The sequence below is a fragment of the Phoca vitulina genome, unplaced genomic scaffold (genome assembly GCF_004348235.1).
Source record: "Phoca vitulina isolate PV1807 unplaced genomic scaffold, GSC_HSeal_1.0 scaffold9, whole genome shotgun sequence".
Taxonomy (NCBI): domain Eukaryota; kingdom Metazoa; phylum Chordata; class Mammalia; order Carnivora; family Phocidae; genus Phoca; species Phoca vitulina.
This window is the reverse complement of record NW_022589712.1, coordinates 47,757,494-47,901,672: the sequence shown is the minus strand read 5'-3', so window position 1 is coordinate 47,901,672 and position 144,179 is coordinate 47,757,494.

Below are 144,179 nucleotides of genomic sequence, written 5' to 3'. Positions count from 1 at the left end.
ACAACTCAAGATGAAAGAATTCGATTGCATAGTTTTAAGATATATTTTAAAAATTTTAAGAAGTCAAATTCTTCTTTCCAAATCCAATATATTTCAGTATGGATTGAAAATGCACAATGGGACAAAAGAGCCAAATATCTGTATTTTCCAATTTTTGCACTGCAAAGAAAAGGCAATTTGTCTTTAACTTTCCTTGGTAAAACTTGCCTACTTTCTCACCTCTTATGACCCTGTGGAGAGTTGTTATTCCCTTGCATATTCACTGCAAATACTACTAACAGAGCACATTATGGATGCTTGTAAGTTATATGGAATTTACATTTGCTATTTAAGCACCTATTATGCATAAGATTAATAAATAATATATAATTCATTAAGCACCTATTATGCATAAGATTAATAAATAATATATAATTCATTTACAATGATACAATGAGGTAATTATCTGCAATTTTAAGAATGATTAGAAGCTATCATAGACAAAACAATTTTCTCAAGTTATTGAGATATCTCTTAAATGCCTAGAACAGTGGCATAGCTAGCCATCAATAGATATTAGTTAAATAAATAAAAGATAGCAACTTTATTTAATATGTGTATACATATAGGCAAGGAATATATTTAAACTTTTAATCAACTTACAGAAAATAAGGAAAATAAAATTATATTTAAGATTAAACCACCTCATTAGAAAGATGATTAACCAGCACTTTCATTATAAGAATATAACAGATCGACCTGTACATGATTCAGTAATACTTCTTGAGAGCAAAACAATAATGAAATTTCTACTATTAAATGTAGCACAGATACTCTGGACTTAAAAATATAGCAAAACGGGGGTGCCTGGGTGGCTCAGTCAGTTGAACATGGGACTCCTGATTTCGGCCCAGGCCATGATCTCAGAATCTTGAAATGAGCCCCACCTTGGGCTCTGTGATGGCTGGGTGTGGAACCTGCTTGAGACTCTCTCTCTCTCTCTCTCTGCCCCCCCACTTGTGCACACACACTCTCTCTCTCTTTCTCTCTCTCTCTCAAAAAAAAAAAAAAATAAGTAGCAAAAGGTATCTAACAATTTGAAGAAGAAAAACACTCAAGACAAATAAATGACCGAGAAACTTCTATGGAAGGAAAAACAAAATAATTTTTGTTGTTCTACCCCACAAATGTTGAAGATTATCAGTATGGTAGACTAATTTAGGTAAATTGATTTTAGTAAGGTTGGGGGATTAATTAGAGATATCAGGGGAAAAGCTTAGGAGTGCTAATTTGAAAATTTTTCAAGTCGGTGACAAAAAACCTTGGAACCATTTAGAGTTTGAGTAGGCAAATTTGTCAGGATATCTTGAAAGAATATACTTTTGGGAAAATGGTAGCATGAATAAGTGTTTCCTTTTCCAACATCTATGTTAATAAATAACAATTAAAAATATGCTAGGGGATAAAAGCTACATTTTTGTCTTTAAGAAAAATGAGATGGATTTTTTATGCGTATAAATTACATCCTAGGAGGTACCTTTAGAGGTTGCTTGAACTCTTTCAACTTGCTGGAAAGCATTTCATATTATCTCCCTTCCACCGACTGCAACTCCCCAAAGTGTCTATGTAGCATAACTAGGACAACTTGTTTGCTGAAGATATAGGCCTTGAGTAGGCTAAGAAAACAAAGCAAACCAGTAAATAAATAAATATATACATATTATTTCCTCCAGTCAATATTGTTTTATATATATATGTATATATATTATGACAGCATTATCCTACTTTGAAATATTGAATTTTAGCTACATATGGTATGACACAACTAAAGTGTTCATATTAGAAAAAAAGAAATGGATAATATAGCAATTTAAGAACTGTAAAAAAATTTTCCCTGGAGACCTTTCCACCAAAGGAAGTCAGAAACAGACTATGTTGCCATAAATAATCCAAGTAAAATCAACAGTCTCCTTGGATCTATAATTGATGTGAAGCAAAGAAGGGAGTGGGAGAGTCATTGAGAAGAAAAAAATTAAACCATCCATTTTGCATCATATTTGCAATTATTTCAATGTATGAAAGTGTAAGTTCCTAACAAATGACACATGAAAATGAATATGTTGTATATTTGGATTTCAGTCATTCAAAAGATTTATAAAAATGATTCACTCAACAAATCAAAGTTCTGGGGTTTTTTTCCTTCTTACCACACCAGACTTTTAAAAAACAGAATGGAATAGTTTTCGTTCCCCTTATTTGTTTTTTCCCCTTTTTCAAATTGAAATACTAGCAACTCTTGCTGTCCCTGAGAAGAATAGCAAAATGGGAATTTTTGTAATTGGAGCTGCTTAACAATCTGAGTTTATTCACATTACAGAATAAGCTCATGTTTTAGCTGAAATTGCTGTGTTGTCTGAGATACATTTGGAGCTACTGAAAAACAAAGACAAAAACAAAAGAAAGTCATGTGCCTTCCCATTTTTGAAGTCTGTAAAATAGGAGAGAAGAAGAAACACTTGAAAGGACCATTTTATAAAGGAACCTGTTAATCGGCTGTAAGTGTTTTCATGAGTATTCAACTTGTAGACTTAGTGTTCTGAAACAATATCTAGATTCTCTATCACTGTCTCTTACTAATAGTCATTAAATTTTCTGTAGACTATTAGAAACCAGAATTCATTATGTAATAATATATAATTGTTAACAACATAATAAAAGTCATTCAAATTGTTTCTTTGACTCTGAATTTAAAAAATGTAAAAACCATCCATGAGAATAATAACTGAAATAGAATAAAATACCAAAACATCGTTTCTGGGGCTCCCAAAAGTAAAATATTTCTAACATATGTGTAAGTTTAAATGACAAAAGTATTTTTTAAATGACACAATCCTCTGAAACCACTGCTGTTAAAGTATTGTTTTTATGTAACTGTGACCGTGCAGTTAAAACTCTTGTCCTTTTTTTTTATGTATTTCACATATATTGATGTTTAAATTTACTACTGTTATCAGTGAAGGTATTATTTTCATCCTGGAATGGGAAGAAATCACTCTTCCATCTTTGCTAATATTGACATCACTCTGGATTTACGAATTGTTTGTTGAAACACATTAGGCCTTTGCCATTCTACATAATTCTGAATAAATGGTGTTAACAGTATTAAAGCTTTTTGTCATGTGCCTGTTTGCTTCACTTCAATAATTCAATTATAAATTTCCAAGTAATATGTACACTTATTTAACCTCATAATATTAATTCTGAGCCCAAACCAATGGTGTATCTTCTGTTGCAGTACACACAGGAAAAATGCTTATTTGTGGATTTATTTCTGCCTATACAATTTTGCGAAGTAAGAATTAACATATAAATATTTAGTTAATGTCTTTTTTTTTAAGTGAAATGAAAAGGGTTATTCAGTAGTTTTCTTTATCTACTGTTCAGACAATTGTGAAATTGCATTGCTAAGTCTCAGGACTGCTAACAACAGATTGTGTTCAATAAACTGGCTATTTCTTTTTGTTAAGTGGATTAACTGTTTTTCCTGAACTGATCATTTATTCCAATGACTTAATTAGATCAAATGTTTGTGTCATCAAACTTGCAAGCTCATTTGTATTTATTCAAAATCCAAAAACATTTAGTGAGTACTATGTGCCAGGCACTGGGCTAAGTGCTAATGATACATTAGTGGATAAGTTACAAATGGTCTCTACCCTCAGGCAGATTAGAATCTAATTCCACTCATGACCTGTCCTGCCTATCATTACATAACAATAAATTGTTAGCCTTTGTCCAACATTTAAATTCATCATCATTGCATCCTTATAACTGATCTGTTTCTGACCTTTGGTAATGAGATAGAAATGCAATCACCAAAGAGATTGGCCAGAACTTCTCCTTAGGGTAGGAACTATCATCTTTTTTATAGAAATACACCTTGGTAAGCTACAGGGCATAGTGAGGGATCAAGGTAACTCAGATGTTCAAAAGAACTAAGGCTGTACTGTTTGGCAGGAGACAAAAGGAGAAATTTCTTTATTTCTGTGAAGGTGGAAGAGAGAAGAAAAACAAGAAAAGATAAGAAGGAGGGATAGGAACCACTGAGTTACTGTGGGATGAGGGGGCTTTCAGGGGGAAGGTTAGCAGAAATTCTCCTGTCATAGAGAATCAGCCTTACAAGAAATGTTAAATGGTCTTTCTTAAGCAGAAAACAAAAGGCTTATAACTAGAACTTAAAAAAAAAAAAACAAACATATGAAAGTAAAAGTCCCAATGGTAAAGGCAAATATATAATAAAGGCAGTGAATCAACCACTTTAAAAGCTAATATGAAGGTTAAAAGATAAAAGATAGTAAAATCAACTGTAACTACAATAAGTAGTTAAGGGACACACAAAATAAAAATATGTAAAGTATGACATCAAAAACATAAAACATGGGGAGAGGAGATAAAAATGTAGTGCTTTTAGAATATATTTGAACTTAAGTGAGTATCAACTTAAAAGAAATTGCCATATATATGGGTCAATATATATGAGCCTCATGGTAACCACACACCAAAAGCCTACAATAGATACACACAAAATAAAGAGAAAGGAACTCAAACACAATGCTAAAGTAAACCACTGAACCACAAAGGAAGAGATCGAGAAAAGAAGAAAGCAACAGAGATGAACTCTAAAAACAACCAGGAAACAATTAACATGGCAGTAGGTACACACCTATCAACAATTACTTTAAATGTAAATGGACCAAATGGCCCAATCAAAAAATATAGGGTGTCTGCATGGATTAAAAAACAAAACAAAAACAAGAAGACCCACGGTATGTTGTCTATAAGAGACTCACTTCAGATCTGAAGACACATGGACTGAAATTGAGAGGATGGAAAAAGATATTCCATGGAAATGGAAATAAAAAAAAAATGGAGTAGCAATACTCAGACAAAATAGATTTTAAAATAAAGACTACATAGCAAAAGACAAAGAATGATATTACATAATGATAAAGGGGAAAATTCAAGAAGAGTATATAACATTTATAAATATTTATGCACCCAATATAAGAGTAGGTAATTATATAAAGCAAATATTAACAGAGTAATTTAGGTCAACAGAAGTCTCTTAGATTCATGAGATGCAAGGGGTATTAGTTTGAACTCTGGCTTCCACATTTTGTGGAAGTCTAAATCTCTCTCCAATAAATTCATAAGTTCTGGGGGGTGGTCTGATAGTCACATCTGTCTTCAAGTACCTTTGTTTTTGTACCAGCCAAAAACAGATAAAAAACTAGTCCTGCCCATGGTTTCCACAAACAACCCATTCACTCAAAGCATTCACAAAGTTGTAGAATTTACCGAAGATTTGGAATCAGAAGAAATGCTTATATTACAAAAATGTAAAAAAAAGAAAAAAAAACAGTGGCAATAACAATAGAATCTGAGAATTGGCTTTCTTGCTTGATTCTGAAATCTACATTCCAGGTCTTATATCCTTGATCAATTCTGTTACTTTTTTCAGAACCTTTGGGACATGAGTTCTAGCCCTTCTTTTTTAATCTTTCTTTATCATTCAATCATTCATTTATTTACTTATCAATTCCTTTATGCATAGTTATGGAACATTTTCTGAACAAGACATGTGACTGGTAAAAAAGTAGTTGCTAAAGATACAAAAGTGAGTAAGACCCAGTCTCTGAAGATGCAGAGCCTGGTGTGGGAATCACACACAATTATAAAGCAGTTACAATAGAGAATAAGGGTTAGAATAGAGATTCAGCAAACACTGGGGACATATAAGAGGAAGACATATTTGTGTCCAGCTCTTGAGTCTCAGGTGAATCAACCATTCTGGTTTGCTCAGGAATATTGGGTTTTAGAACTGAAAATCTTAGAAAAAAAGAAAACAAGAAAACTGAAAATCTTGTGTCCTGGGAAACCCCCAGTCCCATGTGAACTGGGACAGTGGTCACCCTAATTCTCAGGCAAGATCTGGGTTCCTATTACCTTCTGATAGTCTTGACTGATGATATTCATACTTTGGGGACCATTCAAGTTTCAACTCATTCATGATTTTCCCCACTTCTGGCAGTGCACATTTGGTTTTTGTATTCAGAACTTGATTTACTTTTGTTGCAGACAAATAAGGAAGGATACAAGTAGAGAGGACAATAAATACAAAGGCACGGAGCTGTAAAATATATAAGAGTACAAACTTTCAGCTATAAAATGCATAAGATCTAAGGATCTAATGTACAATATGGTGATTATAGTTAATAACATTATATTGTATAAATGAAATTTGTTAATAGATTAGAACTTAAATGTTCTTACCAGAAAGAGAGAGAAAGAAATATGTGAGGTGATAGATGTATTAATTAACTAAATTGTGGGGAATCCTTTTACAATGTATTATCATGATGTATAGTTTAAATATCTTACAATTGTATTTGTCAGTTATACTTTAATAAAGCTGAAAAAAGCAAGTTATGAAACAACATGACATGTTCAAAGAAGAAAAAAGTAGCTCAGTATGGCTGGATACTGTGTTCCTTTTGAAGATTAGTAGGAGATAGTTATAAACAGGTCAGGCAGGAGCCAGACCATGAAGGACCTTGTATATCACGCAGTGTAGTCTGCATTTTATCCAAAAAGGCATAGGGAGATATTGAATGGTTTTAAACAGGAAACTTATATAATAAGTTTTATTTTAGTCTAGTGGATTGATTGGAAGTTGACAAGGAAAGTGTAGTGGATTGAATGGAAGTTGACAAGGACTTTGGCAAGAAAACTGGTGAGCAGGGCATTGTAATATTTGAAGTGAGAGAAGATGAAATTCTGAACTAAGAAATTGGTAGTAATGGTGGAGAGCAGGTGGTACATTCTATAGATAGCTAATAGGAAAACTGCCATAAGTCCATGACCAGTTGAATGTGGAGTTGGGAACATCAAGAATCAGTATGAAGGTTAATCTAAGTCCTAAGGGAGGTCTAAGAATTAATGAAGGAAGAACAGATACAGATGATGAAATCAATAAGCAGGAAGGAGTTAAACCATACAGAAGAGATGAAGAACAGATTAGAAGTGAGTATAGCTAGGGAAAAACTCAAAATAGATCAGAACACTCAGGGAAGGACCTGAAATAGTGGTCAGATGTGTGATTTATCTTTGTGAGGAGGCATAAAAATGGACATGTTGGTCTGGATTAAACATCCATGTTGGACATGAATAATTCTGTGGAATTGTCATTTTAGTAAATGGTGCTTTCCCTGTGCTCTTCTAAATCTACTGTTTATCCAGTTCTTAGGGTAGACACTGATTCTTCATTTTTTATTAAAAGCAAGATATTGTCACTAATATTCATACTTCCTACATAAACAACTTTATAGCAGGAAAATGGTTTACATCTCCTTCCATTGCTATCCATTTCATTTGGTACTGACAGCAAAAGGAGAGTTCAGGGAACATTTGTTCCTAAGGAGATAGGTTTAAGGCTCACCATATTAGGAAGTCATAAACTGGAAAAAAAATTAAGCCAAGTCTATATTCAATGTAAATCTCAAATCCTTCAGTTTTACTTTTTCTTATGTCATACAGAGGGTAATTTAAAATAAATTATTGTTTCAAAATATATATATATAATTTCCCTGTTGAGTCATTTTCTTAGATCTAGTCAAGATGGTCTCTTTTCAAAAGAATTCAGCTAAAACCCAAATTGCTATCTTGTGTGTTTTTGATACATTTTTATGGTAATACTCATTAAAGATTGGCTTTCATTTACAAGTTTTCATTTTTCAACTCAATTTTCCCAGTACATAAATTATTCCCTGGGAGTAAATGGGAGTTGTTTTTGTTTTCCCTTCTTAAAAACACATTAACTCCTGGAACACTAAGGCTTAGTTTTCAGTATGTTGAAGCCATTGTTTTTCAAATGATTCACCAGAGCACTCAATTCACATGATTTTAGCATATATGACTTAAATCTTATATTTGTGTAATCACTTTGTTTCAAGATGAATTATCTTGAGGAATCAAATCATTTGTCTCTGCTTGTTACAACTAGTTATTTCTTTAAGATAATAGCAGAGGTTTTTCAATTTAGATTACTAAGGAATAATCCTTTTGTTTCTGTCCTTTGTGTATTTGTTTTACTATGCATAAATTAGAGTTAATTTGCTAAGAAAAATGTCACTACACTTATAGAGCAACTGTACGGATTACTAAAATGATTGAGTGAAAAGCTACATTTCAACCTAGCCTTTTGCTCTGTGGAAGGATAGGACTGTATCTAAAACATTCTAGTTTTTGAAAACTCCATTACATTTTAATCGGCATGTTTGATGTTGAAAAGACACATCCTTACTATAGCTGACCTGAAATAAAAGCAAAACTTACTTTTAAACCAATAAATATGGAAAATATTTTATAAACTAATTTTGCATTAAAGCAACTTTATAAAAAACATTTTTTTTTTAATGTTTAGGAGGTAAGTATCTTTCTTTGTTTTTTTCTGTCTTGCCATAAATATAAAACAGGTCAGTAGTCTGCTCCCTGGCCCCAGTGTTTCATGGAGGCACATTTACACAGATGCACATTTCCTGGCAGGTATCTTTGCTCACTAGGCATAAGGTTTCTCTTTATATAAAACTGATGATGGTATAAATCTTTGTGAAAGACAGATAAAAATTGTCCCTCTTCAAAATGCTTTGGGTGTTGCATGACAGTCAGGCTAGAAAGAGGTTTTACATTCAACATCTTTTATTACAGTGTAATGAAACCTGCCACATAGTTCTGTTGACAATAATAAATGATTAATAATTTTGATAAAAGATTTCTTTCCAAAAATTAAATACTGTCTACAAATCCATAAATTCCATATCAATGTTAACGTTTATCTTGACATATCAGGTACAATTCTATACCATAATCAAATCATTAGCCAAGCTCTATCATTTTTCATTCAGGAGAATGTCAGGGGAATAGAACACAATGTTCACTAATGTCATGAATTTAATAAAATAAGAAATGAGACAAGGACAAATCCTTGGTGATAATTTCCATTCCAAATGAAAACGCTTGTGATGGCTTTTTCTTTTTACATTTCCTTTCAATCATATATACCTAATGTAATCTTTTGTCCTGTTTTTTCACAATTAAAAAACCTTGATTAAAAAAAAAAACCCTGGAAATTGGAATTATAGACTGTTTTGTTTTAGTTTTTTCTTCACTCCCCCAACTCTGCAGTCCCCAAAATATACATTTATTTTAATAAATATTTAAAAAATTATTTTCATGTATCAACATAAAATCACTTCGACCAGATTGACTTACTAAAATTATCAAGTTTAATTAAAAAACAAAACCCAAAACAATAGAAGTTAAAAAGCACCCAAGACCAAAGAAATGGCTAAGATTGAAATATGTCAGTAATAACAAACTATAAAAATAATGCTATTGCACATCTGCTAACCACTGCTAAAAAGAAATAACAAAAAATGTCTTTTAGAAATTGGAGATGGTCTCTCCAATGAGGCACTTTGCATTTCCCCTCTAGTACCTAATTCATGAGGCAAATACTAAGTCTGTCTTGTTAGTAATTGTGTCTAGCTTAGGACCTGGGACAAAGGAGGTACACAAATAAATATCGTTCAGTGAATGTACTCTCATCTCATGATCATCAGCAATATTCTATAAAGAACCTCATGTGTCATCTGCATTTAATCAACATCTGACTATTCCTTTCGCTGCTTTTAGTAAGTGAAGCAATCCCTGTTCTAAAACTCAATAGCAAAGGACATCAAATAAGTTATTTTACTTCTCTCATACTTTCTTCTGTATAAAATGGAGATAATGATTTTGTGTGGTTGTCAACAGAAAAATACTGTAAAGAGAGCCCCCAGTACAGGATAAATAAATGCCTTTATTACAATTATTACTAGTACTATTACAGTTACTCCTGTTGCTGATGCTAAAATTACTATTTTTATCAGATTGTTATCAGAGCACTGCCTCCTCAGTATGTTTGAGGATTGTTAAGTACTTGATTTGCGATGTTGCTAACTTCAAATAAAATAATCTCAATCATTAAATGTATTGTGACCAAAATTTTCAAAGTACCTACGTTTTCTCACTTTTGACTAGAGTGTTTTTTAGAGCTGAATTGTGTCACTCTGTAACACATATTTGAAGCCCTAACCCCCAGTATCTCAAGATGTGTCTATATTTGGAGATGAGTCATTTAAAGATATGATTAAGTTAAGATGAGGCTTTTAGGGTGTTTGAAAGAAGAGGAAACTTGGAAACACAAAGAGACCCAGAGAAAAAACAGGAGGTCACAACAGTGAAGGAGCCATCTGCAATCCAAGGAGAGAGGCCATTAGGGCCTGTCAATACTGTGATTGTGGACTTCTAGCCTGGAGAACTTGAGAAAATAAATTTCTGTTTAAGCCACCTTATATGTGCTGTTTACTTATGGCAACTCTAGCAAATTAACACAAAAGTTATTAGACCTAGACTATATATATATGTTTTCAATATAATTTGTGCTATGTTCAACTGCTTTATTAATTCTTTCTTTGCTTTGTTGTTTACACAGATTTCAAAATTTTAAGCTCTTTAGGAGAAACCTAACCACATATAACTTTAGAAAACTAGCCTGTCTAATGTGTTAAAAAGAAACACTTACAATTATTATTCATGGGGCACCTGGTTGGCTCAGTCAGTTAAGCGTCTGACTCTTGGTTTCAGCTCAGATCATGATCTCAGGGTTATGAGATCAAGCCTCGTGTTGGGCTTCGCATTGAGTGCAGAGTCTGCTTGAGATTCTTTCCCTCTTCCTCTCCTTCCCCTTTGCTCCTCATCCCCACTCTCTCTCTCTCCTTCTCGCTCCCAAATAAATAAATAAAATCCTTAAAAAAATAAAATAAAATAATTACTCATTAGCAATTTTTAAAGCTGCTTTAATGAATTAGACTTTTGCTGCCAAGCACTGTTTGGAATGTATTCTTAAAATGCTTAGGAGTCTTCAATAGTTTCCTTAACTAGCATATACTGTTACCATAATTCTTCTGTAAATGAAAAAGATGTCTTCCAATGGTACACTTCGGAGACAGATATGCAATTACTAACGAAATAAGACAGAAAGTAAAAACATATATGTGCTTGTGTTTGTATATATATTATTTGTATGTGTGTGTGTATATATATATATATAAAATACCATAGCTAACATATATGTGCTTGTGTTTGTATATATATTATTTGTATGTGTGTGTGTATATATATATATATATATATATATATATATATATATATAAAATACCATAGCTAACATTTGCTGAGTATTTAATTATTGGAAGTTGAATATGTATGTGACACTGTTCCTCTGACCCCTTCTCCTTCTTCCTTTGTAAGCAATGAGTAAATGTTAAGTAAATAATCACAACTCTGACTGGGCCACAATGTTTTACTTAAAAGAAATTTTTTAGTAGATGATTAATCAAGTCACTATACATTTCTTACAATGTGGATTATTTTCTAGGTTAAAAAAAGATTTCTCCATATTGGTTGAGATAAATTTTCTGCTTGGTGGATTTAATTGAATCTTATTCAGAGACACAAACAATATCTATATGCACAGTTTAGTTTGACAATTTTTGTTGCCAAGATATTCAAATCAACTAAAACTACTGGATATATAACAACAACAACAACAAAAACCCTATATAAAATAAAAACAAATTATACATTAAAACAACTGGTATTTCTAAATTCATTGAAACTACCAGTATTTACTAATAGTAAATAATAAAGGAAATTATTTGCATACACTCTGTAAGAAATATGTAGACACTCTCTCAAATATTTCTCAACTGATTTAAAGACATAGTCATAGATTATCCAGACAATTAGATTTTTACCTGAATTTGACAGATTTTTTCCACATCTGGGATTCTTGAACCATGTCCAATATCCCATGCTGAGCTTTTAAACCTATTTCCTGTACTTTATACATTGAAATATTCTTATATGTGTCAATATAATAACAAAATATACATGAGGACAAAATTTTCAGTTATTTTCCTGATCCTGATGTTTTCATTCTCATTTAAACTTTTATTTCCCATTTAAAGAACTTCTTTCATAAAATGTATTTCTTAATATTTTTTCTCATTATTTTAAAACATGAGCTAACATTTATTGAAAACTGACTATGTGTCAGGGATTTTTCCAACCTATTTACATATTACATATTACATGTATATATCAGTTATGTATACAGTTAACTTAAGTATAAATCCTGATTTAAAACTGGGTATTAAAAGTACAAAATAACAAAAAATTATGACAATGACTCAAACCTATTTATTTCATTTTTAAAAATTCTTTCCAGCTTTATTGAGGTATGACTGACAAGAAAATTATATACAATGAAGGTGTATAACATATTTTGATATATGTATATATTGTGAAATGATTACAATCATTTTGTATGATACAATCAAATTAATTAATATATCCATCACCTCACATAATTAAAAAATTTTTGTGTGTCGTGCATAATATCCTCCAGGTTGTAGGAAATGGCAGGATTTCTTTTTTATAGCTGAATAACATTCCATTGTACATATATAATCTCCAATTTTCTTTATCCATTCATCTTTCAATGGACAGTAAAGCTGCATCTACCTCTTGGCTATAATAAAGAATGCTGCAATGAACATGGGATTGCAGATCTTTCTTTGAGATCCAAATTTCAATTCCTTTGGTTATACACACAAAGTGGGATTGCTAGATCTTTTGGTAGTTTTATTTTTAATTTTTTGTGGAGCCTCCATACTGCTTTCCAAAATGTCTATACCAATTTATATTCTCACCAATGGTGGTTAAGGGTTTCCTTTTCTGTATTTCTTTACCAACACTTATCTTTTGAATTTCTGATAATAGTCATCCTAGCAAGTGTGAGGTGATATCTCATTGTGGTTTTGATTTGCATTTCCTTAATTATTAGTGATATTGAGCACCTTTTCATAATATACCTGTTGGCCATTTGTACTTTTTGTTTTTTGGGGTTTTGTTTTGTTTTGTTTTGTTTTTTTAGAGAAATGTCTATTCAAGTCATTTGCCCATTTTTGACCAGGTTATTTGTTTTTGCTTTTGGATCATATGAGTTCCTTATATATATTTGGGTATTAATTCCTTATTATATATATGGTTTGCAAATATTTTCTCCCATTCTATATGCTGACTTTTCATTTTGTTGATTATTTCCTTTGCTGTGAAGAATTTAGTTTGATGTAGTCTCACTTGTCCATTTTTTTGTTATTTATTTTTTTATTATGTTATGTTAATCACCATACATTACATCATTAGTTTTTGATGTAGTGTTCCATGATTCATTGTTTGTGTATAACACCCAGTGCTCCATTTTTGCTGTTGTCTCTGCTTTTGTGTCAGATCTAAAAAATTCATTACAAAGATCAATGTCAAGGAGCTTTTCCTCTATGCTTTCTTCTGGAAATTTTATGGTTTAAGATCTTACACTGAAATTGTTTAATTCGAGTTGATTTTTTGTGTATGGTGTAAGGGTTTAAAATCATTCTTTTGCATGTGGATAGCCAGTTTTCCCAACAACACTTATTGAAGAGACTATTACTTCCTCTGTGTATTCTCAGTGCCTTTGTCAATTATTGATTGATCATATATGTGTGGGTTTATTTCTAGACTCTTTATTCTGTTCCACTCATCTATGTCCGTTTTTTATGCCAGTACCATACTGCTTTGATTACTATAGCTTTGTAATATGATTTGAAATCAGAACGGTGATGCTTCCAGCTTTGTTCTTCTCTCTCAATACTGTTTTGTTTATGAGGTCTTTTCTAATCCCATACAAATTTCAGGATTATTCTATTCTTGTGAAAAATACTGTTGGAATTATAATAGGGATTGAACTGAATCTGTGAATTGCTTTGGGTAGTATGGACATTTTAGCAATATTAATTCTTCCAATCCATGAACACAGGACATCTTTCCATTTACTTGTGTCTTCTTAAAGTTCTTTCATTAATATTTATAGTTTTCAGTGTACATACAGATCCTTCACCTCCTTGGTTAAGTTTATTCCTATTTTATTATTTTTGATGCTATTTCGAATAGTACTGTTTTCTTAATTTATTTTTTGAATAATTTATTGTTTATGTATATATATGTATATATATATAGATATATATATTACATCTCTATATTGATATTTTGTATCCTGTAATTTTACTGAGTTCATTTATTAGTTCTAATAATTTTTTGGTAGAGTCTTCTCTTAGGGTTTTCTAAATAGAAGAAATCATGTAATCTGGCACCAGAGAAATTTTACTCCTTTCTTTTCAATTTGGATGCCCTTTATTTCTTTTTCTTGCTTAACTGCTCTGTCTAGGACTTCCAGTACTATGTTGAATAGAAATGGTGATTGTGGGCATCCCTGTCTTGCTCCTGATCTTAGAAAAAGAGCTTTTAGCTCTTCACTCTTAAGTAAAATGCTAGCTGTGGGCTTGTCATATATGATCTTTTTTATGTTGAGGTACATTTCTTCTATACCTAATCAATTGATAGTTTCTATCATGAAAGTGGGTTACATTTTATGAAATGCTTTTTTTTTTGCATCTATTGAGATAATCATGTAATTTTTATCCTTCATTCTGTTAATGTGGTATAACACACTTATTGATTTGTCTATTTTAAACCCCAGGCATAAATTCCCCTTGGTCATGCTATATGATCCTTTTAACATGCTGTTGCATTTGGTTTGCTAGTATTTTATTGAGGATTTTTGCACCTATGTTCATCAAGAATATTGGCTTTTAATTTTCTTGTAGTGTCCTTGTCCAGTATCAGGATGATGTTGGCCACATAGAGTAAGTATGGAATTGTTCACTCTCATTTTTGGAAAAATCTTAGGAGGAAGGTATTAATTCTTCTATAAATCTACTTAATCAATTTAATCATTTTTAAATTCTTCTTTAAATCTATTACAATATATTAAAACTATGGCATTAATCCTTCTAAAATTTTTATAACCATATTATGTGCACATTTTATAATTTTATTCTTGTTATGAAATACAAAGCATACAAATGAAATATGCCATATAGTCATATACATATTTAAGATACCAAAAAATACCTTTCTGAAATGTTCTATTTTATACTTTTACATTGAGAATTATATACAGATTTTTACCTGTATTATAATAGATCTGCACATTTGTAACGTGCTAGGAGATTGTGGCTTATGTGAAATATTTCCCAGTCCTAAAGTTATCAAAATGATATAATGTGTGTGCCTGAAAAACATAGCTACTTTCAACACTAAATCAACCATAAAATCAACCTTAAAATAATCTTTTTCTTAACTTCATGTTATCAACAATTGAGGATAAGCAATAAATTAAATCCTAATATAGAAATATTCAAACTTTTTTTCCTGTTCTTATGGTCAATTTATTGAGTACATTGAATTAATCTTTTGTCAGACAATCAAGATTTGCTGAATGGATGAATGAAATGAATGAAGCATGGCAGCCAAACACTCAGTGTGGATTATCTAACAGTATGTTAGGAATTAGGCTTCTAAAACATGGTGACTTATATTACTCACACTACATTAATGCTGAGCAAATAGTACCTCTGCTTATGTTGTTATTCTAAAACTAATTCTATTTATTATAAAACTTAAATCAAGACTGTTAGATTAAAAAAAAAAACTAGAATTCACCTTGAAAACCACTTGATGTCATGGTTAACTGTAATGGTAGATGAAATTAAATACACACATACACACACACACACATACACACTTACCCTAACTAAACACTGAATGTTAAGATTCAGTCTCACCATAAATTAATCTCCAGTTTGTTTTTGTTTTGTTTTCACTAAGAACAGAAGATAGGGCCCTACTAAATGCATAAAAGGAAAAACCACAGCTGTGCATAAAATCAAAATAAGATAATACTTTTTTTTTAATTTGACCTCTTTGAGGATCCACACTCTGAGATTTTATACATTTGTACACATATGTATGTACGTGTGTGTGTACATACACATTTAGGGAACAGTTCCTCAGAATTCAAATTGGAGCTTTGAGTTAACCCCATGCATACTTTGTACGATAGGATACAAAAGTTCATTCTTGGCAAGAGTCTCTAAGAAGTTTACATTTATACTTCAACTTTTCAAAAGATAAAACTTAGAGGTAAATCTGAAAATTTGATCACAATGTATCACAATTGCAGTAAATTTTCAGCTGAAGTGTAGATTTTAAAATAATGTAGAATTAAAAAAATACTTAGATATTTTAACCTTTTAAATTTTAATGATAAGTTTAGCAGAAAGAACAAAGCGGGGTCCAATTATCTAGTCCCAGAATTAAATGTATGGACTTTGGTGGTAGTAAACAATCACTGTTCCTCTTTAAGCCTGTGAAACTTTAAATGCTTTGTTCTCCAACTAAATTTTAGTTTTCATATTCTATGGTTTAGGACTGGTAAAGCAAACTGTAATGTTTAGATGAAGATCTGGTTATATGACTCACATGTAAAAATGCACATTTCCAAATTAATACCAGCTTTCAGTGAATTCTTGGTTTCTTGATATATTTAATTTTTATACATCTCTCAAAATATCAGTCATTATGAGTCTGATTTGGCACAACAAACAGTGAAGTGGTGATCCAGAAAGGAAAGAAAAGTTTCCCATAAATATCCTCATAGAGTGTCTTCTTGAAATTTCTTGGCAATGAACCATAATGGGTGGATGGAGGATGATGGGGGTGGAGACAGTTGATAAAAGAGGGGTATGTGTTTTCTTTACTCAGTAATACATTTACTTTCTTTCTCTTAGTCTTAAAATGTTCAAGTAATTTTTAAATTATAAGGCTGATTATTATAAGATCTGGCATCTGACATTAATGATTTAATTTTGTGATAAAATGATATACTTGTATTTCCAAACAGGTCCAACTCAATTGCATAAGCCAACATCTTCAAGTTAGAGATAGTTTCATTCACTAATAACATCCCCCCAAATGACAACAAAAATAGAAAAAGAAATATTCTTCATCTTAAACCAGACAAAAAAATTAGACATTTTAGTCAGAAAGCTCAGGACTTCAAAACATAATCTGAAACCAAACAAAAACATTAATTCTGAATGTTCCCTGAAAGGCAGTTACAAATAGGGCTATCAGTAGTCAATATAAAGTGGAGAGAATTTGGTCAAACTCAGTCTCCTGACATAACAGATTCATGAGTTTATCCATTTCAAATGAGGCTGAAGCCAACTTTTTGATGTTGTAGGATCTAAGGTCTTCTCAAACCAGTTGTCACATGAATTTATTCAGCAACAGAATCCTCTGTGAGAAGTATCAGGATTGCCAGTGAGGAGATATACGCACGTTTTCCCTCAGAACATATTTCTTTTTCTTTCTTTTTTTTCTTCTGAAGCCTTAAAACAATTCCAAAGTAAGAATATTCCTGTAAAACTTGAGTGCATTGAATATTCAACCAAGTCTCAAAGATGTCTTTGGCCTTTCAAATTAGCATTTACTTTGCCATACTGCCTTTGAGAACAACTTCCAGAGAAAGCTCATACTTCTTAAATGTAATCATTACAAGCAACAACAACAACAAAACCCCAATAGGGTGCCTAAGTTTGCACATAAAATATATTCTCTGATAATTCATATATCTCTAACAAAAACCTTTACTTTAAATCGCACTTTAGCTCACTACTCTCACAAATACTTTTTCCTTCTCTCAAATTTCAGGCAACAAGAGTGCCAGAAGATTTGGAATTTGTATAACCCCAAACTGTGTTTTCCTAAGTAATCTTGGCAAGCTCAAAACCCTGGAAAGTCACAATTCACTTCCCAGGCGATCCTCCTGGACAGCTCAGCAGCAGAAAAGCAGAACAGGATATCCAGCTATTGAACAGGGCCGCCGGCCCAGGTGGCCCACTGTGCAGCTGCAGAGCGTCCTACCAGGAGGGCAGCGCAGGGCCGCAGGAAGACACGTTTCTTTCCTCTGTCTGTTTTCAGCTAGAGAGGAAAGCACAGTTTGCACTCCCCAAACACTGCCTGTCGACACAGCACTTTTCAACAACGATGAAAAGACATTGTCTCTAACAGTAAGTGTCAGAAGAGAAACAAATCATTTATGAGCTTCAGGAGGTCTCAACCCAAGCAGATAGTTGACTATGGAAAAACAGCTTCAGTTTTATTATTGTACTGAACGAGACATAATATCATAGACGTGAGGCCATTTAAGACCAATTGTTCAAAACGATGAGTTAGAAGGCTGAGGTTAAGTATGGCTTCTCTGACCTTGTGTTAAGAATTCTATGATAAGAATTATTATTAAGGACCAAGTCTTCCTCCTGATACCATTCTATTTTTGTGTTTTTCCTTTTTTTTTTTTTAAAGAATGAATGATTTTCATTTAAGTTAAGAAATCCTCAGAACATTTCTCCTCTGAAGTCTGTTCATGCTTAGGAAATAATTTTTCCCCTGTTTTATGAAGATATAATTGACATATAGCACTGTGTAAATTTCAGGTAGACAGATAATGACTTGACATTCAAATATTGTGAAATATTAACACAGTAAGTTTAGTTAATAGCCATTATCTAATGCAGATACCAAAAAAAGGTTTTTTTTTTTCCTGTAGAAATAATTCTTAAGTAGAAAGGAAAGGCAAGAAGAGTGATAGAAAAATACGTATTTCCAAAATTGACAAAGTGAACTGACACTTATTATAAATCAATGACAAAATATATTTTTTAAAATCTCTACTATTTTTAGAGAGAGAAAAAGTACAGACTTCTGGGGGAAAAAATTGATTATATTCTTCAAATCTAAAACTTTTGTTCTAATCCATAAGATAAAATTTTGAAAACGTATGTTTTGTATGTAACTGTATTTCAAATTAGTAGGATAGTGTATATGTCCGTTTATTTCTTTTCTTGACTCTCAATAAATGTTACATAGCCAATATGGATAGATGATAGATAATAGAATAGAGAAATTGATGCTAAGTCTTGACAGCTGAGGGAGGGATCAGAGACCAAAACTATCCTCGGTTTAGCTGTTATTTTGTGCATATATAAATTTAAAAACCTGAACATTAAAATTTCATTATTCTGTTATCCCTACAAGCATATTGATTAAAATCTGAATTGTTGTCAAAAAACTACTCTGAGACTATCAAACCAAACAATTTACAATATATAATCAAGATCTCCCATATAAGGTAGGATTAAAAATGGTGCAAAGAAACTTTTTCATTAACTTAAATAACCAGTAATATTATTGCTTTCCTAAAGTTAAAAAAAAATCATTTGGGGATTATATATCAAATTATTTTTTAATTTACAATGCAATAATTAGTTGTTTAAATAAATTAATCCACTGTTGGTGAACAATGAACAATGTTGGTAAACAATGCTCAGACAATCTGTACATTGGGGAATCTGAGAAGGATTAATCATCCAAATAAGAAAGAACTGACCCACTCTACTATGATCTATGGGATACATTTCATCTTAGCAATGGTTTCTCCTTTTATTAAACAAACGAATGTTTAGTCAGAAGCATCTATACGTTTAATCTCGATAGTCTTCTTATAAATTAATAAACATAATATTCTAGTGCCCCTCAATATTGAGGTAAATTACTCTTACTTAAATTCTGTCTAGGAGCTAATTTACCAGACATTAAATTATATGGAAATCCAGAGGAATGGAATGTTTTTTTCTATCTGGGAATATCTGGTAGTAATTTTTATATTCCTTACTAAATTTGAAATTTTCTTGTATATGTACATACTAGACTCTTTCTACTTTATTTTTTAGTTAAATGTTCTTAACCAAGAAAAATGAGAAATTCAGAGCAGAAAAAAAAATCATTCAGAAATCTACTACTCAAAAAAAAAAAAAAAACCTGTTAGTATTCTAGAGTCTATGTATTCAGAATTTTCTATGAACAAACTTATTTTAACAAAACATGGCATTAGTGTAAATACTGTTTAAATATCTTTATTTTCTGTTATACTGTGTTTATAATTTTAATCAAGCCATATACATTTGTACTATCATTTGTAAAATTTGCACTACATTGTATTTTATAAATGTGCCCTAACTTATTTAACCAACCCTTATTCCTAGACATTTACTTTGCTTCAGATTTTGCACCATTCCAAAAGATGCTATAATTACTATTACATCAAGTCTCTGTCAAATCTAAGATAAATTCCTAATAATGGAATTACTGAATCAAAGTCAGTATCTATTTTTAGGGCTTCAGGTCAATATTGCCAAATGTTTCTCTTTAAAAGGTTATATCACCTTACTCTCCCATGAACACTGTACAGTTGACCCTTGAACTGTGCAGGTCCACTTATAAACAGACATTTTTAAATACAATACATTACTATAAATGTATTTTCTCTTCCTTATGATTTTCTTAATAATATTTTCTTTTCTCTAGTTTACTTTTTCTAAGAACATGATATGTAATACATATAACATACAAAATATGTATTAACTGACTGTTTATGTTATTGGTAATAGCCTACTGTTGACCAGAAGCCTTAATAGTTAAGTTTTGGGGGCATTAAATGTTATATGCAGATTTTTTGACTGCCTAGGGGTTTGGCACCCTAACCCCCTGTATTGTTCAAGGGTTAACTGTATATGAATACCTATTTTCTTACATATACCCTGTAACTGGATATTCAAAAATAAAATAAGAAGTCTGGCTCAATTATTTAGCTCAGATGTTTTTGTTTGCATTGCTTTTGATTTCTTCATGTTGATTTTTAAGATTTGTTTATCGATCAATAATTATTTCTTTGCTTACTTCCTATTATTGTATTCTATACATCCTATACATTTTTTTCATTTTCAGAACTTTATTTTTGCTATCCTACTTTTCTATATGAAAGTTATTAACCGTTTGTTACAAATGAAGCAAATAATATTTTTCCAGGCGTTTGTTTGCAAAATAGCCTTTCATTAGGAAGATACATTTTGGGACTGAGAAAACTTGGATTTCAAATCTGAATTCTATCAGTTACTAGCTATCTGATTTCAAATAAGCCACCATGGCTCACTAAAACTCAGCTTTATCATATATAAAATGGGGATGGTAAACCTATTATGGGCATAAATATTAAGCAATATGGCAAGTACAAAATTAATAATAACTATTATTTTCATTATTTGAAGTGTTTTAAATTATCAGGCACTGATCAAGTTTTAAAACCAAATCTCTATTTTTATGGTTTCTAGAACAGTTAACTTATAAAAGTTGTTAAGAGCTCAGACTCAGGAAACAGTCTTGAGTTGGAAATGTGGTTCTGGTTTTTAGCAGTTGTTTGATTTTAGGCAAGTCACTTAAACTTTCTGAGACTTGGTTTTCTCATATGAAAAATGGATGGATTTTAGTACCTGTTGAGACAATAAGATAACATTTTGCTTTTGAAGAGTCTAGCATAGTACTTGACACAAAAAACTTCCCAAAAACTTTAGCTTTTATAACTATGAGGATGATAATTGTTTTCTGCCTTTAAGTGCTCTTTCATTATTTACGGTTTTCTTAATTGTTCAAAGGGCATGAGAGGAATTCTCTGGGTTTTATAATATGATATAATCCAGTTGGTTATCAAAGACAATTTCTTGGCCACATTCCTGAGCTGGAGGCTCCAATGGAACCCCTCATGGCTAAGAAAGGTTTTTCTGGGGAATATCACTGATTGGGTAGGAGGTTCTGAGATCTATTAACAGATTTTAATGATGTTGTACTCAATATTTGGTATCTTAGCAAACACTTGCACATTTAGCCTAACTGAAGCATATGGTCTTTTTACTCTCCTTTTTGTCATCTCCAAAATAAAAATAAAAAATAAAAATAAAAAGTATATCTTAACAAGAGTGGTCTTGGAATCTTAACAAAAAGACACAGTTAACTCTATGTGGACAGAATCAATCCCAGCTCCTGGTGAGAAATAGAATGCAATATTGGTGAAAAAGGGGGCACATTCATACAGTGTGGCCCTGAGGAAGTACATAAAGGGAAGTAGTCATTTCTTAGTTAGATCATATGGTCCAACCATCAGTGGCCCTGATTCAGAGAATAAAGCTTTCCAAGACCCATTCTGATCTTCCAACTGGAAGAGGTCCAAATAATTGCTTGGATGTTGGAGCAGTGGATGTGTACATTTGGTTCTTATCAATTGACAGATACCACCTTTCTGGATGTAAATATAGCCATGCACAAGACTTTTTTTCCCTTGCTCTGAAGAACCAAGTAAGATGGCTTTCTGAAACACAAGCTTCACAGTTTAATTGGTCATTGAAAGGATTTGCAAGTCAGAATAATTTTTAATATGCAAATCCTGCCAAGATTTTTCCCATGAAGGCAGCCTTAATTTGCACTGAATCATGTTCCTAAATAGCTCACTTTCCTTTGTCTTCCTTTGGCTGAATTCTTATGGGTTAGGCTTGTAGTATACACTGAACTCATTCCTACGTGTACTAGGAGTTGGGCTCTAGAGATGATATTTTCACCCTCTGGTTATAGAGCCTTTTATCAGTCAGTCATGAATTTATGCCGAGGAGTATGATGCCTCCACATTAAATCTGACAGTTTGACAAATTATCCATTCTCACTAATCTCTCCTTCTTGAGCAGGCCGTGGTCTTCTTCCTAATGTCCCCCAAGTGCATTAGTCTCAGTGGTGTCATGAGAAATTGCTGTCTCAGTCCTTTATCCACTGTACATGACCAGAAGATATGATCTTCTCTTTAAACTATGATTTTCACTTATTTTGAAATGTAAGTAGATTTCAATATAAGTGACTCCTGATTTAGGGTTCATGGTTACTTTTCATTGCAGGGGAAAAACATGAGGATATGCTTATTTAGCATAATTATCTTTGTCCAGATTCAATGTTTCACAGTTCCTCAACAAGATATCCATTTCTTATTTGCAGATGTAAATTTAAAGAATAAAGAATTTCTAGGAATTGCAGATTCTCTTCAATAGTCTTTTATTGATATAAAGTTCTTCTGTGTGGAAGACAATTCTGTGTGTTATACAGTGTTTGTCATGTAAATCCACTAACTTGAAGACAGATTTCTTTGTGCTACTCATCTCTGTTTGGGGAAAAATGCAAAAATCTTTGAACTAAGTGTCATTTATATGAAAGAAATAATTTGAAAAGGAAATTTTTTTCCTACACAATATTTAATTTTATCAAATAATGAAGGGAAAAAAATAGAACTTGACTTCTGCTTTATGGAGAAAAATACTATCCTTTGAGAAAAGCCTCTCATTTTGTGAAGTGGTCCCAAGAGACAGCCGGCATATTCAAGATGAAACAACCATTCTGGAGAGCAATGAATACAAACACATACACAAAATCTGTCACTCAACGGCTAATATTCATGAACTATCAACAGAGAAATCAAGTTCATAATGCAGGCAGAAAACCTATTTCCTCAGTGTGTTTCTGATGAAACATACAACATAAACGAATTATGAAAAGCCTAATTGTAGCAGGGAATTCTGCTGCTGTCCCCATAATTTCATAATTCAATTAAGCAATACCACAGGTAGAATAGAGAATGCAATTATAGTCTCCAACAATGTTGCCAGACACCCGCCTCTACTATGGGGATGCTCTTCCCCCAGATTTTTGTAGAAGATATTTGTGAGTAATAAAAAGCAAGATGCAAGTAAGTTATATTCATTATCTTTTGCAAGAATCATCCAAAGAAAATGTTAAATCCAAGCTAAAACTTAGCTGAGTCTGGTTAAGATATGCTTTTATGTCTTATAAAGTTCTGGCTCTCAGTCTCCTCATAACCCTGTAGAATTACGCCATCTTCATTAGTTCACCTCCTCTTAGCACGTACTAGAAGCTTAGCACTGTGATTAGCAGAAATCATTACCAAATGGGTTACCCAACTCAATATCCGATAGAACCCACTCAACCAGCTAGAAAGAAAACTTACCTCACCACTTTTTTTTTTTTTTTTTTTTTTTACCATTTATTCATTTCTTTGAGAGAGAAAGAGAGAGAGCACACAGTGGGGAGGGACAGAGGGAGATGGAGAGAGAGAATTTTAAACAAACTCCCTACTGAGCAGGGAGTCTGACACAGGGCTGGATCCCATGACCCTAAGATCACAACCTGAGCCAAATCAAGAGCCAGTCACTGAACCAACTGCACCACCCAGGTGCCCCTCACCACAAGTCTTTTTTTTTTTTTTTTTTTAAGATTTATTTATTTGAGAGAGAGAGAGCACAGGGGAAAGGGCAAAGGGAATAAAAGAGAGAATCTCAAGGAGACTCCCCGCTGAGTATGGAGCTTGATGTAAGGCTCAATCTCATGACCCAGAGATCATGACCTGAGCTGAAACCAATAGTCGGAGTCTCAACTGACTAAGCCACCCAGGCGACCCACCACAGATTTCTAAAATGCAAACTTTTATTGCATAATGGATTTGCTTTACTTAAATAAACACATCAGTATAATTGTCTAAAAAAAATACTGATGGTTAAAATTCAAGCTTTAATTTATTTTGTTTTTGATATTACAAGAACTTTTCCAAATAATGCCAGGGGCACAGATTTCAAATGTCTAATGTTATTTCTCATTCTACTAGCCAAATGTGTTACTAAGCCTTTTGGATGAATCAAAGATACAGATAAAAGTCATCCCTTTAGGGAACCCCCTTACACTGTTGGTGGGAATGAAAACTGGTGCAGCCACTCTGGAAAACAGTATGGAGGTTTCTCAAAAAGTTAAAAATACAACTACCCTATGACCCAGCAATTGCACTACTAGGTATTTACCCAAAGGATACAAAAATATAGGTTCAAAGGGATATATGTACCCCGATGTTTACAGCAGCATTATCAACAATAGCCAAGTTATAGAAAGAGCTCAAATGTCCATCAACTGATGAATGGTTAAAGAAGATGTGGTGTGTATATATATATATATATATATATATATATTATAATGGAATATTACTCAACCATCAAAAAAGAATGAAATCTTGCCATTTGCAGTGATTTGGGTGGAGCTAATTATGCTAAGCAAAATAAGTCAGAGAAAGACAAATACCATATGATTTCACTCATGTGAAATTTAGGAAACAAAACAAATGAATATGGGGGGGAAAAGAGAGAGAGAGAGAGGCAACCATAAAACAGACTCAACTGTAGAAAACAAACCGATGGTTGCTGGAGGTGATGGGTGATGTGTACTAAGGAGGGTATTTGTTGTGATGAGCACTGGGTGTTTTATGTAAGTGATGAATCACTAAATTCTACTTCTGAAACTAGTATTACACTATATGTTATCTAACTGGAATTTAAATAAGAACTTGAAACTACAAAAATTAATAAATAAATAAATAAATAAATAAATAAAAATAGTGGGAAAAAAGTGCTATCAAACCAAAGGCAGAAAATGAAAGATTTTCAATATATGGCTCATTTAATCTATTCAATTAAATATGAAGGAAAAAAAGTCATCCCCTTAACTGACAGCAATGTATCAAAGGCAGAAAATGAAAGATTTTCAATATATGGCTCAATTAATCTATTCAATTAAATATGAAGGAGAAAAAGTCATCCCCTTAACTGAGAGCAATATATCATTCAAAGGAATGGGTAACAAAATTCCATCTCTTTTCACTAGCGTGGCAATTCTTCCATAACAGTGTTCCCATTAAAAGCAACTTTTGGTAATATGGTCTTTTACAAAGATTAGATCCATGATCCCTTTGACCTTGGGGCACATGATCAATAAAAGTACATTCTGACATGGCAAGTGTGAGTGCAAGTGATGGGTAGAGCTGCATCCTTCCTTATTTGTGTGTGACCTTTTTCCATGGGTCCCCAAAAAGCTCTGCTCCTTTTAGGATGTTACAGGAAGAGCAAAATCCAGAAGTGGGGCTACAGAACACTCACCTATGGCTGTGGCCTGACCCTTTCCATCTGCACGCCTGGTTCTGTCCCCACCCATGCCGTGTGCAAAGAAATGAAGTGCTGCTCTAAAGGTCCAGGTGTTCATCACAGAGAGAGCACATACATTTGGGAAAGGCCCAGAGAAGCTAGGCCAGAGAACAGCACACAGACTTATACATGAATAATAAATTATGTAAAGTTCATGTGAGACTCTATGGTAAAAATGTACAGATGGTTTTTAAAGTAAAGACTGAAGTAGTATAAAATACAGAAATTATATGAAGATTTTAAGAAGTCCTACATGCTGAAAAATCATGATGCCCACTCATTACCTCTCATCTATATAAGTTTAAAATAAAACTGAACCATAAAATAAGAACATCCAACAAAACTGGATTTTTCTTTTCAACATCAACTTAAAAGACTTTGTCATCCCCCCAAAAATACTTAAGGTCAAATCTGATTGTGTCCTGTAAACTTACTTAATCTGTCAATTGTATAATCCAGCCAGGATAGTAGTTATCAATATATTTTCTTTATGGACATCTAGAAGCAACTGAGTAAATCATAGTCAAATTACTTCATCTCCTTGGTCCTCAGTTTTTCACCAATAAAAGAACTGAGTTGGAACTAGGTTGATTTCCTAATATTCTATATTATAAGGAATTATAGGTAAAATAAATTATAGTTATATCTCATTTGCAGAGATTTAAAAGTAGATTCAGAATTTGAATGCATAATTTGTCATCCTCTTAAAAAGTAACATAAAATGTTAAGATGCTGAGTAAAAAGAAATTTTTGCCTAAAATTTCCTGGTATTTGTACCACTTCTAATATATGCAAGCACTATGATTCAGCTTTACCCTCATTAAGTCCTACCTCATCTGTGACATTTTCCCAGGCTATTCCAGTGTCAGAATTTTCACTGAACTTTTCTAAAGTCCTACATGACCAAATAATATATTATCAAGTAGTGTCTGTTATGTGTTTACAACTTGAATCCCAAGACATAGTGTATACTTCTTGAAAGTAGGAACTATGATTTGTATTTCACTGTATCCCCCACATAATCTAGAAAGCTATTCAATGTATACGGAGAATTCATGAAAATCAGTTGTTAATTTGTCAGTCCTTCACTAATGAGGAACTAGCAAATTAATACATAGAAAATACAAACTAGAGGGGCGCCTGGGTGACTCAGTTGGTTAAGCATCTGCCTTCGGCTCAGGTCATGATCCCAGGGTCCTGGGATTGAGTCCCGCGTAAGGCTCCCTGCTCAGTGGGGAGCCTGCTTCTCCCTCTCTTTCTCTCTCTCTCAAATAAATAAACAAATAATCTTAAAAAAAAAAGAAAATACAATTTACAGTTCAGTTTCTTCGTATCTGGTCTGGTCATGCTCTCTCCCTCAGACAATTCTCATCTGCCTAGAATGTCATTTTCTCTATTCATAAAGCTTTCTTTGACCTGGCTTTGAATTTTCAATACAGTGCCATTTGTTGTTTAATGTTAGAAAATTCTAAAAAGTCCTTTTTTAATTATACATTGAATTATTTAAAATACTCTGATCTACATTGTGGAAAATGTAACTTACCATTTTTTAAAGGGACATAATGTTGATCCAATAATTTTTATTTTTATTTAGTTCATAAAATTGAGATTTCTCAATTTTCTTGTAATAATACATTTATTTCTACATATTACCATAGTCCTTTTTCCTACTATCATTTTTTTTTATTTTAAGGATAGAATTCCATCATCCACCAGTATTTAAAAGAATATCACAAACCATAAACATATTGCTTTCCTTGGGATGCCCAATAAAAGCAATACTGGCTTATTTCAGTTCTGAGTAGGAAATTCTGTGTGACACATTTTTTGATATCTAAGAACCTAAGCAAAAATTGGCAATTCAGTTTTCCAACATGGCATCTTAGAACTCTCAGCTCTGAATAGACTAGTAAAGAATAACATCACAATGTTTTATTACAGATTCATCCTGTCTCCACTTGTTAGATATCATAAATAACATGAGTAACACTTTTAATAATTCCATACAAGTATTTGTTTACCCAAAAAAGCATTTCACACTTAACAGTAGAAACAAGATCTCTCAAATACTGAGTTAATTTTACTATCATAAGAAGTTTATCAAGATAACAAAATATTTTCCATACTGCTTACTTTTTGAACTGCCACCTGATATATTTCTTACCTCTAGTGGAAGAAAGGAATGTTTATAGGCTTATGCTTTTTTTTTTTTCTTTTTGAGCGAGAAAGAGAGAGAGAGAGAGCATGTGAGCGGGTGTGGGGTGAGTAGAGACAGAGGGAGAGGGACAGAGAGAATCCCAAGCAGCTCAGCCTGGACCCCAAAGTGGGGCTGGATCTCACAACCCTGAGATCATGACCTAAGCCGAAATCAAGAATCAACCACCCAACCAACTGAGCCACCCAGGAGTCCCAGGCCTATGCCTTTTCAATAGAGATTATGTATGGTAATGAACCTGACAGCACATTGACAATACAGTCCTTTGAGGAAGATTTTTAAATAAGTAGGTCAAGAATCTCATAATTAAAACTGGGAGTTGAAAAGGACATAAATAATTACCTAGACCAGAAATTGAAAAGTCAAGTACCTATATGAACCAGACAGATAATTAAAGTAACACATTGCACTTTCTATGCCCATTTAATGTGGACAGCAATTATATGACTTCAGACAGTGGTTGCCTTTGCAATAATGCCAGTAGTGTTGCTATTTTTCAAGAGAAGCCAAAAATGCTGATTTATAATATGAAATCTTCCTGTCATATATTACTTCACTCAAGGTTAGTACAAGTTGTTTTGTGTCTTCAACTACAAAACTATTAGTTTCTTGAGAGTAGGAGTGAAGACTTTCATTCTACTTACTCAAAAGCATTAGCTGAGAGCCATGCCTAAAGAAAGCCTGTAGTGGATATTGTTGATTAACAGACATTGCTAATTGTTTATGCCCTTCCCAGGACAAAATAGTCTACTCTCTATAGAGTTAATATTCAAAAAACTATTTCAAAAATACAAATTAGGATTAAAAGAATTTCTAAAAGTCTTAAAAAAGTGGTGCCAGGTAGTAAGGAGCTAGCTAGGTTGGCAGCCTTCAGATGAGATCGTATTTTTGAGTAAAACCTTAATCTGACAATACAGACTGCAACCATTAGTTCTACTGGAAACACACATACACATATAACAATGAAATATTAAACATATAAAAAAATTATATTTGATATTTTTACCTTGAATAACTGCTAAGTACTCTATAGAGAAATAAAAGTGACATCAAACATCTAACCATGAATTTAAAGTTGTATTTTTGGGGAAAAGAACATTTTAAAACCCTGTTTTATAAAATATGTTCTTATAGTTGGTCACATGATATGGAAAATAAGATGAATTGCCTAGATCAGTACTGTCCTAATGGAAATAGAATGTGAGTTACATACGTAATAAAATTTTTAGCAGCCATATCTTTAAAAAGTAACATTAAACATATAAAATTAATTTTAATAAATCTTATTTAACCTAGTATATCCAAAGTACTATCAGCATATAATTTATATTAAAAATTATGTACAAAATATTGTACACTTTTCAAGCAGAAAACTGTGCTTTTTCTATACATGTTAGATAAAATCTGATACTGTCAATGTTATCTCCATGAATGATAATTGTCTTAAGAAAAAATGGCTCAAGTTTTTGGGGAAATGGTGACAAGAATGGCTTAAAATATCTTTAAACTGGACTTTTTCTTCTTTGAAATGATGTTAGAGTCAATGACAGAATTGCCTTTTTCAGTATTTGTGATCTCTTAGTGACAGAGTAGGCAGTTAGTTAATTAGATATGAACCAAGGACAGTGACAAATAGGTTACACATTAAAAACCTGGGTACAACATCTTGACTTTGTGGCTTCCAAGACCCCTCAAACATCCTGGCCTTGGGGCTTCCAAGACACCAGGGCTAACAAACCAAGAGCCACAGGGGCAGAACATGCACTCTCCTCTTCCACCTCTGCCCCAAGATAACCCTAGACTCATTATAATTCATTTGCATTGTGGTTTTACCCCCCCAATGGGGGAAGAATGCCATGATGGTTTCTGTACAAACTTTGTAGGTACCCGCTTGTAGAAGGAGTCAAAATCTCCCCCTCCCAACCTGTGGGAGGTTGGAAGCAGCCTCCATTTCAGACCACCAGCTCCATGACCCAAGTCCCCCTCTCACATAAAAAGAAAAGACCCTTGTAGCCTCAGGGCAGTTGCCACCTCTGGGCTGCCCACTCTCTTACACTTGAGAGTGTACTGTCCTTAATAAACTGCTTTGTGCTTGCTACTTTCCTTTGGGCTATCTTTATTGGAGCCCATGGTTCCTCACACAAATATTTCATGGGGAATCCCAGAATGGAGACCTCCATTCACACGATGTAGACTCTCCCACCCCATAACATCAGTAAATTACAAGTCAAAAATAAGCCCACAAAACAGTTTAAGTCACAAAAGTGCTGTTAGGAGCCAGTCTCTTTTCCAATTACATTATGGTAGCTATGAGACTTTTTGTCTCTTCCTTCCCAGGAAGGTTAAACATCGCCCTGAAGGCCTAACTTACCTCAGCAACGGTCTTTTAGGAAGGTGGATGTAATATGCAAATGATTTGTCTCAAATAATTAAACCTCATATATTCAAATCTACATCTTAAAAGAGCTATCTTTCTTCTGAGAATTAGCAAATTTGTGCCGATTTATTTATTTATACGTTATAAAGTTAAATTACCACTCTTCTAATACAAAGCGAGCAAATTCCCTACACTTAATATTTGTTGCAATAAACAAGTACTTGCACTGAGTATTTCTATAGGATTGAAATTACTTTTCCTCATACCAGTAGACTCAAGTGTATTATTACACTAACGTCATGAGGGAGAGGAAGAGTTGCAGGTATTTTATATTTCTCTGCCTTGTTTTAGATAACCCATTTGCAAGCTGAATTGTTAATCTCTGAAAATACTGGTATCGCTCTGAGGGGTGAAGGGTTGTGCATGCATTGCTTTTCTTCTTTATCCTCCTTGGGTTTGTTGGAGCTGGAAGAGGAAGGTTTGTGAAAAAGAAGGACTGGTATTGAGGAAATGGGGTGTGAACTCTTACGTTAACTATGAAGGCTGTAGGCTCTTTTTGTGACTTAAGATAGAAAGATTAATTTCATTAAGAGCCAAACACACGCCTCCAGGAATGCTTATCACTGCTCTTCAGAGAGGAAGTGCCCATTTTTTGTTATTGCAAAACAAACAAACCGTGCTTGTTTTTGTAGCCCTGACCTAAGAGCTCTCTCACTGTATCTCTCAGTGTTTGCAAACCTCCTCCCTGGGTCCAGTAGCAGGTGTGAGGGAATTAAAAACAAAATATTTAAACTGAGTAGTTGCCCACTCCCATTTAAGAGCTCTGTTACCATTTGAGCTCTTGGAAAGGCACAGCTGAGGTCAACAGCTTGATTATATGAAGCTGCTGCTGCCAACTGGCAGACATCTTTCAAGGTCCTGGAGCGTCTAAAGAGTGAAATAGATTTCTAGTCTTTTATTTTAAAGTTTAATATTTGTGTTTAATATTTGACACTTAATATTTGCCGTGTTTGTTTAATATTTGCATTTAGTAAGTTGAATCCTGTCAAAGTTGCCATCTGGATAAAGGGAGACCAAAAAATAGAAGTGCAAGTTTTAGTATGACCAAAGTCGAGGGAAAATAATCCTCCATCAGAAATGTAGAGGTGTTAAACTACCAAAAGAGGCCTGCTTAGGGGGAGGAGTTTTGGAATCAGGAGGCTATCTATTTTCAAGCCCTGGAGACCTGTTGGAAACAATATCTTCTTTAAAGCTGTAGTCTTGCCTCCCCTCTTTGAATAAATCAACCCCAACTAAACTTATGCATTACACAATCCACAGGTACAAGATGCGCCTCTAGGTACATAATTAGGTACAGTCTATAGTTCCATAAAGGGTTACCAAGTACGCTTCATTTTATTTTACTTTAAACTTTTATCTATTAAACAATTTCTACCCCCAACCTGGAGCTCGAACTCACAACCTCGAGATCAAGAGTCAAATGCTCTACCAACTGAGCTAGCCAGGAGCCCCAAGTATGCTTAATTTTAATGTGGGCATTCTTGTTCAGTTTCTTTTTTTTTTTTTAAGATTTTATTTATTTATTTGACAGAGAGAGACACAGTGAGAGGGAACACAAGCAGGGGGAGTGGGAGAGGGAGAAGCAGGCTTCCCGCAGAGCAGGGAGCCCGATGTGGGACTCGATCCCAGGAACCTGGGACCATGACCTGAGGCGAAGGCAGACGCTTAATGACTGAGCCACCCAGGCGCCCCTCTTATTTAGTTTCTGAGGAAGTTTCTCACTAGGCCTTTTAAGAACTGAGTCATTTGGTGTGTGGCCTTGTATAAAGTCACAGATGACATGTGCTTGTCCCTGTGGGAATGGCATGTATGAACAAAAAAGAAAAGGTCTATGCAGCATACATTCATGATTACAAATAAACTTGTTTTTCAAACCACAATTCATTTCAGATAATTTAATAAATACTGATTTATTTCCTCATATACAGAATAAAGCATATTACCTCCATTACGGGATGGGTCACACCAACACAAGCTCTGTAAAGATAAGGGTATCCTCCTCTGTCCTCCCTCAGCCCCTGACCCCAACATGCAATAAACACACCCATACCCTCACATACCACAGACATACACACACACATGCAACACATGCTCACCTTCACATACCACAAATATAAATACGTGCATATACACCACACACATACACACACACCCCCCAACCCCATATACACGTACAAATACACACATGCCATCTCCTATGAGCATTTGACACGTTTTTTTGCCTCATGATTGTTTCTTCTCATGAAAAATCAGCTTCACCATTTACCAAACTTGTTAGGTAATTTGCTAAATCTTTTTTGACTATTTCCCCACACGGAATAAGGATAATCACAATGTCATGTAGTGTTATCAGAATTAAAGTGACAAAATATGTGGTAAAATAGCTGGTACATGATAAAGACTCAGTAAATGCTGGAAATTGTTATTATAAGCCTGCAACTATGGTTGTCTGTCTGACAGTTCAATTTCACTTCTGAACATGTTTGGAGAAATAATATTCTAAACACAAGGGATGATTTAGCCTAGTTATTATTACATGGATTTTACTTTTGTATTATACATTTTTTTATAGTAAACTCTTCAGAAATCTTCCCTATCTCCAAAGTTTACATGACAATCTGGTCTTATTTCTGTTGATAGTCAGAGAAGCCATTGTCTGGCTAAGAGGGGAGTTGTCTTCTGGGAAATATATAGGACCTGACTGAATAAATATATAATAAATAATAAATATATAAATATATTTATATAGATAAGAAATGATTCTAGGACAAGAAAATTTATGATCGTCAGTGTGTAAGGCTCTGCACAGATGTTCAGTGACCCCCACAGATGAAAATGTCAATATACTGTTGTATGTACTAAGCCTATGCCAAAAAAAAAAAAAAAAAGCACAAAGAGGTATTTAAGCAGTCACACTAAAAGTAATAATTTTCCAAGCACACAGAAATGTATTTTTAGAGTTGTTTTTATTTTCAGTCATGCTCCTTTATAATATTGTCAAACACTAAGATGGTGCTGAATAGACCAACTGGCTCAAAGTACTCTCAGCTTTGTAATTTTCACTTCTAAGACTTTGGCTTTTCAACCTACGATTTTCTCCAGGCTGGTTCAACCAGGCTTCATTTCAGATTCAGTGAAAATGATTATCTACACTGCAGGCTACTTAATAAAGAGCCAATAAAAGACAATAGTTAGCCCTTTGGGAACTTGTCCATTAGTATGTGAGAGCTTGCGATTAGCAAAATGGACCTTATGATATGGAGCTTATTCCTCACAAGTCAAGAAACATCCCTATCTGGTAAGTATTTTCCATGGAGTATAATCACTATAATTTGGAGGAAAGAAATTCTGATTTTTTCTAAGACTCAAGCAGCATTTTCCTTGTTCTTTGATTTTCGTTTATGTGGAGGACACAAATGTGAATGAACTTCCCACTGGTTTGGTTTGATGTTTTGGTCTCTGCAAGACAGATTCTTTGGTACCATCAGCAATTTGCCCTGCAGACACCTTTAAATTATCCAAGCATCACTAGAATCAGGTCAGTGTGACCGAGGAGACCCGTTTACAATATCTCCTACTACTCTTTTTTCCCCCAAAAAGCATTCACACTGCTGCCAGATTGGTCTTTTTTTAAACAAAAATATGGTGACATCGCTCTGTTAAGATTCTTAGATGATTCCCCATTATCCATTTGATAAAGTCCAACTATTGGACACAGCCCTCTGGAAACCATTGTTAACTAATAGGAACTTACTTCTAGGTATTCGGCCATCACATGATGTTATGAGCCTAGCATTCAGAACTACTGGTAGTTCAACTTATTTTTTTTCTCCCTACCACCAAGACTTCACCAGTATGTATTAGTTGGCTAGGGGTGCCATAACAAAGTACCACAAACTGGGTGGTTTAAACAACAGAAACGTGTATTCTCCCAGTTCTGGAGATTAGAAAGTCCAGGATCAAAGTGTCACCGGGGTTGTTGGTTCCTTCTGAGGGCTATGAGGGAAAATTTAAATGTATCACTCTGATCTCTCCTTGATGTTCACATGGTGTTTTCCCTTGTGTGCCACTCTGTCTCCATATTTCCCCTTTTTATAAGAACACCAGTTACATAATATTAGGCCATACCTTAATACCTCATTTTAATTTGGTAAAGATCCAAATAAGGCCACATCCTGAGATATTGGGGACACTATTCAACCCATAACAACATCTTTCTGCTGGGTTCCTCCACCTCATCAGCTTTTCTCTGTTGGATAAATTATTATTCAACTATCGAAAACCTATTCAGACATGTTGTCCTTAGGAAGCCCTCCTTGACCATCACTGTTCCCCTCTTTCTTCTGGACGGCCTCTATGCCTTTTATGTCCTTACATTTATTCCGCTGATTGATAATGTCTTATTTTATACCTATATTATTAGTGTGTGAATGTTTGTCTTTTGTATCAGAAAGCTCTGTGAGCCAGGGTTTTCTTCATATTCATTCTTAGCACTCAGAATAGTGCCTAGCATATAGTAGGAGTTCAATAAAAGCTTATTAAATTGACAGGGTGCCTGGGTGTCACAGTCAGTAAGCTCCAACTCTTGGTTTCACCTCAGGTCATGATCTCAGAGTCGTGAGATCAAGCCCCATGTCAGGCTCTGTGCTCAGTGCAGAGACTGCTTGAAATTCTCTCTCCCTCTCCCTCTGCCCCTCCCACTTGTGCTTTCTGTCTCCCAAAAATAACAAAATAAATCTTTTTTTTAAAGGCCTATTAAAAGAGACAAAAATCAAGTACTGCTTCCAGTCATTCAGATAAATGTTATAAAAAGAAACATTTTACCTATACTAAGTTACAAATGCTTTGAAAAAAATAAATGTCATGGGATCGCATCAGAAAATAATACTTTTTGATTTATTTTTAGATGCTTTAAAAATGATGTCAAATATAATATAGTTTATAAGAAAAAAACAGATGTTCTGAGCCATTTGTTTCTTCCTACCAAGAGTTTTACATGATCAGTTTATTTTCTTAAAAAAAAAAAAAATCTGGGGTGCCTGGGTGGCTCAGTCGTTAAGCGTCTGCCTTCAGCTCAGGTCATGATCCCAGGGTCCTGGGATCAAGCTCCGCTTTGAGCTCCCTGCTCCGAGGGAAGCCTGCTTCTCCCTCTCCCACTCCTCCTGCTTGTGTTCCCTTTCTCACTGTGTCTCTCTCTGTCAAATGAATAAATAAAATCTTAAAGAAAAAAAAAATCTATACCCTTTAAAGGAGAAGCTTAGATTTTGGAAAAAAATAATTGGTTGCAGGTTTTTAAACAATTGGGGTAATGTTTTACAAGAATTTGAGATGTTTTTACAGTGTGGAGAGTGCAAAGTATGGCAGATGGAAAGTTCCCTTGTGTAGGTAAGCAGGCTCTCTGACACATAGCTTTCCTCTACACATTCCACCATCTCAATGATTTGTAAAATCAGGGACTGAAAAGAGTGTCCCCTCCCTTCCTCTGAGGCATACACAAGGCGACAGAGCAGACCTTCAGAATATTTGTGTCCAGAGGAAACAATAACTACTTGGGACCCTGAGGAAGCAGGAATTGGGCAAGGAACTTCCCACCACCTCTCTAAATAATAGCAACACAAACAATGCTTAATCTGCAAAATCATCCTTCTCTGTGGATGGGGATGGTTTAATAGCTTTGAGTATCTTAAAAAACAAAAGCTTGAAAGGTAAAAATTTGGTTATACTTGGGATACTTGGTGATTGCAAACATCCTGAAATTTGTAGAATTCATTGAATATCATATTGTGTCTACTAATTTATAGTTTAAAATACTTTTTACATCACTTAGAGAAAAATGATAAATTTGAAGGTCCTCGAGACATCTTTGTTAGTATTATCTATACATTACCACCCTAGTGCTTTTGCTGTTTAACATTTTCATGAAAAGTTGGAAAGAAGTTGTTGTTATGATAATAGATATTGGGAAAAAATACAAGATATAGCTTAAATGTATATTTAATGTATACATATAAATTAGAAAAAAGCAATTTTTTGGTGTTTCAGACAGTAAGACATATTCCCAGGTAAGGGTAAAAAGGAGTACTAGGTTGAATGAATTATTTAAGCAGATATCTCTTGAGAAAAGAAAAACAATAAAATATAAGCAACTTTATATTTTCTTAGCAGTGATTCTTATAGTTCACATAAATAATTGATTATTTTTTATATTCATTGTTCAATACTGCATTATGAATTATTTCAATTATTAGTTAGAAGAAAAACACAATTCAATTTTTTTTAATCAAAGATTACATCGGACCAACTTTTTCTTGTAAACACTGTATTTTGTTCATTTCTAGCTCAAACTTTTCAACTTACCAGCATTTCCTGGGGATATACTTTCCTTTCCTTGCAGTTTGTTCAAAATTGTTGTTGACAAAATATGGGCTCATAACGACCTTCATGGCTTAAAATACATTTCACTTACCATGTATGTCCTTGCTTTTATACCTTAAAAATACTGGTTAAATTCCATGCTTTCCCGTTCTCTGATTTAACCACTTGCTTGATCTTGTGCCAATATATCTACCTTTACAGACATAGAGAAGCACAGAATGTATTTATATACATTGTAGGGCATGAATGTGTACATATTAATACATATCCCAGATTCTAGTGAAGGCAGCATGATGTTAGCAAGAGTACTGGGAGTCTGGAACCCTAGGTTGACTTTTAGATCTGCCACGTCGTTGAGAGCCCTTGAGTGAGTCACAATACATGTCTTTAAGCTCCACTAGCCTAACTTTGAAATACAAAGCCCTTCCAGCTCTTCCATTCTAAAATACAAACTTAGTAAAACCTGTATATATTTGGACAGAATATAACTGAATATAAACTGATTTTAAGATACTAGTATATATTAGAAGCAAAAGCTTGTAGACTCTGACCCTGCTTGCTTCTCAATAAAGTACAGCGAAGAACAGATGCAATTGCAGCATGTTGGTCACTTAGCTTATTGTTACTCCTGTTTGGATATCCTTAAAATTGACAGTGAAACAACTCATTTATCACAACAACAGACACTTGCAAGTAATGTTCTTCTTTAGCTATTTGCTTTGTTTTGGTTTTATTTTATGAGGAGATTGAGAAGGATATAAATTAGAGATGGATTGGGAATAAAATGAGGTAAAGATATTTAAGAATAATAGCCATGGCATTGTGAATTCCAGAGCAAAACGAATTGAATAAATTTGGAAGAAATTATATGAAGTCTTCATGTGAACTACATTCCACATTGAGTGATCACGTGAAACTACAATAGCAATAAAATGCCCGAGATGATTACATCTTGTCTCTCCAATTTAGTTAGAAGAAGATATATATGCTTTATAATAAACTCATTTATGGATAGCCTGAGATACTGGCATAATAAAAACACCATGCACACACAGCACCCGATTTTGCTATGAACAACAAGAAAAAGAATCCAAGAACATTAATTTTTATCTTTCACTGCCATAAAAACACGGAGATTGCAAAAAGCAATCCTATGGGGTGCTATTAGACATTTTGTTTTATGCTTCAGAAGGGAATTCCTTATCTTTATGGAAAAACTAGTTTGAAATTATATAACCCTGGCATTAAAAAAATAATAATAATTCCCTACCAAATTTTGCATTCCTTTTTGTCCATATTGTCAAAATGGTTAAACTTTTCACCACCTCTTCAGCAATTTACTTTTAATTGTAAAACGCATTTCTGAAAGTATTAAAAGAACAGCCTCCTGGGTGGGATACAGTTTTATTCCATCAGCCTTACCTAATGAGGGCCAATTCTTTCCCTAAACACAATGAAAACTTACAATGAGTCAAATTATTTGTCTGGAAATTCCAGGAAATAGTAAACATTTGAATATGACATGACCATTGAGAGAAGAAGGTTAAATTTTGTGGGGTTTTTTTCTGTTTTATTTAGATATAAAGCTTTATTTGTATTAAGAGTGCCCCTGGATTTAATAAGTCATTTTAATTATTTGTATCACCTGCCCATTTGTCCTACAAATATATTTAAAATGTGTCCCAACAGCAAAAATCCAGGTGTTGAAGTAAACGATATATTTAAAGAGTAGAAATCATTATTGTTGATGTTACAAGATCATTGTTTGTGTGTGTGTGTGTATGTGTATGGTGGGAGGGGTCAACAAAAATAACTATAACACTGTTCAATGTTAGCACATTTTCTAAATATTCAGACTCTAAAAAAAGCTTCTTGCTATTTGTTCTCAGCAGTATCTTTGACTATCAAATGTCTTCAGAAAAATCTATTCCAAATACAAGATCATCTCAAATATCAGAAAGCTCTAAATGGTAAAGAGCCATAAATATATTTCACCTAAAAGATAACATTGAGTTTCATGATGCCATTTGTTTAAATAATAGAGAACTGTAATATTTCACTCTGTATTTTTTTAAATGCATTGAATGAGCACTCTAAATAGATTTCTTGGATTTCAATCTCAGTACTACTCAACTGACTTTAGTCAAATGCTTAACTGCAGTAATCCTTAACTGTCTCATCTGTGAAAGGAGTCAAATAATCCCTCCTTTATGTGGCTACCCATGAACATTAAAAGAGACTTTGCATGTAAGTAGGTTGGCATACGAGGCAGCAGATACTACATACCTGATCACTATTATAAACACTGTCCTAGACTACAAGCCCAGACGACCATTGTTTTCTCCTTAAGAATCCTTATGAATACAGTGCAAAAGCTATATCCTAATCATTACAAACTATGATCACCCAACATTACTACTGCTTTGGAGAAAATGTTCATTCATCACAAATATTCATGAGGAAGCTTATTTCATATCATAATCTCTAAGGATGCTTTAAGAAGTGATATTCTACATGAGAGGTAAAAGCACCAGGGGGATCCAGTCACGGGGGACCTTCCCTCCACAGTTTTGTGAGTTTTACCTACTGGAGCTCAAGGAGGCACTCATGGTAAATAGTGGTGAAAAAAATCCCCTCCAGCTTTCAGGGGAAAGGAGAAAACATGCCAGAGCATTTTGTTCTTCTTCTTAAAGCCTGACCTCAGGAGAAACTAAGTAACCAGATCATAACCCATTGACTTATAATCAGAACCTAACTGATTGGGGAAGGGAAAATACTCAACTCCAGTCAGCTGTAGGCATCCTGTCCCACCTAAGGGGATGCGGGGGTGGGGGGGGGCAGGACACCGAGAAATTCTTGTAAAGTTCACAGTTCAGAGGCATAGGCTCACTAAAAAGAAACATTTAAAAAAATGGAAGAGAGGTAATCTTGTATATTAAAAGGGCAGTAGAAGAAATAAAATACCCAGTGGAAGGTTTAGATGATAAAGATGATGAAATCTTCCAGATGATAGAGCAAAAACATTGAAACATCAGTAGAATACAAAAGATGAGAAATTAGCTAATTAGTCCATTAGGAGTACATCAAAATAAAAGTTCCAGAAAGGGAGAACAAAAGGGAGAGAAGGAAATTACCAAAGAAGTAATTCAAGACAACTTCACAGAAATAAATGGCATGCATTTCAAGACTGAAAGAGCCCAGAGTGCCCAGCACCAGTTAACTACAGAAACCCAATGATAAATACTAAGATTTATCACATATTTATATTTTTAATTCAATAAATTCTCGTAACTTTACAATCTTTTAAATCCAAAAATATCAACAAGGAAATTTCCATGAGTATGTTAAAAATTTTGTCCATTGCCAAGGAAAAAAAAGTGTGCCCCTGTGTATAGAAAGCTTAGCCCTATTTTGAACTAGTGCTCAATCAATGGAGTATTTATTTAGAACAGACTTTGTCAAGGTAAACTACAACAGAAAACATGATACAATATAACCAATATATAAATAAATATGTATTTATCTAAATGAAACAAAATTTCACTATATAATATATATACTTTTGCTACACGCAATACACTCCAGTCTATCCCATCCTATTTTGTTTAAGCAGAGAAACATTGCTACTGAGATCCTCTCAACTGATTTCACAGCGCTCTGGGGCCATAAGTTTAAGAAACACTGCCTTTTTTAGACTTAATACATAATGAAACTTACTTCAAAGTTCCTTTTTACTGTGTTTTTTTTTAATACTAGTTAAATTGTGGCAATATTACAGATTACTACTGCTTAAAGTGTTTTGAGTATTGAAAATGTTTGAGAAGGAGTAGTCTCAGAAATAAGGAGCATAAATTAAGTTTATTCTATTTTCAAACATACAGTTTGCTTAGCTGAGATAGTGCTCAATACTTAACAACTCACTGCTTTCTTGACTTTAGTGGTGGTCTTTAAGACATTATCAGTTGTTACAGTAATGTGGATTTGATTTGCGGCTAAAATGATCATTAAGCCTACCACCTGCCTTAGCAGATGTAGCTGAGTCAATATTCTTCACAGTCTAGAGATTACTAAGGAGCGAATACTATTAACTTTTCTTTATGGAACCTAATGACCTTTACTAACACGTTTGCCAGTTGTCAACACCTTAAATTTTATAGTTTCATAGATCATTTAATAAAGAAATGAGGGAATCAAAGAAGTAATAGGTTCTCTAAAATTATGTCCAAATTGCCAGTAAACTTAAAATAATATTTTTCTCTTTCTCAGTTAATAAGAATATTATTTTTTTCTGATATTTCCTTTATTCATTCTCCTAAATAAATGCATACCCACACCTGCTCTTGACTTACTTTTATGCATCCCTCAGGGTAATATTGTTCTGGACATTACTGTGTCTTCACAGTGAATTCATTTCATCTTAGTGAAATTCTAGAATTATCTTAGGGAGCATCAATCTTCTTAAGTCTGATGAAAGAAAACAATTATAATAGGGAACAATGAGCATGGAATGATAAGAATATAAAAGGGCAAAATTAGAAGTGATAATAATCTGATGACACCAACCAAATGAAATGCAGGGTAAAATGGAAGTTTATCTAATTAACTTCTCAGAATCCCTGGAGTGTCCTGTCTACCTTTTCCTTCCCCTCATTTTCTAGTTTAAGTGTATACTGGTTATTTTGCATATCTATTTATGTGTTTCTATTTTCTCTATTGTTTGTCCCTCACCATAAATTCTTCTTCCTTGTTCCTTTAGTTTAAAAATAAAAGACATTTCCTGTTTTGTGTTTCTTGAAGAAAAAAGAGTAAATTTAGTTACTTTTAGATTATTTACCTCAATTTACCATTTCATGGGCCATTCGTACCAGGTAGGTGAAGGTTTTCGACTACATCTGCACTGTCAAATACAGAGACACTAGCCACTTAAATTTATTTAACTAAAAAGAAATTAAAACTGAGTTCCTTAGTTGCACTAACCACATTTCGTGTGCTGAAAAGCCACTTGAGGCTAGTAGCTATTATGTTGGATAGCACAGATAGAGAACATTTTCATTATTGTAAAAGTCCTGTTAGTCAGCACTACTCTGCACTAATCTCGTAGTTTATGAAGAAGGATAGGGAATCTGTATGGCCATCTTTATACATGAATTAAAGGCTAGGGATCTTCTAAGACCTGAAAAAATAAAATTTAATAATCTCTACAAAAGCAAATAGATTCCCGAAAAGTAAAAAACAAAAACAAAACAAAACAAAAAACAAAAGCAAAATAAAGTTTCCAAAATGGATTACAAATGGTTTGAATGAGTTTGGTTTTTTCAGTTCAATTTACTGAAATCAACTCATTAAATTGCCCCATGGAAACTTGCAGGTGTGCTACAAAGCTCTGCATGACATATGTATCACCAGTGACAGAAAGCTCTGAGAGAGACATGAGGGAAGCAATATTTACTCACTTCAGTAAGAAAATCACAAATAATCTTTTGATGTTCCCTCTACAATACATGCTAAGAGAATTGTTTTCAGACTTCAAAAGAATTTGAGCCTCATATGCCACCTTGTTCCTTATAAACAAATTATTCTCCACCACATAAAAAAGCCCTTGGCATGTTCAATTCTACTCAATGCAAATTTATTAATTACCTCCCAGCAGCAGTACTCTCTGCGGAGAATAATAGGGGTGAGCTTAACAAATTCCTTTTGATGAGACTCAAGATCCAAGAGAAGTGGCCTGAGCTTAAATAACTGCAAAGGCAAGTAGACCAGAAGAAGCACCTGTAAAGAGGCTAAATTAATATGCAGAATCAAAGAAAGAGAAAATTGTTTTCAAATTCAGGAAAGGAGAGGAGTGGCAGGAATAGCTTCGTAAGGATTTTGAGGCAGGTGTTGAAGATGGAGGAGTTCTATGTACCATCCCAGGCAGAGAGAACAGCATGAGCAGAAAACACAATGTGGGACCTGCAAGAAGAACTCCTTTTTCAGAGCCTCTCTGAGTCCTGGTCTTACACAGCCCTTGTGGAAGGTAACTGGGGACAGTTAAGTTGGGGCTGTGTTGAAGAGATCCTTGAATAAAAGAGTAACATGTATCATCTTTGTTTTGTTGTTGATGAGCAGGATAAAGAGGGGCAAATCAAGAATAAAAAGGTAATGGAAAAATCTGTGTGCTTTTAATATCTTGCCAGTTCTGCAAATCTATGCTAGAGGCAACAACAGAGTAACTGAAATTGTTTAGCACTTCACAGTTTATAAAGTGTTTTCATATTCATGATCTCATTAAATAAATCCTTACAAAAACTATGTGAAGTACACCTTATTATCTCTATTTTATAAAAGATGTAACTACAGCTCAGAATTACATAACTTGCCCCAATTCACAAAAAAACCAGCAGAAGTTACATGGAAAAAAAAAAAAGCAGTTTCCAGTTGTCATACGTTCTTATCTTTCTACTGCACCAGGGGCTCTCACATTGTTTTGTTCCCAGGACCCTTCATGCTATTAAAAACTATCAAGGACCCCAAAGAAGTTTTGTTTATGTGAGCTCTCTCTCTCAAAGTTTATTATAAAACTGAAAATGTTATAAAATATTATTTATTAATTCATCGAAATCAAGAATAAAAATCACATTATGTGCTAACATAGATAACGATTTTTAACCAAAAAATAACTTTCTTTTCAAAACAAAAAAAAAAAGTTACTAGGAAGAGTGACATTTTTTCCATGTTTGCCAAATCTTCCGAACAACTCACTTAATAGAAAACACCTGGATTCTCATATCAGCTTCTACTCAATCTGTCAAAAAGATTGTTTTGGTTAGAATGTACAAAGAAAGTCCAGCTTCATACCAACATGTGGGTAGATAAATGAGGAGTATGTCAATAGCCTTTGTAGGTATTGTATATCTTCCTCTTTGATATTATACCAAAAACTCAGTCAAAGGTGTTTCCTTGAAGTTTAGCTCCAGTGGAATTTGAAACCATATCAGGGAATTTTTTATATTCATTTTGAAATCCATTGGTCTATAAGGTATGCTAAACGACTCTTTTATTCACAAATGATTGTGTAACATGAATCATTGACCATATAGAAAATATTGGTTCACTGAGTTATGCAGCTTCTAAATATGGACACATTTCTTTACATAAGATTAAAAAAAAAAGAAAAAAGAAAAAAAGAAATGATTCTGTTAACATCACCGAAGTCTTTTAAGTACTTTCAAGCTACAAGGGTAAATAACAACTTTTCCAAAATTTGAATTTTCCCTTGAAAGCTTGAATTTTATCATTGGAAACAAATTCTGTCAGTTGTTTTCCTTGAAATGACATGCTTTATTAGTGACTTCATTAGTTTTCAAGAAAATGTCTGCCAAATACCCAAGTCTGAATAACTGTGATTTGTTTGTCAATTGTTCTTTCAACTAAAAACAGTGTTTCATGAAAAAAGTGATCAGTTTGACTTACAACTCAAACAATCACACAAACGCTTTTCCTCAGGATTACTATCAACCATCATACTTGTAAGTAAGCGGCAAGGGCTTTATACATTTCATTTTGACCCACAAAACCTTAAAGAGATGAGTACTTAAGGGTAAAATTCTAATAAAAGTTATCAATTTCACCTTTTAATCAAGGACAGTCTTCACTGAAATTGGCACATATATATTTGTATATAAGCAAATATATATGTACGTGTGTGTGTGTATACATATACATATATACATGTACATGTATTTACACTGATATGCAAAACTTATGGGGTAAAATTGCTGGCACCTTGACCTGAATTGAGACTGAGACACCAAATTGCATGGGTAGGTAGTAATGACTACTAGTGTAGTTTTCTGTCACTACCTTGACTCATGTTAATGTGCCAGCAGTTTGGCCCCCATTACTTTTGCACCTTCAGTGGGAATGTCAACACATGAAAAAAGAAATAGCAACTGAGTATTGTTCTGAAAATATGTCTGACCTTGCCAATTGGTCTTGGGGACCCACTGATGTCCATGAACCGTGCTTTGAAGACTATTGCACTGTCCACACATCTTGCTTCTCCTACTTAATTTCTCGTGTTATAAATGAGAAAAGATAGTCACCACATAATATCTTACTTATTTAGTATATTAGGAATCACCAACCAGAAGACAAATGGTTAGGTTCATTAAGCAGTTTATTTATAACAAAAATCAAGTTGGCCCAAACACACTGTTATGGATTGAATACCTGTGTCGCCACAAATTCATATGTTGAAGCCCTAATCCCCATTGTGGTTATACTTGGAAATTAGGCTTCTACAAAAAGTAATTAAGGTTAAATGGGGTCATAAGGGTGGGGCCCTGATCTGATAGGATTAGTGTTTTATAAGAAGAGATGCTTTTTTTGTTTTGTTTTCTTTGCCATATGAGGACACAATGAGACCATCTGCAAGTCAGGAAGAGCCCTCACCAGAAAATGAGTGACCCTACTAGACCTCAATCTGGGACTCCAATATCCATAACTGTAAGAAAATAAATTTCTGTTGTTTAAGCTATCCAGTATTTTATGGTATCTTGCTCTGTGGTATTTGGTATTTGCTTTATGGTATTTTGTTATGGCAACCTGAACAGACTAACACACCCACTTAATTTTGTAATTCATGAAAACCCAATCAAAGCCCTAGGATTTTACTTTTTAAATATATATATATATATATATATATGAACTTGAATACAAAATAAGCTTTTGAAAAAAGCTAAATTTCAACTATCTAAAGAAATGAAACGTTATATTAAATTTACATACTGGTTCAGCTCTAAGGTTAGGAAGTTAGATTAGATTAATTACTTTCCTTAACGTCCCATGCATGCCAAGAGCAAGACCATATTAGCTCGAAGAGTCTGGATATATCTTTCAGAATCAATACTTGTTCTTTAGCAGTGACACAGTAGCAGACAATTGCATAATGAAGCTGTCTGTCTTTATTTGCACAATGTATTTTTGTATTCACTAGGCCAGAAAGAATAGTTCTGGGTAGCAGCCGTCATTGTATTTTTTGCTTATCTCAGTCCTGTCTGCCAGTGTTATAATTCACCAGCTGACACCCGCCTTGGCAGAAACCAAGGGCAGTGATTTCATGCCAAAGCAACAACGGGGCTCTGAACTCTTGACACAATTCATCTCAGTTCTAGTTAGTAAAGGGGGATTCTTTGAGTTTTCTCTCCCTTCTGTTGAAGCATTTCGCTGCTGGAAGGGGAGAGGGAGAGGGAGGAGGATGAAGGGGGTGGTGCTGTGATGGAAATGAACACTGAGAAACAGTTATGGCTCTGTCTGGTGCAGTGGAACAGGGTCACAGGAAGACAGGGCCAGTTGTGAGGGATAAAGGCTGAACGCCCAGATAATGAAATTCCTGCTTGTTTGATTTTGCAGAGTTGGAAGGATATGAGAGCACATTTGGTATCCAAAAATACACTTCTGTTCAACTCACACTATTTGGAGGTTCAAAGTGTAATTTCTGGCACTTTCTGATTTAGGAAGCTTAGACTTGGGCATGAAGGCAGTTGATTGTAGTCATCAAAAATAGCCCTTTTTTGGTTGTGAATGCTAAATAAAAGAGAAAATATACTTGCTTAAGTTAATTTCTAGACATTAATGTTCATAGTTCATATAGGTCTTATTCTGCAGGCAGAATAGTGTCAGGCTTCACAGCGTAGACAGTATCGAACCTGAGGAGACGCATTGGCCAGAAAAACTAATTTTTAAAAAGTCTTTCCCTTTTATTGTAAAAAAAAAAAAAAAGAAAGGAAAAAAAAGCGCACGTACCAGACTCCCTGAGACTCCCTGCAATACACCTCGAATAAGAACCGTACTTTCCATCCTATTTCCTGACACAGAGTGTGTCACAATGGACAAAGTAAAATGCAGAAATGAGAAAACAAAGTAGATAATTGAGGCCTTTGGCTATCACCCTGGTGTCAGTTATCTTAATGTATCAGCCGAAGCTAGTTTAAAGCTAAAAAGATTAAACTAAATGCCTCAGTCTTCCTTTCTTTTCTGTGTATCGACATCATCTGATTAAGGAAGTTCCCAACAAGAGGATTGCCTTAAAAGTAACCTGATTTCCTGTTGTGTAAAAGGCTGACATTTTTTGGCAAGCTAGGAGCCAGCTCTGATGGGCCCCGTACATTATTACAGATTATATTTAAGTTGTTTCTGATTGTGATCTTGGTATTGTGTTCCTGGCACAGCTCCAAATGTGGAGAGAAACCTTATATGTCAATATTGTGACATCCTAGGAATAACAAAAACAAGAAGAAAAATAACTCACCAAAATCTTTTAAATAAAACTACAACACTGGGTCATATAGCAACAGACCAATAATGGGATGATTACTGAATACAAACCAGAATATCGGTTTCATATGTTCTTCTCACTACAGAGTGGACATCATAGCATTGAAGAATGCCAGATTTTCCTGATAAAAAACAATTTACAGGGAGTATTTTGGCTATGTGTTCTCTTAAAAAGATAATCCTTATTTGAAGGAAGATGTTTGCAAACATTAGTTTTTTACCATAAAGCTCATAAAATAACTTTAAAAGTCAGTGACAGACCACACCTAACCCAAAGGAAAAGAACAACGTCATTCCCACCACCTTTAAAAAATAAGGCTGAACAAGAGAATCTACAAGATGTTGGCAAGAATATTTAGGACTGGACTTAAATACTGATAGACACATTTGAACAGAAATGTCAAATTGTGAAAAAAAAAAAAAAAAGTGATTGGGTCACATAAGATAACCAAACAGCTTTGAGAAGGGCAGTGACAAGGCCTGGGCATCCCTGGCTCCCAATTGGAAACTGGGCTCCAGTCACAGCTGGGGGCTCTGGTGGTCACCTGAGCAAGGAGAGGTCAAGGAGAATGGATGGATCTACTCTCTCTCCAAGCCTCCCTGCAGATCCTCATGGCAAAGTTGGAAAAGTCACCCAGAGTTGTTTCTGGCCCTCCAACCAAATCCAGCCCATAGGCACTTATATTTGGCCCACAAAAAGTTGGGAAACAAAAACTGAATATGCCGTCGACACTTAAAAATCAGGAAATTATACACAGAAATATAAATTTCCAGATTCACCTTTAAAAAAAATTGGCCAGTCTGACAAAACTAAGTATATTCTCACAAACTCACAACATGTTTATGTATGTCTTCCTGTAAGCCACAGTCCCTACACCGCCCTTTTGATTCCCATCCACCTGGCCTCAATCATTTCTCTGATCCACCTGCTGGCCTGCAAACATTTGACTTGTGGACTATGAGTTCTTAAATAGTTCTGCATGTATGTCCAATAATGAGACTCAATTTTCTTATGCTGTCCTAATCTAGGGTGCATGTTAAAGTTACATGAAATTAATTTGATAGCATTTTTCTCTCTTTCCTTCTTGAAAGTACATTTTATAATACAGGGATTGTCTGTTCCTTTTAAGTGTGATAAAACTCATCTTTAAAACAATTTTTTAAAACTGGTTTATTTTGAAGTAAATTATTTCTAACTAATGATTTAACTTTTCCTCTATTCAATTTCATTTACTTAGATTTTCTAGAAAATTATTTTATATTAATTTGCTAATTTATTGGTGCAATTATCTTGATTTTAAAAATTTATCTTATGAGCGCCTGGCTGGTAGAGCATGTGACTCTTGATCTTGGGGTTGTGAGTTGGAGCCTGACATTGGGCATAGAGATTACTTAAAAAAATTAAAAATAATGTAAAATTATGATACATTTAAAATATCCACTCTATAGTTATAACTTTTGTACTTTTTTTCATGTTAATCTTATAATAGCTTTGTCTATTTTGCTCATCTTCAAAATTTGAGCTATTTTTTAAACACTTCTCTCAGTCCTATTATTGTTGGTTTTTGTTTCTGTTTCCATAATTCATACATTTATTTTTATAATTTTCTGTGTTCTAGATCTTGAGTTGATTCTAGCTCTTGAATACTTAAATAACTTATTTTCCAATTTTATTAGAGTTTAAATAATATGGCTTAACGTTGTAAGTCTTTTTCTAAGACCTGGAGTTAGGGCACGGATGGAGTCTCTGGCTACTTCTCTACTATACATTGGAAGCACCACCCAAGGGTCACCAATGACCATGAGGATGCTAAATCTCAGCAACTCTTTTTCATTCTTCTATTGCTCACTCTGCAGAATTTGGCACCAGTGACCACTCTACTTTCTCTCACTTTTTTCTGACATCCTCTTGCCTCTTGGTTTTTAGAACTCTACTCTTCTGGATTTAAATCTAACTTTACCTGCAGTTTCCATTTCCTCTGTCTACTCTTTCAATGTTAATTTTTTCCTAGTTCTATATTTTTTTAGCCCATCTTCTATACATTTTCTGGTTATTCTCATCCACCTTCACAGCTTCAACTAAGATCTGATAAATCTCAGATCTTCATCTTTCACCCACATCTGAACTAAGCCCTCAGCTACTCAAGGTATGTCTGATTTTGGATTAACCACAGGCATTTACCCTAGATGTGTCGAAATAACCTCACTGTTTTCCATGTAAAATCTCATCCTCTTCTGCATTCCATGTACTACTTTTTGGCACCACTGTACACCCTGCTGTGAAAGCCAGAAAACTAGACTCTCACCCCTCACTCTTCACATTCTCAAATCACTGAGTCATGTACACCATTCTACCTCCTCAACAGTCCTTGACTCTGCCCCTCTTCTCCATCCCTCTTGCCACTGCCTCACTCAGGCCTCATTCTAGACTACAGCAGCCAGCCTTCCCATTAGCACTCTTGCCTGTTTCCAACACAATCTCTATACTGCAGCCAGAGAGTGTTTTCCACTGTGATAATGTGAACAAGTATTCTACTGATTAAACTCCTCCTCTAATTCCATAAAGCCTTACCATGAATATGAGGTCTTTCATAGTTGATCTCCCTGTAAACATTCCCTTGCAGTATTCTCCACATTGCACTCAATGTTCTATTATACTGATGTACTTGCGGGGACGTAGCCCTTCTAATTTAGCATGTGCTAGTCCCACAACTCCACTTGCTCTGACTGATGACCACCTATCTTGAAGGGGAGCCTTATTTAACTCCTTCTTACGATCTATCAAAGCAACCAGTAGTTGTAAGCAACCAGCTTATATCTACTACAATACACATAACAGCACATTATAACCATATTTACACATCCTGCTTCCTCAAATCTATTATTGTGAGCTCTTAGTCTTCTGTTTCTTATGTCAAAAACCTGGTATATAATACCTATCATAGTAATTGTTCAATAACTTGAATAAATTAATAGGTAATTATAATAATGTAATACTCTATAACATTAAAATTCTTGATATCTATGAGCTATACAAAGAATTTATTATTATGTGAAATAAGTAATATTTTAAGATGAAAGATGTGGAAGATAAAGGGGTCATAATGGTGCTGAATATTAACACGGAGTCTGAAAGAGGTGAGAATTACCAAAGTTATGAACATTAAAACAAAGTTCTTTTATTTTCCCCACTGTCACACCACAGTGTTTCTAAAAACATCAGAAGACACTTTCCTTAAGTCTCACTTATTCATTTTTTAAAGCTCCTTGTGCATTAAGGCAACAACTCCTAAGAGGTTTTTTCTGGCAAGTGAAAAAAATGTGAATGATGACTTTGATGATACAGTAACCAAGGTGAGAATTTTATTGAATTCTTATTTTAAAACTGACACAAATTTACAAACAGTGGAGTCAAATCGACCTATGTTTCTTTTTCTTTTTTATCATGAAGGGAGATTTCTAGTTACTTTCCAGAAAAGTAATAGGTCCAAATGTGTCTTCTTTTGGAAAAAAAAAAAAATGTAGCTTCTTCTCGATTAGATGATCAGTTGTGGTATGGTACTAAAATCACCCAGACTTCATTAATCACTGGTTTAAGAGCACTTGATGCTTTGTAATACTCTTACTAGAAGATGATGCTTAAAATTAGTTATTTTCAAATGTATTTCTCCTGTGCTTCTGCTTTAGGAGCAGAAGGAAGAGCAGAAACCTGAAGACTGTCTGCAACCTCCATATCCTTTGTAAAGGGGCCAAGAGGAAGAAGTGCAGAGATCAAGTAGAATTTTATTTTGAATATGTGATTTTTCTTTCACAGGCCAAAAAGATCACTACACCAGATTTGTAAATTAATACAAATAAAAATTAAAATAGCTTTAAACATTTTTGTGTGGCAGGATACATTTTTTGAGATATTAACAGTTTTTGTTTTTTAAATCCTGCTCTCCATTCAAGCAGCCTATTCAGTGTGTCCATTGTCTCAGATGAATGTGACAGGGTGAAAAGGTGAAAAAAGGAGAAACTTCTGGAATTTATTTCCAAAATCCTAAGGCCTTAGGGGTATGGAGAAAACTTAGGACACAGAAAAATGTGGGTTAGAAACATCTGGTGTGAGAGAATGAATTATCTTCCCACAATAAAAGAGTATGGTGAAAGCAGAGCTATTAAGAGGTAGTGTGGAGAGAGAAGTCTGGAGGGAGATAAGGACCCAGAGAAGAGGGATATTCCTGCAGAGAGCCTTATTCTCAGCTTTTCAGCAATGATAACCAGTGCTCTGGGGCTACCAGAGGGCTGAATGGTCATATGTCCAGCCCTTGCTTGCCCCCTATGAATTAAGACCAACAAGGCTAGGGACTATACTTTCCAATTCCCTGCTGCTGTCTGGTAGGGAGTTCTCTTCTCTGCTATCACTTCCTTTGGTGTGTGCCCAGCATGAATGATGTTGTCCAAACCTGAAAATTTCCTTGAGTAACCTCTTTTACTCCCATTCCAAGAGATCTATAAACCAAAAAACATGTTTCCCTGCATAGCAAGCAAGGAGGAGGGCACTGAAGAAATGTAAAGGCCCTGAACCTGTACTGGTGGGAGTTGGGATGAAGAATTAGGTGGTGTTCAATAGAACCAGTTCCCAGAAACAGAACTTTTCAATGGCAGGGGTAGAGAGAAGGAGTTCTTCTCTTACTCAAGATATTTCTCTAAAACGTTATCTAGGTATGCATTTTACATTGGTGTTTCTTTATAGACCTTTTATATAGCTATTAAATGAACTTGGTAAGTCTTATGGTATAGTATTTTCTTTCTAGATATGATATGCTCTTTGTTTTACAGGAATAATTGCATACTGGGCACCCACAAACTTATTTGTTTGGCTCACACAGTGTTTTAATTAGAATTAGTTACCAAAATTTACGTATTGGGAGATTTCAAATGAAAATCCAAATTTCTGACTACTCGTGTAACCTGGATGATTTTACAACATTGGGACCACTTTTGCATGGCAGCAATTGACTGCAGCTGAGTAGATGCTGATGCATTAAGACAAGGCAAGTGCTCTTCAGCCACTGTGCCCACAATCATTTTATTCATTTCCTTTCCTCTCTGGAAACTTGAAGCATTTGAGTCTAAGAATGCTTGCATGAGGAAGTTTAATATCCCTTCCAAGAATTATCTAGGCTTTCAATTTCAAGATGAAATATGGTACATTAATAAATACTTGCTACACACACACACACATGCTTAAATACAAATGCAAACTATACATATAATCATGAATCAAATCATCTTCAAGTCTGAATTATTAAAATGGAGACATGTTTCTTATATTGAAAGCCCTCTAAGATTTAAAATACATGGAATGCATAGGGAGAGTGGACAGTATATGTGCAGCTGGAATATAATAAATGAATTAAATAAAACATTCTGCAAAGAGATTTTAAAAGAATAACCAGCATTCACTCCCCTTAGAATAATTAGTGCCCGTGTAGAGCATAGGGAAAATTCTGCAATACAGAATAAGGACAAAAGTCCATCTTTGGATTAGTATACCTGTGACAGTTTGTTCACACTTCATTTAAAAATTCAGCTGTTGATTTTTGAAATTTTCCAAGAGAACAGTTAAAAAGATCATTTCCTGAGAAGAATGTTTCCTTGCTAAATTAACAAGAATTCTAGTCATTTGAGCAATAATACTTTATAGACACCACTGACTCTATTATACGTCTTAAATAAATGTAGAAGAGAACTCAGGACATCCTTCTGGCTCATATAATTCAGAATTTAGGGAATCACATAAATGTCCTCAGAAATGCAATGGTAAGCTTGGCAATCTTCTGTCTTCACCATACATTTGCAATACATTATAAAGACTTAGAGCTCACACACAGCAAGTAAAATGTGTTGGCATAGTACATTTTAATTGGTATAACTTTAAAATACTGTAAACATTTGATGTATGGCAAAATGTCAGATTTCTCTCTTTGCTGTTTTACTAAAACTCTTTGACTTTAAAGAGAACATAAAATGTCAAAGCATCAGAAAAGTTTTCTTTTCAGGGCCTTTTTTATTTTAAATTTAATTTTTTCTATTAGTCAATATACTCAATTAATCAGTCAATTCATCACTCCAAAATTGTTTTTTTTTAATTTTTTTTCAAGGAGATGAACCATTGAGGCATTGTCTTTCTTAAGATACTTCCTGTTTTATTTCTCACTGACAGCTGTTTATGTTGAAGGTTACTAAGATTTACAAAGTGCTTAATAAATATTGACTAAATCTAAAGATTATGAAGCTTTATACATTTTAATATATGGTGCGACCTCAATCTGCTCAAATCTAAAAAAAAAATATTTTATAAAGACCCATTAGCTACTTGGACATGATTTTTTATTTTTCAGAATGCCTATTTGGCTTATGGGCCAGAAATTTTAAATGCAGGAGAAAAATATGTCTTGGAAAAAAAAAAAAACAGGCATGTGTAACATGATGGAAATGTTCGATAGTGCTTTGAGGGAAGTCCATTCAATTTCACCGACATTCATAAATGATGACTAATGCATTCAAATAGAATGAGTAATTTACCAAATTACGGACATTTGGATGGGCTCAGAATGAAGATCTTGTTTGTTTGGATATGTCCTGAAGTGAATCTCAATGAGGTTTACTTCATTATGCCTGACTCTACAAATGGGCTTCAGTCACAATCCGAACAAAAGCCCTGACATGTAAATAAATGTGCGAATGATGGCAGGCTACATTACTCTTTTTGTCCCCAGCCCACTCAGGAACAGTCAACCCCATCAAAAATATCAGTCACAAATAGATGGCACCATTATTACTACACAAGTGCCATAAAAGACTTCTCTTAGCATGATATTGCTGTCACATCCTCCCTCTTCTTGACCATAAGAGCAAGACACATATACTACAAGTTCCCTCTTCTAGTACCTGTGGGCCACCCTGAAATAAATGGCCCCTAATAGTACTCCCTCCACACTTGCATACTAGTGACTCCTATATGATTAGCACCTCCTACAATACACCTCAAGAAAAGATTCTGAACCTCGAAGTGGTTCCTTTAAAGGGTTTCCACCTTCGGGTAGAAACCAGAGATGAAGAGCAGCAGTAAACCCAATCTCTAGTGATAGGAAGATATGCATCACTATATGTTCTAATGATGGTGCCCAAATTTCCCACACATTGTGGATGTTTCTGTAAAGATGTGAAATTCCAGGTGAAAAAATAAAATCAGTCCTTCATAGAATTGTTTCATCTATACCCCAAAATAAATTAGACATAGTATAAGCTGAATTGAATTGGTAACACTTTTTTTTTTTTATAGGTAATTACTTCACTACTTCAACTTCAGCAACAAATATCCACATAATTGGATTTTGCTAAGCATTGGAAATCTTACTAATGCCATGTTCAAAGCAGTTCTATAGTTGCCAATTTTTTCTTCTAGAAGTCATGATCCTGTCAGTTGTTTGCCTGTTCCTTCTGATGCTTCATTCATACACAAATAGAATATCCCATATATGATAGATATAGGCACACATACTGTGAATAGGCAGTGTACAAGATGGAAATGGTTCCTGAGTCCATGGAGGTTACAATTTTGTGAGAAGATGTATTTTGACCAAATGACTGGGGAGTGATATGGGCTATAAAGTAGCACCATAGAATTCTATGGAGGATTACCACAGAGGGACCTAGTCTAGTCTTAGGGAGCTAGTGTTGCTTCTCTCAGGAGTGATATTTAAGTTGAGACTTGAAAGATGAACATGCTGACTAGGTGAGTGAGTAGCATGAGCAGGTAGGAACATTCCAAGTGGAAGGAACAGTACATCCAAAAGTTTCAAGAATAAGGAAGATAATAGCATCTTCTTCAGTGAACTACACAAAGTCAGTGTGGCTGGAGTGGAACGAAGGGCAGAGAGTGTCCAAAGATGAGGTGGGAGAGGCAAGCATGAGCCAGATCACCCTGAGCCTTAGAAAGCACATTAGAGTTTATGAACTTTACCCTAGAGATGACAGAGTCATTGGACGGTGTATCAGTTTGCTAGGGCCGCCAGAACATAGGGCCACAGACTGCGTGGCTTAACCAAGACATTGATTTTCTCACACTTCAGCAGGCTGGAAGTAGGTCCAAGATCAAGGTGTTAGCAGAGGTGTTTGCTGAGACCTCCATTCTTGGCTTTCCTCGAGTGGTCTTTCCTCTATATGAGTCTGTGTTCTCTTGCTTTTCTTTTTATTATTCTCCTCTTCTTAAGGGACACCAGTCATATTGACTTACAGGCCACCCTAATGCCATTATTTTAACTTAAGTGCCACTTTTAAAACTCTATCTTCAAATATAGTCACATTCTGAGGTACAAGGATTGAGGGCTTCAACACATGAATTTTGTAAGGGGGACTCAATTCCGCCTACAACAGAAGGTTTAACACGGGGCAGTGACATGGCCCCAGTGATGCTTTCCATGTTTATTGTGGTGGCAAGTTGGATAGAGTAGAGGGGCAAGAAAAGACTGGGTGCCATGGAGGAGCCCTCCACTGAAATCCAGCAGAGAGGTTTGCTGGGCAGAGCCCAGCTTTCCTTTCTGAGGAATGTGGCTAAGGTGACCATACCCTGGAAAGGTAACTTGGAGAAGGGACACTTCCTACTTTGTGACAGGAGTGGAGGAGAAGAGGAAAGGGGCAATTGAGGTAGATTCCTAGATATGCTGGCAGGAAGTTGAGGTGGTTTGCTTTCATGGTTTCTATTTAAATTTTCTGTGAAGTAAGACATCTGCTAAGAACAAGAAGAAAGCAAATTGCAGATGTGAGTTGAGTGGAAAATGTTTTAAATTGCCATTCCAGAGAGTGGGGAAGCAAGCTAACAAAAAATCTCATTAGAATTTCTATGAAGTGTTAAAAGCTCCCATTAAGATGGGTGACCACGGATTTCAAATGGCACAAATCTCCCTCGGTTTTATTGTTGTTGGTTCCTATCTGTGCTTGACTGTGTGGGCACAGATGTGGAGGTGTAGAGTTGGATTCTTCCAGCATTGGGGTTTCTCAGGCCAGAGAGTTTGCTCCCTGGGATTGTTTGAGGAGTTCTGGGCCACAACTGTTCCAACTAAACTCCTGGGAATTTTCCAGGTGCTTGGAATATGAAGTTATAATTTAGCAGAAGAGGAAGGGTTAGTAGGTGTTTGCTTACAGTGCTGCTGAAATGAAAACGTCCTGGAAGCTTTTTATTTTGTGGTGCAGCTCTGGGAACTGTCTCCTTGTTCATCTTGAAGCACACATTATAAGCCATAGCTCCACATTTCTGGATTAGATACATACATTGAATCTTTTTATATTTTTATGCTACAGCTATTTAAAATATCTGCTTGACTGCACATTTCTCTGTATGGGAAACATGCTTAGAATTTAATGAAAGAAGTATGTTCATGCCACGTAGCATATAATAAAACACAAGATACGATGATGGGCTTCTGTTTAGACGCCCTCTCCCTGTTCTACCTGGTAAAGTTCCACTGGGCTTTTGCATCATTCTGACTATCTTGGAAATTGAAAATAAAAATCATCACTCCTCTGAAAAATTATGGTAATCTCTAGGAGTTTGAATGCAGAGGAAAGCTGCCTCAGAATGCCCAGGAATTTAATGCTTCACTTCCATCAGCCCATGTGTCACAAGAATCTTTTCATTCCAAACTCTTTCACTGCCTTTCTGCCACCCTGCCACCAACACACACACACAAACACACACAAGCACACGAATATCTGTCACAGTATCAAGCTCTGGAGCTCAGATTTCACTTATCTCCAAGGAAAGGAATTTTAGGATATAAATTCCACAACACAAATTGTTTTTACATACGCTACTATTTACTGTGTTTTGTAGCGGGATATGGGCTCTTGGTGTGAAATAATAATAGTGACAAAGGATTCGCCGATGAAAAGAAGCTGGATACTGTAAAATATTGTCCAAGCAAAGTATCACTCTAAGATAATGCCTAGACATGTCAGAGCACAGTATGCCTCTCTGAAACTTTAAGGTGAGGCAAGCATTAAATTTTCTGAACAACTGTATAATAAAGCTTACTTAAAAATATAAGCTATTCTTCCATTGTTTAGGTTGTGATTACAACCAGGAAAGATTAGATGCTACCAGCTGCTGTAAGGGTAAAAACGCTCTTGAATTTATTTGCTGTTAGTAATTAGAGACTTGAACTAGTAAGGAAGGAAGAGGCAAAAATAACAGAACACGTCTGGTTGGTATTTTTATTAGATGGTATCCTCTGAGAATCACTTATTATGTGGCATTCCAAAGATAATGAATAGGACCCCCCAAGTTAAAGACCCAACTGAGCCAGAATTATGACAGCTGGCCCCCTTGCAGTGATGGTAACTGAACTGCTATTTCCAGTGTCTTTCATTAATTTAGACATTTGTTTCTATAATCTAGTGCATTTCTAGTTTCAGGTCATTGAAATACATATGTATATAGAAAGCTATCAATTCTAAAATTCTTTTCACACTGCACAGAATTCTTGAAAGAGAAAAAGGGGAGAAACATAATCCATATAACAGCTAAGAATATCTATCACAGGCTCACATGGTCTTCTAATTAAGAGCACATTCTCCCTTATAGACCTCACCATCAGAAACCTCACATCCTCCTTATGACTAGAGAAGGAAACACTGTATGTTTTGTAGAAAAGGATTGAATTTACGTAAAGAGAAAAAATAGCCATAATCTCCTTAAATTTGGGGAAAGTTTTGCTTTGGCTCTTTCATGGCTTTATATCTTTTTCACTATAGAAATAATTCAGATTCTATATGTTTTAAATATGTTCTATGACATACCAGGATCTTATTTTATTTGTGAAAATTAATGGTCTCACAGAGGCAAGCAAAGAAACAAGAGATATAGCTCCACAAAGCTATTTCACCAAAATTAAATGACTATTAAAAAACAAAAACAAAAACATGTGGCAAGCAGACATACGAATTTGTTCTAAATTGGAAGCATTATACCTTCCAATGCTCAGTAAAGGCCAGAATTACTTCCTTCTGCTTGAGGTCTAAGAAAATCATACTGAAGAGGTACACAGGCTATTTGCTGTAACATTATTTCAATTCCATGGACTTGTACAGTCTTCAGCTGTGATACCGTGAAATTATGTTTAGATTTTCCAATATAATATTTTCTTTTCTTTCCTGTTCCCTTCTTACACAGGAGCTTGTAAGCATTTCTAAAGAACACTGAACATCTTTGCCATCTCATGGTGCCACACCTTTGCCTTTCTGGTCAATTTCAGTGAATACAGTTTCTGTTGTTTGTCAAAATATCAGAAACTAAGTCTCCTTGAGCTATGTGTTACTCTACCTCCTACTAGCCCAGACAGTGTGTTCTTTCCATGGAATTTCCTCCAACCTGCAGCCACTTGTATCCTGGATCCAGGATTGAGCTTGTGGTCAAGGTAGAAGTGGGGGTTAACACTTTCCCCATGACAAGCTTCTCTGTATTGTCCTAGTCTGCTCTGATTGAAATTACCAATATGATGGTCTATAGGTAAACACTCAAAATGGACAATCTCTTTCCACATTTTTTCATGTCTTTTTGGTGTCATCTTCTCCTTATTTCTACTTCTCTCCCAATCCCCTCCTGTCAAAACTTACTCTCAGGAGAGGGTGTGTAGAACCTTCACATGAATCTGCAAACATTTTGACATGATTGAGTGATTCTGATCCTAGGGATAATTGAACTTTAACAGCAAACATATATTCTTAAAGTAAGGAATTGTATTTCCATTTGCAGAATTTCAGGCTTGGACAAATATGTAGAATCACTAATTTGGGGGGTACCACAGAGATCAACCCATGCTGTCAGTCACCTATCCGGCCTTCATTTTCTCATTCTATACACATTGCATGCCTACAAGGTATCTGAAGGCATTTGTAATCTAGTAGAGGAAGAGAGACTCCCCAAACAAGGAAATCATTTAAGTGTTACAGGGGGAGACACAGAAAAATAAGTAAATTTACCTTAGGGTAGCAATAAAAGCTTCAGGGAAGAGATGATGCTCTAAGTCTAAAAGGTGCACAGATATTTTCTAAGTAAACAAAGGAGTGAAAGGTTTTCTGGCACCTAGGAATTGTTGTGAGCCAGATATCTAAAATAGGGTGAATTGGGAAAATACAAATTATTCAAACAAGCCAAATAATGGTTAGTGAAGCATGGTTACAAAAGAAACGAAGCTGGAGACAAATCAGGGCCAGATCACTGAAGCTTTGTGTGCTTTGCTAGTGTGGACCTTATTCTATATGTCCATACTTCCCAAAGTATTATCTGTGTGCTGTTAGTGGAACATGAACTAATTTTAGGTGTTTTTTGATATTTTGCTTATTTGCGGGAAAATCTTAAAATGAGATTCTTCTTTGAAGGCCATGAGATATTGGTTTCACATTGGCAGAAGTAACACAAAATGTCCTGTAATAATATTAACTGCTGCTAATACATGTATTAAATATTTATGACATAAATAAAAAGATATGTTAAATAAATAATGCTATAAGTGATACACAGACATGGCAAAAATCATAAAAGTGGTACAAATAGTTTCAGTTGGAGAAAAATTAAAGCAAGTTATAAGAGGTTGTTGTGGTGGTCCACCTAGGAGGAAAACCATCAGCAAGAGCCTCCATGCAAGTCATTGCATGCTTAACACCAGTGTGCAATCAGTCCCATTCTGAGTTTCTAACCCTAGGCCACTTTCCTCAGTCTACTTCTTACCTCATGGAAACACTAGGTGTTGGTTCATCAGGCTCATGATGTCAAAAACAAACAAAAAAAAAGATTTGAGGTATTTTTGGTGAATGACACCCTTATCCATTTCAATGCAGTAATAGTCAAGCATTTAAGTTGAGCACAAAGCAGTGGATCTTACTTCTCCTTTGTTCACGTATGCGTAGATGGGTACGTACATATATGTGTGCACGTGCACACATACACACATGCACACACACATACACAGAACAATGCAGAGACATCCCTTTCTGGAATTCAGTCAAATATGATTTCTTTTCCACTCCAATGGAAATCACATCCCAGAAATCATCCAAGGAGACAAAATCAGAGGAACTGATGTGTCTATGCATTAAAAAATAATTTGCAGGGTCAGTGACCTGAGCTGTCTCTGTGTTTATCAATTATGTGGGTGTTTTGGTCTTCACTCAATTTCTATCTCATCCAATAAAAACAACTGATGAGATGCTCTTGACTAATCTATTGAATAGACTTTAATTCTAAACTCCATCATCCATAAACATTAAAAGGATAAGAAAAAAATGTTATACTTTATGCCCACAAATCTGATAACTTAGATGAAATGCTCCAATTACTTGAAAGACACAAACTACCAAAACTCACACAAGGAAAAACAGATAATATAGCCTGTATATGTTTTAAACATGAATTAATAAGGAATAACTTTACACATAGGTTAATTACATACAATGAAACACAATTGAAAATATAATGAGGTATTATATTCATCTATAAGTATCATGAAACATGAGGAAGGTACTTTCTCTCACAGGGAAGGACTGCATCACCACAGTCTTCTACCATGCACTGTGGAGAATTTGGGTTCTCCACAATCTTTTCCAAAAAACTAGAAGTAGAGAGATCACTTTTTAACTCACAACTAACTCACAATTCCTTTTATGAGATCAGCATTATTCTAATACCAAAGCCTGATAAAGTCATTACAAGACAGGGAAGTTACAAATTGATATCTCTCATGAGCATAAATACAAATATCCTCCAGAAAATGTTATAAATTTAACCCAACAATGTATAAGAAGAATTATACATCATGACCAAATGGGATTTATTCCAGGTATGCAAGGCTGGTTCAACACTCCAAATTCAACCAATATGATTTACATATCAACCAGCTAAAGAAGAAAAATCATATGGTCATATAAATTTATGCTTAAAAAGCAAATGGCATGGGGTGCCTGGGTGGCTCAGATGGTCAAGCGTCTGCCTTCAGCTCAGGTCATGGTACCAGGGTCCTGGGATCGAGCCCTACATCGGGCTCCCTGCTCAGCGGGAAGCCTGCTTCTCCCTCTCCCACTCCCCCTGCTTGTGTTCTCTCTCTCGCTGTGTATCTCTCTGTCAAATAAATAAATAAAATCTTAAAAAAAAAAAAAGCAAATGGCAAAAGCTAATACCAATTCATGATAAAAAAAAAAACTTTCAACAAATTAGGAATAGAGGAAACCTTATTCAACTTGATAAAGAATATCTATGTAAAATGATATAAGTAACAACATGCTTAATGGTGATAAACTAGAGATTTTTTTCCCTAGGATCAGGAACATAGAACTATTCCTATTGAAATCATATTGGAAGTTCTAGTTAGTGCAATAAGAAAATAAAAAGAAATAAAAACTAGGCAAAGTAGAAAGAAAAAATAAAATTGTTTTTATTGGAGGATAGGATTAAAAACTATGATGTGGGAAAAGTCAGGACCTAGTCAAGAAGGAGGCTCAGAGGTGTCTGACTAAAGTTTGGTCAAGAAGGGAATCCATCAATATGGAAGAAAATGAACCTAGGCAGAAACCTTTCACAAAAATTTACTTAAAATGGATCATAGACCTAAATACGAAATTCAAAACTATAAAATTTCTAGAAGAAAACATAAAAGAAAATCTATATGATCTTAAATTTGTTTATGAATTTTAGATACATCAAAAGCATAATCAATGAGGAAAAACTGGACTTTAATAAAATGAAAATTGTCTGTTCTATAAAAGATAATATTAGTGGCATGAATAGACAAACCACAGACTGGGGGGGGGGAGAAATAATTGCAAAATACAAATCTGATAAAGGATTAATATAAAAAGATAAAAAGGGTTTGTGAAAATAATTGTACAATAGAATTTACAAAAAATACAAAGAACTCTTTAAGTTCTTTAACCTTTAAGTTCTTTAATTCTTTAAAACTCAGTAACAAGAAAACAACACAATTTAATAATTGAGCAAGTGATCTGAATAGACCTCTCAACAAAGAAGATACAAAGGTCAATAGGCATATGAAAAGATGTTCAACATTGTCTTTAGCTGTATTAGTTTCCTATTATTGCTGTAATAAATTATCACAAACTTACTGACTTAACCCAACACGAATTTATTCTTTTCTGGAGGTCAGAAGTCCAAAATGTATCTTATGGGGTGAAAATCAAGGTGTCATCAGAGCTGCATTCCTTCTGTAGGCTCTAGGGAAGAATCCATTCCATGCCCTCAAATATGTGTGTGCACAGATTAGCATACATACATATATTTCCTCGTTCTGTCAGCTGAAAGGGCCCAGAAGCAGTGACATCCATATAGCAATGGTACCCCTTAGTACTACTGGACCCAGATACCAGTTTTCAAAACTATTATCTAATAAAAGGAACCGCAGATTCCTTAGACAAACAGATTCCTGTTTCTAGGACTGGGAAAGGAAATATACAAGACTACCTTGGAGCATCTTATAGTTCCATGAAGTAAAGAAATGCTAAAATAAACAAAAAAACACAACGGTGGTAACATATCAAAGAGACACAAAAAACAACTGAAAGCTCATAGTGGTGAAAGCTGAAATAATTTGAGCAACAAACTAAATAAAATACTATTGGACTATAACATACTATTGGATTTTAAAATAAATATTCATGAATCCATAGTACAATAAATAAATAAATAAATAAATTGAGAAGAAGAAACAAATCTCTTGTGCAGAATTACAAATAATTGATGTGCAAGGAGGTGTAAGATAACTCTCCACACCTTAAGTGTGAGTTGCACATAGTGACTTCCTTCCAAAGAGTAACATATAAAAATGAAGATAAAAGTAACTTTAAAGTAGACAAGTCTGACAAACATTACTTCCGTGAGATGATCAAGGTTAACATCAATAGTGATAAGTCATCTTGATAGTATGTACCCTTGATATGATGTGATAGGAATGGCACTTTACTTTTGTGGTCTTCCTCACAAAAACTCTTTCTTAACCCCAGACTATTCATGAGAAAAATATCAGACAAATTCCAATACAGTGACACCCTATACATGATCAGTATCTTCAAAACTGTCAAGGTCATCAAAAATGAGGAAAGTGTTTAAAACTAGCACAGCCACAAGATGCCTAAGGAGACATGACCATAAAATGTAATGTAGTATCCTGGATGGGAGGCTGGAACAACCACAACAAAAATTAGGCAAAACCAAGAAAATTTGAATAAACTGAGGATTTTGGTTAATAATAATGTCAGTATTGGTTCATTAATTGGATAAATGTACCATACCAATATAAAATATTAGCAATAAGGGGGACTGAGTGTGGGGTATAGTGGGAACTCTCTGTCCTATCTTCTCAATTTTTCTGAAAATCTAAAACTACTTTGAAATTAAAAATTTATTTTAAAAATTATTTATTCTACTTTATCTGGATAACCTTCTTATTACTAAGTTTTACCACAAGATTTTGGTGTACATATTTCTGTATTTGTTTACAGTCATGTTTGTGACAAGTAATCATGAGGATATTTAACTTTTGGTGAATATATCTGGATCCAATAGCAGATCTGATCTAAGTTACTGTTCTCATACTGAATCATTTTACCAGAAATAAATATAAAATGTCTCATCTACATGAGTAATTCACATTCGACAGGTATTTCCACAAAAAAAAATTATTTAATTTCTGAATTATTTTAATAAACCAAAACTTTGGTTACATGGCAAAATGACACTGTGTGGTACTGCAGTGTACTGCCTTCATCTTTTTAGACTAAAGAGAATAGTGGCTTAATCCTAAAATAACCAGTTTTGACCAGTAATGCTAAAAGGCAGTGATCTTCTATATCATGCAATATTCAGGATTTAGCACCACTAGGAGAAAAGTCATCAGCTACAGACAAATCTATTATCAATAGGGAGATTCAATGAACTGCCAAATTTAATGGATATGGAAGCAGAGTGAAAAGAAAAAAAGAAACAGAGTAAAAGTAACAAAGTCAAATTATAAAAGAAAACAGCAGAAGAAAAGTGATTTAGTAAAGGAAAAGAGGGAATGGAGATAGACGTAGTGCCCAATATTAGCTTCATTAATCTGTGTTTTTCTTCATTTAGGGATATCTCCTCAGACAAAAATGTTCTCTTTTCACAGGGATTGAAAAAAGAAAGGAAAACTGAGTCGTGTATCAAGGAAAACAAGTTGAAAATCAGTCAAATGGTTGATTAATCTTTGTAACACAAACGAACATATTTGAAGACTCTTTGTTCAGTATATAGTTAATTTTTTTTTTTCCACTGAGCTATGTTTTTTGTTGTGACAGAAGCCAGTCTATCCAGAAAATTAAACTGTCATTTTCCACTTCTACGACTTCCCCTCCAGGTTTTGGCAGGAATGTGAATTTAAAGCAAACATATCATAAGATAACACGACACAGTCATCGTGACCATTACGATCATTCTTTGGAACGGGTATTTATTCAGCAACAGTTCTAAGTATAGATCATGAAGACAAATTATGAAATTGGATCAGATACAGCGTCATCTAGCTAAGTAGTCACAGAGGCAAAAGGGATTTGAAGGCTTTATCTTCATAATAAAACAGAAAACACTTCAGTTTCAGTGCATTAAACATCATTTCATATTGGTATAACAAGTTTTTAAAAGATTTTAGAAGTAAGTTACATTTCTAGAATCTTCTTTAAATTTTTGTTATTCCAATAGGAAATGATATCATTTTAGGTTTCTAAGAATTAATGACAGATATTTAAAATTCATCGAATAATTATGTGCATATAAAATGTCAAATCAAAATGTACATTAAAAGTATATATACATTTATGTTGAGATAAAATATTCTTATCTCACAATATTAGACTTATGTGTGTACGTGTTGAACATGTATATTTTAAGTAACTAATCTTTGAGTCCTCTTTTAAAACTGTAGGAAACTTTTACTACATACAAAATTTTCAGATGAACAGAATCTAGATATGGAAAGCATTATTTCAGTCACATCTAAAAATTCTGGTCTATTTTAGCAGTCTTATATTGGTTACATCCAGAATGAAACCCATAGTATCTAGATATTTTTTCCAAATCTGATGACAAAATTTAGTCAGAGTTTTAAGAGTATTTATAAGTCTCAAGTCTATACTATTGTATGAAAGAAACTCAGTATAGAATTTTATTTACTCTAACTATTATGGATAAAAATTTATTTAAGATACAAGACTAAGAGGAAATGTGCATTTTATCCATCTATTTGTACCTCTCTGCGATCCAATTAATATTGTCATTTTGATGAAATGCAGCTACCATTCTTCAGCAAGAATCAGCCAGTCTCCAGTCTCTTCCAGCTTTCAGGCTTTCCCTCTAGCAACTCATCTTTTGTACTGCATACAGATTTTTTTTTTCTTTAACACTAAAATCATTCTTAAGAGATAAACCATAGCTGCCCTGTCAATAAAAACAACAGACATTTATCTGCCTTTACCTTTCCTGACATTTCAGAAGATACAAAACTGTTACTACTCATTCTATTTTGAAACACATGCTTCTCCTGGCTTCCAGGGCAAGACATGAGCCTGTCTTCTCCCTGCTACTCTGGGTGCCCCATTTTTGCTCCTCCTGTAGAACAGTAACTGGCTGAAATTCCTCAAGGCACTCTTGTCAACCTAGATTCTCTTCTTAGGGGTTTTCATCCATACCTTAATTACCACATCAGATGGTTTATAAACTTATATTTCCATCTTAGACTTGTCCTCTGAACTCCAGACAAGAATATCCAACTACCTCTCTTAAATGACTCCAAGGCACCTTAAAATGACAATGTCCCAAATTGCACGTAGGTGGTTTTATAACAGGTTGTAAATTCTTTGAAATTCTTCCCATTGAGAAGTGTGGTTTCTGTCCCCTCTCTTTGAATCTGTGTAATCTTGTGACCGTTTCAACTAATACAGTACATTGGAAGTGAAAGTATGTGATTTCTGAGACTAGAATATAAAAGGTCTTCAAGTTTTCACCTTATTTGATGAAATGCTTATGGAAAGCTACTGTATAAGAATTCCAATAACCACAAGACTGCCATGATGTGAGGAATCTCAAAGTATGTAGAGGACATGTATAGTCATTCTTTAAGCTCAGCCAGGGCTGAGCTTAACCCATTGAGTCATCTCAAACCCACCTACAGAGAGGAAAGAGGAAACCTGCAGATGGTTCCATTGATCAGCCATTCAAACCACTTCTGGCTATTTGATTTTTCCCAGCTGAGACTCCAGATACCAATGGAACAATGAAAAGCCATCCCCACTGAGACTTATCAAAATTCTTGGCCAATTGGTAATGCCTCAGTAGACAGCAACTCTGGTCTTCTTTCAATGTCTCCCTCTGTTTCAATTCCATCATCAACTCTGGTGGATTTTGTCCCTTAAATATCTTTTGAATCTGTGAACTTCTATCTTCTATCAATAGCATCCTTGTCCACATTACCATTATCTTTGGTCTAAATTATGGCAATGGCATTCTTTTTTTTTAAGTTTTTATCTTAATTCCAGTTAACATACAGTGCAATATTAGTTTCAGGTATACAACATAGAATTCAACATTTCCATACAACACCCGATGCTCATCACAACAAATGCACTCCTTAATCTCCAACACCTATTTAACCCATCTTTCTATCCACCTCCCTTCTGATAACCATCAGTTTGTTCTATGTAGTTCAGAGTCCATTTCTTGGTTTGCCTCTCTCTTGTGTTTCCCCTTTTCTCATTTGTTTTGTTTCTTAAATTCCACATATGAGTGAAATCATATGGTATTTGTCTTTTTCTGACTGATTTATTTCACTTAACATAATTCTCTCTAGCTCCATCCAGGTCTTGCAAATGTCAAGATTTCATTCTTTTTTATGGCTGTGTAATAATCCATTATATATATACAACTTCGTCTTTACCCACTCATCACTCAGTGGACACTTAGGCTGTTTCCATAATTTGATGATTGTAGATAAAGCTGCTATAAACATCGGGGTACATGTATCCATTTGAATTAGTATTTTTGTATTTTTGGGGTAAATACCTAGTATAAATTATGGCAATGGCATTCTTATTGGTTAGTCCTCTTCTTGCCTCCAGCTCAACCCCAAACCATTCTCCACATTGTTAGCTAAATGATCTGATTTCAAAACTCAAATCTCTTAACGTCATCCCATGCTTAGCACTCTTCAGTGGTATTCCACTGTTGCTGAAAGAAAGATAAAATTCTTAATGAGATTTAGAAGGCTCGTAGGATCTGGCATGATCTCACTCCCCCATTCTGCATTGTCCAACAGAGTAGCCACTGGTTTCATCTGCAATTACTAAGCATTTGAAATGTAACTAGTGTGCCTGAGGAACTGAATTTTTAAAGTTATTCAATTTCAATTAATTTTAAATTTAAAAATAGATACTTGATCCAGTTATTGGAAAAATTTAATAATTTTTAATAAATTTAGTTTATTAAATAAAATTTAATAATTTAATAAAAAGTATGTTTGGAACAACTTGGTGTGTGCAGTTATTTTTTTCATCTATAAACTAAATACAGATCAAGTATTCCCAATGAAAATTTAGCATCTGAATTAAGATGTGCTATTAAATTTAAAATGCACACTGGATTTCAAACACTTAGTACTAGAAAAAGAAGGTAAAAATATCAAATTAATAATTTTTAGGTTGGGTTTATGTTGTAATGATAATATTTTGGATATATTAAGTTAAAATAAAATATTTTTAATAAAATTAATTTCACCTGCTTTTTTTCAGTTTTTTTTAATGTGGCTACTAGAAAATTTACATTACATATCTGGCTCTCATATTTTTATTGGACAGTGTTAATTTAGATCTGTTTCCTCTAGATACTCCAGCTCCTTCTTTGCTCTTATATTCATGGCACTTCCTCTCCCACAGGGCCTTTGCATGTGCTGTTCCTATCCCTTTCTAATCTTTTTCTTAACTCCTACTCATCTTTCAGCTCTCTGTTCAAGCTTCATTTTCTCAATGAAAACATTTCTGACCCCCTTGTCTTGGTTCAATTCTCCTATTACCTGCTTTCACACCACTATGAACCTCACCTTTGTAGCATTTGTCACAGGGGCAATTCTACCATTTTGTACTTATTAGATATCCACCCTCCAACCAGACTGTCAGTTTCATGACAGCAGAGACCGCATCTGCCTTTGCTCACCATTTTCCCCCCAATGTTTAGCACTGTGTCTGGCATATAGTAACTTGGATTGCAAAGATTAATAAAATACAAGTCAGGACTCAAGAATGTCAGACTATAGCAAACAGGAGAACTTGGTATTTGAAAGGATTAAAACAAGGTTATGTATATTTTACTAACTGAGTTCAATATGTAGCTGGTAAATGAATGAACTAATGAACAAATGATAATGTCACTTCTCAAAAAAAAAAATTTCACTATTTTCTACCCTGAAGGGAAGAAAATCCAAACTCTCTGCCTTATCACAGTGTTTCACCATTTGAGCCCCATGGTCCCATTATAGTTTACTTCTTATCAGTGTCCTCCTCCTGAGGAGACATGATGACAAGCTTCCGGAATCAGGTAAACCCAGGTTTGGTCCTGCTCTTCTCTGTGACCTCCCTAAGAAGTTTTCTCATCTCTTAGAGGAGATAGTAATATAACCATGTCAAAGGGCTATTGTGAAAATTAAATGGAATGATGTATAATTTGGTGGCTGTCTTATAGTATGCTCAATAACTTTTAGCAAAGTTAATATTATCTCCAGGCCAACCACAAGATAATAATAACCACCTTTACTATATGTTTGTTATATACCAGTGATTGTATTAAGTGTATTATTTCAACAAACCCTCACTATAGTTACCATCAGAAAAAGGAACTGAGGCTCAGAGAGGTTAAGTCACTTGCACAAAACCACACAGCTAGTAAATGAAAGGGATGAGATTCACCGCCAGGCAACTTGATGCCTAAGCCCATCTTTTCACCATGGTATCTCCCTACATGGCAGTAGGAACTTGAGCAATCTTAATTTCTTCCTTTTTGTTTCCATGTACCCTCTGCTCCTGTCATTTAAATACCCATTCCTCCCTGCAACACACATGAACTTTCACAACTCCATTTTCCTGTTCCTTCTGCTAACTCCCTTTATTTAAATTACCTCCCTCTCCGTTCTCCAATGGGCAAATTCTATTTAGGTTCAAAGCTATCTCACTCATCATCTTTCTCTGCTGTCTATCCTTCTTCTGAATGTATAATTCCATCCTATTAGCTTAACTAGCACTCCGTTCATTAAATTAGTAAAACATGCATTCCATTGCTTTATTGCTATTTATATGCAAAGTTATTTCTCTTGTTCTGTTCTGACATTTTCAAGGTCCAGAACAGGGTCATACTCACTTTTGTATCTTATGTGTTTTACAAAATGCTAGGGACGTAAGTATGTGTTCAGTGAATTTACGTTGACATGGAAATTAACAATATGTGATCTGCACAAGCTGTTTCTATTTATACATACAGATTCACACATATGCATGTTTACAAATGCATATGCACAAATACAGAGGCTCACATGAACACAAACACATGTGCCTACACATGCACACAACTATAAAATTGTACACACAGAAACACAGAGGCACACACACAAACGCTCAATAGTTTTTGCACATGCAAAAGCACGGATATTCATACATATATGCACACAAGTATACTCACAAATGTGTTTGTGCACACATGATAACGTGCACACACAGAGCTTACTTCAGTTTTTTGTTTTGTTTATGGCTAGACAAATAAAATATTGAGGGTAGGATGAGTTTAAAAGATCTTTGTAGAAATTAACTTAGCCTTTCTGATTTTGTCTTTTAAAACAATGAAGGTAATGTGTATGTTTAATTTTAAAAAGAAACTGAATAGTTAAAGGAGTATTTTTGTTACTTTAATTTTCTAATTTTTATCATAAAAATGTATTTCAAAATAAAGATGATCTTTATATTTGGTACTGAGACATCTCTCTCTCTCTCTCTCTTTCTCTCTCTCCCTCTCACACACACACACACACACACACACACAGAGACACGCTCCGATAGAATAATGTTCACTTGTATATCTTTGGTAAAGAACAGAAATATTAAGAAAATTCAGACCAGATCATCTTGAAAAGATCACACTAGAGGCTTTATATCAATACTTCTTTCCAAAATATTTGGCTTTGGGATTTTATGTTCTATTAAGAAATCATAAGCTTCTAGAATGGTTTATTTTATGATTTGAACTTTGAAGGTGGTAAAGCTACCAGTAGAAAATGTTTTAAAGAATTAAACAGATAGTTTCACCTTTTAAAGCAAATAAAGAAGTACCACTGAAGCAGGAAAGTGATACTGCATTATCATTAAAATTTTAACACCAAAGCAGAATATAAACAATCATGTGTACAAGTGCATATTTAAAGATAATTCCACTCTAGATTGCTGATGGTGTTACTAAATCATGGGAGCTTCTTGTAAGTTAGGATGTGCTGGAAGCCCATGAGGGAATTCTAGCCTTATTACATATAGCCAAGTGTACATTACTATCTGTTGGGAGGTGCAGGGGTAATGAACATCTCATATGGTCTTCACTCCATTAGATAAGGATATTAAACCCTCAGATCAATAAGGCACCATGAAGCCATTATGATCATTGGCAGTTAAAATAGCCCAAAACACTCACTTGTGTCCACAAAGAGAGGAAGCATATTTTCATATCTTTGGGCTTCAGATGTGGCTGCATTCTAAATCTTTCTGTTTGAAGATTCACCCTCTCAGTCACTAGGAGGCAACATCTTGCATCTGCATGCTCTGCCCAGTGCCTGCCACATGAGCGCTTGAAGAGGTAATGTCAGAAGGGCCCAATTTATGTCAATTTAAGAGGCCTCGTAATTTCAGATCTTGTAATGGAGTTCTCTTTTAGCTACAAAATACATGCAAACATTATCCTGATGCCTTTTAAAAAGTTGTCAGAATGAATGGGAAGAACCAAATGCATTATACCTTTGCCTCCCATAGACTGCAGCGGGGAGAAGAGTGGCTCAGAGAGCTTTCAACTGTGTATAATTATAAGTAGCTCTACAGCTGAGCAGTTATTCTTATGCCCACAGTGTGTGGTGTCTGGAAGAGAATACAGAGCAATATGCAACACAGCATTGTTGCTTAATATATTAAATATATATTCACACACTCCACATGATATCACCACTGCCCCATCATCCCACATATGAGGAAATGGCAGCCGCAGTTCACCCAAGTTCACCTCCTTGTGGCTCCCTCTCTGGCTTGCCTGTCCTCCAAGATGGGAAAAGGAGAGCTGAGGCCCATATTTCTCTTTGCTGGGCTGATCCACAGCTTTCTATCTGGTCTTAACAGTGACATTTGATTAAGTGGAAATATAAATCTGTCAGAAAGGAATTAGCCTCTTCGGTGTTTTCATAGTGGACCATACTGAGAAGGACAGCTCTAGGGAAATCAGCTCACTCCTGTATGAGACCACTCAGAAATTATGTTAGTGCTATACAGCTCAAACCACTGCTATTGGGACCTCCACATGGTGGCATTTCCCAACTCCCTGAAAGCCTGTTGAAGATATGAGGAAGCCCAGCCCCCCATTACCCTTTCCTCCCTTAGCTTCATTCCCTCGCTAGTAAGTATTTGGTGGAAACCCAGACTCAAGGAAATACACAGACATTTGGGGGATATATAAGCCTCATACAATAAATAATTAGACATAAATTAGGTTAAACAAATAAACTGTTAAAGGGGACACCATCTGGAACAAACATACATAATATAGAAAATAGCATGATATGAGAGGCAAAATTATCAAATTGCCTGGTTTTACCAGGAAAATTTATAGGGAAAATAGAATTTTATATAAGGGAGCAAGAATAAATTGAGCAAAAGGGGGCAGATGAAAGTGAGCAGGCCAAGGCCCAAAGGCTAGATGTTCATGTCAACCCCTTTCTCACAGACTAGAAAAGAGGAATCAGATAATCATTGACAAATGATGGAACCACAAATTGTCAAGTGCTTTGTTATCTGAATGTGATGAAACCTGGATAGTCCTTCTCAGTTCTTGAGCAGTTGCTAACCAAAAACCATGTGCATCCAGGCCAGCTTCATGGGCATGCATATGAAGATGACAAGAGCCTGTGTTCAGAAAGCCTACACTTGGGTTAAAGCTCTACTGTCACTGTGTTGAAATTCACTTTTGTATATGGAACCCCACAAATTATGTAGCTGGGCCTAGCTGCGGTCACTGTTCCCCTCCCTTTCATTAGATGTATAAAGGCTGTGTTTTCACACACCTCAAAGCTGACATGCACGCTGATGGTCTGGTAGACTGGGGGAAAGGGGACACTGGGGTGGATTGTGTGGGCTGCCAGAATAGAAGTCACTTGTCTTATCCTTGCCTCCTGACCATGCTAGCACCTCTTCCACACACCATTGTTCTATGCCTTGTGACTACTGGGGGGACCCTTGAGTTCATTCAGCTTCCCCTCTCCATAAGTCTTTCAATAATCATAAACTTTTTTTTTTAAAGATTTTATTTATTTGACAGAGACAGAGATAGCCAGAGCAGGAACACAAGCAGGGGGAGTGGGAGAGGGAGAAACAGGCTTCCTGCCGAGCAGGGAGCCCGATGTGGGACTCCATCCTAGAACCCTGGGATCATGACCTGAGCCGAAGGCAGATGCTTACAACTGAGCCACCCAAGTGTCCAATAATCATAAACTTTGACCATTGTTGGGAAAGATCAATTTTGGACAGTGTTCCCAGAGGTACAACTACTTCCCAATCCTCTTTCCCCTCCTCTTCCCTTTGGTCCCAATATCTATAATCTTGAGAAAATTTAATTTCTCTAAATCTTTGCTTCCCTGTCTATAAAAGAGAGATAGTCACATCTAGCTTAGAAATCTTACAATGATTCAAAGAGGATAATGTACTTAATGTTAATTAACTCAGCAGCCAGAACAACAGATCTGCTCTGCCATGATTGTTCTACCTCCTTCCCTCCCTCACTCCCTCCTTCTTTCTCTCATCCTTCCTCCCACCCTTTTTTATTTTTTTCTGTGGAAATATGCTAGGACTAGGATATTTTGCCTGCTGATTTTCCTCAAAAAAAATTTTTTAGGGGCACCTGGGTGGCTAAGTCAGTTAAGTGTCTGCCTTCAGCTCAGGTCATCATCCAAGGGTCCTGGGATGGTGTCCCGCATCAGGCTCCTTGCTCAGCAGGGAGCCTGCTTCTCCTTCTTCCTGCTGCTCCCCCTGCTTCTGTGCTCTCTATCAAACAAATAAATAAAATCTTTAAAAAAATTTTTTTAGTGTAGTGGGCATGAATATAGGTAATATTGAGGAAAGTAAGAGACCTCAGAATCAAAATTTGAACTAAGACTGCCATTTGAATTTCTATAGTGAAGGAAGAAAGTGAGAGCCCTCCCACCAGAAGCTGGTAACCACCACACCCGAGTTCTCTAAAACATGAAAATTATAGGATCTCTTTCTTTTTTATATAATGGTGTTCGGCTAAAACCTTCAACACACATTGCCTTATGGTTAGCAGGAAATAAGTGTCAAGATGCTCAGGAAGGGAAGAGGAGACCAGGGCCCTGATGAAGACAGAGTTCACTAACAGACGTCAGAAAGGCTTCATAATGTCATGGTGTTTTTCTCAGAAAACATTAGTAAGTTATCATCTCCTTGCATGTCTTATTGTTATATTTCATATCATTGGGAAACAGATTTCTTCATCAATATGATGATACATAGACAAATAGATCCATCATTCGCTTTAGTTCTTGCCCTACTTCCTCTTTTGGATTCATAACACCCACTTGCCTTCTCTGACTAGTTATCTTTACCACTTTAGATTTGCTCTTCTTGGCCAATCTTATCTATGCCTTGACCTCCTATAGCTCAGATCCTTGCCAGCTCCCAAACTTAGAAGCAGGGGTGACAGAGTTTCTTTTTTATTATCATTTTATTATCAATTTTATGATAATTTTATGACTATAATGATAACCATTATCATTATTTTATTTGAGTATAGTTAACACACAATGTTACATCAGTTTCAGGTGTACAACATAGCAATTTAAAAACCCTATACATTATACTATGCTCATCATGAGTGTAACTACCATCTGTCCCCATATATTGCTATTACAATACCATATTACCTATGCTATACCTTTTATTCCTGTAACTTACTCATTCAAACTGGAAGCCTGTATCTCCCACTTCCCTTCACCTATTTTGCCCATTCCCCCACTCCCTTCTTCTCTGGCAACCATCAGTTTGTTCTCTGTATTTACAGGTCTGATTCTACTTTTTTTTTGCTCATTCTGTTTTTCATTTGTTTTTTAGACTCCACGTATAACTGAGATCATATGGTATTTGTCTTTCTCTGTCTGACTTATTTCACTCAGCATAACAACCTCTAGGTCCATCCATGTTGTCACAAATGGCAAGATCTCATCCTTTTCTTTGGCTGAGTAATATTCCATTGTATATACAGCATATCTTCTTTATTATCCATTCATATATCAATGGACCTTTGGGTTGCTTTCATATCTTGGCTATTGTAAATAATGTTGCAACAAAGAGTCTCTTTTTTTAAATCTCCCAGTCCCTAAATTATTCATTTCTGATTCCAAAGCAAGGGTAGATGTAAGATGGTTTTGAATCGGAAACACTGTCTGAGACAGTGTAGGTGCTCAAGACTGAAAATGGGAAGTTCAGAAGAGTCCCTTCTTCAGTTTCAGGTGAAAGCAGGTCAGGAGACTGACAGGAGAAAGAAGCTCAAAAGAGCAAATTTATTGCATTCCTATAGAAGGCTGGGAACAAGCCTTCCTTTTAAGTGTATTTTTTCCCTTTCCCAAGTATTAAATGTAGAAAAGGAATTCAGGCAGAATTCAGCCCCACATATACCTTGGGTAGGGAGAGTGGGGGATGGCGCAAAGAGAAACCAATAAAGAAGCCTGAGAATTGGTACTCCTGATCTATTGAAGATTTTTCTGAATAGACTTAATTTATTTCACTGTGGCTTATAGAGACTCTAGCAGTACTTGCAAATCTTCATCTTCATTTCTTATTTCTTCATTTGAAATGATACACAAGCAGTTTCTTTTCACCTGTATCTTCCATTATTCACTATATCATAGCAAACATAGTGACTTTGTTGCAGTTCATCTTCTTGATGGAATTAGATCAGATCAAAATATCCCTATCCCTCATTCAACATTAATTACAAATAAATGCAACAGCAAACTATGGACACAATAAGAGTTGTGTGGTATTGCATATTATAACCTGGCCTGGAGATTTTGCCTGCACTAGGAGCTCAATAAAGTGTCTACCCAGAGTGGCTTCCTTCTGAAGGAGGGAGTTCAAGGCTACTCATAAGTGGACAACAATGGAATATGTAGCTGGAAGAATCAAACCATAGTTTATCATTGTGTCAGAGATTATAAAAGCTCTGCTGTTGGAAGTTTCTTTCAAAAACCATCACTGACAAAGTTCATTGCAATTTTTCCCCCAGCTTCCAGAAATAATATTGCTTCACTTACAAGAAAAAAATATAGAGGTATTGAAATAAACTATGAATCTCTTCAATCTCTTAATGTGTATTTACTAGGATTTTAAAATAGGATCATTAAGGACTAACTTACTGTATGGGGAGTAACAGGAGAAAAAATAATCTTCCTGTAATTTCAAAATAAATCATAATTCCAGATGGACTATTTCCTTGTTTGAATTAAATTGACTTTGACAGCAAATGCCATTTTTGGCTTAGAGAAACCCCTGCATTCCTACCTGTTCCTTCCACTGCTTCTCTTGGGACTTGATCTGATTGACTTAGATATTTGGTTCACCCATTAGGCTGGTAGTGTTGAGTTACAGCCTCAGCTTTGCTTTCAGAAGGCCCCTTACCTTCTAAACATTCCTTGCCTGGAATTCTTACTTCATTAACTTTGTCAGTGTGCCAGTTATCCAAGGTACCACACCACATCCTGTTAGGAAAAATCTCCATTGCTGTTTCATGTTCGCTACTACATGGGAAGCAAACAATATGAATTATATTCTATTACCACCAAATAACAGGCCCTATCTGATACAGAATTTTTGCTGTCAGAAGAAAGATTACTTTCCAAGCAAATCCAGGGAGATTCTGTTATGTTTTTCTTCTTTACAAAAGTGCTCCATTAACTTCCAAAAATTCATGTTGACCAGTGGTCAGGGATAATTCAACAACAGATGGGAGAGAGGGCGTTTTCTAGTGACAGAGGGTATTGTGAAGGATGGGATTAAAGGCCTACCATGTGTCAAGACTTCACATGCTCACAAGCAAACAAGTATGAATAAAGGGGCCTAAATAAAGTGACTGCCTAAACCAGCACTATTAACCCACCTGAGTGGAAATTTTATTCAATTAACCCATACAAGGCATCAAACTGAAAGTAAATAATAAGTCTAGTGAATCTAGTTTGGTCACCAAATTCATCACCAGTTGGATCAAATTCATGTATACCTATCTTCCTTCCTTTGTGAGAGAGAGTCCTTTAGTTTTTTTTATTTTATTTATTTATGTTAGCCACCATACATTACATCATTAGTTTTTGATGTAGTGATCCACGATTCATTGTTTTCATATAATACCCAGTGCTCCATGCAGTATGTGCCCTCCTTAATACCCATTACCAGACTATCCTATCCCCCCACCCCCTCCCCTCTAAAACCCTCAGTTTGTTTCTCAGTCTCTCATGGTTCATCTCTCCCTTCAATTCCCCCCCCCATTTTTCCCTTCCTTCTCCTAATGTTCTCCATGCTATTCCTTACGTTCCACAAATAAGTGAAACCACATGATAATTGACTTTCTCTGCTTGACTTATTTCACTTAGCATAATCTCCTCCAATCCCATCCATGTTGATGTAAAAGTTGGGTATTCATCCTTTCTGATGGCTGAGTAATATTCCATTGTATATATGGACCACATCTTCTTTATCCATTCGTCTGTTGAAGGGCATCTCAGCTCTTTCCACAGTTCAGCTATTGCGGATATTGCTGCTATGAGCATTGGGATGCATATGGCCCTTCTTTTCACTACATCTGTGTCTTGGGGTAAATAGCCAGTAGTGCAATTGCTGGGTCATAGGGTAGCTCTTTTTTTTAATTTTTTGAGACACCTCCACACTGTTTTCCAAAGTGGCTGTACAAACTTGCATTCCCACCAACAGTGTAAGAGGGTTCCCCTTTCTCCAACCAGGCAAAGATCCCATCAAAAAGGAGAATTTCAGACTGATATCCCTGATGAATACGGATTCCAAAATTCTCAACAAAATCCTAGCTACTGGGATCCAACAATACATTAAAAGGATCATCCACCACGACCAAGTGTGATTTATCCCCGGGATGCAAGGGTGGTTCACATTCACAAATCAATCAATGTGACAGAACACATTAATAAGAGGAGAGAGAAGAACCATATGGTCCTCTCAATTGATGCAGAAAAAGATTTGACAAAATACAGCATCCTTTCCTGATTAAAACTCTTCAGAGTATAGGGATAGAGGGAACATTCCTCAAGTTCATAAAATCCATCTACGAAAAACCCACAGTGAATATCATCCTCAATGGGGAAAACTAAGAGCCTTTCCCTTAAGATCAGGAACACGTCAAGGATGCCCACTCTCGCCACTATTGTTCAACATAGTACTAGAAGTCCTAGCAATAGCAATCAGACAACAAAAAGAAATAAAAGGTATTCAAATTGGCAAAGAAGTCAAACTCTCTCTCTTCACAGATGACATGATACTTTATGTGGAAAACCCAAAAGACTCCACCCCCAAATTACTAGAACTCATACAGCAATTCAGTAATGTGGCAGGATACTAAATCAATGCACAGAAATCAGTTGCTTTCTTATACACTAACAATGCAACTGTAGAAAGAGAAAATAGAGAAACGATTCCATTTACAATAGCACCAAAAACCATACGATACCTCAGAATAAACCTAACCAAAAAGGTAAAGGACCTATCCTCTAGGAACTACAGAACACTCATGAAAGAAATTGAAGAAGACACAAAAAGATGGAAAAACATTCCATGCTCATGGATCGGAAGAATAAACCTTATTAAAATGTCTATGCTACCCAGAGCAATCTATACCTTCAATGCCATCCCAATCAAAATTCCAATGACATTTTTCAAAGTGCTGGAACAAACAATCCTAAAATTTGTATGGAATCAGAAAAGACCTCGAATCACCAAGGAAATGTTGAAAAAGAAAAACAAAGCTGGGGGGCATCACCTTGCCTGATTTCAAGCTATATTACAAAGCAGTGATCACCAAGACAATATGGTACTGGCACAAAAACAGACATATAGACCAAGAGAACAGAATAGAGAGCCCGGATATGGACCCTCAACTCTATGGTCAAATAATTTTCAACAAAGCAGGAAAAAATATGCAATGGAAAAAAGACAGTCTCTTCAATAAATGGTGCTGGGAAAATTGGACAGCTATATACAGAAGAATGAAACTTGACCATTCTCTAACACCATACACAAAGATAAACTCAAAATGGATGAAAGACTTCAATGTGAGACAGGAATCCATCAAAATCCTGGAGGAGAACATAGGCAGTAACCTCTTCGACTTCGGCCACAGTAACCTCTTCGACATCAGCCACAGCAACTTCTTTAAAGATACATCTCCAAAGGCTAGTGAAACAAAAACAAAAATGAACTTTTGGGACTTCGTCAAGATAAAAAGCTTCTGCACAGCAAAGGAAACAGTCAACAAAACAAAGAGGCAACCCACGGAATGGGAGAAGATATTTGCAAATGACACTACAGATAAAGGGCTGGTATCCAAGATCTATAAAGAAATTCTCAAACTCAACACCCAAAAAACAAATAATCAAGTAAAAAAATGGGCAGAATACATGAACAGACACTTCTCCAAAGAAGACATATAAATGGCTAACAGACACATGAAAAAATGTTCATCATCACTAGCCATCAGGGAAATTCAAATCAAAACCACAATGAGATACCACCCTACACCAGTTAGAATGGAAAAATTGACAAGGCAAGAAACAACAAATGTTGGAGAGGTCATGGAGAGACCCTTAGTTTTTATTTCATATGTAGAATTCTTGGAATGCTTGGGAACAAATTTCAAAGGAAAAAAAATTTGTAAAATACCACAATTTTCATAGAAAAGGCTAAAAAGTAACTTTTAAATAGGAACTTGAGATTGTGTCTCAATAAATAGATCATATTAAAGTTAAGCTATTGTGTCCAGTCTTTGTGGGGAACACCGACTTAGGTCTATAGCTTCCCATGAAAATCTCTCTTCATTTATAGTAGATAGTAAATATTTAAATTTAATTTGCTAAAATTTTAGTGTTATTTCTAAAAATCAAATGTACAGTCAGCACTGTAATAATATTTTTGACATAAAATGAGAAATTAAATATGTGTATATACATATAATTATTTATTTTATTAATGCAGTACCATATTGTCTCCTAGAACAATATATATCAAAGTATCACTGAACAAATTGACCATCTTTCTTACTCAAAGCCAGCACCTAAATTAAAGATGTTACCGTCACTCCTTGATTTGTCCCTGAGCAGATCTTTGTAAGTTTATGTACTTACTTGCCCCTCCTTTTTAAGAAATCTCTGCTGATTCCTCCTATGGAGAATTCTAGGATCTTGCTTCCCAAACCAGACTGCATCTGCATTGTCTCTGCTGTGGCTCTGGCACCTGAGAAGGCCAAAGCCTTGACCTCAAAGAAACTGCAGCCTTTGAAGGATGACCAAGCATCTGGGCTGTCTCAGGGGCCCAGCAGGCCTAAGGACTGTGACATCATTTTTCCACTAACGAACATAAATCCAGCTCTAACATCTTTTCTGTCATGTTAATTAATGTATATCAATGCACAGATCTTTGTAACAATGCAAACTGAGGAATGATCTTGCAATTGTTTACATTCTATAAGCCTCAGGAATTTGGAAAGTAAGACGAGGTCCCATAAGTTCATCAATATTTTTGCTTGACCTGCTTTCATAGAAGGAATCAAAGCAAACAGGAATGTGTTTATATGTATATAATGTATAAAAGTATAACGTGCACAAACATCTATGCCACCTTAAATTCACCCTATAAGGAGATATTAAGCTATCTTTCTACATTTCTAAATGAACAGATAAATAGGAACTTATTTACTCCTCAACAATCATAAACAACATTGTTTTATCCACTGCCATATCCCCAGAATTTAGAAGCTTAGAACAGTCCGAAGCACAGTAAGTGCTTAATAAATATTTCTTCATTAAATTCTTATTTTATGTAATTTTCTAAATACACAAATTCCCATGTGTGTATTTATATGTGTATTTATATGTGAGTGTGTGTATATATATACACATGTATAGGTATGTATATATGTATACAGTTGACCCTTGAATAATGAGGGAATTAGGGTCACTGATACCTGTGCAGTCGAAAATTGATGTATAACTTTTGACTCTCCCCCAAATCTCAACTAGCCTACTGTTGAGAGGAAGCCTACTGTTAGCCTACTGTTGACAGGAAGCCTCAGCAATAACATAAACAGTTGATTAACAACACATATCTTGTATGCTATATGTATTATATACTGTATTCTTACAACAAAGTAGTCTAGAGAAAAGAAAATGTTCTTAAGAAAACGATAAGGAAGAGAAAATACATTTACAGTACTGTACTGTATTTATCAAAATAAATTCACATATAAGTGGACTCACACAGTTCAAACTAATGTTCAATAATGTTCAATAAATATATACATAATATATATATATATATTAGGCTCTTCAAATCATGAATATTTGGGCATGTTAAATAAGCAAGTCTTTCTATTCGGAGTGCCAAGCACCTATATTACAAGTAAAAGCATTAGTGTTTTCTTTTGTTTGTGTCATTTGCTTGCATTTGGTCTTTGTATTCAGCCTTAAACCATGGCATTTTCTTTCATCTTTAGAGAAAATCTGTAAGTATGAAGCCTTGTCTTGTGGGACAGTGAAAGGACCAATAGTCAGACAATTCCATCCCCTAAGCACAGCTGATGGATCCACAGGTGGGTTCCCGACCAATACTGGGTCTATCTGGAATCTTTCAGAGAGAGGTAAAAACGGGGCGGGGGGGTGCGGGGGGCAGGCCGAAGTCAGCTCTTTCAGGTGATTTGACCTATAGGCCACAGAACTAAGGAACCAAAATTCTTCCATTCAAGTTGAGAAATGAGGAAGTAAAGGGAACCAGTCATAGTGAGAAGGAAAAAGGAAAAGGTCTGTTGAGAGGAACATGGGAAACAGAGTCTGATCCCTTTCTAAACTCTCTTCCCAAGGACTATGTTATAGCCCTGTCTCCTGTAACCTTAAAAGAGTATCTAATGTATTTTGCTGAAGATAAATTTCTATTATTGCTAGGAAAGGAATTATAAATTAGTCAATTCACACACACATACATGCGCAAGCACTCACACACACACACAGATATACAGTGTTTCCAAAAAGGATTTGAAGTGGCTATATCACAAATAAAATAAAACATAAAATTATTTAAAACATTAAAAACAGAATTGGGGTGCTTGGGTGGCATAGTCGGTTGAGCCTCTGACTCTTGGTTTCAGCTCAGGTTGTGATCTCAGCGTTGTGAGATCAAGCCCCACATTGGGCTTGTGCTAAGCTCGGAGTCCGCTTGGCATTCTCTCTTCCTTCTCCCTCCCCCACTTCTGTCTCTCAAATAAATAAATAAATCTTAACACACACACACATTAAAACAGAAGAACCAAATAATATGAAGGCCTGAGAATGAAGGAAATTATCATGCCAAATTTAGAAAATACTCAGCAATCACCTCTAAGCTTCCTAGAAGTCAAAGAAAAGAGAACAAGCTGCAGAATACCCATTGCTCATTGAAAGTAAACACTGCAATTCAGCACAGAAAAACAAAAATGTATTCTTTGAAGGAAACTGTGTGTGTTAGCACTACATAATATAATGTATAATATTATTCATACTACATATAGATAGGTATCTCCATATATAGATATCTCCATATTTTATATTGACTTTTGACTAAATCCTATAGCATATAGTTAAGATGCATTTCTAAAAGAAAAAAAGAAAAAAACAATGTCAGAGTCAAAATCCAAAAGTGTAGTTTATTATTTACATATGGGACCAGCCTAAGTAATTTTGAAGAGTGACAGTTGACCTTGCTTAAAAGCTAGAACAAGATTTATAATTCGCCTTTAGTAAATAGTCTTCTTGCTTATCTTTGTTATCTTTGATTTCATTTCTCCGTCTATGTTTGCTTTCTTCCTCTACTTACTTCAAATTATATTTGACCTTGTTATACTTTCTATGTTTATAAAGCTATCTTAAATTCTTCCTGGAACCACACGGAATGTGCATGCATATATAAGTACATATATGCATATATAGACCAGCAGAGAATAGGAAATACTCTGAACTAACCCCCACATAGCTTATTTGTTAGATTAACCAGTGTTCTCCCTTTTTTCTGTAAAAAGTCTAGCTTTTACCCATGGTGCACTAACACTCCTACTGAAAGGTAACTTTGCATTCTGCTGGTATATATTTGTCTTGAATCATATATGAACTTACATCAGTTGTGTTTGTTCTAAAGCTGGTTTCATTTTGTGCCCTTGTTATTTTAAAAATCTAGGTAATTAAATTGTATTTATGCTTATGAAATGAGAATGTGAAAAGAGATTATATCTAAAAATAAATAAGTTTAAGGTTTCAGAAAGACTTGAAACATGCAGCTTAAAAAAAAAAAAAAAAAGCTATCAAATTTTCAAAATATACCTAAAATCCAGTTCTTTCTCTCCACTTCCACCAGTACCAGCATGGTCAAAGCCAATAATTTTTGTCAGGGTTACTGAAATAGTCTCATCACTGGTAGTCTAGTTCCTTCTCTTTTGCCTTTGAACTTATTCCCAGCATAGCTGTAAAAGGCCTTTGCACTGGCTGATCCTCCTGCTGGAATGCTCTTCCCCACACAGTCATATAACTGATTCACCACATCATTTAAATGTTTGTTCAATGCTATCTTGTCTAGCAGTCTACCATGACCTTTCTAGTGAGATTGCAAACACCTCCCCACAGTCCTGATCCCCTTTACCCTGATTTTCTTTTTACTATAGCATGTTCCACTTTATTACAGGACATAATTTACTTATTATGTTTATTGCTTGTCTTGTCTTTCTATTGCCATAAGGTAGAAACCAGAATATGTTTCCCTGGGAGCATTCTGTTATCTGAACTATCCCAAGTGCCTAACAGAGTACCTGGCACAAAACAGACTCTCAATAAATATTAGCTGAATTAATGAATTAAACGTAGAAAAGGCAGCTGTGAAATGTAAATGAGCTGATGAATACTAAATCAACTTATGAAAACCAATCGTGTTTCTCTCTACCAGCAGTAACAAATTAGAGAAATAACTTTTAAAGATGTTTTTTACAATAGCCGTAAAATTATAAGGAATTTGTTTTGCCAAGAGTTTGAAAGACTTCCATGAATAAAACTTTTCAAGCGAAAAAAGGACAAAAAGATCATCCAAATAGAGATATTTACATCAATTCTCCCTCTAAATTAATCTGTAAAGTCAATGCAACCCCAGTATGAATCAGGATTTGCCCTCCACCATATTAAGCCATACAAGAAAGGCATAGATCAGAGTAAAAACAAAACAAAGCAAAACTATTATTGTGATATTGCCAGCAGAAGACCAATGGATCAATGGTACAGAATTGAAAACTCAGGGAAGACTCTTAATTTACAATAAAGTTGGCACAATAAATTAATTGGAGAGAACATGTTGTTTAGAAAATAACATTTGGAAAACTGATTCACTATTTGAAAAAAACCCAAAAAACAAACAAACAAAAAACCCTGTGTTTCTAACACAACAAGTAATGTGGACTAGAAAGGATATAATGCTTAAAGTGAAAAATAAAACTATATATTTAATATTAAAAATTAAACAATACCTCTGTGATTTAAGGACAAAGAAGGATTTCTTAAAACTTCAAAATCCTGTACCAAAAGTAAAATAAGAGAATGTGATTACATAAAAAAAATAAAGTGTCTGGCCAGTGAAAAACTCCATGAATAAACAGACAGATGAAAGGTATTGGCAATCTCTAAAACTGACAAAGGACTAATCTCTGGAATAAAACAAAAATATCTGTGAATCAACCAGAAAATTATAGGATCTTCAAAGGCAAATGAGCAAAAGATGTGAAAAGGCAATTTACAGAAGAGGAAACATGAACAACTATCATGTTTATGAAGACATACACAAACTTATTAGTAAAAGAAGAAATGTGATTTAAAACATTGGGATCCACTTGACTTAATGACTAGTGATAAGCCATGTTGACTTCATGTATTCCCCTGATATGACATAATGAGAAAGGAACACCATCTCTGTGGTATTTTTTCCAAACCCCAAACTCAAGTCAAATAAGGTGAACACATCAGATAAGCTCACATGCTAGGGCATTCTACAAAAGACATGGCCAGTGCTCCTCAAAATTCTCAAGGTCATGAAAAACAAGGAAAGACTGGGAAACTGACATGTATAGGAGAAGACCTGGGGACTTCATTACTAAATGTAATACAGTAATCTAGAATCCTGGAACAGAAATAGGACCTCAGTGAGAAAATGTGAGATCTAAATAAAGTCTCTTCCTTAGCTAATAGGTTTGTGCCAACGTTGGCCCCAATGTTAGTTTTGACAAATGTATTATTGTTATGCTAACATTAGGGGAAACTGGATGAAGGGTACATAGGACCTATCTGTATATCTTTGCAACTTCTATGTAAATCTAAAATTATTCCAAAATTTAAAAAATTTTAAAAAAGAAAAATGAAATATCCCTTTGTATCTATCTGACTGACAAAAATTAAAACCCTGGAACATGCTAAGTGTTGGAGACGATGAAATCTTGTGTACCACTCTTGGAATTACAGACTGGCAAAGGTACTCTGGAGAGAAATATGGCATGTTCTATAGGCCAATAATTTCTCTCATATAAGAAAAAAGTTCTCACACCAACAAAAGGAGACATGTGATATTTATGTACATCTTAATATATCAATGTTGTTTGTAGTGGTGAGTGCCCATTATTGGAGTACTGAATATACAAAGTGTAATGGATTCACACCAAGGAGTCCATGTAGCATTAGAAGTGGCAGACAAATAGCATACAAAGTAACATGGATGGATATTAAAAATGCAGTGCTGAATGAAAGAAGAAACAAAAGGAGATATACTGCAATTTTTAATACAGCATACAAAATAACATACATTTTATAAGAACACATACAACAATTAAACACATTAGAATGGTTGCCATTACACTAAGCACATTAGAATGGAGAGAAACACAGATTAGAAGATGAGTATTCATGCCAATCATGCAAACAATAAAGTGAGATTAAGTAAAACAATGATAACAGTGGACCACAAAATATATAGTATGATTTACTCAACTTGCTACTCTAAAATTTTTTTTTTTTAATTTTATTATGTTATGTTAGTCACCATACAATACATCATTAGTTTTTGATGTGGTGATCCACGATCCATTGTTTTTATGTAACACCCAGTGCTCCATGTAGTACCTGCCCTCCTTAATACCCATCACCGGGCTAACCAATCCCCCCTCCTCCCTCCCATCTAAAACCCTGTTTGTTTCTCAGAGTCCATAGTCTCTCATGGTTCATCTCTCCTTTTTAAAGTTGGCAAAGTCTAAGACATTACACTCAGATTATTTTGCAATTGTCCTTAGTTTTGTTTGTTTGTTTTGTTTTCATTTTTACAAAACTGAAATTGGATATCAAATAATGTACTATAAGTTCAGTTTTAACAGGAAAGATTACCTCAAACTCCATTCAAAGGGCTTATATACAAAGATATTGCCTGACCCTACATCTAAAGTTTAGCAAATAAGTGGTTATGTTTTATGTTAAAATCTCTTTTTAAAAGTTACATTTTTAAATTATGTGTGTATTATTTTTTAAATAAATCCCAATTTCATCTGTATATTTCAATTACTTCATGAACAACAGGGATAGTCACTACTATCCCTGAATAAAAATATTCTAGAGTATATATAATGAAGTGATTCACTTATCTTATAAACTATCCTACTCAACAAACATCAGCTGCTTTAGCTGGGCTTGAATTTGTGGTTCTGGGGCTTACAAAATTAAGATCACTAGGTAGGTGATGACTTTAGTGTTCTTTTTCATTAACTGAAAGACAAATGTAATCCAGAACAGCCCTTTATAAACTTTAACATACACTTGCATCAACTGGGAATCTTGTTAAAGTTCAAATTTTGATCCAGTTGTTTTGGGGGGAGTTTGAGATTTAGCATTTTTAAAAAGTTCTGAGTGGCACCAACACTGATGGTCCATGGAGCACATTTTGGGCAGGATGAATTTCTCAAAATCACATTTGTAGTTATTTAAGTACTTGAACAAATATACAACTGATTCCCTGAAATTCTGTAGCATGGATCTAGAAGTGGTACCCAAGCCTGTATAATTTCTGAGATATACTTATGAAGCAGATATTCATCTGTGTTATAAAAATCTCTCTGTATTTATTTTCAATTTTGTTTCCACTATAGTGTGTTAGAAATAAAATGTACCTGCCCCCCAAACTGAAATAAGTTAAATTATAAAATGGGTTTATTGTTACTTACCTGAATGCTAGAAGAAATCTGGCCCAAGTTAATTTATTTTTGTCCCAATTTGTATTTAGTTCCTCCCATCTCACCCATACCAATTGACTAACAGTTCCAATTTCTTTCAATTACAGTCCTAGAATATAAATAATAAGGTTATGCCCTCAGAATGAAGAAGGATACCATTCTCTTTGTTGGCTCTGAAAAAAGGATGGATATACATGAAATTCATATGTTCCTATGTAAATGCAAGCATCTTTTAACTTACCAATGGCAAAGACATTTTTAACTGAGCAGCAAATGTTTCCAGGTTTATTTATGCAAAGAAAATATAATTTATGAATGTTAGTTTTTCTTCACTGTGTTTTCCATTAAGAAACATTCACTATTTAGCTATAACATATATGCTGGTTAATTCCTTCCCAAGGCATTTATTGCTGTTTTGTGGATAGACAAATTATAAATCACAAATTCCTCTATACATAATTCTATTAGCATGCTGACATCATTAAAGAAATGCCAATTGAATTTGTTTAAATATTAAAAAGTTAACTGTCAGTTTCTTTGATTTAATGAGTTTCTTACAGGATCTTAATCTGTGCAATGTTAGACTTTTCTTTGTTTTTATTATAAGGTGTAATTTTTAAAACCTGAATTGCTTCTCTACAAGTATTTCATTTGCACAGGTTACCATTTCAGTAGTTAAACTGTAATTAATGGTTAACATAATTAACCTAAATATATATGATTATAGGAATTTCAACATATAATTACATTGTCTAATTAGGAAATTATGATTCAAATGAAATAATTATGAAAGGTGAAGACTTTAAAATAAAATCTATAGTAAAGTATTCTTTGTTTACTTAGTAGAACATGTGATTAGCAAAATTATATAGTATTCTCTTCTTCCCAGTTATGTATTTTTGAAGGAAAGCAAATAACATGTGTTCCACACTGATCTTTTCTTGCAAGGTTAGGAAGAGCCCATTCTCTCCAAGAAGGTGGAAGAGATCAATCTCATTCTCAGTTTTCTTTCTCACAAGAATGTGGCAGAGAGTAGAAATTGGAAAGAACACTACTTGTCACAAAGTAGCACCATAGTTTCAATGGACTTGTACCCACTTTTCTCTTTTGATTCCAGGATTCAACACATAACTGAGACTCCTAAACTTAAACACTAAACAAGAGGTGCCTGAGTGGCTCAGTCAGTTAGGCATCTGCCTTGGGCTCAGGTCATGATCCCAGGGTCCTGGGATTGAGCCCTGCGTCAGGCTCCCTGCTGGGAGCCTATTTCTCTTTCTGCCCCTCCCCCACTCGTGCTTTTTCTCTCTCTCTCTCAAATAAATAAATAAAAATCTTTAAAAAAAATAAATACTAAACAAATCATGTATATTGAGTGTGATGAAGAGAGAGAATCACTTGCTATTAATAATTTACCTTAGTTCCTATATGAAGGAGTCACTCAACTCCTGACCACTTCCTACATGGAGGAACATCAGCACAAAATGGCACCAATGAAGGTCATAACTTCATCACTCTTCCATCCTGGTGTCCCAAACAGAGGCCCAGGAAAGATGCTCCATTTCCTTTTGCACAAAAGCTTATCAGTTTACATTCATTTAACAATAATGTCCATCTCATCCATTTCCTGAGAATCAAATAAGGAGGTATTTTAGGTTCCTGGACCCAATTCCAATGTTGAGGGGGGTTCCCTCCACACAACACTAAGCAATTCTCAGACACAATAAGGGTGACGAGATTTCAACTCAATTCTGACAGAGATAGCATTAGATTTTACAGGGTTAGAGTTCATTCCTACAAGATTGCCCCCTTCTTCAACCAGCCAGAGATGGAGTTTTCAGTGACCTCCTCCTTAGGTTCGATTAATTTGCTAGAATTGCTTGCAGATCTCAGGTAAACATGTACCTACATTTACCAATTTATTAAAGGATGTGATAAAGGATATGAAAAAATAGCCAGATAAAGAGATACATAGGGTGAAGTCCTGAATAAAGAAACCTTTGTCCTTGTGAAGCTTGGGAACTGGCTTAGTGTCATGTGAGAGTGTTCTCATTCCCCAAGCATGGAAGCTTTCCCAAAAAAAAAGGACCAAAAAATTCTTGGGTTTTTATGGAGGCTTGATTACATAGTCATGATTGACTAAATCATTGGCCATTGGCCATTGGCTGATTCAACCTCTAGCCCTTCTTCGCGCCCCAGCGGTTGGGGTGGGACTGAAAGTTCCAACCCTCTAATCACATAGCTGGTCCTCCAGGCAACTAGACCCTGCCCTTGGGTGGAGTCTAAAAGTCACCTTCATTCATAACAAGACGTCCATTTCACATTTATGGCTCTGAAGCATTTCTAGTAACTGCGGATGAAAATCAGATATATCTGGGATACATTTAATATATATTTGGTCATTATATGACAGAAGGTATTTATGAAATACTTTGGAGCTGTAAAGAGTTATGAAATATATAAGACTTTTGTTATTTTCATTAGAGTCCACAGCTGCCATATGATGAGATTAAATGCATTTCAATCCATCCTGTCTTCTGAACCATTGACATCTTCTAGGAAAAATGTTTGCTATATTGAAATGTACTTCTTTCCACATATACCCAACCTGGAGAAAGTACTCATTTCCTTCTCTGTGCTCTAATAACATATTGTTTATTTCTCATTTTGTAGTTCAGCCTGCTGTGAAAGCTGTCGGTCTTGTAGGCTAGGTTGAGAGCTCCTTGAGGGCAGAGTCCACATTTTTTATTTATATTCACTGCAAACTATTAAAGTATCGGTAAGTATCCAATACATTTTGTTGAATACCTGAATAAATGATAAATAATGAATTAAGATGCCCATAGATAGCTGAGTAGCATTCTATACCTAACCTCTGACGGATTTACAACTAGAGTCATCCAAAAGTCATAAAAGGAATGAGAAAGCAGGATTTAAACTCTGTGTCTAAATTAAACTTATCCTTGTTACACAAAACAAACACTGATTTTAAGAAAAATGATTTCTTGGGGCGCCTGGGTGGCTCAGTCGTTAAGCGTCTGCCTTCGGCTCAGGTCATGATCCCAGGGTCCTGGGATCGAGCCCCGCATTGGGCTCCCTGCTCCACGGGAAGCCTGCTTCTCCCTCTCCCACTACCCCTGCTTGTGTTCCCCCTCTCGCTGTGTCTCTGTCAAATAAATAAATAAAATCTTAAAAAAAAAAAAAGAAAAATGATTTCTTGAAATTTCAAGTAAACTGAATTTGCATGATCTAAATTACAAAATCTGACCACAGCTCCACTATTCTAAACACAATCACAAATAAAAGTCTTCATAGGAAATGCACACACACACATACATCAGTTTTACTTTACCTTCTAAGGAAATTAATAAAATGTGTTCTTACTGTATTTATTTTTTCCAGCGCCCCTATTCTTGAGTAATCTATAGTGGCACAGAAAGTATTTTGGGACAGACACGAATCTAATCATGGGTCAGGATGGTAATCTACCACAGTTGTTACAGTACATAAGATGCAAAGCAGATCCAAACCATCAGAGGCTTTAGTGGAAATTGTTAAGCAGGGATCAGATGATTATCCAGCAGGAGACAGGTTCAGCTTGAAGAGTCATTGAAACTATCTCCAGTCACTTTTTAAAATGTGTTTTTAAAATGCAGTCCTTGAGAACTTAATTTTCTTAAATGCCAACATAATTTAGTCCAACCTACTGAAAAGTGAACACTTTTTCCTGTGAACCCTTTTTAATTTCTGGTATAATTCTTTTAAAATTTTGTACCAGAAATAGCTGATCCTGTATTAATGGAAGGAAATCGTCCTCAAAAGAAAACCTTCTTCTACAGGTGCATTTCCTAGTTTTTCCAAAATTCGGATGCCATTGCAGTTGAGAAAAACCTTTACATCATATGATCATATGGAGAAAAATAAACTCTATAGACAGACATTATGACTCAGTGGTGCGTCTGAATACTACACTCTCAGAGACAGTCCACATCGCAAACACTGTTGCTCTCTGTAACAAATCCCAAAAACACTGACCTAGGGGAAACAGACTGCAAAACCTCTGACTTAGTACCTCTGACTTTCTGCAAAATCATCAAAAGACTAACAAATGAATAGAAAAAACAGTCAAAATTTTCTCCTGTTTCAGTAGTTACACATGTAATTATTATTTATCTTTGGTAAAACTGCCAAGCTTTTTCAATTAGTTTAGGAGTGTACATCCAAAATGTCTCCTCAGGGAAGTACAAGGATAATCTTCCATTCAACAGACTGTTATCTGGGACAAGTTGGGAGAAGAGAGGATGTAATCTGATAAGTTATCCTTCCAGATGGTTTGCAGAAATTACTGTTAACTGCTAGCTTGAAATAAATATTATATTGGCCTAAATATTCAAGATAAGATTGCTGACTTACATGGGCTTTTGCAAACTGACAAGAATTTAAGTCAGTTCTTAAAATTGTACAGAAGTTTAGAATCAAGAAAAAATATTTCTAACAAAAAGAATTATATGAGGTGCTGCCAAGATCTACTAGGACATTGACATCTGACCTTCTAGAAATTGCAAATAAAATTTTCTTTCAGGACTATCTTTGATTTGACTTCATAACTAGATAGAGACATACACGTGATAAAAATGAACTAAACAAATTCTTCTCTGTTTAAACACATTAGAGTATAATTTGATCAGGTTTTCTGATAAGAGGATAACATCTTTGGAAGAACAATCTATTCCCAACACCAAGCTCCTTGAGGGAAAGGTTCATGCCTTATCTGTGTATTCTTCACAATAACTAGTATAGAACCAGGTATGCAGTAGGCAATTACTGAGAATCTGATGATTTTAATCAAATCATTGTTGAATTTGTAATATATAAGAATGTAATAGATGTTGTCGAACCCCAAAGGGAATATAAGACAGAAGTGTTATCTTATAGAACTGATTATCTTCTTTGGGAAACCAGGCTCACAAATATGAAATTGTTAAATGACAACAAATCAAAGTATAATACAGAAAAATAGTCTATAGAAGTTATTGTCTAATAATTATAAAATTAAGTCAGGAAAATATCAGATAGTATGTAATTAGACATATAAATATAATAGAGAAGAAAAACATGAGTCTTCAAGCTAGCAGAGAGCATCAAAAGACTGGAATTAGATAAAGTTTGCCAGTGTGGAAAGTTTGCTACGTAACATTAGAGAGGGAAAAGTCAATTGAAACTGATGTTTTTCATGGAGAAATGACATCTAAGGAGCCCAAAGACCCTTAGGGCATAGAGAAGAAGAGATGAGTTTGGCCAACTGAAGAAAGAGCAGAAGCAATGTGGAATCTGTGAATAATGAAGTGCAACAGCTGAATTGCAAGAAGACTGGGTTAACTAACCTCAGGTCTATATCACAAATGTTAAAATAGGAGACAAGTCAAAGTAGGTCATTTGAGGTTAACTCCTAACAGTCTCTCAACAGTTGGTAGGGATATTTGGAATTTACTTTTGGGCAAATGGAAATCACTTAAAAATTTTGATCAGATATAATTTAAAAAAAGAGAGTAGCCTTAAATACATTTAATACAAACATGGAGAAGAAAATAGATTTTTTTTTCTTTGTGGTTAGAAGATAGATCTAGGACCAATGAGTAAAAATCAGAGAAGGAGGAATTTTGCTCAAAAGTGGAGATACATAACAATTTGATTTAAATGAACACAGCATGGAGTGACTTTAAAGTGCAAATTCCCCATTATTAGTTCAAAGGGTCTTGTGTTTATTGTTCCCGTTGTGGAAAAAAATCATGCATCAAACAGATGTTCTGAAAGACATTCTGATTCCAAACATTTAAAAAACAAGAGGCAGGAGGTGGTGGCAGATTCTGAGTATAGGAAGATCAGCCAAGAGGCCATTGATAGACTCCAAGGTTAGGTGATGGAGTCCATACCACTATCCATTATAGCACCCATTATTAATTTGACCAATGCCTATGAGCTCATGGTGCTAAGTGCTTTATGTAAGTTGTATTTCCTAAACTTTTCAAGATCCTATAGAGTGCACGCCATTCTTCTCCTTATTTTACAGATAAGGTGGGGAGCGATGGGAATGGGAAAGATAGAAGAGGCATTTGGAAGGACAACAAGAGTAAGAAGATTAATATGTTATGGGTAGTAAAGCAATAGGCTGAGGTGAAGGTTACTTGATGACTTAATATTTTCCCTATGCTGCATTACAATCCTATATAACCCACAGCAACTTGGTATTTACTGGGTATCAAAGAACACTGAATCTCAAATATCATTTTTACTTAATGACTTCTTTTTTGCTTAAGCTGCTTTACAGTAGATTATCATCACCATCTCAAAATATTTACAGTAATCTTTACAGTAGATTATCATCACCATCTCAAAATAAAATATCTCTTGGTCACAGGCATCGGAGGCACTGGGTGAGGTCTTCAGCAATAAAAGTAAACAGCACAAGGCTGAAGGCAATGTAAGCATTAAGTGCAAATGATTGAAAAAAAAAAAGTGTTCATCAGCCCACTCTTTTATTATATACTGTTCAGGGACTGATTTACTTAATTCTCTTTAATACATTAATATACTACAGCCATGTTTTTTTGTACGGTTGAGAACACGTGCTAAATATTTTGCAGAAGCATCTTATTGTTGACCATGATTGTTGGAGGGAGGAATGTAGGTACATCACTTATAAATAAATTCTGCTCTTGGCCGTCGTCAGACCTTTATGCCCTGCTGTTACCTCTACCTAGAATTTCCTGACTTCATTCAGTGGAGAAAGCGAATTCAATCCATAGCCAGAGACGCCTCTTCCACAAAGGTTCACTTTCTCCCCTTGGTATCAGTGGCTCTATCACAGCCCTTGTCACATTGTGTCTTTCATATGCCCAGAATGCCTCATAAGTAAACAAGTGCTGTTTTATTTCCTTTTTGCTACTGCTTCTCCTCACTGCCCACCTCCGTACCACCCTCAAAGCTAAGAACATAATTCACACTCATGAATTGTTAAAATGAAAAACATACAGATGACAAAGATACGTGCGTTACCAGGTTAAATGATTCAGGTGAGTGAGAAGAGGGAAGGATGGATTAACCCCTCCTCCTCTGGCCTACCTGAAGCTTATTCCTGTAGCTGATAGAACAAATGACACTGAATTATCATAAATTGTTTACCTATATGTCATGCTCATCAGATTGTATAAGGCATACAGTTTATATCCAACATATGCTCCTTCAATTAAGTCAAATTATCATTGTCTTCTAAACATCTAATATAATTTAACGGTACAAATTATTATTCTTGTGCTGGAGTAGAAATAGGCAAACAGATGCTTATCAGTGAAGCTAAGAAATGGTATTTAAAACTAGCATAAATCGGGCGCCTGAGTGGTTCAGTTGGTTAAGCATCTGCCTTCAGCTCAGGTCATGATCCCAGGGTCCTGAGATTGAACCCCACGTTGGGCTCCCTGTTCAGTGGGGAGTCTGCTTCTCCCACTTCCTCTGCCCCTCCCCTGCTTGTGCTCTCTCTCTCTCTCTCAAATAAATAAATAAAATCTTTAAAAAAAAATAAAACTAGCATAAATCAAATCCCCTAAAATAAGCGGCAACAGATTATGAGTCAGTGAATAAAAATATAGCCAAACCACAGATGATTTGCTTGGCTCATAATGTTTCTACAATGCTTTTAGGTGTGGCATGCAAGCTGACATCTTCAAGCTGTACCCCTCCCCTCTGATTTACTCTAGGTCTTCTAACACATTTATGTTAACTTCTTTGCCTCCTGGGAAATTTAAATTTGTGGCCCCTCTACTATAACTTGTCTTGGAACTATAAACAAGATCAATCTGCTTTTTCCCTCAAGTATTTTATCAAATTTCTTTCTTTCAGTTTCAGTTAATCTAAACTTTTATAAATGTAAATTGCATTCCTACAACAAAGCAATCCCACATTGATGGAATAGAACATGAGAAGTTGTATTAACAACAGGTATAGTGCATCACATATATTAAAGCATGATTGTTTAGGTTACATTTATAGGAAAAACTTCAGGTTTTGATTATAGTGAACTTCATAGACACATTTTTTTTTTTTTTAATCTTATTTAAGTGTCTCTCTAATTCTTCAAGTCCATGGATTCATCAGGGGGAAAATGGCCTCTGATCTGTTCTCCCTAAATGAAGTAATAATCTTTTGATTATGGAATTAAAGGTGTTCTGATATAACGGAGGAACAGAAATACAAACAAGTAATGATAAAAAGAAATCTTCAAATTCTAGGAAACAAATTTCCATGTAAAATACAAGAAAATAAATAACAAAAATGTCACCAATAGAATAGTATTTGGATGATTAAAACTTTCTCCATGTCATGCCTCAGGAGTTTGAAGCACAGGCCAGTCACTGACAATAATAATAGGGAGTGTGCAAAGAGTGTTAAAACTTCTCTAGATTTTTCTCCAACAGTTGGAATATGATAGACTTTGAGCAGAACTCAATTTTTTTCAGAATTTTTTTAAAAATTCACAATTATGGGGGCACCTGGGTGGCTCAGTTGGTTAAGCATCTGCCTTCGGCTCAGGTCATGGTCCCAGGGTCCTAGGATCAAGCCCCACATCGGGCTCCCTCCTTGGCTGGGAATCAGCTTCTCTCCCTCCCTCTGGCCCCACTCATACTCTCTCTCTCAAATAAATAAATAAAATCTTTTAAAAAAATAAATAAAAAAATAAAAATTCACAATTTTTGCAACAGAACTAAATTTATGATTCACAAGTTCTCATTTATCTTGTGTCACTAAAATGTCAAGAAAGTCTTATCACTTCAAAGTCTGAACATGCACTGTGCCTTTTTGGGGAAAATGTCTCCTCTGCTATAACTTTAGGGGTGAATAAATTAATCTTTAAATACCAACTCTGAATCTGTTGCAGTATTTCAAATATTAAATAGATTAAACCTGAAGAGAGATAAGAAAACAAAAAAAGCACATGCAACAGCCTTCTTTTTCAGATAATTGATGATTATTTTAACAAGGCATGTTCTTGTTATAAAATAATACTCCTGTAAAAGCTACTGATAGTAATAATAATGTCTAACATTTCTTAATTTCTTTTTTAATTTTTAATTTTTTTAATTTAATTTTATTATGTTATGTTAATCACCATACATTACATCATTAGTTTTTGATGTAGTGTTCCATGATTCATTGTTTGTGTATAACACCCAGTGCTCCATTCAATACGTGCCCTTTTTAATACCCATCACCAGGCTAACCTATCCCCCCACCCCCCTCCCCTCTAGAACCCTCAGTTTGTTTCTCAGAGTCGATAGTCTCTCATGGTTCGTCTCCCCCTCTGATTTCCCCCCCTTCATTTTTCTCTTCCTACTATCTTTTTTTTTTTTTAAACATATAATGTATTATTTGTTTCAGAGGTACAGGTCTGTGATTCACAGCACTCACCATAGCACATACCCTCCCCAATGTCTATCACCAGGCCACCCCATCCCTCCCACCCTCACCACTCCAGCAACCCTAAGGTTGTTTCCTGAGATTAAGAATTCCTCATATCAGTGAGATCATATGATACATGTCTTTCTCTGATTGACTTATTTTGCTTAGCATAATACCCTCTAGTTCCATCCACGTCGTTGCAAATAGCAAGATTTCGTTTTTGTTTTTGGTTTTTTTTTTTGATGGCTGCATAATATTCCATTGTATATATATACCACATCTTCTTTATCCATTCATCTGTCAATGGACATCTTGGCTCTTTCCACAGTTTGGCTATTGTGGACATTGCTGCTATAAACATTGGAGTGCACGTACCCCTTCGGATCACTACATTTGTATCTTTGGGGTAAATATCCAGTAGTGCAATTGCTGGGTAGTACGGTAGCTCTATTTTCAACTTTTTGAGGAACCTCCATACTGTTCTCCAGAGTGGCTGCACCAGCTTGCATTCCCATCAACAGTGTAGGAGGGTTCCCCTTTCTCTGCATCCCCGCCAACATCTGTTGTTTCCTGACTTGTTAATTTTAGCCGTTCTGACTGGTGTGAGGTGGTATCTCATTGAGGTTTTGATTCGGATTTCCCTGATGCCAAGCAATGTTGAGCACTTTTCATGTGTCTGTTGGCCATTTGGATGTCTTCTTTGGAAAAATGTCTGTTCATGTCTTCTGCCCATTTCTTGATTGGATTACTTGTTCTTTGGGTGTTGAGTTTGATAAGTTCTTTATAGATTTTGGATACTAGCTCTTTATCTGATATGTCATTTGCAAATATTTTCTCCCATTCTGTCAGTTGTCTTTTGGTTTTGTTGACTGTTTCTTTTGTTGTGCAAAAGCTTTTCATCTTGATGAAGTCCCAATAGTTCATTTTTGCCCTTGCTTCCCTTGTCTTTGGCAATGGTTCTAGGAAGAAGTTGCTACGGCTGAGGTCGAAGAGGTTCCTGCCTGTGTTCTCCTCTAGGATTTTGATGGACTCCTGTCTCACATTTAGGTCTTTCATCCATTTTGAGTCTATTTTTGTGTGTGGTGTAAGGAAATGGTCCAGGTTCATTCTTCCGCATGTGGCTGTCCAATTTTCCCAACACCATTTGTTGAAGAGACTGTCTTTTTTCCATTGGACATTCTTTCCTGCTTAGTCGAAGATTAGTTGACCATAGAGTTGAGGGTCCATTTCTGGGCTCTCTATTCTGTTCCATTGATCTGTGTGTCTGTTTTGTGCCAGTACCATACTGTCTTGATGATAACAGCTTTGTAATAGAGCTTGAAGTCCAGAATTGTGATGCCACCAGCTTTGCTTTTCTTTTTCAACATTTCTCTGGCTATTTGGGGTCTTTTCTGGTTCCATACAAATTTGAGGATTATTTGTTCCTTTTCTTTGAAAAAAGTGGATGGTATTATGATAGGGATTGCAATAAATGTGTAGATTGCTCTAGGTAGCACTGACATGTTCACAATATTTGTTCTTCCAATCCATGACCATGGAACATTTTTCCATTTCTTGTGTCTTCCTCAATTTCTTTCATGAGTATTTTATAGTTTTCTGAGTACAGATCCTTTGCCTCTTTGGTTAGATTTATTCCTAGGTATCTTATGGTTTTGGGTGCAATTGTGAATGGGATTGACTCCTTAATTTCTCTTTCTTCTGTCTTGTTGATGTATATAAATGTAAATGATTTCTGTGCATTGATTTTATATCCTGCCACTTTACTGAATTCCTGTATGAGTGAAGTCTTTTGGGTTTTACACATAAAGTATCATATCATCTGCAAAGAGTGAGAGTTTGACTTCTTCTTTGCCAATTCAGAATCCTTTAATTTCTTTTTGTTGTCTGATTGCTGTGGCTAGGACTTCTAGTACTATGTTGAACAGCAGTGGTGACAGTGGACATCCCTGCCATGCTCCTGACCTTAGGGGGAAAGCTCTCAGTTTTTCCCCATTGAGAATGATATTCGCTGTGGGTTTTTCACTGATGGCTTTTATGATATTGAGGTATGTACTCTCTATCTCTACACTATGAAGAGTTTTAATCAAGAAAGGATGCTGTACTTTGTCAAATGCTTTTTCTGCATCTATTGAGAGGATCATATGGTTCTTGTTCTTTCTTTTATTAATGTATTGTATCACATTGATTGATTTGCAGATGTTGAACCAAACTTGCAGCCCAGGAATAAATCCTACTTGATTGTGGTGAATAATCCTTTAATGTACTGTTGGATCCTATTGGCTAGTATTTTGGTGAGAATTTTTGCATCCATGTTCATCAGGATATTGGTCTGTAATTCTTTTTGATGGGGTCTTTGTCTGATTTTTGGATCAAGGTAATGCTGGCCTCATAAAACGAGTTTGGAAGTTTTCCTTCCATTTCTCTTTTTTGGAACAGTTTCAGAAGAATAGGTACTAATTCTTCTTTAAATGTTTGGTAGAATTCCCCTGGGAAGCCATCTGGCCCTGGGCTTTTGTTTGTTGGGAGATTTTTGATTACTGCTTCAATTTCCTTAGTGGTTATAGGTCTGTTCAGGTTTTCTATTTCTTCCTGGTTCAGTTTTGGTAGTTTATACATCTCTAGGAATGCATCCATTTCTTCCAGATTATCTAATTTGATGCCATATAGTTGCTCATAATATGTTCCTATAATTGTTTGTATTTCTTTGGTTGTGATCTCTCCTCTTTCATTCATGATTTTATTTATTTGGGTCATTTCTCTTTTTTTTTTTTTTTTTGGTAAGTCTGGCCAGGGGTTTATCAGTCTTTCAAAGAACCAGCTCCTAGTCTCATTGATCTGTTCTACTGTTCTTTTGGTTTCTATTTCATTGATTTCTGCTCTGATCTTTATTATTTCTCTTCTCCTGCTGGGTTTAGGCTTTATTTGCTGTTCTTTCTACAGCTCCTTTAGGTGTAGGGTTAGGTTGTGTATTTGAGACCTTTCTTGTTTCTTGAGAAAGGCTTGTATTGCTATATATTTTCCTCTTAAGACTGCCTTTGCTGCATCCCAAAGATTTTGAACAGTTGTGTTTTCGTTTTCATTTGTTTCCATGAATTTTTTTAATTCTTCTTTAATTTCCTGGTTGACCCATTCATTCTTTAGTAGGATGCTCTTTAGCTTCCATGTATTTGAGTTCTTTCCGACTTTCCTCTTGTGATTGAGTTCTAGTTTCAAAGCACTGTGGTCTGAAAATATGCAAGGAATGATCCCAATCTTTTGGTACCAGTTGAGACCTGATTTATGACCTAGGATGTGATCTATTCTGGAGAATGTTCCATGGGCACTAGAGAAGAATGTGTATTCTGTTGCTTTGGGATGGAATGTTCTGAATATATCTGTGAAGTCCATTTGGTCCAGTGTTTCATTTAAAGTCTTTATTTCCTTGTTGATCTTTTGCTTAGATGATCTGTCCATTTCAGTGAGGGGGGGGTTTTAAAGTCCCCTACTATTATCGTATTGTTGTCAACGTGTTTCTTTGATTTTGTTATTAATTGGCTTATATAATTGGCTGCTCCCATGTTAGGGGCATAGATATTTATAATTGTTAGATCTTCTTGTTGGATAGACCCTTTAAGTAGAATATAGTGACCTTCCTCATCTCTTATTATAGTCTTTGGTTTAAAATCTAATTTGTCTGATATAAGGATTGCCACCCCAGCCTTCTTTTGGTGTTGTTTAGCATGGTAAATTGTTTTCCACCCCTCACTTTCAATCTGGAGGTATCTTTGGGTCTAAAATGAGTCTCTTGCCAACAGCATATCGATGGGTCTTGTTTTTTTATCCAATCTGATTTTTGATTGGGGCATTTAGCCCATTTACATTCAGGGTAACTATTGAAAGATATGAATTTAGTGCCATTGTATTGCCTGTAAGGTGACTGTTACTGTATATTGTCTCTATTCCTTCCTGGTCTATGTTACTTTTAGGCTTTCTCTTTGCTTAGAGAGGGCTGGTTTCATGTTTGCAAATTTTTTAGTTTTTGTTTGTCCTGGAAGCTTTTTATCTCTCCTTCTATTTTCAATGACAGCCTAGCTGGATACAGTATTCTTGGCTGCATATTTTTCTCGTTTAGTGCTCTGAATATATCATGCCAGTTCTTTCTGGCCTGCCAGGTCTCTGTGGATAGGTCTGTTGCCAGTCTAATGTTTCTACCATTGTAGGTTACATATCTCTTCTCCCAGGCTGCTTTCAGGATTTTCTCTTTGTCTCTGAGACTTGTAAGTTTTACTTTTAGATGTCAGGGTGTTGACCTATTTTTATTGATTTTGAGGGGGGTTCTCTGTGCCTCCTGGATTTTGATGCCTGTTTCCTTCCCCAAATTAGGGAAGTTCTCTGCTATAATTTGCTCCAATATACCTTCTGCCCCTCTCTCTCTTTCTTCTTCTTCTGCGATCCCAATTATTCTAATATTGTTTTGTCTTATGGTACCACTTACCTCTCGAATTCTGCCCTCATGATCCAGTAGTTGTTTATCTCTCTTTTTCTCAACTTCTTTATTCTCCATCATTTGGTCTTCTATACCACTAATTCTCTCTTCTGCCTCACTTATCCTAGCAGTTAAAGCCTCCATTTTTTATTGCACCTCATTAATAGCCTTTTTTATTTCGACTTGGTTAGATTTTAGCTCTTATATTTCTCCAGAAAGCGTTTCCCTAGTATCTTCCATGCTTTTTTCAAGCCCAGCTAGTATCTTTATAATAGTCATTCTGAACTCTAGTTCCAACATCTTACTAATGTCCATATTGATTACGTCCCTGGCAGTCGGTACTGCCTCTTGTTCTTTTTTTTGAGCTGAGTTTTTCCATCTTGTCATTTTGTCCAGAGGAGAATAGATGACTGAGAGAACAAAATGCTAACAGGGTAACAACGACCCCAGAAAAATATACACTAAACAAATCAGAAGAGACCTAAAAGTGGGGGAAAAGAAAGCGAAAGAAAGTAAAAAGAAAAAAAAAAAGAATATGATCAATATTCTTTTTTGATCATATTCTTTGATCTATTCTTTGATCATATGATCAGGCTGGTGAATAGACCAGTGCCACACACTAGATTTTGGGTGTATTTTGGTGTTAGAAGAAACTGCCTCCCAAAATTTTAGAGAAAGAAAAACTTATATATGTATAAAAATAAGGGTAAATACAATGAAGGGATGAAATATGACTGTAAAGATGAAAATTATAAAAGATTTTATAAAAGGAATTGATAAGATAAGAAGTTGGTTGAAAAAGGAAAGAAGAGAAATTTTTTTAAAAAAAGGGAGAGAATGTGATCAGGCAGGAGACTAGAACAAAGCCATACACTAGAGATTTAGGGTATATTTTGGTCTGTTAGAAGAAACTGTATCTGAAAATTTTAAAGAGAGAACAACTTATATATATACCAAAAATAAGGTTAACTACAATGAAGGGACAGAATATAACCCTAAAAATGAAAAAAAAAAAAAGATTTTTAAAAAAGGGATAGATAAGATGTTGGTTGAAAAAGGGAAAAAGAAAAATTAAAAAAAAATAGAAAAAGGAAAAAAAAGAAAATTAAAATATTAACTTTTAAAGACTAAAGAATCAGGGGGAAAAAAGCCATGAATTTTGTGTGCTTATTCCCCTAGCGCTGGAGTTCTGCAGTTCTCATTGATTGGTAAACTTGGTCTTGGCTGGCTGTTCTTGCTGATCTTCTGGGGGAGGGGCCTGTTGCAGTGGTTCCCAAATGTCTTTGCCAGAGGCGGAATTGCCCCGCCCTTATCAGGGGCCAGGCTTGGTAATCTGCTCGGGTTTGCTCTCGGGAGCTTTTGTTCCCTGCAAGCCTTCCGTACAGCTTTGGAGGACAAGAGTGAAAATGGCGGCCTCTCAATCTCCGCCCCGGAGGAGCTGAGAGCTTGGGGCTCCAGTCCTCCGTGTGCCCCCAGAGAAAAGCAGTCAATCACTCCTGTCTCCCCGGTCTCCAGCCGCACTCCGTGCTTCCCCGGCCTGTGACCAAGCATTTCTATCTCAGGCACATGACCCCGTGTGGAGTCTCCAAACCCAACAGATCCCTGCGGTGCGCTCCCGTGCCACTCCTCCTGGGTGATGAAGGGGAGTCTCCCCGGATCTTCTGCTTGTTGAGTCCCTGCTGGAAGAGCAGTGGCCTGACTGTGCCATGGATCCCGGTTTATGGTAACCCTTACCACTCCTCGGCTCTGTCTCTGCAGCTGGCTTCCCCACTCTGATACCTGGGAGCTCTGCTGCACTCAGGCACCTCCAGTCTTTCTGTGACCCCGAGGGTCCTGAGACCACACTGTCCCAGCAAGTGTTCCACCCCTGCTTAGCCACTGCTGCGATGTCCCTCAGCGGAGCAGACTTCCAAAAGTTCCGATTTTGTGCTCTGCTGCTCTATCACTTGCCAGTAGTGGCTGATAGAGACCCCTGCCGTCTATCCTCCCGAATATCACCTCAGATTCACTTCTCTGCACCTCCTACCTTCCAGAAAGTGGTCACTTTTCTGTTCAGAGAGTTGCTGCTATTCTTTTCTTCGATCTGCTGTAGGTGTTCAGAATGGTTTGATCCCTATTTATTTGAATTCCTGGGACCAGATGAAATTTAGGTCTCCTACTCCTCCGCCATCTTGCTCAAAACCACATTCCTTAATTTCTTATTAAAAATAGTTCTTGGTAGATAACAAGTGTTCAATAAATGTTAGTTACCATATATATTATATACCATATATATACCAGATATTATTCCAAGAAATGTATATGTATTAATTCAACTATTCCCCCAAATTTCTAAAAGGTAGGTATCACTATTAATAATATTATTATTATTTATTGTTATTATTATTAAATTAGAGTACTAACGCCCATCCCACAAATCAGGATTCGAACCTACAACAGGGCTTTTAACCACTCTGCCATTCTGGCTCCAGGTTTAAATTGATGATTTCCAAAAAGACACACCATCCTTTTTACTTACCATTCTGGTTAAGTTCATCAATATATCACGTACTTAAGTGTCATTGTTTGAGACAGAAAAAAAGAAAGTAGTTGTTCATTTTATCTAATAATCATGTGTCAGTCTATTAAGAAATGATTCCCATTAGGTTTGATTAAGTTAATGTACCAAAAAATAATTTTTGCTCAACTTTAATAATTATATATAATCTCCTCAATGTAGAACTCCATTTCATTTGGGGTAAAACTAAGAATATTAAATAGTTAAAATTACTTCAGAAGTGAGCCTTTTGTCTTATGAGACACATGCAAGCTGCAATTTTGTCATCTCCTGTCTACTTTCACTTTCAAGACAAAGTTACATTCAAGAAATTTCTTATTAAATGCATGGCTAATTCTCAAGTCAGTATTCTCAGCCTGGATTTTTTTCCCTGGAATCCAAGAACATGGTTTTCAACAGTCTAATGATTAGTTTGATCTATTGATAAATAAATTCAAGAAACCTCCTCATTTTCCCTGATTTCTCATTAGTGTTATTGTTGCACCATCATTTTTTTATTTACCAGGATTAAAACTTCAAAGTTGTGGGGGGTTTTTTTTGTTTTTTTATGAACATTTTATTTTTTTAAATATGTTCAGTTAGCCACTGTATAGTACATCATTAGTCTTTGATGTAGTGTTCAGTGATTCATTAGTTGTATATAACACCCAGTGCTCATTACATGTGCCCTCCTTAATACCCTGTTACCCCATCCCCCTAGCCCCCTCCCTTCTGTAACCCTCAGTTTGTTTCCCAGAGTCCATAGTCTCTCATGGTTCATCCCCCCCTCCAATTTCCCCCCTTCGTTTTTTCCTTCTTTCTCCTAATGTCCTCCATGCTATTCCTTACGTTCCACAAATAAGTGAAACCATATAATTGACTTTCTCTGCTTGACTTATTTCACTTAGCATAATCTCCTCCTGTTCCATCCATGTCGATGCAAATGTATTCATCCTTTCTGATGGCTGAGTAATATTCCATTGTATATATGGACCACATCTTCTTTATCCATTCATCTGTTGAAGGGCATCTCAGCTCCTTCCACAGTTTGGCTATTGTGAAAATTGCTGCTATGAACATTGGAGTGCATGTGCCCCTTTTTTTCACTACATCTGTATCTTTGGGGTAAATACCTTGTAGTGTAATTGCTGTGTCATAGGGTAGCTCTATTTTTAACATCTTGAGGAACCTCCATACTGTTTTCCAGAGTGGCTGTACCAGCTTGCATTTCCACCAACAGTGTAAGAGAGTTCCCTGTTCTCCACATCCCCAGCTCAGCAGGACCCACATGGGCCCAAGCCAGCTAACCTAGTCACTTGGCCTGGATTAGATGAGAAACCAAGAGCACTACAATAGGAGTCAGAATCAAAAGGAACCTCCAGATGAGAACAAATTTCAGCTGGGGTACTGAGCAGGGTCTGCCTAAGGGACAGGAACAGAGCAGGTCAAAGCAGCACCAGGTATCAAAGATACCAGAGGCACAATGCTAACCAACAAATTCTATTTGAGAAAGATACCTGGGACATCCCAGCTGGTCCCATCGAACTATCATTTGCTCCTGATGTAGCTAAGGATTTGCTAAGCCACACTACATTAATGATCAGTGCATTATAATGTGTTTTAATTAAAGCTCATTATAATAGTTGTCATCAGATCAGATGAAGGAAAAAAGTTCTCTCCTATGCCTTCTTAAGGTTTAATGATTTTCCGTGATCAGCTCTGGAACAAGTTTTTCAAGGTACTTGAAGGGCTCAGAGATGACCATTTTTTGTATATTTAAAATTTATGATAGGAAAGTTTCTTCGGTGTGTTTCTTATGTGGCATTTCCTGGATTAAGTGTCATGAAATAAAATCACCAATAAATTAGGGAAAACATAAAACACCACTGGGTACTGTGAAAATGGCCTGGGTCCAAGAACAGCATGCAAAAAAGCAAGCACTTTGCACTCCTTAAACCCTCCTACAATTTCAACACTTATTTATTTATTTATTTTTTCACTTCTTTTAAGAAAACCCTTAGATACACATCACAGCAAGGACTTTCTGTCCCTTGGGTTTCCTGGTTTCCTTATTTAAATGTTGATTTAAGAGCTGGCCAAAGCAGGCTGACTATACATGACAGGTAGAACCTTTCTCAACAAACTTAATAAGGAACCAACATTGCTACATTATAACCACACTGCTTTCAGATATAAGCTGATGCCCAAGTGAACAGATGAAGTGTCAAGAGCATATAAAAATCTTTTTACAGCCTTCATTTTCATAAAAGAACAAGTGTAGAATTGTATATAAGCATTCTGTGCTGTGAAGGTAAACATTTCTGTTCCTAAATTTATACCTTCAGCTGAAACAGCCCAGCCATGTTTTGACTGTCCCTGAAACATGCTTTTTTCCATTCCTGTGCCTTTTATGACTTTCCTTTCCTATCCAAATTCTGTCTTTCAAGGTCAATGGAAATTCTTCTTCTTCCATGAAGTCTTCCCAGACCCCTCATCCAACTGGAAGGGACCACTTCCTCTATCCACTTAGAAAATCTCTTTTACCTCATAAAGATGTAGAAAGAAGTTCACCGATTATATCTACACCAATCACCTTCTGCATGTAAATGCGGTTTATAACTAGTCCCACATGTTCCTGACAGAAGTCCTACAGCACCACATGGGAAGTTCTCCAGCTCTATCAGAATTCAGCGGGGAACGCAGCCCTTCCCCATGCCTCCTCCCACATCATGCCACTACCCATGGCCACACTTAGCACTAAAGAGGCACTCGATCAATACTAGATAAATAACGGAATAAGCAAATGAATGGATTGTAAATAATGTGCAAGTATTCTTTATCAAAAGGACAAATTAATTCTAAGTAAACAAAGACTTAGGAATGAATGTGGTTTGTAGAACTCCATGTTCAGAAGAAACCTTCCACTCTGTAGTTAACACTACTCTAGTGCACTTGGTTCTATCCTTTAATAATCCACCAGGGCAGTGATGTTCACAACGAAGTGCAAGTGAGGATCATCTGAGGAGCTTTTAAAAATATCTTGGGATCCCAGATCACAGACTTACTGTATCAGAATCTCCAGGGGGATAGGAGAGAATGGGGGACAGTATCTTATGGACTGAAATTATGTCACTAGGATCCATGTCTAGGATCTGCTTCCATTCAGGTGGCTACGGGAGCCGAGTCCTGGCTCCCTTTTTGTGGGTGTAGCTGCACCACACCTCTCACCCTTTACAGCAGCAAGCCTAGCAGAGAAGTCTACGTGCCAACATTCTAAGAAAAATGTCTGACATTCACTCTGAGTAGACCAGTCTTGATTTGGTCACCAAATCCTTTCCCCCTAAACCAATCCTGAGACCAGAGATAGACAGCCAATTATAATCACCAGTGGAAGCATGAATCTCACTCAAACCCATTCAGCTGAGAAATTTAGAACCATGTTTGAAAGGGAGAAATGGATGCTGGAGAGAGGCAATCAGGAGATATCACTACACCAGCTTATTTTCCCTACTAGAAGGTAAGTTACTAGAAGGCAGGGATAGCTGCTCAATCATCCATCTAAGTGGCGATGCCAGGCTCTTTATTTATAAAGTACAATATAAGGATCAGCCAATAATTTCTTTAAGGTCATAACAACTTAAAATTATTTTAATGATTTCAAAAAATGTAAAGTTATTTATGTCCATAAGCACATTTTCTTCTCACTAAAAGTCCACTAGGCAATGAATAACTTGTTAGCCCCTGGTAGTAAATGAGGAAACTATGGCTAAAATGTTAAATGTTTACCTAAATTTATACCTGTGTTTAGCCAGGATTAGAATCCTAGTCTTCTAACTCTTATTCTAGTGATCTTCCCAACTTATCACTCTGACTTTGCACATTTGGATAAAATATTAATAATAAAGCCTTTTATCCAAATGATGGCATTTTTATATAAAACTAGTTTCAGTAATGGCTAAGGCCAAGTAGAATTTTGTGTAGAGTTTATCTTCCCCAGAGCTTTGCATCACTTAAATTTTCTACCTGCCATATACAAAATAAATAGCCAGTTTAGAAAATAAAATTTAAAAGATGCTAACTGGATCCACACTCTGTTTTAATCTCCATGTCTCTTGGTGACGTGCTAAAGCAGTGTCAGAGAATTATATGGTGCCTTTAAGTTGCCATCCAGAACAAGAGCCTCATCATTCACAGCTGGCCAAAGACGATCTAGGAGAGGCAGCAAAAAAAAGTAATAATTTGGAGAAATTTGTCTTATCTTCTCTACCTCAGCCACTCTCTTTATCTTTGATATCCAGCTACCTCCTCTGGCATCTGACCCAGCAGTACAGTCTGGACTTTGTACTCCTATAGACTTTTGAAATGACTTTTGCTATTCTCTGTGGAATGTTTTTACCAAACTTGGTTATTCTTTAGGCTTCCTCCCCTGTTACCTCCAAGGTCTTGAAAATAACTTAACTCTTGACCTCATTCCTATTCTTATCACTAACCTGGCATTTGATGTCCCCCTGGATTTGATGTCTGACTAGCCCTGTTGTGCCGGTATCTGGCAAAAGCTATTGACCGAGTTTTAATTTGGAAAATGCAAATATGCTTCTCATTCATTTATTTGAGACAACGGGCAACCTCTGCAGAACTCCTGAGACAAAGAACTAAGCCTAATCTGCACGCCTAAGCACTTGCAAAAATATCTAGAGATGCCTTTCTTGATGCGGCCTTCCACTTGTAAATCTCTAGTGGCAATATTTGCTCAGAAACAAAAATGCACACACTCACAGCCTCAATCCTATAGAAACACCAATGCTCATTTCCAGCAGAGCTTTGTTATTTTGTCTGTGATTCAGGATATTAATGAAGCAGCTGGGTTGGAGATGTACTTTTCATAGAATGTGGGGAAGGAAACACTAGAGCAGAACCTGTTTACAGCACTGCTTTTGCAGAAGGCTAAATTAATGTCAGATCTTAGGTCTGCAAGCACTCTCCTGACTGTGGCTTGTAAGTCATCAGAAGCATCCTGATGCTACCCTACCAACACTGTCAGAAGCCAGGGCAGGCACTAGTGGGTGGGTTTTGGTCATTTCCTTCAACCAAATCCTGTGTGTTTCCAGATGCGAGAGATTGGAAATCCTCTCTTTTCATTATTAATCAACCACTAGAATGCGAAGTTACAGTCAGAGAGAAGGAAAGAATTAATTGGTTTCTGATGTTTTGCAAAATAGTATATCTTAAACTGTCTTCAAACCATAATCTGAAAGATGGTGGCTCATCTGATTGAAATCACAAAAATGATTATTTATAAGGATGAGAAATCTGTGGGACTGGATGAGCAAATCTGTCCTTCTCATGTTGTAGAATGTCTATTACCACCTGTTCTGCTATAGAATCTGTTAAAAGAAATATGCTACCAGAAAGATTTAACTATAGAAGGTCAGAAGTCTTACTGGTAGATAGCCCTATTTTAAATTTTATGAAATTTGGTGACCGTCATTCACAGTTTATTCCTTCTTTGAAAGATGGGCGAAGTCAAAACCTCTTTCAACTGAAAGTTGATGCTAAAAGTAAGTCGACAGATTCTTTTTAAGGTACTACTCTATGGGGCTTCATTCTCACTCCCTTCTCAGAGAGGACAAGCTTGGTTCTAAGACTGAATAGTGAAAATATCCAGGCCTCCTATGACACCAATACCTGGTGCCCAGAAAGCAGAGAGCCCTTTCTCAGGAAATGAATGTGAGAAATATGGGACATTGAGCAGTGGCTCTGATCCCTGCTTGCCCTTCTCTCTACATTGGCTCCTGGCTCGCAAACGTTAGTACATTTCAGAATTATATGGAGTTTCATTTTTTAAAAAAATACATAAATAGCAGGACATATCCCAGGAACAAGCCTGAGGATGTTCTGAGAATCCGTATTTTAACAAGCTCACAGATAATGATGGTAACATCACACAGATAATGCACACCCAAGTTAAACCACTGCTCTAGGCCCCACTTCCTCAGACCCCCTTAAGTGGACCCACTATATAGTATCCCTTCATCAAATTGCTTTTCCTATAAGTGGATGTTTTCTTGGAATAATAGTGAGACACTGATTGGAAATGAACAGGCCTCCAAACAAAGCTGTTTATTAGATACAAACTGCACACCAGGTAAACTCTGCCTTCAATCATGCAGCAGCTAACAGCTGCAAGAACACAGAGGGGAGCGAAACACTAAACAGAACTCAGAAAACCCAACACAAATATTGAATTACATTGGCCACACCCCCTCAAGCTCTTAGCCAAAACCAGCAGAAATATCATTTATTGAGACCGTCTTGGTATTGTGCCATTGACTACAGAAATACCAGGTAAGCCTACTTCAGCATTTGTACTGGTAAGGGAAAAAAAGTCTGTTCCTTCCATTTTTGTTACTCTGAGGGGTCTCATATGTAACCAGAACTGTTGATACTAAATGGCTCTAAAGGAGTTATTGCTTTTAACTATATCAAAGTTATATCAAGATACTTACTGCATCTTTTGATTTTAAATATAAAATTCTCCTATACTGGCTGGTATAAAGTTCTAGTTTTGATTCAACGTATTGTTAGCCCTGTTGATGAAATACATTTGCTGGGGTTCTTTGGTGCGTAAACGAGAATACCCTCAGTGGAAAGAATAGTTCCTAGATAGCATGTGGCCTTTGAGTGGGAAGAGATTTCCAGGGGATTAAAAATATGTTGTAACAGCTGCTTTCAAGTATGATGTACTCCAGCACTGCTTAGTCAACTTGATAAAACTGAACTTGTTTTACAATCTGCCTGTGACTAAAACGGGGCTTTATTATCTCTGACCGGGCTAAATTATCACGTTGTAATCTCTGCCAAAATGTATGCATTATTTGTAATCAAATGTTTTATCACCTGATAAATATCTTCGATGTGACGTATGTGTTGCTTATTTTTCTGGACAAAAAGTAACATGTCTGTATATATCATATTTACTGTGGTTCGTGAGTGCTGTCTGAGTCATTGTAAGGGAATTAAAATCAAAAGTCATTCATAAAACCTGCAAGGGTAAAGACTATTTTTTGATGATGAGTCCCCCTGCAGCTCATTCAAAACCTTTTGCTTTCCATCGGCAAAGTAATGGAAGTTTACCCTTTCTCTTTGAAGACCAAAGAAACTCCTTTATTTCATTTAATCATCTTTTCTTCTCTGCTTGGCAGCCTTAATCTGTGGCTGCTTCCTTTGACTCATAGTTTGGCCTTGGTGCCCCCCCACATTGTCCTGTATATTCCAAGATCATAAATCACTGCCTCTTGTTACATTTTATTAAAAGTGTGGCCTTGCTATTACTTCCCAAATTACTTTTCCTCAAGTCAGCAATATATTCTATCATGCTTTTCACATCACATTCAATATAGAGCTTTCTAAGGTGAGAGTTATCTATTGCTGCCTAGTAAATTATTCTAAAACATAGAAACTTAAAGCAATACACATTTATTATCTCACATAATTTCTGTGGGTCAGGAAGCTAAGCAGGACTTACCTAAGTGGTTCTGGCTCAGTCTCTCATGACGCTGTAGTCAAGATGTCAACTGGGGCTGCACCATCTGAAGGCTTGATGGAGACTCAAGGGTCCTCTTACAAGAGGGTTGGAACTCACATGGTTGGCATGTGGGTACTGGCTATTGGCAGGCGGGTCAAATCCTCACCACATGAACCTCTCTATTGTGTTACTTGAAGGATTTCATGATGCAGTGGCTGGCTTCACCTAGAGCAAGTGATATAAGACTGAGCAAGGTAGAAGCTATATATCCTTTATAACCTAGCTTGGAAGTCATACATCTTCATTTCTCCAATATCTTATTGGTTACACAGGTCAACCCTTTTCAGTATAGGAGAGGAGTAAACAAAGGCATGAATACTAAGAAGAAGGAAAAGAAATGTAATTCCCAGAGAGACAGTTTTCATAGTCACTCACTGCCCAAAAGTTATTCATGCCTAAAATTATGGCAAGAAGATTACCTCCTTTCCAGGGCGCTGAGACCAAAGGGAAATGGTGGGAATTACTGAGGTCTGACCATACTAACAGATCACAAAGTTGTGACCATTATAGGGCCCCCACAGGTAGGAACAACAAATGGTCATGTGGTTGACATCAGCAAAATCAAAACGAAGGTGAGACCTCTGAAATTACAGACCTGTGGTTATAGGGGCTTTCTATAGAAGACTTCCAACAGGAGAATGCAAAGAGCAGCACAAGATGAAAGCCCAGAAGTTAGTGATCCTTATGAAAACTAATCCTAGGAAAGATTAATGCAGAGCTCTAGGTAAATGCATAAAAGATTTTTGTGACCAGACAGAGAGAAATATCTCCCATTCAGAAGCCAAATGCAAAACACAAGAGTGCAAATATGCAGAGACAAAGATAGATGAAATAAGAAAGAGTTTTAGAAAGAGTAAAAGCAGAAGCTGTACTTAAGATGTTCAGCTTAATATACTGGAAACTAGACTTCAGGAAGTGCAAGGGCATCTGCAGAGGCCTGCAACCATCCTGTTTTAAACACATTATTGTAATGAAAGTTGCCTTGTTTGTTCATTCCATCTGCACTGAATACTGCTGCATACAAAGCTTTGTGAAGAAAAACATGATCCTTGTGGAAAGGACCACATTAAAAATGAGAACTGGGGCCAGGACTGTCCCTACTTCTAGTCATTTATGGTGGAAAAATGTACTGGTCCCTGGATAAAGCAGAAAGCAACTAAATAAGAATTACACTGTATGTCCCACATTTTAATTATGTTATTTAAGTGCCCAGGCTAAATGTGTAGGGGAGGCATCACAGAATGTACTTAATTGCAATACTAAGGGCAAGGGAAATGTTAATTTTGTCTAAAACTGCTCTGATTTTCCTCAGGCATTCCCACTGTCTAGGTGGCAGAGAAAAAAAACATAATAAATATCCAATCTGGTTTATAAATTAATCTGATAAAATAAGCAGTCCTTTTAGGTCATGATCAGTTTGGGGGAGCATTGCTCAGGCTCTCTTAGTTCTGCACCTTTCTCTATGCTGGAGTCCGGGGGATGAAGAGTATGTGGGGAGGTTAGTGTGACCTTGTCGGTGGAGGGAAGAGTCTGTTGATCCATGCAGCATCACCCAGGTTCTTGATGTTTCTGGCCGAAGTGTTGGGTCTGCATTACTGAAGTGTGGCTGGCCTAGCCACATCTGAGTTGCCATTCTACCTCTGCTGATGATGGCTGCCTCCTTTCCCCTGGAATCTACTTTTCTTCAGCTCAGTGGCCTTACTCTGTGGATTCAGTCTGCCTTTAGCTCCTGCTGAGTCTCTACAACATGCCCTAGCAGGCCTGGTTGGTCTCACCCCAAATTTTGAAGTAGGGAGTCACCTTGTTCTTGCCCCAGCAGGGCCCATGGCAGGTTTGCTGACTCTCAGCATAATGCCTGAGCCTAATGGGGAGGTGACCACATGGGCTTCCTGAAGAGAATCAGAAGGCAACCTTTTGCTCTTCCCACAGGACCATCCAGAATTATCGTCACTCTATGTGGCTAGTCTTCCTGTGTCTCCTAAATCTTGGAAGTTTCATAGTTGACTACTTAACTCTCAGATAATAAAAATTCCTGCAGTTAATTCCAGTACAAAAAGTGTCATTTCAGTAACTACTATGTCCAAAACAGGGGGCCAACAAAAGGTACAATTTCTAGAATTTGTTTAAGGTTGAATGTCCTTTCTTCCTCCAATTTGGAGCTATAGCATGCTGGATACCTGCAGAGGAAAAGAAGTGGGTGGTTGTTTACCTTCTCTATTTCCTACCTTTGCCTTCTCTTTCTTCTTTCCACTCACTGGGCGGTGCAAGGAAGAAGGGAGAAGGGAAAGGAAGGGTGGGACAGGTTTTATTTGGCTGGCACTGATGTCCTCTGGTGCAAATTACCTCTGGCCAAAGCAGCTGTTGAAAGCCTCTCGTGAGCACTTTTGTCTTCCTGATTCTACCAGCTTCTAAATGCAGTCCCTCAACTGTGGCAGAGTTCTTCCTGCCATCAGCAGCTTCCTCTTGGCTAAGGCACCCCATCAGTTCACCTTTAGTTCTTTCTGTTGTCGATGTCATGTGCTCTGGCCGAGGCCCTCCTGGGCATTATTGCTTTTAAAATAGCCTCAGGCCAACCTTTTTACTGAAAGTTCCACATCTGGTTTTAAAGAATCAAGAGCCTTTGATCATCTCAGTTGGGAGTACAGTACGGTGGGAGTACAAGCAACCCTCTCTGCTTGCCGGCCCTTTTAGGCAGCCTCTGAGCGTTTCTCTGTCATTAAACATAAGTCTACTGTGTCCCCTATGCTTCATGGGGAATTCATAAACTGAATGTCATTGTTTTATTGTTAATAATAATATTGGCATTTTCACTTTGAAACTATTTAAAACCAAACTGGCTCAGACTGAAGCCTCATAACATCCCACTGGACACTCAGTTGAAGAAAGGCTCAGGTCCTGAGTGTGGGGGCTGGGAGATGGCTTTGCCAGTGGGGTAAATTAGCTGGTTCTTTTCTACTCCTATTGGAGAACTCATCATGATGTGTAATTGTCTATTTGTGTGTCTGTCTACCCTACTAAACTGTCAACACCATGAGAATAGACACTTCATTTGCCTTGTTCACCATCGTTTATGGCAAATAGTACATGCATTCTAAATGGGGGTGATACCATTTCCAAGGGGGTGAAAAAAATCTTAGACAATATAATGGCTTATCACCTTCCAAATGGTTTAGTACCATATCCATGGTACTAACATTTCATAGGAGAGGAATACAATTGGGAGGGAAATGTTGATATAGATGATAAATATGGGTTAACTAAGCACATAAATGAATGAATAACCCTAGCCCTTGCTCCCTATAATTTCCCCTTTTAGAGTCTCCTGACAGTGCTTCATGAGGCCAGTAGTTCATTCACTAGAGCCATCTCCTATTCCTATTCACACCCATGAGTTTGGTATGTATTCTTCTGATAGTATTAAGCAAAGGTAAAACAGCCTTTTATCTGTCACTCTAGGTTGAGTTAGTTCATACTACCTTTTTTATTAATATCTTCCATTTAGTATCCTTGTTCTCCAGAGCAAAAAGGCTCTCAACCTTATCAGCTTATGGTTATAATAAAGTTTCTTATAGCCTGAATCGCCCTTTAAAAACAACCAGTTTCACTGCTACACTTGCAAATTCAGATATGGATTTGACTTCTTTTTTATTTTTTAGAACTGCCAAATAAATTAAATTTTTTGAAAAAGAAAAGTGCTTGAGCACTGTGTCTATGTATGTGAATCTATATACTCCTAGGTTCTTATAAATACTTACTTATATAATCTCTACGTTAGATTTAGGCTGATATCAGCCATAGAAATATAAAACTGTTAAAAATAAATAAATAAATAAAGTGGTACATTGATAATGTTATAATTCTAATATATAATATTTGGAGAATAAAATTATCAATGATTTAATAAAATATTATATATAAATATATATAATTATATATTTCTTAGAAGCTAAATTTAGAGCTAAATAGTCCAATGCAAACCAGGCAGTTATTGAACACATAATGTTTCAAAAACAGAGGAAGAATGGCTAATGGTATCTAAACTTTATATGTATTTTTTGACATGTCACAATACTTTCTATGATCTTTTTTTAAAGATTTTATTTATTTATTTATTTATTTATTTATTTGAGAGAGATACAGAACACAAGCCAAGAGAAGGGACAGAGGAAGATGGAGAAGCAGGCCCTCTCTCCCCCCTGAGCAGGGAGCCCCACACAGGGCTCGATCCTAGGACCCTGGGATCATGACCCAAGCTGAAGGCAGACGCTTAACCGACTGAGCCACCCAGGTGCCCCTCTATGAATGGTCTTACTCAGTTTGAAATACCACAAGCATCTTAGAAAAATATTATTAGCCCCTATTTTATAAGTTGATAAATTATGATTCTGAGAAATTAAGTGATTTTCCTAAGGTAACACTGCAAGTGAGTAGCAAAAGGTAGATTAAAATGTAAGCACCTATGTCATTTCTTCTCTGATTCATCTCAGAAGTCAATCTCGCAATCCCTCACACTGATTTTTCCTAAACTGAGACCTGAGAAAAGTGCAGTTGTTATAACAATCTGAAAGAATGACGTTTCAGTTTGGTGATCAAGATTGCCCCTGACAATTATGAATAAAGCTGCTATAAATATCCTTGTGCAGGTTTTTGTGTGGACTTAAGTTTTCAACTCCTTTGGGTAAATAACAAGGAATGTAATTGCTGAATCATATGGTAAGAGTATGTTTAGTTTCATATACAATTTTTTATTATGTTATATTATGTTTAGTTTTATAAGAAACCATCAAATTGTCTCATTGTCTCAAATTGTTCATATATATCCTTCCCACATTTGCATTCATCGTCTAAAGAAAGGATTGATGTCGCAGAATACAAAAGCCAATTTAGTGGTGGTTGTTATTGGGTATTTTTTTTCAAGATTTTATTTATTTGTTTGTTTGTTTAGAGTAGTTTTAGGTTTACAACAAAATCAAGAGAGAGCTGTAAAGATTTCCCATATACTCCCTGTCCCCATACATGCATAGCATCCCCCACTATCAACATCACTCGTAAGAATGGTACATTTTTTACCAAGGATGAAACTACAGTAATGAATTGTATTTACCCAAAGTCTACAGTTTACCTTATATTGGTATTGAATATTTTATGGAACGGAAAAAAAATGTAGGATATAAATCTGTCATTACAATATCGTACACAGTATTTTCATTGCTCTAAAAATTCTCTGTGCTCTGCCTATTCATCTCTCCCTGCCAATCCCAGCAACCACTGATCTTTTTATTGTCTCCATAGTTTTGCCTTTTCCAGACTGTCATATAGTTGGAATCATACAGCAAGTAAGCTTTTCAGGTTAGCTTCTTTCACTTACTAATATGCATTCAAGTTTCCTCCATGTCTTTTCATGACTTCCTAGCTCATTTCTTGTTAGCACTAAATAATACTCCGTTGTCTGGATGTACCAGAGTTTATTTATTCATACCCCTACTGAAGGACATCTTGGTTGCTTCCAAATTTTGGCAATTATGAATAAAGCTGCTATAAATATCCTTGTGCAGGTTTTTGTGTGGACTTAAGTTTTCAACTCCTTTGGGTAAATAACAAGGAATGTAATTGCTGAATCATATGGTAAGAGTATGTTTAGTTTCATATACAATTGTTTATTATGTTATATTATGTTTAGTTTTATAAGAAACCATCAAATTGTCTTCCAAAGTGGCTGTACCATTTTGCATTCCCACCACCAATATATGAGAATTCTTATTGCTCCATATCCTCACCAGCATTTAGTATTGTCAGGGTTCCAGATTTTGGACACTCTAATAGGTATGAAGTAGTATCTCATTGTTGTTTTAATTTGTATTTCCCTGATGACATATGATGTGGAGCATCTTTTCATATTCTCATTTTACATCTGCATATCTTCTTTGGTGAGGTGTCCATTAAGGTCTTTGGCCCAGTTTTTAATCATGTTGTTGATTTTTTTATTATTGAGTTTTAAGAATTATTTGTATATTTTGGATAAGTCCTTCTTCAGATGTGTCTTTTGAAAATATTTTCTCCTGTTCTGTGGCTTATCTTCTAATTCTCTTGATACTGTATTTTGTGGTAGAGCAGAAGTTCCTAATCTTAATGAAGTCCAGCTTACCAAATATTTCTTTCATGGATTATGCCTTTGGTGCTATATCTAAAAAATATCATCATAACCAAGGCATCTAGATTTTCTCCTATGTTGTCTTCTAGGAGTTTCATAGGTTTCTGTTTTACATGCAAGTCTATGATCCATTTTGAGTCAATTTTGGTGAAGGGTATAAGGTCTATGTCTAGATTCATTTCCTTGCATGTGGACATCTAATTTTTCAGCACCATTTGTTGAAGACACTATATTGACTCCATTGCATTATCTTTGCTTCTTTGTTAACTATATTTATGGGATTCTATTCCTGAGCTCTCTATTCTGTTCCATTGAGAGGTCCATTCTTTCACCAATACACTGTCTTGAGTATTATAGCTTCCTTATAGTAAGTTATGAAGTTGCATGGCATCAGTCCTCCAACTTTGTTCTTCTTCAATATTGTGTAAGCTATTCTAGATCTCTTGCCTCCTCCATAAAAATTTTAGAATCAGTTTGTTGATACCCCTAAAATACCTGTTGGGATTTTTATGTGAATCATATTAAATATATACATGCATGAAGTTGGGAAGAACTCACATCTTGACAATGTTGAATTTTTCTATCCATAAAATGGAATATCTCTTCACTTATTAGATTCATTCAATAGAATTTCACAGTTTTCTTCATATAGATCTTGTATATACTTCGTTAGATTTATACCTAAGTATCTATTTTGGGGAGGGTCACTAATATAGATAGTATTGTGTTTTTAATTTCAAATTCCACTTGTTCATTGTTAGTATGTAGAAAAGCAATTGACTTTTGCATATTAACCTTGTAATCTGCAACTTTGTTATAATTGCTTATTAGTTCCAGGAGTTTTATTGTCAATTCTTTTGGATTTTTCTACCCAGACAATCATGTCATTTGTAAACAAAGACAGTTTTAGGTCTTCCTTTCCAATCTGTATGCTTTTTTTTTTTTTTTTTTGGTCTAATTGCATTAGCAAGACTTCCAGTATGATGTTGAAATAAGTGGTAAGAAACACTTTGCCTTGTACCTGATCTACTGGGACAGCTATGAATTTATCACCATTAAATATAATGTTAGCTTTAGGATTTTTGAGGACAGTCTTTGTCAAGTTGAGAAAGTCCCACTTTATTCCTACTTTACTGGAAGTTTTTATCATGAATGGGTGTTGGATTTTTGTCAAATCTTTTTCTGTATCTATTGATATGATCTTGTGATTTTTCTTTTTCATTCTGTAGATACAATAGATTACATTAACTGATTTCTGAATGTTGAACCAGACTTGCATATTTGGGATAATTCCATTTGGTTATATTCTTTTCATACTTTTTTTTCCAATTCTATTTGTTAATAATTTATTTGCATCTATGTTTATGAGAGATATTGGTCAGTAGTGTTCTTGTAATATCTTTTTCTGATTTTAGTATTAGGTAATGCTGGCCTCATTGAATGAGTTAGGAGCAAGCTATCTGCTCCTATCCTTTGCAGGAGATTGTAAGAATTGGTATAATTTCTTCCTTAAATGTTTGGTAGAATTTGCCAGTGTACCCATCTGGGTCTGGTACTTTCTGTTTTGGAACAAAGCAAATTCTTAACTTTAAAATGTCAAGATAACTTAGGGCTTAAAAAAATTTGAAGCCTAGAGAATGTGTATTAGAAAATTTGCCTCCCTTCCTATTAATTGATTGATTCCTATTAATTAATTCCTATTAAATTATATAAAAATTTTAGAGCTGCACTACCCAATATAGTAGCCATGAGTCACTTGTGGTTATTTAAATTTAAATTAAATAAAATTAATAAAACTCATATCCAGTTACTTAGTCACACTAGCCACCTTTCAAATGCTCAATAGCCTCATATTGCATTGGCTACCATATTGGATAGCACAAATGTAAATTTCCTTCATCACAGAAAATTCTACTGGAAAGCAGTTCTCTGGAGACTGAGATGAGGTTAAAAAAGAGAAAAGAGGATTAGAGATTTAACAACAGAGTAAGGCTTTAGTATGTGCCCCTGAAAAATGCTTGAGCCCTGTTAACCCATCCACCATGGGAGAAGACAATTAAGCTGAAAACTGAAGTATCCTATACTTCTCAGGTAGTGTCTAAGAAACAGCAAAATTCCAGAACTTTCCATGCCTCTCATAGCACAGAAGCATAGAATAGCAATGACTGAGACCAGATGGACCAGAAATGATGTCATAGAGTTCCCATGTATATTGATATGGCCCAGGCAATAGTCAAAATTATTTCTTCTAGACCCAAATATAGAACAGGTATAGTTAAGAGTTTCCTGCCACTCCAAGAGGACATCAAAATAATTGAGAGAGGGTGGACCCTGCAAGGCTTTGTGGTTGGGTAAATGGATGCACCTGTAGAGACTAATTACTGATGATTGCTCAGCCTCAGATAGTTCAGCGAATGCCTACACAGACAAAAGACAAAGACAAAAGCCAGGTGCCACCTCTGAACCTAGTGTCAGGATATCTGTAATTTTCATTACAATAGTAAAGCAAGGACATTTTGATATTATATGTGCAGCCAGCATTCTAATTAAGAATCTTCACCCCAGGAATGGCCAGCTAGCATTATATCAAAAAAGTCACTATCTATAGAGGTGGTTATTATAAACACTACAATTATTGTTTTCTCTGATCACCCTAGATATTGAGCTAATAGTAGACTGTCAAAAATGGGTTTTCATTAGTAAAATTAGTGGTTTATTAATAGCATGAAGAATATTAGAAATATACTTTCTTTGGTGACAGTAAATCTATTACAGGATGTGAACTGAATAAAATATTTTAGATATATTCTCATTGATACATGCTTGGAGTAATTTTGCTACAGCCTGATTGAAATGCCATGCAAGACACCTGAACAAACTTTGTCCCAGCCTCTGTAGGTTAGATTAATCAGAGTATTGAAGAAGTGGAGAACTCATGGGAAAATTCACCAGAAACCAAGACAGTGTAGAAATGAGGAGTGAATATTATTTGGAGAAAATTTTCTATGGGTCTTTCAGGTCTCTGCATGTCTTTGAACAGAGGCACTAACTGTCCTTCTTCTGAACTACCTTTTCAAGGCTTATTGCATTGAGAATAGCCAAGAATGATAAAGAAGGTTTCTCCTTTGGACAGCTGGCAGCGTTGTGTTGTGTTTTGTTTTGTTTTGTTTTGTTTTGTTTTGTTTTGTTTTGTTTTTAAAGCAGCAGTCAGCTAACAATGGCCTAATTCAGCCTGCAGCTTATTTTTGCAGGTCCCGTGAGTTTAAAGTAGTTTTTAAATTGTAAGAGTCATAAAACAAGCAAACAAACAAAATGCAAAGAAGCTATTTGGCCAACAAAGTCTAAAATACTTACTATCTGGCCCTTTATAAAAAACACTTGCCAAACCTGTATCTACAACTTTGAAAGAAAAAGTATCTTTCTCCAGAACCTAAAGTAGTAAGGCTTACTATTCAATATAAGAGATTCAGATTTCTCTAAACTTAGGTTTACTCTCCTATAATGTACCTGATTGTATAATCTGGTCCTCTTCATATAGCCCTGTGGGAATTGGGGCTCAGAGAATCAGTGTAAATGTTCTGGCTATTGCTATTGTTGTCGGTAATAACTGTCCTTTGTCTCTACTACAAGAATCTCATGTCTTCTGTCAGTATTCACAAAACTATGGTAGATTAACATGTGAGATGGCAAGTAGGATAAATCTCAGATCCTTCACAATTCTTGACACTTGCTGATGATAGAAAAGGTCATGAAATCATGCCACTGGAAGATTATCATATCTGTTTTAGGGCACCTTTCATATAAGTGGTAAGAACACACTGAAAAATAGAAAACAGAGAACTAGGACCCTGTGAAGCTCGCAAAGCAGTTTTACAAACTGCATGTACCCCTGACTAATAAAGGTTTAATAGGTAATGCTCACATGTGATCACTCATGCTGTGTGTGTGTGTGTGTGTGTGTGTGTGTGTGTGTAGTGGAATTTGGTCTGAGACTTACTTTCTTTCAAACCCTGGAATTAAATTTCTTGGGAGACTGTCATTATCTACAGAGAGGAAATTGGTTCAAGTCAATTTGCAATACCTTGGCACCTTGTAAGCCTCCTATAATAGGGTGCAACTTTAGGAAAAATGTCCATTACCAGGCAGAATGAGGGCTAAAAAAAAAAAAATTAAGCTCAATTATAGAAAAACTAAGTTTGTAGCTTAAGATAAGTACTTGCTATAGCAGTCACTAGTGACTGAGGAAATAAAGAAATGTACAGCTTTCAAGATAAAAATTAAAATATTGTTATCTATATTATTTATCTATATTATTTAACCACCCAGGCATTTGTAGTAATATAATTAACCAAAAGCTATCCCACAGAAGGTTGTAAACGATCACACTTTAGAAACTTCAGGATGAGATTCTACAAATTCTTAAAAAAATTGGAATGGTTAAAAGAGTTCAAGCATGCTCTAAAATTTATGTTTTATCAGAAAATGTATAGAATGCAAATTACTAATAATTACTAAGTAATTAAATTTAAATCATAATGGAATTTTGAAACCATATATATGTCAAGACGATTGCTAGACAAAGGGATTCAAGGCAAATTTCACCTTAAATGATATAATGCTTACATATGGGGGAACATGTTACTGACCTTTTAAAGAATATTTGCCATCTCCTTTTTTCTTTTAAAATGTTCAGTTAATTGTGCTTAACAAGATTCACATTAGAGTTTCCTGACTGTCTTATACCATTTCCTGCTGCCCGGATCCCCTAATTTTTATTTGAGGTACACATTTTCAGTTATGAAAGAGTGCTAGTCCTGGCTTTAGTTAGCAGCTGAAGACATGATGCATGTAAGAATATTAACTTTATTCTCCGTTCACTTGCTAAATTGTAAACATAGTTCATCGTTTTTGAGTGGGTAGAACCAACCAGGGCCGCATACTAGAGCAAGGGTCATTTCCACAGATCTGTGTGGGGCCCTGTCAACACCAGGCACGGACTGCTGATGGCATGGATTCCAAAAAGAGCCATATGGGGCCCTTGATGATGACTCAGAACTTTCTCCTTCTCTTTCTCTCATGCCCCTTTTTTCTGTTTTGTTTCCTCCCTCTCCTCTCAGTCACACAATGGGTGTACCCATGTGCCCCACGTACATGTATGTGCTGTCTTCCCTACTGATGACATTCATGATGTTTTTTACCCCATCTACATACTCTCAAGAACAGCACCTCGCATCATGTGCATCACATAACTGAACGATTTACCAAAGTCTCGCTCTCCATTAAAAATGCTGTATAGTACTGAAGACACACTTATGCTCAGAGAAGAGCTTTCAGAATGGACTCTAACACTGCTCAGAGAGCAGTAGACCAAGCTCACTGAGAGGAGACTCCAGAGGAGGAAGGTCCTTTCTGCTGGAAAGTTACTTTGTACCCAATACAGGTAAAATTTCTGCCTAGGGAGCCCATGAGTTAAATTTGTTCTACTGCTTCTCAATGTCTAATCTGGGGGAAATGAATTCAACCTTTCACTACTCTGTGAGTGCCCTGTAATTAGCATCATCTTTGCACATGTTTCCCATAAATGATCCAGCACAGCAGAGTTTCTGTCGGCCACTCCAGTAATAGAGACATGCATTAGGTGTTTTTCTAAACATGCTAAATATTGGCTCTGGATGCCTTTTCCAGAGGAATTCATATTCTTGGAGGAAGGAATTTTTTTTTAAGTATAGAATGTTGTAAACTATTCCCAGGCATACCAGATCCTGAACTCTAGGGAGATGTGGTCTGGAAGATTAAAAAGGCATGATATTACTTCCTCAACTTTTCTTTACTTTTTGTTCCAGATGGAACAACTTAAATGAAGTCATAGCCTAATGTGCATGGAACAGAGGCCAGGAGAAAGAAAAATAAACAACAGTGTTCCCATATATGTGTCTTGTTTTATATATATATATATACACACACACATACATACACATACATGTATATACATATATATGTGTATATATAAATTTTTTCTCCAAACAAGAATTCAATATTATTTAGAAAGTATTACAGTGGTATATTTCTTATAATTTTCAATGTGCTTATACACACACACACACACACATGTTCTTCCCAGTAATTCTATAAAGTAATTAAGATATTCATTATGATCTCCATTTTGTAAGTGTGAAAGAAGAAAATAATTTGCCTAAGACCACAGTTAATTAGTAACAGAGACAGAATTAAAATCTGGAATTCCAGATTCTTATTTTAATGCTCTGAACTCTATACTTGAGAAGTTTGCCACTCACAGAGGCCAGAGTATTTCTCTTAATCTAATGACATGCTGATTGCCAAAATATATAGCATATGAAACAAGATGTTTTCCTCATAGATCACTTCCACCCGCCCTTTGGAAGTATCTTTACATATTATCAATGACCAGGCCAGTCTGGTGAATCGCTCTGTATGGGAATTCCATTTTCAAATAGAGTTTCTGAAAGGAGGTTGTTAGCAGAATAACTAAATCAGTTCACCAGACCTTCCTTCAACATGAAGGCAAACCAGAAAATAGGTTCTTATTGTATCATGAGAAATATGGAATGTGTGAAAATAAATGGTAATAAGAGGGGATACTGCAGCAACAAATTATTTATGTGCCAGCCCAGTTCTTAAATCTTGCTGTGTTCCCTTAAGAACTGAGGCATTACCAAGCAGATATCCCAAACTTTTTCTGGCTAATAGCACTGGTTTCACTTTAAATCTGAGTCACAGAAAATCATACTTCAATGGTAACCATCAGCAACATCTTATTTATTTAAACTTACCCATCACTGTTCTCATTTTGTGGTCTCTAAGGAAATCTATTCATAGAACATCAACTGAAATAGTAAATATTGCTGGATTGATTCTTAAGTGATATTACTGTTAATTGCTACTCTTATCAAGGTGAGTTATTTCTACTACACTGTTTGAAAGAAAGAACTGCCATGAGCAGCCATTAAGTTTGAGTATTCTAAGACTGGCAGCTCGACCTTCTAAGAGTTTAAAGAAGAGAGCCAAATTCTAAGTCTGGCCTGTAACAAAGACAAATGAGCTAAAAATTTATACAAATTAATTTATCCCTCCCACCATGTAATCTTTCTTTGCCCTTATCACAAGTGTTCAGCATGTTTCATTTTTCCTCCTTCTACTTTATCTCTAAAGTGTGCCCTTCCCCTCAATCTATAGTGAAAGGACTGGTTCATCCTGGCTATCTCTTGTCTGAATTAACACATCTTTCTCACTGAACTTTTTGCTTCTTCCCTTTTTTGTCTAGTCAATCAAAATAGTTGCCACAAATGCAATAATCTCTGTTCAAAAACTATATTTTCATCATCATTCTTGAATAGGAATAGAAATATTTGAGAGAAGAGCTATAGGAAAATTAACAAATACTTGAGTTAAAAGTGCAATTGAATATATTATGCATGTGGAAAATCTCTGCCACCTCCCAGTATGCAGTCCAAATACTCCCCAGTGTGGAATCATGCATCAGCTGAGTCAATGCATATAAACCGATAGACAAAAAAAAAAAAAAAAAAAAAAACTAAAGTAAATTTAATCAAATAGCCTATTTTTATAACAATTATAATTGGACTTAATTTATATTTGTGTTGAAATACATGGATACTTCAAAGTATCCACCAGGCACACCATCCTCCATTCCAGGACTTGTTCCTATTTGCAGACAGTCTGTATAAGGACTACTTTAGTGCACATTGATGACACATAGGTTGATAATAAATACTAGCCTCTCCCAGCAAAGCAAATGGGGAGAAATTTACCCTTTTAGCAAGACAGAGAGGTTGAGCATTCTACCCAGGGCTGGTGAATGCCTAGTGAAGACTATGAAGTCCCTGACAAGACAATCTTTGCCCCTTGCTATTATTTACAACACTCTAAGCTTTGCTACAGCACTTGCAAGAGAAGGTGAAAGGCAGTCAGGGAAGAAAGCTTATGGTTTTGCTTATCCGTTACTTGGGAGTCTTTTCTACTTCCAGAACTAGCTGTCAGATGATAAACACATAAGATGCCACCTCAGAAAGAATTTTATTTATTCTATAAAAAACACATTTTATTCCAAGTCTACCACATGTAAACCTTGGTACATTCAGTGTAAAGAGTTGAACTCTGTCACTATGGAGTATTTTAACATCACAAAACATTAAGGGTTAAATAGCATTTTTTATAAATTATTGTAGTATGTTGCATAATGGCCACCCAAAGACATCAAGTCCTCAACCTTGGAAATCGTATGTTAACTTTTTTTGAAAAGGGATCTCCGCAAATGTAATTAAGGATTTGAGATGAGAGTGCTCTGAATTATCCATGGCCCTAAATGTCATCACAAATACCCTTATAAGAGAGAGGCATAGTGAGATTAGATGCACACAGAAAAGAAGTCTGTGTGGAATGGAGGGAGAGACGGTAGTGATGTAGTCACAAACCAAGGATGGCCAGCAGCCCCTACAAGCCAGGAGACAGGCCTGGAATTCTCCCTCAGAATCTCCAGAAGGAAACAACTCTGTCAACACCTTGATTTTGAACTCCTGCCCTCCAAAACTATGACAGAAGAAATTTTTGTTGTTTTAAGCCAAGTCTGTGGTAATTTGTTATGCCAGCCCCAGAAAACTAATATAGATATTTACAGCATGGATCATGAATTTTTAAGACAGCCATTCTTCTTATAAATGAAATGTATAAACTTTGTCACTAGACTACTGTGTCTGTAGCATGTACTGCCCCCTATTACAAAAGAAATAAAACCAGGGTGGGGGAATTAAATACTGAGATCAGGAAATTAGGAAGTTTCAGAGAATAAAATATGAAGACATGGGAAGAAAAAAGTAAAAATAAATTAAGGTATTTTAAGAATGTTTCTTAATGAAAGTAAATTAGTTGTTATGTCATTTCCCCCAGCCTTCCCTGAGGCTGCCTTATCAAATCCATTTACCTGATCCATCATGAAAGGAAATTTAATTTAGTTTTGTATCTTATGGATGGATGACATGCTTTTATTCAAGAAGTCAAATTTTGTGTGTTCTCTAAAATGGAAAGGTAAATTATATGTAGACTTCCTGTAAGTGTTAGTATCTTTAGATGTTAGTTCCTGTCCTAATTTAGCAGAAAGAAAGAAAGGAAGAGAAAGAGAGAGGAACGAAGGGTGGGAGGAAGGGAGGGAAGAAGGAAGGAAGGAAGGAAGGAAGGAAGGAAGGAAGGAAGGAAGGAAGGAAGGAAGGAAGGAAGGAAGGAAAGAAGGAAGAAAGGAAATAAGGAAGGAAAAAGAGAGAAGAAGGGAGGGAGAAAAGAAAAGGAAAAGAAAAAGAAAAGAAAAGAGAAAAGAGGAGAAAAGAAGGGAGAGGGAAGGGAGGAAGGGAGAAACAATATTGTGTTACCCTTCAGGCTGCCAAGAAAATCATTTTCTAATCAGATATTTCCTCTGGGCTAGTCCTAGGCAAAACTTAGAATTGGGTGAAATATTTCACTGGTACCCCTCCTTACTTTTGCTTCCACCTCACCTACTGAAATGAAGGAATGTGTTACAAGAATACATTCATATCCGTGTTTTGAAGAATTAATATATTAAATATCTGTTAACAGAGAATTCTAGTTTATCCCCCCAAATTCCTTTCTCCTCTTAGTAATGGTATTCCCAACTTTTAACTGGACATATGGCTGCTTAGAATAAAAGCTACATTTTCCAACCTCCTTTATAGCTATGTGTGGCCACATAAGGAAGAAGAAAGTGTTCTTAAAGGGAACTATTTTAGTTGCCAATATGAAGAGAGATGTTATAATTTAATTCCCAGCAGGTATCTTAGACCAAGGATAGAAGCTGCATATGGTGGACAACAAAATCTACAGATTGCAGAGAGTAAAAAATAGCACTAGTAAGAATAGAACTAATAAGCCTTGATTCCTGATGCCATCCTTATCGTGCCTTTTATGCCAACCTGTTAACAAGGTGCGTGATGCAAAATAAGTGCTTGTTACAAAATACGGAAAGAGCCCAGATGTCCATCAACAGATGAATGGATAAAGAAGATGTGGTGTATATATATACAAATGGGATATTACCCAGCCATCAAAAAGAATGAAATCTTGCCGTTTGCAATGATGTGGATGGAACTAGAGGGTATTATGCTAAGCGAAATAAGTCAGTCAGAGAGAGACAAATAACATGATTTCACTCGTGTAATTTAAGAGACAAAACAGACGAACAGAGGGGAAGGGAAGGAAAAATAAAATAAGAGGAAGACAGAGGGAGGCAAACCATAAGAGACTCTTAACTATAGGGAATAAACTGCAGGTTCCTGAAAGTGGGGGGATAGGGTGATGGGCACTTTAAGTAATGAGCACTGGGTGTTTTATGCAACTGATGAGTCACTGAATTCTACCTCTGAAACTAATAATAGGGTATATGTTAATTAAATTGAATTTAAATAAAAACTTTTAAAAATAAGTGCTTGTTAGATGTTTTCTATTCTTATTAGTTTTATAATAGCTATTATTTATCGATTAATCACAATGTACTAGACACTTTACTCATATAGTCCTCACGAGAATCTAATAAGTTAGGTATTATTATCATTCTAGTGTTATATATAAGGAAACAAAAATTCTGAAAGATAAATTGCCCAGTCACAGAGCTAATAATTGGCATATGAGACAATCTTATCAGGACTATCTGAATCCCAACTGAGTGTTCCTTCCACTACATTATTCTGTCTTATCATAAGATCATTGGTTTGCTCTATCTGATCATTCCAAAGTTGTTCTAAGGTTTTATTTCTTTTTAAAATGTAATAATTCTACTGAGCATAAAGGGAATAAATGCACTGAAGCAGATAATATGTTGCTTTTTAAAAACAAAAATAAAAATAATAAATAAAACAAAATGGGATCTGTAGGGAAAAGAATATTTTGGATGAGATTTTTGGTATTTCCTGCTATTAATCACACAGGAAATATCTTTTTCAGTTTTTTCCCCAACCCTTAACACTCAAGATTCCAGCAAGTCTATTTCAGACTGTAGGCAACAGTTAGAGACCTACAGAGGAAAATAAAAATACAAACTTTTTTTAAAAAAAGAAAAGAAAGAAAGAAAATCTCATTGCATTTAGAAAGCTTATAAAATTCATCAGTATGAGAAGGTTTTAAAGGAATTTTTCAAATGTCCAATAGTTTCCTTGTTGTTTACATAATATGAAACAATTTGACTGCCATTCTGAGAAAAGCTTTGTTTAACTTCTTTTGTGAAGATAATATATTATCAAATATTTTAAACATTCTGAGCACAAATAATATTGTGACATTAGAAAACAGAACATAATCTTCTAGACTAATCAGAAGGCAGAAATATGTTCAAATTACAATCTAATTCCATCTTTTATTCCAATGTAATTTTTTTTTTTTTTGGTAAATTGTGAGCTGCATGTAATGTAGTTAGAGTATTTAAGAGCTAGCTGAACAAAAAGAATTCACCAATATTAATTTCAGAGCTGCATCTTAGAGCCCTTTATTTAATCACCATCTACTCAATAATTTGGATAAGGAACATACCAAATTTGTGAGTGATGTGCAAGTATAAAGGATAAGTGCTATATTAGACGTTGTGTAAATTAGCTTTTGCTACATAAAAATTAGCCAATACTTTGTGACTTAAACAGCAGGCATTTATTAGCTGATACCTCTATGATTCAGTGGTCTGGGCTGGGTTCATGTAGGCAGTCTGATGACTTAGCCTGAGCTTCACACATCTTGGCAGAGGCTCATTTATGTGTCCACAATCAACTGCAGTTTGGCTTCGACTGCAATTGTCTCAGTTCTCCACATGACCTTCATCCTCCAGCAGGCTAGCTTGGACTTGTCACTTTGTGGTCTCATGATTCCAAGAGCAGCAAAAGAAAAGACAAGCTATTATAATAATTTCTCAGGTGTCTGCAGTTTCACATGTCCTATTGTTCCATTGGCTAAAAGGAATCACATGGCAAAGCCCAGAGTCAGTATAGAAGGGATTAGCAAAGTCCAGGGATAAAGGGAAGTACAAATACTTTGGGAACCATTACTGCAAGAATCTAACCCAAATGATAAATAATAATTATTTTAAATGTCAAGAGTGGTGGACTAAAAATACAAGGAGAAATCTCATAGGGATAAATATATAACCTAGCACTCACATTCAAGACACCCTTATACAGGTAGAGAATGAAGGAAACCTGATTTTACTTCCCAGTGAAAAAGCCTTAGGAATCTTGGCTGGTAAAAAGCTTGATATAAATCAGCAATGTGGACTGAGAAAGAGAACAAATAGAAAGAGAACAGATAATGTAATCTTAAGTAACATCACTGGAAATAGAGATGTCAAACCAATGGAGCAAATAGTCTCCCAGGATTTTGCACTGATCATAGTTCACCTGTTCTTGGTACAATAAATGACAAGGGAAAGTGGAATACAAAGTGTTGGAAGTGCATAGTGTACAAATCTTTTAAAAGATATGAGTATATTCAATCTACAAAAAAGAAGATTTAAGACTTAAAGGTAGTGTGATGATAGCGTTCTTCAAATACTTTAGAAGCAGTATTATATAGAAATAGAATTAGATGTACTTCCCATGGCTATGGAAGGAAGGAGTTCATAAGTAGAAGCTATAAGAAGATAAATTTAGACACAGTGGTAGAAAAAACTTCGCAATTATTAGAGGTGTCCAGAAATGGGATAGTCTTCTTGCCAGGTGGTTCGCCTCCTTTAACTAGAAATGTGCAAGCAGAGAGGAGATGGTTATGATCAGGAAGCAGCTAGGCAAGGTGCTCTGCAGCAATGGCTCCCCAGCATGGTCATGCATCAGAATCCCCTATGGAGCTTTGTAAGGTACACATGCCATTACACACCTCTGCTATGCAATTTGGACAACTCTAGTTTAAACTTCCTTACCAGGAATCTGATATGTGACCAGATTTGGGAGCCATTGCTCTATGGCCTGCCACCTGTTTTGTGTTTTAGGAGCACTGCTCTAAGGTGTTGATCAATTCTATTTTTTTTTTACGATTTTATTTATTTATTTGAGAGAGAGAGGGAGAGCACAGAGGGAGAGTGAGAAGAAGAAGCAGACTCCCCACTGAGCAGAGAGCCTGATGTGGGACTCAATCCCAGGACCCTGAGATCATGACCTGAGCCAAAGGCAGACGCTTAACTGAATGAGCCACCCACGTGCCCAGGTGTTGATCAATTCTAAATCTCTATAAATCCGTATACATTTAAACTCCATGTTACCTAGTTTACATTAATTATTAAGTGGAAACAATGAGTTATATATATTACTTAATCTGACACTCTCCTTTAAGTGCCAGTTTCAAAATACATTTAAATGACTTGAAAATCCACTGGTAAAATGGAAGTGTACAAGGTCCTTTCAGTCACATGGAGAAAATTAGTGTTACAAAAGTTGGGATTGTCTTCCCAGCACCCAGATCTTGGTTTCTAATAACACTTCCCAATAAAAGGAACCAGGGGTCCTTGGAGAAATGAGTGATTCTAGGGTTGGGGCAGGCAATATACCAGATGAGCCTGCAGCATCCTGTAGTGCCAGAAAGTAAGGAAGTGATCACAACCAAAACAATTAGACTGTGTCAAAGGGAAACAGAAGACAATGAGAGGGCTTCCAGTGGCCAACACTAGAACAATTTGAGCACTAAAATAAATAAGGTAGTATTAGATTATAACCCAAAATATAAAATATATATGCATAAGTCCATGCTGAGATAAATAAATGATTGAACAAATAAATAAGAAAAAGACAAGTCTCCTATACAGAAGAATTCCAAATAAAATCTGCCCCCAAAGAAGTGTAGCACAACTGCCCACCCATTAAATATATGCTGTGCATAATCGCTTCTTTACAAAAAGTACAATTTGGAAAAGCGCACTCCTTATAAAAGTTACAGGGGAGAAATCTGACAAACATAGCCTAAACCAGGTGATTGAGGTTTACATCAACAGTGATAATTTACACTGAATAGCATGTGCCCTTGATATGATGTGATGAAAATGTCATTGACCCCTGCAAATCCATAACTGGAGTCTAATCTGGTTAAAAAAACACCAGAAAAATCTTTAGTGAAAGAGATTCTACAAAATATCTGCCTAGTACTCCTCAAAACTGTCAAATTCATCAAAAACAAAGAGTCTGACAAACTGTCACAGTTTGGAGGAGCCTAAGGAGACATAAGAACTAAACGTAACATTATAGTTTGGATGGAATCTTGGAACAGGAAAAGAACAGTAGGTAATAACTAAGGAAAATCCGAGTAAATGATAGACTTTAGTTAATAATAAGATTCATTAATTGTAATAAATATACCACACTAATGTTAGATGTTAATGATAAGGAAAACTGATACAGGGTACATGAGAACTCTGTACTAACCTGACAATCTTTGTGTAAATCTAAAATTATTCTAAAATAAAAAATTTATATAAAATAATAGGGTCATCTTGAGCTTTGGCCTCTAATTTTTATATTTATTTTCATGTCTTTAAGAAGTTTCCTAACACATTCTGTCTAGAATCCCTTTTGGAATTAGGTTGACTATAAATCATAAATTACAAATTAAATAATTAAGTCAAGCCCATAGTCACATCCTGGTACATTGTCTGGTTATTTCTTCATGACACAAACCCTTTTAATTTGACTGAATGGCTGAAGGATTTATCATTGTTCTACCAACATGGCTAGTCTAACCAGAATGAGTCTTAGCTGGATTTCTGTTCAGAAGCAAGAATGGAGACCCATGTGGTCTGAATGTAGGTTGAAGTCATGAAGTGATTCTTACACATGGAGAGGCAGAATTTTGACCTTCAAACTTTTTGGAAATATCATGATTGCTGAGAGCTGTAGGGGACACTCAGCAGGATCAAGGAATGTGAATGAAGTCTGCCTTTTTGTAAGCAGTTGTCACTGTCAGAGGACAGCAGTTATTAATGAGGAAATGTAAAGAAATGTTTGTAACATAAGCAGTTTTTCTTATAAACATCCCTCTTACAACCCTCAGAAACAGTCACTAGTACCAAGAGAGGCATTGTGAAAAACAAAAACAAAAAAAAAATTTTTTTTTTTTAAGCTGTTGGAGCATCTGTGGTCTCTGGAGAAAGCAAAGTTGCTGTGAAATGTAGAAAGAGAGGTTGCCCTGGGGCATATTCTCCACTTGCAATGTCCTCAATGATGATGACACCTCCCTGGATAAACAAATTATATGTACACGACCAGAATTTTTAAGTTAATCTGTTACATTCTTAAAATTCCACCAATTTATCTCATTATGAAATGTAAATATATCTGTGAGCCTTGTGTCTTTCACTACTCGTGAAGATCGCTGTCCTGTTAACACCTAATTGAGGGTGGCTGTGCTGAGGGCAGAGCAATTTCCTTTGACGGGAGAAACTCTTTGGCATGGTGCAGGCTCAAGAAACATTAGAGAGACTATATTGAAAAGTGATTTACAATGCAATTCCAAATAAATTTTAGAATCAGTTTGTCAATTTTTTTTAAAAAACTCAGTCTTGCTGGAGTTTGGATTGCAGTTGTGTCAACTCTATAGATGAGTTTAAGAAGAATTAAATCTTAACAATATTGTGTCTGCCAAACCATGAACATGATATATCTCTCTATTTGTTTAGGTTCTCATTAATGTCTCTCAGCAATGTTGTGTAGTTTTCAGTGCATAGGTTTAACACCTGTTTTTTGTTTTGGGTTTGTTTTTTTTTTTAAGATTTTATTGATTCATTTAGAGAGAGGAGGGAAAGAGCACAAGCAGGGGGAGGGGTAAAGGGAGAGGGAAAGAGCGAATCTCAGGCAGACTCCTGCTCAGCATGGAGCCCGACATGGGGCTCAGTCTCACAACCCTGAGATCCAGACCTGAGACAAAATCAAAATTCTGACACTCAACCGACTGAGCCACCCAGGTGCTCTGGTTTTCACCTATTTTATTAAACTTATCTTTAACTATTTCATGGGTTTGATGCTATTATAAATTTTTTAAAATTTTATTTTCCAATTGTTTATCGCTAATATATAGAAATACAATTGTTTTTGTGTTTAGTGTATTGATGTTGTATTCTGAGACCTTGCTAAATTCCCTTATTAATTTTAGCAGGTTTTCTGTAGATTTCTTAGGAGGTTCTGTATTACATGACGATGTGGTCTGGGAATAAAGACAACATAACTTTTTCCTTTCCAAACTGTGTGTCATTTATTTTTCTTATCTTATTGTACTGGCTAGGAATACAAGTATAATATTGAAATAGAAGTGAGAACAGACATCCTTGCCTTGGTCCCAGTTTTGAGGTCAGCATTCAAGCATTCATCATTAAATATCTTGTTAGCTGCCATTTTTTTAAGTGCCCTTTATCAGATTAAGGTGGTTTCATTCTATTCCTAGCTTGATCAGAAATTTTTAGCATGAATAGGAATTGGATTTTGTTCTTTTTTGCATCTATTGAGATGATCACATGGTTTTTCATCTTTATTCTTGTTAATAGGTTCATTAAACAGAGTTATTTTCAAATGTTAGATCAACCTTGTAATCTAGAAACAAGTCACAACTTGTCAAAACATTATTATTATTATATTATTATTATTATATGTTGCTGAATTTAATTTATTACTATCAAAGATTTTTCTCTGTGTTCCTGAGAAATATTAATTCATAGTTAGCTTTCTTGTAATGTGTAGGTCTGACCTTGGGATCAAAGAAATGTTAGCCTCAAATAAAGGGTTAGGAAGTATTATCCCTCTTCTGTTTTCTAAAAGACAGCTTGTATACAATTGGTATTTTTTTCCCTTGATATTTGATAGAATTCAGCAATAAGATCATCTGCTGCTGGGGTGCTCTTTTTGAAAATATTTTTTAAAACAAATTAAATTTTGAAATTTAAAAACAAATTAATTTAAAAATTTTAAATTGGTTAACACCATTTGGTTTTTCTATTTCTTCCTTTTTTTTTTGATAGTTGAAAATAATTGAGTTTATTTGGAATAATGGAAGATTTCACAGCACATTAGTGATAAAAGGGAGGAGAGCAGATGAAGAGTTTGTTATCCATAAAAAAAAAAGTCAATATTTGAAAAGTTTTATCTTAAAGAATATAAAAATATCAAACCTAGAGGAAATGGTTTCTATAAACAGCAGAGCAATGTAAAGGTTTATTTTTATACTATATATTACTTTTAAATTCAATTAAATATGTACCATTTATAGAATTTAATTTAACTTAACTACATATTAGTTTCACATGAGTACACTACATATAGATAAATTTTAAAAAGAGAAAAGAAAAAAACAAAAAAACAAAAAACAAAAAAAAACTTCTTCCATATATGTTATTGGTAGTTGAGAATGAGCATCATTCTATAAATTAAGGTGTAAATGAAAATTTTTAAAAATTAATTTAAATCCATCTTTCCAGCTCACCCTGTTTTAGGAACTTTAATTTCACTTATCTCAGGGCTACCTCTCAGGGTTATCTGAAGTTCTCCTGTCTTAACCAGCACTAAAGGATTTAGATGACCCCTTCCATCTTGTCCATATTGCTGTCTATGCTGGTTGCCATGAAACTCCCATTGTCTTCTAGAATTTTTCCCGGTTTGGGAGAAAAAGATGACTTCACATGAATGATTGTTTACTTTTTCCCCTCTGGGGCCATAACACAATTTTTACATATAGTTTAAATTTTATCTAAAGAAGAAAAAAAAAAAAAAACAGTCCAGAAGAACTTTGGACTTGAAGAGGCTTTTGTTTCCCACATTAATATTTCAATTTGCCACATATTAAAAAAAAAAGATGATTCCTGAGATGTCTGGAAAACAGTATGGAGGTTCCTCAAAAGTTGAAAATAGAGCTAGTATTTCTTCTTGAGTTCATTTTTATAACTTGTATCTTTGAAAGTAGATGTTAATTTCATGTAAACTGTCAAATGCATTGGCATAAAGTTATTCATAAAATTTTTTTGTTATAATATACGCAGAATCAATAGGTACATACCCTCTTTCATGCCTGATATTGGTAATTTCTCTCTTGCTCTCTCTCTCTGTCCATCTCTTGCTCTATTGCTCTCCCCTGTCCCCTGAGACTAGATTTTTATTACTGCTATTGATCTTTCAAACAACAAGCTCTTGGTTTTATTGCTATTATTTATTATTTCACATGTTCTATTTCATTGATTTCTGCTTGCCTTTTATTTCATTTTTAAAATTTTAATTTAAATAAAGTTTGCATTTAATTCACTCTTTTTCTAGTTTCTAGACTTGGAAACTTAGGTCACTGATTTTTAGATCTATCTTCTTTTTTTTTTTTTAAAGATTTTATTTATTTGACAGAGAGAGAGACAGTGAGAGAGGGAACACAAGCAGGGGGAGTGGGAGAGGGAGAAGCAGGCTTCCCGCAGAGCAGGGAGCCCGATGCGGGGCTCGATCCCAGGACCCTGGGATCATGACCTGAGCCGAAGGCAGACGCTTAACGACTGAGCCACCCAGGCACCCCTTAGATCTATCTTCTAACATAAACATGACAAGCATGTAAATCTACAAATATCCTTTTAAGCATTGCTTTAGCTTTGTTCCACATATTTTAATATCTTATATTTTCATTATTATTAATTTCAAAATCTTTTAAATTTCCTTTATTATTTTCTCTTTCACCTATGAATTATTTATTTAGAAGTGTACTCATTAATCTTCTGTTATATTTCCAGTTTAACTCCACTATTATTAGAAAACATACTTTCTATGTTTTCAGACATTCTGAATTTAGTGAAACTTGTTTTATGTTTCAGGATATGGTCTATCTCAGTAAAATTTCCTTGAGTCCTGAAAAAGAATATGTATGCTGCTGTCTAGTATTCTAGAAAGGTCAACTTGGTCAAGTTGGTTGATACTATTGCTGATTATATTCTTACTGATTTTCAGTCTACTAATTTATAAATCACTTAGAGAACAGTGTGGAATCTTCAACTATAATAATGGATTTGTCTATTTCTCCTTTCAATTATGTCAGTTTTACTACATAAATTTTAATCTTTATTATTTCATGTGTATATTTATAGGATAGTTATGCTTTTTGATGAATTCACTTTTATCATTATTTTCTTTATTTTTGGAAATATTCCTTGTTCTGAAGTCTACTTCATCTGATATTAATATAACCATTCCAGTTTTCCTTTGATTAGTGTTTGTGTGATGTACATTTTTTCAGCCTTTTAATTTATCTATGTCTTTATATTTAAAGTAGCTTTCTTGTAGACAGCATATAATTGGGTCTTGTTTTTATCCAATCTGATAAGCTAAGCCTTTTAACTTAAATTGTAACACCATTTACATTTGATGTAATTATCAATGTGGTTGGATTTAAGTCCATCACCTTGCTAAATTTTTGTTATTTACCTGCTTTATGTCCTCCTTTTCTTCTTTCCCTGCTTTGTTTTGGTTAATGGAGCAATTTTTAGTATTATATTTTATCTCCATTGTTGGCTTATTGATTGATTGATTGATTACCTTGTGATTGCCCTAGGGTTTACAATATATATCTTTAACTCTTTACATTCTATCTTCATGTTCTATTTTTACTACTGTAAATATCAAAACCTTATATCCGCCTCATCTTTTTTGATAGTGTTGTCATACATTATATTTCTGTCTATGCTTTGAAACCCCAAATCCACTGTTACTATTTTGCTTGAAGCAATTATCTTTTTTTTTTTTAAGATTTTGTTTAAGAGAGAGAGAGTATGAGAGGGGTGAAGGGCAGGTGGAGGAGCAGGCTCTGCTGACCAGGGAGCCCAATGTGGGGCCCAATCCCAGGACTCCAGGATCAAGACCTGAGCCGAAGGCAGACACTTAACTGACTGAGCCACCCAGGCACCCCTAGACAATTACCTTTTAAAGATATTTTAAAATGAAGAAAAATATTTTATATTTATTCATATATTTACCACTTGGGGAGCACTTTTTATTTTCTGTGTAGGTCCAAGTTTCCATTTGATATCACTTCCATCTGAAGAATTTCCTTTCTTAGAGTACAGATATCACAGTGACAAATTCTCACAACTTTTGTTTGCCTAAAAGTATCTTTATGTTTTTTATTTTATTTTTTCCACTTTGAAAGATGTTTTTGCAGGCTATAGAATTCTAGGCTAACATTTTTCCTTTCTACAGTTTAAAAGATATTGTTCTATTGTATTCTGTCTTGTAATGTTTCTTCCCAGATGTCAGACTATTTCTTTCAATGTTTTTTTACAAAGACATGTTTTTTTTCTCCCTTGTATGGCATGTGCCTTCTGTCTATGGCTACTTTTGAGACTTTCTCTTTATTACTGGTTTCTAACAATTTGAATGTTGTATACCTTCATTTGTTTTCTTTGTGTTTATCCTCCTTGAGCTTCATTGAGCTTCTTTGATCTGTGGCTTACAAGTTTCATTGAATTCAGGAAATTTTTGATAAATTTCTTTAAATATGTTACTACCCTCTCCTTCTGGAAAGATTGTAGTTATACAACTATTAGAAACTTTAATGTTGTCCCATAGATCACTGTGGCTTTTTCTTAAATTACTGTTTTTAATCTCTGTGCTTCAGTTGTATACTTTTTATTACTAAGACTTCAATTCAGCAATAATTTTTTCTTCAGTACCTAATCTGTTATTTAGTCCACCGTCAAATCTTATTTTCTGATGTTGCATTTTCAGCCTTGGAGATTCCATTTCTTTCTTTCTTTATACTTTCTACTTCTCATTATTTTAAAGTTTTCTCTCAATCACCAAGCATAACTCAGTTATTTCCAACAACTATTTTAAGGTTCTTATTTACTAATTTCCTCATTTTTTACATTACTATATCTGTTTTTATTGACTGATTATTATGAATCACATTTTTTTTCCTTCTTTGTGTGTCTAGTAATTATTAAGTGGATGGTTATCATTGCTAATTACATTGCTGAGTGTCTGGATTCAGTTATACTCCCTTAAAGACTGTCAAATTTTGTTTGAACTAGCAGGTGATTTACTTTCATATCAGATTGATCTTTTCAAGTCTTGTTTATAAACTTTGTTAGGGAGGATCCAGAATAGCCTTTATGTGAGGGCTAGTTTAGCCCTAACCCTCAGGCATGGCCTTTTGGGGTCTTTACTGAGTATAAGAGTTGTTTAGTAACAACTCTTCTTTCAACTTTGGCTGATAAAAATTTAAACATTTTCCAGCCCTGTATGACTTGAGAAATGTTCCATTTACAGCTCCAGGTACTTTTTTGCCTTGTGTCATAGAGTTTCCATGTTTACCCTTTAACAACATATTCAAGGGAGCACTGAAGGAGATCAACATAGCTGTTTCTCTGCATAGCTTTCTTCTTTCCCTGTACTATTTCCTGTATATTCCAGCAGCTTCAGCTCCCTTTTCTGTAATCTCTATCTGTTCGACTCCGAGAGACTATTGTCCCGAGTGTAAGTAAGTGTCTCACTTGGCCACAGTCTGAAAAGTGCTTTCAGATAAAAAACTGAGGCCAACATAGAGTTCACCTCATTAGTTTTCCTTTTTACAGGTATCATAGTTCTGTGAATCTATGGTCCAATATCTGAAAACAGTACTAATAGTTTCCTATATGTTTTCCTGTTTTCCTATTGGGAAGGCAAATTTGGTACTCTTATTCTGGCATGACACAAGAAGTCCCCCATCAATGAAGATTCAAAATATTACATCCTGTGAACAAATAAACAAAACATGATATACACTATAATGGAATACCATTCAGCAATGAAAAAGAATGACATACTGATAGATCTGCAGCATGAAAGAGCCTTGAAAACATTATGCTAAGTAAAAGAAGTCAGACACAAAAGCACATATACTGAATAATTTCATTTACATAAAATGTCCAGAAAAGAGAAATAAGAGAGACAGAAAACAGATTAGCAGTTGTCTAAGGTTGGGGATGTAAATGGGGAGCATTTGTAAATGGATAGTAGGTTTTCTTCAAAGACGATGAAAATATTCTAAGATTAAATTATGGTGATGGTTGTACGATGCAAGAAGCATACTAAAACTCATTGAAATATACAATTTTAATAGATGAATTTTATAGTATACAAATTATATCTCAATAAAGCTCTTTAAAAAACATTGCATCCTATAGTTAACCATGCATGAGTAATTCAAGAAAGAACTTGGGCCTGCATTTGGGGCCAAGCAGTATGGGATGGACAAGCAGTTGCCTGAAAAAACCTCTTGGAAAACAAAACTTTGGAGCATAAATAATATGGCCAACATAGCTTGTGGGAGGATAATGGCACCAATATCGATTTGTAAAACATGCTAGCATTGCTGGGGATTACCATACATTACATCATAGTTGATTGGACTTTTTTGTGTTTAAAGGGAGGGATCATGGATTAGTGTGATTTGGAAATTAAATGGAATTCCTACTGCTCATGACTGGAGTACACAGGGACATGAACCTTACAAAGATTAAAAAAAATATATATGAAGAATCAGGAGATAACTATAGCAAAAGCTATAGCTCTTATAGCTATAATAAGAGATGGTTGCCTCATTTAAAAAAAGACACTTAGAAACTATTCATAATTTAGTTAATTTTGGAGACTTCTTTAAAAATTCTAATTTTATTAAATCAATATCAAGTCTCTACTAGCAAAAATCTTTTCTTGGTATTCATTTCTGAGATTGCTACAAACCTTGTTTCATATCACTTGAAGAAATTAGTAAGTCACTTCTCAGTACTCATAAATAGTCAGCTTGTGGCTTTTTGAAAAGCAGTTGAATATGCCTTTGTTCAGCATTGCAAAGCTGCATTATTAGTGGTACTACAGTATACAAGGAAACTCCCTACCATTAAAATTCACATCCTATCCTATGCAATAATGTTCAAAGATTAATAAGTTTTACTTAAGTGGTAGAAATTTTGTGTTGAATAGTTTTGGGGATAAGAGGAAAAAAATGACTTGTTAAAGAAAACATATAAATTAAATCTATTTGGTCAAGAAAGTTAAACAGAATGGAGTTTTACATGTTCAACCATATTGATGCTTTGAAATTCAATTAAAATTTAGTTTGAATAAGGATAATTATTTCATGGTTCATAACCAAAACATACTAGAATTGAAAACAAATAGCTCATTCTGTTGACAGACTCATGGCATTAGATCATCCTTTAAGAGACAAAATTATGGCTGAATATGTTAAAAATATGTTTTGTTCACTATTTCAGTTTTTTACCCTGTGTAACATATTGCCTTTCCTGCTGTTGTTTGCAACCTTTTTTACAGTTGGCATAAATACGTACATTAAATCTATTCTGGTTATTATGGGCATCCCACCGTGCAACTCCCATTACAATGGTGTCCGTTAAACAGTGTATTTATTGCCCAAGTTACCATGCTTTTGTAATGTATGTTATTAAGTACCACCTTTTTCCAGCACTTTGAGGATCTATAATTACCAAAGGAGGCAACTGTATGATGTTTGCAAATTTACACAGAAGCTTGAACAGCAATACCGGCTGCTAGATGGCAATAACAGAATTTGTGCCTGGGGATCCTGCTGAAAAATGGTAATTTCAGTTCAATATCTTTTAATTTCCAGGGAACCATTTGAATATAGACCTCTGGGCAACCACAACCACAGTCATTGGAAAGAGACATGATTGCAACACTGACAAATGCAACAAAATCCTCTCAGTGCATTCTTTCCTATAATATTGCTCGGCATGCAGTACCATACTGCTAAACAGGACACAGAACTCTATTTTTTTTTGCTTTGACAATGTATCATTTTTTTGTAACTTAAGACAATCCCTCTTTCCAAACCAATTTTACAGCATAAGTTTGAATAAAAAGTAAAAGTAATAGGGACAGGCATTCTTGTCTTTCTCTTTGTATAACCTACTCCCCACTTGTATCTTTCTTGTTATTCCAATTTGCTTCCACTTACACACCATGAAAAAGTTTTTATTCAAATCCATGTTAGTTAAGTAAGGTAAAAGAATCAAGGTCCTAGAGGCAGAAGCAAGGCGACTAAGGATATGGTTAGCCAAGGAGGAAAGATATTTTGGTCACTGTGAACCAAATGTAGCATAAGAAGCACAATATGAAAAGGGTTAGCTACATAGCGTTCTAGATTACAGTAGCCAATATATGGAGTTCTAGATCACAGTAACCAATATATGGGGCAGCAGCAAAACGTGTAGTGAACCATCCTGATAGAGTAGTCAAATTTGACTATGACATAGAGGAGTCAAACTCCCCAGCACTATTTTAAGTCCACATGCATATCAGCAGAATAGAAATGAAGTAGCTGAGAGTTTACAAAACTATTGGAGAAACTATATTTATGGCCAAAGAACTTTTTGAATAAGGCAAGGCAATATTTAATTAAGTGCCAAATAGTGAACTACAAAAGGAGCAGGAGTGGTTACTATGGGATAAAACGATTTTTAAAAGTTGCACAATCTACATGGGTTAAAGCATTTGAGAAAAAAAATCACATAAATGGATAAAACTGAAATGGAAAGGGGGAAAATTGGTAAGGGTATTCCAGGAAGTAAAGAATAAAAGCACAAAGAGAGTCAAATATTGCTGAATCATATGGTACATATTTGCTGGTCTATTGATTAGACACAGACAATAATAAAAATGCATTTTATACAGTACTTTACAATTCACAAGATACGGTCTCATATTGATTCACCTAACAACTTCTTGACATGAGGCTAGCAGGTATTTCCAATTTTCAGAAGAAACTAAAGCTCAGACTAGTTAAAAGCTTAGTGGTGAGTATCCAACAGAGACAATACTGGAACTTTAGTTCCCTAAATCCTAATCCAGTGCTTTTTACTTGTCAATACATCAAATTACAATAATAATAATAATAATAATGAAATAAAGAGAAAGTGTCTGGAATTATATTTTAGATCCCTTTTAGAAGAGAAGTATACAAATTTAATAGTGGCAAGTCTGGCCCTTGGACATATTTTCATCAACCTCCACTTCACCATGCTGGGGTTTTGCAAGCTGAAAGGCAAAATAGGTCAGAAGGGGGTCAGGGAGTAGAGGGATACTGAAGGAGGAGCAACGCCACTCCTTGTCTTCAGAGCTTCAGACTAAAATCTATCTGGTCAATTTGCCTTGAATTGTCCAAAATCTCATCTATAAAAAATAATGACCTTTTCATTTGACTAGAAAGGCCTCCTTCCTTCAGAGGAAGGCCTGCAATTTCAAATGTTCTATTGAAAACATTAGAACTCTCATTATTTTTTTAATAGTGTCCCTATATTCAAAGCCTAGAAGTTAATGATAGAATGCATTTCCTATTTTTACTCTTTGTCCACACACCAAGTTGATAATCATGTTTAATGGTTATCAGTGATGTGCATGAGCTCATAAGTAACCCTTTGGTGTGTGAACATGAGGAATTTTAAGATAGTGGGCTCTTCAATATGGATCTGTGTTACAAACATGTCATCACCTCCCCTTCCACAATTTGAGAGGCTCAGATGGCTATAATTGCAGAGAAGAAAATGAGTAATCTCTCATCTATTTTAGAAACAAGAGACCAGATGACTCCCTTTCCATAAAGGACTCAGATTCCATCCAGTGCTGATGCTGAATCTGATAAGAATGTAGTAGTTTCTGTGGATGAAATCTGAACGGCGACAAGCAATATTATTTTCATTTCTGAAAATTATCTGTGTCCAGTGCAGTGATCACCTAGTAGGTCCATATTCTAATAAAAGGATTTGAAATGGAAGAGTTTCTTCTTTCTTCAGTTCCCCTCCTAATTCTATCTTAAAGTGCATCTTGAATCTGAATGAGCTCCAGACAAACCTCACATACAACAGACAGGAGAATTCAAACCAATGCATTTATTATGCTCAGGAATCACAGCTGACTCCCAGCGTTGCCAAATCCAGCAGGGTTTGCTCAAACTGCGCGTGGTTTTCATAAGCATTGATTGCAGCCAAAATGCTGTTTTGTGAGTTGAATTTTTATCCAATTGCCAAGTGACCAATGTTAACTTTGCATCAATATGAGGGTTTATTAGGCTTATTTCATGACTTTCTGCTGACTAGCTTATTTGGTTCTGCAAAAATGTCACACACACATGAAAATTTCCTTTCAAATTACTGTCAATGAAGACAATGTTTTGTTTTGTTTGTTTTCATGAATCCTGAGCAGTTGGAATACAATCACATACCAAAAAACAAATAATACAAATCAATCCCTCCAGATATTTGGGAATATGAAAAGGTAATTTTTATCTATAAAGAGAATTGTGGGTCCCTGCATATTTATCCATAAACCACTAAAATAATTACTAGCAGTGGAGGCCTGTAAAAAATAATGAGTTTTTCATGTAGTATATTGTAGAATAGATAAAAAGAGAGTCCAAGGCCCAGAGGAATTTAGGAGCATAAAGTTCTGCATGTAGATGCGTGTGGAAACAATGCAGGACTTAAGCACAGTAACAGAACTCACCTCTAATTGAGGATGCTCCCTAAGGAGCTTGTTACCATGAGATCTATCGAAAGGGTTTCTAAAAACAATTTGAGTCTTGGACATCTGGCTAGCATTCTACAGTAA